Source organism: Apodemus sylvaticus, chromosome 12 (genome assembly GCF_947179515.1).
Source record: "Apodemus sylvaticus chromosome 12, mApoSyl1.1, whole genome shotgun sequence".
NCBI lineage: Eukaryota > Metazoa > Chordata > Mammalia > Rodentia > Muridae > Apodemus > Apodemus sylvaticus.
Window position 1 is genome coordinate 44452618 of NC_067483.1, and position 144179 is coordinate 44596796.

The 144179-nt window shown below is 38.4% G+C and overlaps 1 long non-coding RNA gene across 1 annotated transcript; it reads left to right on the top strand.

Moving 5' to 3' along the window:
• Window positions 1-8756: 8756 nt before the first annotated feature.
• On the top strand, window positions 8757-74862 carry LOC127697756 (uncharacterized). Its single transcript, XR_007980525.1, has 4 exons — window positions 8757-8928; window positions 40765-40886; window positions 72882-72956; window positions 74512-74862. It is a non-coding gene; the product is annotated as an uncharacterized LOC127697756 (long non-coding RNA).
• Window positions 74863-144179: the final 69317 nt, after the last annotated feature.

Consider the following 144179-nt stretch of genomic DNA (forward strand, 5'->3'; position numbering starts at 1 on the left):
GCTCAGATATGGGTAGAAATTCTGAGTTTCAGAGGCGTTCTAGCTAAATAGTGTGCACTCTCGCTGCCCGCATCACCGGATCCTCACTTTGACATGGATGCAATCTATGGGAAGATTTCTCTTCCTTCAACTTACAAAACGCGACAGACACAGGAGCAAATGTGTGCAAAAGCTGAGAGGCAGAGATGGAGTCAAGCGGATCTCCTCTCAGTGATCTGAGAACACCAAAGTCTACAGTGATCGGAAAATGCTAAGGGACGCAAGAGCTGTGGCTCTGGGAGACCGGGATGGAAGGACAACAGTTCTAGCAATTGAGGCTTTCCTTTGGGGCCAAGATGTTTGATTTTCCTCATGGGTGTTAGCAAATAAAAAGAGTGGCCCGTTGTTCTCTGCAAAGCTTTGGATACTTGTGCAAAGCCCGCCTTTAAGGTGGAAGTCAGAATCAATTGAAGAACAATAGTACACTGGAGTTGCCCTCTCTTCTTAGGGAGCTGTTATGACCTTAAATCAGGGAGACAATCTGGATGTGAAAAGATAAACGACATAGACAGAGTGAAAACACTGATTGAAAAGCTGATCTGAGGACCTTAATGAACATCAGACAGTTCACAGGCTCCAGAGAACATAAAACATCAAAGGGACACAGTCATAAGAAATATGCTTAGAGCTATGTTCCAGACAGCTGTGGTATTAGGGTTGACTAGATTTGTTCCTCATAAACATGAGCGATCATTTCTTTTAGAATAGCTTCATCTACACAGTATATTATACATAATAGTTATATCTATCTATCTACCTATCTATCTATCTATATATATATATATCTGTGTGTATGTGTATATACACATATATTATACATCTACTATGCAAGCCTAAGAATTAAAGTTGCTTGCCATTTTACATACATTGTTTCAGTGTCTTTAGTCACATCTTATTATCTCTTCCAAAAACATAAGAAAAGAACAAAATTACACATTAACTATTTCAGGGAGTCAGTGAGACTCATTTACTTATGGTATGAAAGAGTGCTTAGAAATTGGTGGAGAATCCATGTAGTCTGTCTGGATGTCTGTTTCTGTATCCAGCATGTTTCTAGTTTCAGTCCTTAGGGCTGATGTCTTTCTGGCTTGAGGGACAACTGTCAGAATGTAGAAGATTCAAAATATATCTTGCCATTAAACCCAAATCTGATGATATCACTGTAGAAAACTGGAGACTTTTGTGTGTGTGTGCATGTCTGAACTGTATATTATATCCTTCTTGCTGAAGATGGATACAACTTTTACTCTGTGTTCTTGTTGAGCATGATGTGAACTTTCCTTCCTTTACAGCCTGTATTCTGAACCCAAGCCTCTTAGTTATAATTTTCCATTCCTAACAAAGAAATTGGATTAATTAACTTTTTGGCCAAAGCTCAAAGCTACACCGTGGAGGACTGTTGGAGAGCCCGAGAAATACTGCGGTGGAGTTTGCTTCCTCCTCAATTTATTTATGTATTTATTCACTTTACATCCTGATCACAGCCCCCTCCCTCCTCTCCTCCCAGTCTCACTATCTTTTCCTTCCCCTATTTCCTCCTTCCCTTCTCTGAGAAGGGAAGACTCCTACGGGTATCAACCTGTCCTGGCACATCAACTCTCAGCAGGACTGGGTACCTCCTAGCCCACTGACGCCAGACAAGGCATACCAGCTAGGGGAAAGTTATTCAAAGGAAAGTAACAGAGTTAGAGTCAGTCCCTGATTCAGTTGTTAGGGAAACCACAGGGAGACATCTGCTACATACATGTAAGGGGCCTAGGTCCAACACGAGCATGCTTTTTGGCTGGTGGTTCAGTCTCTGTGAACCCCCGTGAGCCCAGTTTAGTTGACTCTGTAGGTCTTGTGTTGTCCTTGACCCCTTCAGTTCCCTCAACCTTTCACTCTTCCACAAGACCCTACCCTCTACAGCTTCACCTAATGTTCAGCCATGGGTCTCAGTATCTATATCCATCAACTACTGGGTAGAGCCTGTCAGAGGCCAGTTATGCTAGGCTCCTGTCTGCCAGTATAACAGCATCATTAATAGTGTCAGGGGTTGGGTCTCTCCCATGGGATGAGTCTCACTTTGAAAGGCCAGTCATTGCTTGACCATCCACAATGGGGTTTCCTAGAAGACAGATTTACAGGGTTCCAATAGGTCCCATCAGTGTTAGCTGGCCACATGGATACTGAACCAGTTGAGATGAAATATACTCCTCTCAGGGTGACTGAAATGCTGTACCTTGCTGCAGTGCAAGTCACCTGCCTGGCGCCCTTCACTATTTTAAAAGATGGAGTTTTATTCGCTCACACATTTTAGCCTAAAGAATTGCCCTGTGACCTCAGCACTTGAATTTTAGATTACCCCATGATTTCTCTTTACTTTTCTCCCATGCAGACCTGAAACTCAGGCACTAGCAGGCTTTCCACCTGACTGTGTCCTCTGAGGTGTTTTCCATAGCCTTTCATGCTCTGAACCATTCTGTAATGGCAGTGGTTAAACAGGACACTTTCAGAAGAGCACTCATTTCCCGAGGCAGCAAAATGGGAGAGTTTTCACTTTTCTTCAACATCACTACTTTTAAAAACAATTTAACTCAAAAAGGAAAATGACAATGATACAGTGGATTTTGTTTTTTTTTTGGTTTTTTTGTTTTTTAATGTGGAGGGTCAGGGAATGCTTCTCCTTTTGAAATCTTTGAATCAAAATTTCATTCCTCCCCTCTATGTATTACTCTGATAAATCCTAACCAGGGGTTTCCTCTCTGCTTTTAAGACAGATGTTAAAATACTGCACATTTTCTGTCTACTGTTTGCATTGCTTATGGTAAAGCTCTGAATTTTTAAGCTTCACTGGTAGAACTTTCTACTTAAATTATTAATCCAATTTGGTTTAAATTTTCATAAGTTATTAAAGTAGATTCCATGTGAATAGCTGATTTTCAGATTTGGTGAGTCCTAATTCAAGACAGTGCTAATGTGTAGCCTTTGGGTATTAACTTTCTTTAAGTAATGGATAAAATAATTTCTCTCATCCAAGACGAAATGTGGATAGCAGATGCTTTTCCTGGGGCTTAATTAATTATCTCAACATTAGACCACCCAAGAGCTAGAAGCGAAGTTAGAATTGACTGAGGAGATGGATCTCTGAACTTTAGGGCTGTCCGTTAAGCTGAACACTTTTCATAATGAGAACTTAGATAAATACTTGCTGTGGCCAGAATAGCATGAATTTATCCAGGTTAAGATGTTCAAGTCACAGAACAAAACATTGTCCCTTAGGTCTTCTGCTGTGTTTCACTTTTTTCTTGGTCAGTAGCTAACTTTTTTGAAGTTAGTTGACTGTCAGATACTAGTTACTGTTAATCACAATGTCAAGTCAGCTGTTCACATGGCCTCAGGAATATTTTCTAAGACAAATAAGAAATGCAGAATAAATCTTTGTCAAATAAGGATCCTAAAGGTAAAAAAAAAAAATATTCAGTAGAACTTTCCATGAGTATACACAGCTCACAAGTCATCTTTAAAATATTTCAGCCTTGCCAATGTCATTGTGTCACAAACACATGGGCTTTTTTAGACACTAAGAATCTGGACCATTGTGATCAACTATTACTGTCCTATCAGAAGATACATATGTATCCAAAGAAGGCAGTAAAGAAGTACTTCATAATGGTAACTTAGTAATTATGAAATGATTTTACTCTTACCCTATTTTTTCTCTTCAAGTGTCACCCCACCTTCAGTTTTCCCACTGGCTACACAAATGAATGAATTACCTTATCTTATCTCATTGAACTTGCCTGTAAGGGTTCTGTATAGGAAGACAATTATCCTAGGGACTCTTATTAACCTATCAAGTCCAGCAGAACACCACGCAAATGTTTCAGAGAAGCAACAGGGTAATTTCAAATTTTGTTTAGGCAAAAATGATAACACCACACAGAAGATTAAAAGCACACACAAAGCAAGCCAAGGGTATCAGTTTTTGAGAACAAAGAAACAAATAACTCAAGAGTTCAAATATGTGACCATGGTTAAAGCTGGAGCAGGATAACCTGGAACAGACCAATGGAGTAGCCAGCATGTTGCACTGGTGCATGTTGGGGCTGTGTGGGGAGAACAGCAGCTGAGTTTTATAGATTGTTTGCAGTATTTGAGGGATGAATGGGTGAAGCTTTCTAGGTCCAGTTCAGAAGTATCCCTTGAAGTTAAGTGAGTGAATGAAACGTCATATTCTGCCCTTTGAGAGCATGTTGTGGCACAACAAGGATAGAAAGATCCTAGTTGGAAAAGAGTGCAAACTAAATAAATGGAAAGGCTGAGGGAATGTCTCTCCTTGGGACAACTATCCCATGGCCAGCACTGGGCTGGTTTTTAATGTTATGTTCTAATATAAATGTCAAGGCTTTGTGCATGAAGGAAGCCAGTTAACCAGAGACATCAATATCACTCAGTACTTTTACTATGAAGAGTCTAAGACCATACTTCAGAGTATCATAAAAAACAGGCAGCCTTTCAACATGACCTCAAGTCTTTCATGGACTTGAATGATTTGAAGCATTTCTGTATGTGACTATCAAAGCATGGTGTATTGACAAGTGAGGATCAAACTCCCATACAATAATTATTCTTTTGTCTAAAAATAAGTGTGCTATTAATCTGATGAAGCAATGATGTCACTTTGTGTTGGTTAATTTAATTCTAAACAGAGGATCTGTCTCTGTAGCTGCTCCTCTATAATCAAAGGAAAACAGGAAATAAACTTTGCCTCTAAATCAGCTGAGGGTTTGGAACTGAAAGATTAGCATACCAGTTGGTCAGATTGCTTATTTTCTCTATTCTACCTGGTGCCAAAACAGCCACATGAAAATGAAAAATCAAAATATTGAGTTATTGGCTTTGCCCTGCATAAACCATGTGTATATTTGGCTAACTTTCATTGTCTAAATTATTTAACTTTTGCTTACTTGTAAGAAATGTAGTCTTAGTACTTCAGAGAAAATAATAAGCCAAGAAAAATTAAAAGTATTTTAGCCATTTTAAGGTTAAAAAAAAATCTAAGTTTCCCAAAAATATTTGTCTTTTAGCATTTAACAAAATGGAAGAGGTTTTTTATGTAGTGTGCTTGGTTCATCTCACTGTGATCTGGCCACATTTTCCAATGTGTGCTTATTGTAAATTCAGAGTGGCTGAGAAACTTCCTGTTCAGATAGCTCATTTTCATCTGATCCCAATTTTCCCACCCAAGACTCAGACCACCCATGACAAACAAACAAAATTACCACCAAGAGCTAATTTTGTAATGAAAACAATTTGAACGTAAATGTGTGAAAGGCAGAAACTTCCATGAATCTTTTTCTTTGGAATGAAAGTTTAAGGCCATAATTAATTCTTAATCAAGTAAGTTGTTCGCATGTGTAAAATACTGAGTATTCTGTCCTTAATTGTAGCCCTTAATGTTGGAAGTGCAGAGACATGAAGTTGTTTCTATGTTGTGATTTGTCATAGAATTTTCCAGGTTTTAGTTTTCTTGTATTAATTGGGTAATGCTTATACCACTGTCTTGAATATTTGATATTATATAAATAGGACATGAATGTTAAAGGGCTTTGAGATGGAGTGACTCTTGTATAAATATAATAAACTTCTATTGAAAAGTGTGGTTACTTGGAGACATTTTAGGATTCACAACATGTTCTGATTCAGGACTTACTGGGTAGCATGGAACCTAGTGTGTCTAATTCTGCCATCAAAATCTTTAATTTTTCAATAGATTTCTTTCTGCATTTTGGAAGCAGAAATTATTGCCTTTAACACACATAGTTTTATAGGACTAAGACTTTTTAAAAAAGTTTATCTTAATACATTTCAAAAGCACATCCATATGACTTTGAAACTGAGAAAAAGACATCATCATTAAATGAACTTATTGGTGTTATTTCTATTTTATTGCTACCCTTTCATTTCAGAACAGGAAGTGGAATTCCATATGGCTGGGGACAAGGGGAAATCTAATTCTAATGAAAATGCATAATTCAGAACACTCATCTGGAATGGGACAGAGCAAGTTAAGTATGTCTGATACCGGTATGCTAGTTATCTATCTATGAAGATGTCTGGAGAAGAAAGATTTGATCTTAGTTCCATGTCACCCCGACTCTCTGGTAGCCACTGAGACTCTCATTGAGATATTACACAATGCAAGGAAGAACCAGTCCCTCTGATGTTGAAAGTGTTGTGTCCGTGGGATTGAGACATCCAAAGGAAAGGATGTTGTGTGGTCTACAAGATCTACAATTTCGTTGTGCAGCCTGTGTGGTAAATGGAAACCACTCCTCAGTATCTCGTTGTAATTGACAGCCCTGTGGTGAATGGGAAATAGTTTTTCCTCTTCATCAGACCCTGTACCCAGTCTGCTTTAGTTCAGCATTCACAAGTGCCATCTGTTCGTATGCTAAAATCTGTGGAGCAAAAACTGAAGTCATATAGGAGACTACAAAATACATATCTGTAAAGAAACCAGAGGAAATGCAGAGCATGAAATGAACAAAAAAAAAATCCTTGGAAATAAAGAAAAAAAAATGGAGAACTAAAAAAGGAAGAACACTTCCAATGACAAGAAGCAGTGAGCTTTAAAATATGTCAGAGAGGATGAGTGATTTGGAAGATTGAAATTTATAGGTGAGATTTAATAGCACAGAGACATTTAATTGTCTTCTCTGAAAGAGTGCAAGGGGTAAGGGCTGGACCCTGAATTTCCCAGGTTGAGATGGACCCTTTGACCCCCATTTTGAAAGTTTCTAGGGCTTGTTGTCCTACTAAGCATTGCATTCGAGCATTTGGACCAGTATTAGTGCTTCTAGTGGCCAGAACAGTACTCTAGAAAACATTCCGGCTCCTGTGGCCATGAGCTACAACATGAACCTTTGGCAGGGCTCAAATGCAAGCTTGGTTCCACAGTTGTTCTTAATCCGTGTTTCCAGTCCCTTATGGGCCACTTTACAGTTTAATCTGAATCTGAATCTAGTGTATGTTGAGGACAATAGGGAATATCCCATAGTTATGCATAAATATTCAAATCTGTTACACCGGGAAGGAAATAATCAAGACAAACGAAGCTGGTGGACACCTTGGACTCCTGTGTTGTTTCTGTAGACGGATGAGAGTTGTACATGTAGATGAGAGAGTGCCACAGGACATCCGCTACCAGCTACAGGGCCTTGAGTAGCTGGAAGCACATTTCCTCATCTGCGAAATGTGAGCAACACCAACAGGGCAACCCAAAGTCTCGGTTGTTATTTTTAAGGGTGTGGCTGCTGGTAGGTCAACTGTGCTCCCGTGGACAGCCCCATAGCAGTGAATAAACTGGACTAGGTGGCTTGTTTAAGGAGAGAAAACAACAGAAAGGTGAGGAGTTAGGTGGGGGGCGGGCGAGAGGGTGAGTATGATCAAACTATCTCCTAAGAATTTCTAGGAATATTAATAAAATATATTATAAGCAAAAAAGCTTGTAGTGAAGTTACGGTTGTGAAGGTGGACTAAAGATGTGAAGTCTCGTTACATCCCTGACGTAAAGTAAGGCGTCTGTAAATAACATAATTATTCACGGAGGCATAAGCAATGGGGTAAGATCCAAATGATGCCGTTGTGGAAAAGTGTGAGTTTCTCATTGAGAAATGAAAGTGGTAAAAGCGACTGGGTTGTCCTGAAGACTGACTACATGTGGGAGTGACTGGCTCTCCATAGGTATTGCAACACGATTGCCTTCATTCGGCTTAACTCGGCGTTGGTATTAAAAGGCAGCCATTATTCGTCAGGCACGATTCAGTATCGAGAGAGTGGGATTTGATGATCTTTACGGGACCTTAACCTTTAAGTCTTGACAAATATCTCAGGTGTTTTAAGAACCCTGCTGTGTAAATATTCCCCAAATAACTGGAAAATACAGTCTGTCTCCAAGTTTTATGGACATTTTATATTGCTTAAAGAGGTAATTAAAGATGGGATTTGAGGGAGGAGAATGCATTTCCTCCTCGTCGTTAACCGACTTAGTTTGAGTTCCTGATTTAATTTCCCTGGCATATTGCTTTTCTGATATTTTCAGCGTTATTTTTTTCCCTTGGTTTTCTCCAAAACGAACTAATGACTCAAAAAACTTAATTCTTTTGCAGGGTGTCACTAATGAATAATTCAGTATGTTGGTTTAGAACTGCACTAGAGCCTTCTTAGTTTTCAAAATAAAATCAGAAAACTTATCATTGGAAGACCTTGATCCTGTGCTCCTCAACCTGACAAATTCTGCAAAGGAGTGAATGCGATGATAATTGATTTCTCTCATTGGAGCTGAAGGAAGAGCAACAGCAACATTTTTCTTGAAGGCAAATCACACACAAAATTGCAGGTCAAGGGGATGAAAAGGGGAAAAATTCTTGCAAAAGCTGAGCTTCCCAGCCCCTCCCACAGTTTCTGGGAGGGTGACTTCAGTGGCTCCTAACTGATTCTGTCACTGTGAAATCCTACAGTCATTCTTCTACACATAAAGGACAAATAAGCAGGAGAGGAGGACCTAGATGCTTTCAGTTTTAACTCTTCACCAATAGTGGAGAAGGCAGAATGCCTAGGCTATGGTTCTGTGGCCAATAGGATGGCTGCGTGTCTCTCACATGACTGCCTGCCCCTGCCTTTCGCATGGGCTCTAATTTAGTTCAATTCAGAACTGCAGATAGTACGGTGGAGACAGGGATGCCTGAGCACAAGTGGCCGAGTTCTGAGTGACTTTGGGAAATGCTTCTTCCCTTTCCTGGGCATGCAAACAAGACTGCACCTGCACCGCAGTTTGTCTGGAGAGAAGCTTCTGCCTCGCATGCAGGGACGAGGGACTAGAGCAAGAAGCAGCATTTGAAAATTGTAAGTATACATTTCTTTCAGACAAGTGTGCTGATTAAAATAGTTTTCTGCCAGAAGCCCAAAATACTCGAAGATTTGCCAGGGAATCCTTTTATTTGTAGTTTGAAAGGTAGCCAAAGGGCAGGGAACTATACCGGGAGCATTTGTTGCATGCTTTCTTCTGTGAAAGATAAAGAATTAAAAAGGAAAGTCAGGCTTTCTGAAGAGTAGCTGTCGGAGACTCCGCACTGGGACACTGCTCCAGCCTGCTGCTTTGTTCATAGGAAAAAAAAAATGAAGGCACACACATGTGTACTTAGTTCCCTTCTTTTCGCTCTTTATGTCTAATCAGATTTGATTTGTCCCCAGGAAAATAAAAGGCAAACTTTGCTGACTCCACTGGCGAGGGCACCCCACACTTTGCAGACATCTGACAGTTATTATAATTAGCCATGAAAGACTGCTAAAGACACTTGGAGGCAAAATAGCTCTTAAATCTGAACAATGGCTTCAAGCCAGGCTTTCTTTTGATTCATTTTTGAAGTGTTTTAAATTTTACAATAATGACAGAGACTGAACTGGGTTTTTTCTTTTTTCTTTTTTGTTTTTTGTTTTTTTTTTTTTTTGTTTTTTTGTTGTTTTGCCCACAAAATTCAAAGCAAGGTCCGGGCACGAGTGACGGAGTGAAGGCAGCTGAAAGTGGCCAGTGTGGCGATGGAAAAGACAGCTTTCTGTCTTAGGAGCCAGGCCTCCATATAAAGATTTTTTAAAAAAAAATTCCTAATAGGGTGGGGTGAGGATGTGGGGGGTGGGGAAGAAGCATGCCGAAGCTTCTTCATAGAAGAATCCTCAAAGAGCAAAATCATTTAGAATGTCTTCCTGCGGGAGGAGGCAAGGATATAGCTAACGTCTAAGTTGTATTTATGGTAAGATTTTTTTTTTTTTGATGGAGTTTTAAACAGAAGTGACATTCAAAGCAGTATTTTTTTTTAAAAAAAATACAATAATTGGAAACAAATGGTGAAAATTGTTCCTGTTCCTCTTTTCTTTTCATAGTCAACTAGGGTAATCCAGCAATGTATTATGTCTTTCCTTCTAGAATCATCTAAATCCTTAAAAAGTTATGGTTAGTCTCATAAGAAATGAAACTGCAAATCAGATCAGTGTGATTATGACTGGTGAGGATTCTGAACAACAAAGACTCCGACAGAAAGAGAGTTTATAAGAACACACTGCCCTCCCCATTTTTAAGAGAATATTAACTCCATCAATTATTGAAAGGAATTATTCAGAGGCTCCAGACATAACTAATTACGGCTTAGAGAGGTGCCAGAGCCGAGCCTGTGCTGTAATTATAAAAGTCCAAGACATTAGGAATCATTTTTTTAAAAGGAGGCTTGAGCACGGAATTTCACATAATCTTTTAAAAATACACCAGTTTTTCTTTGTCTGCTCTCTCGTGTTATCTACACCTCCCCCACTGCCGCCCACTGCGCGCTGAGACACCTGAAGGCTAGACATACTGATCAACAGAGCTCTAGCCTGTCTGGACTCCAGCCAGGTCCCCCACCCCCACCCCCCCTTCTACAATCAAGGAGCTTGCACGCAATGCATGCCGAGCCTTTTCCACCGCTATGTGCAGATCCGGGATGGAAGTCGTACACATACTGCGGAAAGATTAAAGACAACAATATCCCCTTTCTCCTACCCTAGACAGACTCAATTTTTAACCCTTTCATTACCTTTAAAACCGAGATGTCTCAAGCACTCGAAGGCAGGTCTCCAGGGACACTGCAACTCCTGCACCATTTCGCATAGAAGCACACGCCTCATTTGGTGTGGAAATCCCATCTCCACGGATCCTGGCAGAATATTTGAGGATTCACAGTGTGTTAACCAAACGAAACAGAATTTGCTAGTGCGGGAATACATTTTTGAACAAACTTATGCTGTATAAGATCGACGGGGCAAAGTCGGAGGTCTGTGGGAAGGTTCTTACAAGGCTAGTTGAGAGGGCTGCAGACGGTTTCTGGGGGTGCTGTTCTGTAAGCATCGTTCTGTTTGCCTCTGTGTCTTTTTCTCATTCTCTCTCTCCCACACACTTAAGTCTCACACATCAGCAAGAAAAACACATCACTCTATCACAACGAACCCAGGTTAGTTGGTGATGTCATCACAGATGAAATTTCGCCTTTGTGGGCAACATTTTCAATCATCTAGACGCCAGCGTCTGCTGGGTGTGTGCCTATAGGAAGTTCAAGTGTTTGCGGGGTTAACCAACATACACAGTAAAGCAGGCTTTTATTCAGAGTTATCTCTCTCCTTCTTGAAGATGTGTTTACGGGGCAGTATGGGCGTGCTTATCATGATGTATGTAGTCAGAGTTCTATGCGTCTAGGATGCCTTATTAATATGCTGATTATATATGTCAGAGGTGGCTGGATTTCAATATGAATAGATGAAATGAAAAGCGTTTTATAATAATTGGGCTCAAAATTTTACAAAAGTAATAGTCATTAGGAATTGTTATTTGACATTTGCTATTAATTTTAAATCATTTTTACTATTAAAATTCCTCAAGGAAAGAATCATTTGTACAAATGATTTTGAAGTGATGCCCATTTTGTGCCTTTGTGAGTATGTATCTGGATTAGATGAAACTTGGATTCAGTGTTTGTGCAGGAGTTCACTCTATATTTTTCATTTTGACTTTTTGGGTCTTCCCTAAAGAGTCACTCACCAGACAAGTGCTCAGATCTTTATTAACATACAGATATTATTTTATTTTCTTATATCAAATGGAAGAAAGATAATTACTTTTACTACACCATATGACTAAATTTGAGATAGAAATGGAGAAAACTTCTACATACATTCTACACCTTAGCTATCAAGTTTTGATATGTAACTTATTAATAATATAGGAATTATGATATATTTGCTAGCGCAGACATGCCTGGCACTTTTTTTGTAAGCTTTGAAATTCGTTCTTTGCACTCCTAATTTAGAAAAGATTTTCAAAGCACATGCCTGTGAACAATTGCACTAAAGTATCAGCACAACAATGGATTTATTTACCAATGTGTTATGTGATTGTTTTAAAGCAAGAGAATAAAAAATTATTGCTTCGTTTGATTATTGTTCGGAAAAGCATACAGTTGAAGAATTAACACGTTTGGTACTTACAAAAATAATCTATGTAAGTTGACTGGTATTTCTGTGGTGTAACACTCGGCTGTAAACAAGTAAATAACTTTTTCTAAGGCATGACTTTCTATTTTTATGTAAACAATCCCTCCCAACAGACACTGAAGTTCTGGCTTGATGAAAAAAATAATTTAATTTCTTTATCCAAGAGAGAAATTGAATGAACTATTTTTGATTCCACCCTACTTTCTAAAAGCCAGACCTGACATTGCCCTCTGGGGATACAGGTTACTAGAAAGGCATCTTTCAAAGACAAGAAGATAATGGACTTAATTGAAATAGCTGGACTACGTAAGGCCAATCCAAGAACAAATAGTGTTTCAGAACATAACTGCGAACAAACAATTTCCTATAGTTTATTCTCCTTACACAATGGTAATGGCTCACTGGAAATGGCAGAACAAACAGGAGATAGCTGTGCCCAAACAGAAAACAACCCGTGTTCTTTCATGTCAGCGATGCATCAAGAGTCTTGGGGATCACAGAATATTCTTATTCCAAGCCTTTGTGTTGTAGATTTTGCTGGCTGTGCCCCCCAGCATCCTCTGAGTGTTGTGACCATGTATGGATAATATTTAACATATACATTAGAATGCAGGCTTGTGGTCACAATTCAGTTTTGTTATGATACAAGAGTGTTTGAAATGTAGAGTGTGACTGTGCTTTAATACAGTGAAATTTGGGTAGTAAGATCTACTGGTTTTGATTCTATTAAGTGAGAATCATACTTGGGTCCTGAATAAATTAGTTTATTAGTGAGATAATTATTATGGATACTACACCACACACGCATGCACGCACGCGCGCACACGTACACGCGCACACACACACACACACACACACACTACTTTCATAACTCAAAAACTTCAACCCAAATTTGAAGAATAGAACAAATATTACTACAAAACTAGACTGTCTTTCTGAGCACTCAGTTGATTCCTAAAAGTATACTCCGTGGTCATAATCTCACATGAAGAGACAGATTGTGTTTTTAAAAGCTTACTCTGTAGTCTGAAGGTCTGGAATTATTGTGCACAGATGCCTAGGCAGTGTTCAGAGAGTGAAGGAAACTCTGTTTGCAGTAACTAAGAAGGGGAACTGGTTCCTTTGCTTTATGCTCCAAATTTTCTACCTCCAATCTGGACGTGTGCTGAACTCAAAATTAATTTGAATGAAGACTATCAAAGTTATTTTTATAACTTACAAAAGAGCCACTGTTTGGTTAGATGCCCCATGAAGGCAGAGAATATGGAAAGTGACTGTCTGACCCTCTGCTTGCAACCAACCTACTCAGGCTCAGGGAGACGCTGGGGTCAGACCAACTCATGAATCACAGATAGGAAATGAACCAAATGCATATTTGGAAGTTTAAACAGAAACATTTAGGATGGAGATATATATTACTGTAAATGGATTTTGGGTTGATTTTTGGCACATCTTTTAAAACACCAACCCTTAGTTCAGCTGAAATAACTTCTTATATGTATAGCTAAGACCAGATGGCCACACGCTCCTTTCTTATTTAGATGAGACGCTTCCTTTCAATAACATCTTTCTTCCTGACCTGCTTAAAAATTCCAGCGAATGAAATCAGCACAGGATTTTCAATTCTAATTGACCATGTGCAGAGGAAGGGCCGGGACAGAAATCACTGGGGGCATTGTAAGTCTCTGCCTCAGTTCTGTCTTTGTATTTTACCCTTTCTAGCCAATCCAAACTAGCTGGAAATATTGAAAATGTTTAACATTAAAGTAACTGCAATATTATTTTTTTAGTGAGAATTAGTTGATATGTTTCTCTCATTTGATCATAAAAATTAAAAAAATGTCATATATACACAGCTTTGTTTTTAAAAAATAGTGCCTTAAAACAGCAGCATAACAAGTGAACTGAGATAGGAAGATGGAATGTTATAGTTATTTTCCTCATTGCTTAAGTAAATCATTATTACATCAGATGTATATATGATATATATTAGCAGATCTGTATGCATTTTCAATTTGTTGTGGAAATATTAATTATCAAGATTTTTGATTTATTGTATATGAATGATAAGAAATGAAAAATATTTTCCTTGATGTTTATTCGTAAGTTTACTAGCAATAATACTGAAAATAGAAGGTGAGATATGTATGTATATAAGTATATAAACATAATATATAGTTTAATGAATTATATATTTTATATTTAAATATAATATATAGTTCTGTTAGTTATATATGCTTTGAAAGTGGGTATCTAATTTGGTAGGCACCCATATTTTTTTGTCATTGTCAAGTTCATTTTAGGGATGTGATGGTGCCGAGGCTTGAACCCAAGACCTAACATGTACTGTGCACACATGGTGCCGAGGCTTGAACCCAAGACCTAACATGTACTGTGCACACATTCTGAGCTATACTCAGACCCTATTTTGGATAAATTCTTGACTCAAATCATCTTTGTATGTATTTTTTGCAGTTAAAAATACTCTGGCCTAAGTACATTTTTGGAATGGCAAACTCATGAGATACTGACATTTTGACATAAAAACTTAGAAGAAAAGTTGAACTCAAGGTGCACATTTTAAAAACAGATAGAAATTAATAAAATAAATGTCAATTATTGGTACCATTGAAAAATTCTGTAGAGGCTTTATAGCAGTGCAGATCCTGGATTCAATGTTATATTCGTTATTTGGAATAGGGACAACCTAGTATGTAAAAAATATATTGAAAAATATAGAGATTGACAAATAAAGAGATGGTTTAACATAAGCTATATTCATGCAAATATTTGAAAAATGTATCCTAGGAATGGTTACATTCATTAGATTTATTTGCATCAAAATTATACAAATATCGAGATGGACTGTCCATGGAATTTACAGTTCTGAAGGCTGTGCTCTAAGCCACTAATACATTAAGTCAACTCTTTAAAAACCTTGGGAAATTTAAAGTTCTGATATCGTAATATAACTAACTGTGAGTCCATGTGTGCTTCTGTACATTAGAATGAGAATTGTCATCATGTCTGTAAGCGTGTGAGCTAGTCTCATATGAAATATTTTTCTTAATGACTTAGAATTTGAAAAGCCAAATACAAATGTGAGTTCACATCTCTAATTTACTCAATTCTGTCTTACCCTATGTGACTATGTTTAAAATCTTAAGAGATCAAAATTATTAACTAACAATAAAAATTGACAGTAATGTGCCATCTAAGATTTTAATTTATAAACAGCTACAGCTTATCTTTACCTCTAGAACCACAGAGTTTATTTAATCATGAATCATAGCCAAGCTATAGAAAACAATGAAGAATGGGATCACGGGTATGATTACATTAAATCTGTACTGAAATTTTTATTCATTCACACACACTAAATAATCAAGAAGCAGTTTTAAATAAGGACAATGACTCGAAGCTACTTCTGCTTTCTTCTTTTCTGTAGCACCATTGCCTACTGAGCAGGTCTTGATTCTGTGGGGGGCCAAGGCTGATCAAAACTATTTAATGCGACAATAACTTTACATCTCATTAAGATGAGTGTTAGTATTTTTCATTCTTTAGGTTTTTGGTTGAGATTCCCATTCTAATTTTGCTTCACGAATCCTAATTTCCATTTTGGTAAAATAAAAAAAATCCAGGATTAATTATGGACAGTTATGGAATCTTTGCAGCTGTGCAAAATGTCCGCCCTCACTGTGGTCCCCTTCCTGTCTGTGAAACTGTGGGAATGACTCTGTGATGGAGATTCACAGGAAACCCAGGTCCCCCTTCAGTCTCCCTGGACACTGTACTGGTTTTCTTGCATAGGAGCCATCTCCAACTTTACCTCTCCTGTCCACTCGATGCCTCCCCTCCTGTCTGCTGTGCACCCAGTCTTTAGCTTTAGGGAGGGTTTGCCTCCTCGTTCATTGAGAGGCCTATGGGTCATACACACACTAGCGAGCTCTTGTGTTTTCTAATTTTATATTCTTAGCTGTAAAGGAAGTGGTGCTATATGAATAGATGTGAGGATAAATATAGGGGCTCGTGCAGATGTCTCTGGCCTTCTGAAAGTCCGTAGTGTCGTAACGAGCCACTGCATTTGCCTCCGCCTCTTCTCTCACATCAAGCTCCTGCAGTGAGCCCACCTCCAAGTGGAAGGCTTCTCTCATTTAATAAGCTCAAGGTGGATGCCCAGTTTATTCTTGTGTTCTCCCCTTGATTAGGTATATTTCCTGGAGGAAAATCGTTGCTTAAAAGAGGCAAAACTTTGTATTTTGAAAATAAAGGTTAAAGGAGAGGTAATAAAGCATGCAGCCATGAGATTATGCCAATAAATTTATCAGGGCAGACTGTGTCACCTAACCTGAAGGTATAAGAGTCTCCGAATTTTTAACATTTTCAGCACTCATATGCACAAACAGAAAAGCATATGCAAATTTTGCTTCTATGTGATAGTAAGTGGGAGAAAGACAATTCCTTTTAAGGTTTTAAGTGTTCATTTAAATCCACCACAGTGGAATATGCATGAAAGACACACTTTTTGCTGATTGTGAGATTTGATTGTCTTGATCCATTAGTCATTTACCAGAATATTATTCAAAATGTTTTAGGCAAATAGGAATCCCTCAGTGAGCACTTTGCTTAGAAAACACTTACAGTGCCTCTTGTCCTGGAAAGAGTTTTACAGATGTAAGCTACCAGTGACATTCATTGGTTAATAGGGGGATGCAAAGGGTTAAGTTTTTAAATCTTTGCAAAGGGGGGGTGGAGTCTCTGGAAGATAAAAACTAAACTAAAACCAGAGGTTAAGCTGCCAGCGATTTGGCTGCATTTATAGATTATACTCCATGTTGAAAAGAGAAAAATCAGATGTAAGATGACGCTGCAGGGGCCGTCTGGACTTTTCACTCAGTCTGAAGTCTGTTCAGTCAATGCTTATTAAGGCTTGGTTTTGACCTTTGCCCCCTTCACTCCTCTCTGTTCCAGGTGCAACATTTGTGCAAGTGCTTGGCCGTTATTGGGCACTCTGAGCAAACTTCCAGTCCTGAGTGAGCAAAATATGTTGAATGTTAAAAAATACACAGTAGTTGTTATGGGAACATTTTTCAAAGCTCTGTAAGCTTGTACCCACTTCCTTTGTAATTAATAAACAGTGGGTATGGCTGTTCTTTAAGGTATAACTGAGGTTGATCAAGTACAACTGGAATTTGATACACATTACTGCAGTGTAACTGGAATATTTTTGAGAGGATATCTAAAACAACTATTTCTATCCCAACCACGTCTCTTGATAGTAAGTATAGATATTTTTGTTTAGGTATTTCTTTTAAGCATATGCATACTCTAAGCATACTCTCATGTTGCCTACTCTTACAAGATTAATTTTGTTTTATAATGTGAAACTAAAAGAGAGATTAAAAAACAAAACAGTAGCATTTTCTAAAACTTTGGAAAACCTTTAGCTATGAGCTATGTATTTATATCACATTTTATAAGTGTCGACAGTTTAAGAGAAACAGATATATGCATCTGAAATCTAATGATTAGTTGCATGTATGAAGCATGAGATGCCCCTAAACTTAAACATAGAACAAAGAAAGAAAGTTAGATAGGTATTAAAAACCGCTGTCAAAAATGAGACATCACATGTAAAATTCCTAGTTAGTCCGCTTAAAGCTCATCTTAAAATCAAGGAGGGAGGGGAATGATTGTGATTTAATCTTCCTTTATATATATAATTTGGTGACTATTGTGGTAAGACATTGAAAGAGTTTTCTTCTGGCCCCCACTAACTTGGATGACAGACACTGAGAAAGCCTACGTCTATCTTCCCTTTCTGTGGAGCCTATGCAAGCCAGTCCTTTACACTGTGTCTTCGTGTTGCACAAGGTGTGGGTACTGAGGCTATGACATCATGCTTTAGCATCCTGTTTACCACATCCCCCTGCTTTTTAAAGAGGATCCTGTATTAGAGTCATCTCCATGCATCAACACACTCACCTTCCACATTCCCTGAGCCACTTGTAAGGATGCTTTATTTTAAAATACTCTTAGAACTATGAAACTCTTAGAACTATGCTCAGCTTGGTATTTGAAGGAAATTCAGTGAATACGGTCATGGAAAGGAACACTAACATTGGCATTATTTTTTGGTTCCTTCACTTTGAGTGACGTGCTGACCTTTAAGAAAAGGAATGAATGCATTTCTGAAAAAGTTTCCGATTTGTATGTGTTGTCAGAGATTTGCATGAACCATATGGTGGTGCATTCTGACTCAGACTTGACAGACAGGGATCTTTCTGCACCTAGCCATTAGAGCATAAACCTCTGTCACCACTTAATGCCTTCTCTTACACAACATCTGAGAAATAGAATGTTAAAACACATAGGTAAGATGAATTGTGTTGTTTTGTAGATTCCATAGTAAATAAACTACTTGGGGAAAAGTACATGAGGGCACATCTGTAGTAAATTACAACTTAAGCCAAAACTCTTAAAACTTAAATGGAAGAGACATATGATGAGATGCCTGGCTCAGATACTTACGGTGGGTATTCATACAGAGTGTATTCTACTTCCATTTAAAAACTGCATGTTATCCCAACATTGGGTAATTAACATCCAGTAATAACTATTGACTGGAGACAATGGCCCCACATGACCCAGAGAAGAGAATGAGGCATATGAAAGGCTCCATTCGTTTCTATCTCCTATTCATTGTTTATCACAAGCTCCAGTAAACATAATCACTGATCTTATTTATGTGAGATGTACAGGATAAAAAAAATGTTGCTGACCCCTGAATTACGGAAAGGCTGAAAGAAGCTGAGGAGAAAGGCGACCCTGTAGGAGGAGCAGCAGTCTTAATTAATCTGGACCCCTGAGATCTCTCAAACACTGGACCACCAAACAGGCAGTATACACCAGCTGATATGAGGCCCCCAACACACATACAGCAGAGGACTGCCGAGTCTGTGTTCATGTAGAGAAGATGCACTTAACCCTCAAGAGACTGGAAGCCCCAGGGAGTTTAGAGGTCAGGTGGGATGGGGCATGGGGACATCCACGTGGAGACATGGAGTGGATAGGAGGTATGGGATGTAGAACAGTCAGACAGTGGATGGGGGAGTAAAATATGGAGTATAAATAAATAATTTTTTAAAAAAGTCGCAACAACAAAAACAAAATAAAATAAAATTTAAAAAGCATATTATTGATGCACAACAAATTTTAAATTATTTGTAGATATATTTGTGGACAAAACCATTTATTCAAACATGACACTTTTATTAGAGAGGGCATTAAAATGTATAGAAATCAGCTCTCATCTCACTACTTTATCCCTAGATTTACAAACATATGTGCTATCATTTCAATGAAGTTTTTCTTTCATTTGTTGTCTTTGGCTCCTTATATTCATTAGCTACCAGTACCCTTCTTCCACTGTAGTCAGTGTCATAAAATTGGCCACTTTTATTGCTGTTTTCCAGAATCCTGGTCAATTAACAATCTTTCAAAATCCTCATGTCTCGTTCTCATTATGCATATTCAAAAACTAAGAAACACCTTGGTTAGGGATCAGGAAAGGTTGCTTCTTTGGAAATGCTATGACTCTCTACGGACTTGTATAGTGTAATGATTCTCTATGGACCTCTGGTTTCCTATCAGTGAATCACAAAGACTGAGCTAGATCTCCAAGATGTTTACAAATCTCTAAGCAAGTGCAGTTAGTCCTCTCACTGTCTGATGACTGCTGAGCTCTCGAAACAATCTATAGGTTATTTTGCGTTCCATCCTTGTAAAATGCAGATCCACATTTATATAACATTATCTGCTTTCGTTTATTTTGCTCTTAAAAATGTCACTGGACTGGAGGTGTCTTCTGAGGAGCAGTTTTCCTCAACCCTACTGCTTTCCTGAAGTATCATCTGTGAAAATTTTGTAGTTGAACACGTCAAATAATTCTGATAATATTCACTCAATATTAATTTTGCTAATAAAGCAGGTCAAATAATTTTGCTAATAAAGCAAAGGAAGTGAGGAAATCTTGCCACTTACAGGTAAAGATTGTGTTGAACAGGAATCACTCTCCAGGACTCTCTGATCATCTGGGAATTCTCAGTAGCATAGCAACCAGAGATAGTGCTTAACTGCTGTCATTGGAAAGTCATAGTTTGACCCAGGGATTCCCAGGTGCTGAATTAAATGGTAATAGGAAGAATCAAATAATGAGTATTTTCTCAATGTATTATGAAATGTACTAGGTATTAATTTGGGCATTGGCACTATTTTTATTACAGGGAAGCTAATCCTCGAGTGAATGATGAGAACTTTGCCAAGCTTTCCCTTGAGTTTTTGCACTGCAAACTTGCTCAAGTTTCTTGTTTGTGAACTGCTTGCCTTGTAAATTCTGTTCAGATTATGCTTGAGGTAATCCAACTTACAACGGTAATGAACAAAGGCTTTTTCACTCTGGGAATGACCAGATTTGAACTTAGAGTTTCAGGTGTCAGACAGAAAATAGTTTCAGAATCAGGACCTCAACATGAGTTATGAGCGCTCAAGGAGGAAAATATTACACCAGGTGATTTAAATAGTGATTGTGATATTCATCCCAGTAGTTCTCAAGATATAAAAGTTTTAACTATGTTGAAATTATTTTTCTAGTGAGGTCCAAATAAAAAGATTTAATTTGTTCCTGTAAGACATGATGATCAAACAGCCATTCAAAACATGCCATGAATCTGTCAGCCACAAATGTCTTACAATCTATTTGTGTGCCCAAACTATCTTTGCTTCTAAAGTAGTCGATGCAAATTGAATGGCTCTTGTAAAAGCTCAAATGCACACAAGACATTGTTAATGGTTACATTTGGACTTGATTCCCATTACTTCTGTCACTTTTGAGTATATAGGTCTTAATCCTCTTACAAGACATTTTAAAACGGAATGTTAAGCTAAAGAAAGAACTGCATTGGTCTAGAAACTGCCAATGCCTAGTAAAATGTTCATAAAATGCAACAATTTGTTAATCAAAGTAAGAGTTCATATTTTTTAAGGTCAGCTATTTAAAGTGAAAAATTTAGTGTTTAAGTGATTTAGTTAGTGAAATGGTGCAACATTATTTTCTATCAAAAAATTCAAGAGATTATTAGAAGGTTAACAAATTGAGTGGGCAGTGGTGGTGCATGCCTTTTATCTCAGCACTTGGGATACAGAGGCAGATAGATCTCTGAGTTCAAGGCCAATCTGTTCTACAAAGTTGAGTTCTAAGACAGCCAGGGCTACCCAGAGAAACCTTTCTCAAAACACCATGCCCCCACCCCCAAATCTAGGGATGGAATGATGGCTCAGTGGTTAAAAGCAGGTAAGATTTACAGAGCACTCAAGTTTGATTCCCAGCACCACAAACTTTCAGAATCCACCCCCAGAAAAACCTCAGTGTCTTTGGCACTGATTTGGGCAATTTCTAGGGAACATGCCGAATCTGTCTGCTTCAAATATCATTAATGTTAATTACTTCTGAGGAAAAGACAAAATAAACCACTCTTCATGAGCAGAGTATACAAAAGTAGAGAGACTGATAAGTCTGATAGAATACAGGAGTTCAACAGTTAAAGCAAGGCTCTAAGAACAATAGCAAGTTTCAAAGCAACTGAAAACAAGGAGCCGTGGATGATCATCTGCTGACCAGTTTCCTCAACTCAGTAATCCTATGTGCTACTGAGAATTGTCCTCCACATTATTTTATATTGTTTGTGTAGTTCTAGAACTTACAGATACTTAATTCTTCTTGTTGTCCTTTAGAATTTCAATTATTTGGCACATTTTCAAAGAGAAGCATCTTGAGAACGTCTTTTCTTGACATTTCAGACCATTTAGGATTGTATATTGTGTAAGCTGATGGTCTTCAAGTTTCAGATTTTTACAAATGCAATGTCACATAAAGAATAGTGGTTTATTCCTTAAATGTTGACAAAGAGATACATGATCATAACAGCATGGGACTGACTCAAGATTCTACAGTATGTTCATCATATTACCCAGAATCAAGAGTTTTTGTTAAAAAAGTGTTCAAGAGTAGACTTATTCGTTTCCTCCAAGGTAGAAAAGCTGATTTGAGTTACAGTTTCATGTTTTCAAGCTTTCAGTTGAACACTTAGTAAGTTGCGAGAGAGGTCTTATGTGTGTCATCGAATTTCTGAGTAACCCAAAGTTTGTGAGAAAAAAATAAATCAAAGAACTCAAGAGTTTTGAAAACTGTATTCCTAGTTACATATTCTAACTCTTAAAATCTCCATGAAATCTCTGTTGTCAACATATTTTTTTTCAGACAAGAAGAACATGAATATATATATATTCCCACTGCCTTACCCAAAGCTGATGCTCAGTATTTTTGATTGAGTCATGTGCTTAGATTCAGCTTCAGAATCCTTTCAAAAGGACTTTAGTGGTTCCACTCATTTGAATGGAACAAACTATGAGATGGACCTCAGGACTACTGTGAATGACTTAAAGAGAAACCAAACACAGGTATAAAATTTGTAAACATTTCTGAGAGAGGCATTACATCAGTTTAGATAGACTTATAGAATATAGCATATTGAGTAGGTAAAGGAGATTTAAAAACCAAATCACTGATAAACTGCCTGGAAATTTAACCAGGCATCATACGGGCTCCTTGAAAAAATATAACTGACGTAAAAATAAACTGGTTCTAAATATGTTTAGAACCAGAGAAAGACTCATACACTGTCTTCATTTTTATATCCCTGGTGCACCCGAAGTTTCAACAGGTAGGCCAAGTCCGATGGTCAAAATAAATTAGTCATACAACAAAATCAAGAATTGTGAATCTGGGAAAGGGACAGGTGGGGAGAGGTAAGGGGACAGGCATCAGAAAGAGAAAAGAGAGAGAGGAGGGAGGGAAGAATAACCAGAATGAATTCCATATACTTATGTAATAGTTAAAAAAACTAACAATAAAAAAGAGTGGCATACCGTCAGCACAGGTCATAGATTTTTATGGTGTATATCAAGAGATACACCGTAATAATGTATCAGATAATATATACAGAAATATTAACAAGTAAATTTGGCTTTTCTGTGATGTCTAAACACATCCCTTGCCAGTCTTCCCTGGAACGGAACTCATTAGACATCTGACCTGAACATCCAAGTATTGATTACCCATAATAATATGAGATAAAGCTACATCCTTCTTAGAATTAATGCCAACTTGCATTTTAAAATGCATTACTGGTTTGATGTTCTCCCCACCTCACTGTGACTGAAAATAAAAAGAGAAGAAAGCAAATCATTTAGATGCATAGATAGGAGACTCTAACCTCATGTTCTAGTCTAAGCCCTTAGGAATTACAACATTTGGGAATTATTAACTAGTCACTGTTTTTAAGTTGCCTAATGGGATTTATCTAAAGAAAGTGTACGTGTGTGTGTGTGTGTGCATGTGTGTGTGTGTATACATACATGTGTGTGTATGATTTACTTACCTACTTTTATACTTATATACATACTTTTACTTATATATACATGTATACTTATATACATACTTTTAATTATATATACATGTATACTTATATATACTTATTTACTTATATACTTATGCACACACGTACACACACACACACACACATATGACTTAGAGAGTATATCTAATAGTATGGGACATGTGCCTGTATCCTTGATGTTCACTTAAAGGATGCTTCATTGTTGGAGATGTGGAAACAGCAGCCAAGAGTTGAGTTCTTTTAAGGAAGTCTGGGCCTTCTTGTCAAAACATACTGCTAGACTACACCTTCTGTTCTCTTCAGTGAGATTTTTATCAAATATAATGTTTGCAACCAAATGAGTTCACATACACTTATGCTCTTTATGTTTCCCTGTATGAATAATTAAAAAAAAACACAATCAAGAAGTTAGCAAATTCACACCTATTGTTCTGGTCAGTTTTGTCATGAATTTTGATTTCTAGTTTTTATTTACACTCTTCTGGGGTTTTAGTCATTAGGGTTTTTTTGTCATTTTGTTTTGTTTTGTTTTGGGGTTTGTGTGTGTGTGTGTGTGTGTGTGTGTGAGTGAGTGTGCATGAAGGGGATGTGTCCATGCGAATGCAGGTACTCATGAAAGGCTAGAAACACCAGTTCCTCTAGAGCTGGATTTATAAGCAGTTTTAATTCACCCAATGTGAGTCCCTACAAAGTTTTTGAGCTAAGACCATTTCCAAGCTAAAATATACAGCATTATTTTATAAAGAAAATAAAAGTTAGTTGGGCAGCAAACAAATGAGATGGCAGCCAGATGTGGGCATTCTGACTCGGGAAGAGGACAGAGCCCCCGGGGCATTCAGAAATGAAGTCAGCTTAGCTAATAGTTCCGAGAGAGATTCAGGTGCACAGTGCTAGCCTTAGAGTGACTTCAAGTGCCTTGAAAAGCATTCTCTGCCGGTCTGCACGTTTCTCTCATTTCTGTGGAATTGACACTTCAGTAGGTTTTTCAGTAGCGATCATAACAGTGATGTGCTCTCTGGAGTGTGTTCTCCCTTTCTGACAACATAGCTGATTTTCCCTAATGAGCCTTTTGCTGTCAATGTGGCTTTATTAGCCATTGTTTGGTCTTTGTGTCCTCAGATTTTTATTTAATGTATTGCTGCATTTCTTTGCCTTAGTGCAACCAGGTTCAAGAGACTTAACTGGCCAAAGCCGTTATGTGAATAGGTAGCAAATGCTTTTGTGGGATGGAGGTTTTCTTTATGGAGAGATTGATGAAAAATAAGATTTTCTTTTTAATGCTGGGACTTGAACACAAAGCCTTGCACATGCAAATGGGGCTGTGCCCCATTTTTATGGTTTTTGTTTTGTGTTTGTCTTACTAAAGAGAAATGCCACCTCTAGATTAATGAAAGCACTCAAGGAGGAAGTGAAGAAATCATCTCATTGTATATGAGAAGGAATCAACCTCCACCTTGATTCCTGATGTGCTTTAAAATAATAAAGAATTCAAATATTTTGAGATAATAGCATTTACAAAAATTAGTAAAGTACAAGAAAAAGAAAGTTTATAGTCAAGTTTAAATTGCCTAATGGAACAATGTGTTTTCATTGTAAGTCTTAACAGATATTTATTTGACATATTACCATCATTTCCATTGACATTATCATTTTCTTTAGAATAGTGAATTATAAAAAACTATAATCTATGATCTTACAAGAGAAAATAATCATAATTTTCCAGATTAGAGAGTATTATACATATATGGTTGAACTAATTTCTAAGTGGCACATCACAGGAAGCTTATGAGATATTCACGAGTGGTGTGTTGGCAATTTGAGCACCTGTACAGAGGCAAACATTTGTTTCACCTTCTGTATTGTTTGAGGCACCTGACCTGCTTGAGGTAATAAATCATGCCCTCTTTCCCGCTTACACTCAGCAACAGTGAGAAAATAAAATGAATGGAATCAGGGCAGTGGAGGTGCATGCCTTTAATCCCAGCACTTGGGGGGCAGAAGCAGGCAGATTTCTGAGTTCGAGGCCAGCCTGGTCTAAAGAGTGAGTTCCAGGACAGCCAGGGCTACACAGAGAAACCCTGTCTCGAAAAAGCCAAAAATAAAATAACATAAGATAATAAAATAAAATAAAATAAATGGAAATAGACTACCACTGTCATTCCTGCTACAGTCAGCTGTTTTGTTCAATGTGACCCTTACCTTCAAGCATGTAGACTGAAAAATTGCAGCATGGGATATCTCACAGGCTGTCTGTGATGTTCTGCTGAAGAACCATTCAAAAACTTCCACACCCCACAGAAATATCTGTTCCTTAGGGATAGGAGGGAGAAAATGTGGACGGAGTGAGAGAGACAGCGCTAGCGTAGAGAATGGAAGACGACGCGGTAATATTCATGCTCGCATTCCCAGGCTTTTCTTCCAAACTTCTTTCTTAATATAAGTAGAGTGTAGAGCAGAGTGAATGCAAGAACTAAGAATGTTTGGTTGGTGGAGCTGTTTACACAGGAATAAGGAGGAATAACAGGAACAGGAGTAAGAAACATGTCCTCAAAGGTATTTTATAAAAATTAAAAGGCAGACATAAATTATAAAAAGAGAGCTTTAAAGAGAAAAAACAAAAATGTGAGTTTCAATTCTTTATTGACATTATAAATATAGCAAGCAAACTATATGCACACACACACACACACAACAGGCATGAACATGGTTAGAAGGAGTAGCTTTACTACTTAGAAGAGTTGAAATGGTTCCTAGAAATTTAACCATAGTTAAAGAACCACCACTGAACATTTACACCAGACACCTAGACAACCTATTCTTTTTTCCAGAAATTGCACTGTGCATTGCAGAAACAAAACCAATTGATCTTCCCTGCAAGCTTCCCTTGGGAGGATTACTTTCTCAAACTACTCTTCACCCCTATACCAACCAACTTCTTAATCCTATCATCAAACGCAGCATAGACTTTAAACACACTCTTACCTTCAATCCGTCAGCAGGAAGTCCCAGTAGAATTGTCTAATGTGGATGCTTAAATAATAGCATATGGGGAAATTGCTAGGAAAATACCTCATCACGTAAAAAAAAAAAAAAAAAAAAAAAAAAAAAAAAAAAAAAAAAAACTACATATGCTGTAAGGATCTCTAATACCGTTGAAAGTGTTTTTATCCACTAATCCAAAAGAAGAGCTTTCTAGCCAAGTTGTTTTACTATATATTATTAGTTTTCAGAGCATTTGTTGAGCATTGGTTTAGTTGGGTTGTGTTTTTTCTTTCCTTTCCTTTCTTCCATTCTCTTCTGTTCTTGGCTTTTCCACTAGTATCTACCCTTTGCTATCAAGGGCAGCTAACAGCAGATTGGCCATAGCATGCAGCTGAAATAACTTAAAATGGCCACTATTCAGAGCATTTTAAGAGGTGTAGAACTGAGTACTAAGAAGGCTAGCCCTATATGCTGGACTAATTTTAGCATAAGACTATAGATTATATATATACCATATATCTATTGGCTTAGCTATAAAATGAGTCTAAGAAGGAGTATGGGGAAGATTGGGCAAGGTTTTCAAATACCCAAAGAAGCTTGTCAGTATTCAGATAGCCATCTTCAAGACATAAAATATTTATTCTTGCATTCAGGGTTTTTTTTGGGGGGGGGACAAAATTAACAGAATTTTTCATGCTGGGAGGGCTGAAGGATTGCTTCAAACACTGTAGGTGATGGCAAACACCAGAATCTGCAGGGTAGGCCAGTTATAGGCTGGAAGACAGGAATGGCTGCAGTTTGAGTGTAAGGGCAACCAGCGGGCTGGCTGATTTCTCATAACCCATGTATTTTATACAGCATCCCTTCTTCAAAGTGAAACTCAGCCTCTACGCAGATCATCTTCTTCTGGGAATCCCCTTTGTGCCACTACATGTGATTCATTTGTACAACTGTGTTTTGCAAGCACTTTTATTAGAGAGTTGACAGCCATTAGAAGATGAAAAACCTAAGTATGAGCTGGTGAAGTTTGCCCTTTAAAAGATGAATTCAGGAACTCATTCACACGAGTTACTTTGGATTTCCTGAAATGAGATACTAGGGTTGCAATTTGAAATGTAATGTTGTTAATCAAGAAATTAAAATTAGTAGCCATCTCCCCTCCTTAGCCCTGTCCTCACAGACAAACCAATGAGTGTGCTTTCAGACTAAATGTAACGTCATGCCTGTAAGTATAAGTTACCTGTGGCCCACGTGAGAAGAACTCTTACTAGTCATCCTTGAATTCTCCGGCGCCTACACAAAGAAGGGCTGATGACACTCATTCTCAGCAACTCTCATAGCTTGTCTTTCTTGCTAAGGATCCAGTTTCCACAAGAATATTTAAAAAGTAACCAACACTAACAACAATGAAAAGGATTGTTCTTTTGTGTATGTAGAACACAGTGTTCTTTTGCTATAAATTGGACAAGATCAAGAAATTTATAGTGGAGTCACAATTATTTGCACATGCAAGACAACAACTCTCCCTAGAAATACCCAAATAGAAGAACAATTTTCTGCAAGGGTCTTTAACCAGCTCCCAAGACTTGTTCTCACTGGGCATGCAAAACTAGAAGTACTTCCATATTCATGCACATGTATACATCTCATCATAGGGGCTGAACCCTGATACCTTTAAAGCATTTAAGCAGTGATGGCATGCTTCCCTCATATCCTGATTACAACAATGTCAAAGAATGTTTTAAAGATTATGTCATTACAATCTGCAAGAGCTCAGGGCTGATTATATGGTCACTCTTCCTAATGGTATGTATTACTTGGTGACTTCTCTAATCTACTTTGGTCTTTGAGAATTTCTTTTGGTTTTTTAAATTATCACCTGGAGAAAACAATAGAAATCACTTTTGCTTTAAGAACACATGTCCACTCTATATTTAAGTGTATTTAGCTTCTATAGGAGAGTTAGAACCCTTGTCTACAGAGAGTATAAGCATATAAACAATCATAACCCAAGGTCTCCTATCATTATGTTGAGCTATTGCTGATCATATATACATTTCAAGTCTGCTTATGCTATTTCCTTCTATTGAAATGATTTTTTCTTCTTTTTGAACATTCAAATACAGTCCAACTGAGGTTGAAACATCTAAGATTCATCTCCCCTAGCCTTACTTGACATATAGCATCCCTTTAAAGTCCAATAACTTTATAGCTCTATTCTATTCATGGTACTTACCATATTTTCCTTTTGTAGTATCTCTTCATCTTTTCAGAGACTATTACATAAATGGAGGTCTCATTTACTCAACAGAAGCCCTTGATACAGTGAATGCCAAGTGAATGTTTATTAAAATATTGAATTAATGGGTAAGGACTTAGGGGAAAAACAACCATGAAGACATCAAAGAGGCAATCCTATGACTGAAATATCTCTAGAAATATTGAAAGCACCAAGTTGTTTCTGCCTGAATGATAGCATTCAAAGAGCCTTATTTATTTCAACAGTCTGAATAAAAATACCCTTTGTAATTGAAATTTGGATTGGAGTTGTTTGATTTGTATTATATAAATTCATTTTCCTTAATTTCCATGACTTTATAAGTCTGTGTTCAACAAATGGACAGTATTGAAGATAATGGCATCAGTCATTACAGAGTACAATGTGAACTCATCAAATTAGCCATGGGACAGCCATTTTAAAATAGAACTACCATTATTAGAAGAGATGACTGGGAAGTTCAAGAAATAAACATAAGCCAAAGAGGTCATGTGATCCCTATACTTCTGCATCTTATTGTTAGCTATTCCTTTTAATTCATCAAATATTTATTGATCACACATTTAACTTCTCAGAGTCTTCTCACTGTGGAGGAAATGATGGTAAACAAATGATTAACAAGTTCCTAGCTCATCATACAGACATATTAGAATATAACCATATATGCAATAAACACTGAGATTAGAAAAGACCAGTAAAGGGGAATTTTGAGCTTACATACATGTGTGTTGAGAAAGATGCACCTAACAAGTATTTTACCTAAGTCATGAATGAAAAGTGAAAAGGTTTGGGAAAAACCCAACTCTAGATCTTTCCAGAAAAGAGACGCAAGAGAATAAATGGCCTGAAATGCAAACATCATTATGGTGAACAGGGAAGAACAAAGAGGCCATCATCGTCAGAACAGAGTGACTAGAAAGGGGATGTTAAGAGGCACAATGAAGAAGTGGGTGGGCGGGTCATGTAGGGTACTTAAAGTCATGGATAAGAATTGGGGTTTTGTTTTAAAGCTGCTAAAGAGTTTGAACAGTCGCCTGTGTGATTTCTCTTTCACATCAACAAGACATCATGACTGCTGTTGGAGACCAGGTCCAGAGGGATTGTGAGGGATGAAGCAGGGAGCCTGTGTAGAACAGTGTGCTTCCCCAGGGTATGCACAGCAGTGGAGATGTGAGGAAGTAACTGGAGCTTGGAAATAGTTAAATTGGCACCAAGGTTTTATTTTTCCCCAAGACTTGTACTAAGGTCCAACTCGATGTAGATTTAAAAAGTGTCCTTATGAGAAGGTTCCATTGTATTACATTCATAGGATAATTATTCTCTAACTTATTCTCCAGGGAGCTCAATGTCAGGATTAGCCCAGCTCTCAGAGAGGCCTGGGTGACATGCTTTGTGTCACAAGTCATGCCAGATCCCAGAGCTTCAAAGCTACTCTTCTGTCCACCAAATTTCACATTTTCCCTGTGTTTTTATTCTGCATGTCCAAGAAGAGATTTGAATTCATGTATAAAGTATTTTTAGCAGAATTTGGGAAAAATGAATTTTAAATGACTGGCTTCATAAAGAACTTCTAATTTGTTTTGAGAAAATGGGCATAATGATTTTCAGTTACGTTTTGGATTTTGTGGACTGAAAACCCATGCGCAGCAAGTCATTTTGAGTGTCTATAGCTAGCATTCTGTGGAGGGCTGTGCTGAGTCTCTGTGAGCCATATTTTCTATGTCACTTGGATGTCAAGTATTTGTATTTCAAATTTGCATAATCATAAAAAAGGTACCCAGAGATACACTAAACAAGTTGTTAAATGTTAAAATTTAAGTTCATTGCTAGATCTGCTTATTGACATATTTACTTATTCTGTTACATTATTCAAGGACATGATTTTTTTTGTCCCAAAATACCTCTTTAACCAACCATGCATTTTTGAACACATTAATACATTTGCTAAAAGATTTCATTATATTGGCCATATTGTACTAGAGAATCCATATTATCAGAACAATGAAGTTCCTGCTTATTCTTTACTTATTATTCTTGAATAAAATTTTTATAATTTTTAGACACTAGAACATGCTACAGCTGCTCACTTTTAATCAGTAAATAAAGATATTGGTACTAAAGTCTTCCCCTCACATACATGTGTATCATTTCCCCCACTACACACACACACACACACACACACACACACACACACACACATACACACACACACACACACCATGTTTATTTCACATACTCTAGGAGGCTCACCTCTGACTCATGGAGACTCTGCTTCCTGAGTCAAATATTCACTTCATTCTTTTTTGTAACCTCCTCCTCTGGAAACGCAATGTGCTGTGCACCATTTACAGCCTTCATTTGCTCTGCCAAGAAAGAAATAAAATAATAGAAAGTTGGACATGAAGCACACTTTCTTCTGCCCCCCACCAACAAAAGCAAAGCAAAGCAAACAAACAAAAAACTCCATCTTTTCAATTAGCCATAGGAAGCAAAATAATAGATTATTTAAATTATGTTTACCAATGGCTTATTCTTAAAGTAAAAGAAGTGAGCATATTTTATGTCTTCAAAGATAATTTTAGCTCCTTCTGTTCTCTAGTAATGATGTGTTGGGGGTTTCTTTATTCCCTTTAGGGTATTTTTTTTTTTTTTTTTTTTTTTTACAAATTCTGTCCTTAGTATGGTCTGACTCACTGATCAGAGGAAGTATGTAAGTGTGGGAGGAAGAAGAGTGTAGGGAGTTGGAAGTTCTTCTTTTCTTCTGCCTGCGGTTTTATGTGTTTAGTAGAATAGGGAAGGACTGCCTGGAATGGAGAAAGAAGTCTCATCAGTTGTAGAGAACACCCTTGGCAAGGAGAACCAAGACCAGGTGGAGCATTTTCTATGAACAGTGCTGTTCCTTACAGTTCCTTACAAGGTGTGTTAGTTTTGTTCCAATGAAAACATGGTTTCTCTTTAAGGTTCTCCTGCTGGAGGGAAGGGAAACCCGTGCTTACTCTTGCTGCAGAGACACTACAGTGGATGCACACACATTTGCTGAAATGTAGTTTCTAATGACTTGCTCTGTCAGAGCTATTGATGCTTGGTTCTGTCTTTTTGGAGATAATGTTTATGAAATTCTGGCGTGCTTAAGCGTTGTTGCAAATTTTATATGATTTGAAAAGATTATAGAAAAAAGTTGAATTTCTTTTTTTCTGATGATTCCAGTGGGTACAGAGGAGAGGACAATAGAGTGTGGTAACATTCTTCAGGCCCAGGGTCCAGAAGTTTCCAATGTCATTAAACTTTTCTATCTCTTAAAACCACAAATATTTTAAATATTTTAGTTTACTAAGCCTATAACAAGCATAAAAGATATGTTTCCACAGGACATCAAGCCATAGACAAATACTTCTTACATTATAGATAGGAAACTAACAACATAACACAAAAATAAAGAAATTCTTTGTAAATGTAGTGTACTGTTAATCACTGTTATAATCCATAGTGTTAGGAAAAATTTCCTTTTAAAATATAGTGCTACATGATGAATGATATAAAATTATGACTAAAAGAAACATGAATAAAATTTCAATGGTTTTGCTTTGAGCATTTTAGTGAAATAACTTTTACTCTAGAATTACAGGACTTAGTACAAAAAGCCAGAGGGTGGAGTCAGAATTTCATCTTCCAATACACCTTTCTTCCTAGATATAAAGGACTAAAGATGATTGTTCCTACCCTAGAAAATGTGAAAACCCAGTGAAGTGATCAGATTTGCCAAATATATAGGCACACAGACTGTTTTTAAGAGTGATTGGTTCTTGGGTAGGGATCAAAGAATCTCTAGACACAGACAGAACTGCTTATCTGTAGATGGGAGTGAGAACGGCCCATCACCCTGAAGAGCAGAAAACTCAGGAGCAGCAGCAGCCCACACAAAATAGTGCAGCACCCGTTCATTCAAGGGCTGCCCAAGCATTCTCTCATTTTCTGTGAAGGCAAGCACATGTCTCATGTGATTTCTACAAATCATTTACCAGACAGCAAGTAAAATTAGATATGAATCACGTGTGCTAGGATTTTCTACAGATTATTCTGAGAATCCAGAGCCCATTAACATTGAGACTCTTTTCAAGCAGCATTCATGTTTCTTACTTAGATTTAAATAATAATAATACAGCTTGTAGTTAAAATTGCCTTCTGAAATGTCCATAGACTTTTGTCAAAAAAAAAAAAAAACAAAAAATGAAAAACAAAACAAAACAAAGAAAAAACAGGATTTAATTAGTTTTTTAAAATGTACTATAGGTAGGGCTGTTATGAATACTTGTTAAGCCACTAAGACAAATGCTATATTTTTGCTTTCTAAAATTAGAATTTATAAACATAATTTTCCGTGTCTGGCAAAGTGGATTTGATTCTATTTGTAAATGGTGGGAAAGAGGCAGCTGAAGGAGGAATCTGTTTGGCAGCAATGAAATCTCACTGGCTCTTGTCAGAAGGCATACACGTCTTTTAATATATCTTGAGTAGATTCTGTTATTTATCATGGGAAAAATCAGTGTTATTCTGATATTTAATTACATTATATATGTCCATTCCTGACCTATAATTATACTGCCTGTAAAATTTTAATTGTTAGTTCAGTGCAGGGCCATTAAAACTATCAGTTGTTTATGATTGAAAAGATGTTAAAAATTGCTCCTTGGTTGTAATAATTTCTGCTGCTAGCACGTTATTAGCAAAATAACATGGTTTCTTCCTGTAGGCTCAGTGTATATTACAGGTTACAGTGTTTAGAAAAAAATGACAAAGACAGGAAATGTATAGGGATGTAGTCACTTAAATACACAAAAACACAAGACAAAAGGATCCCCAGAATTTGAAAGAACATCCCTATTTAGAGAACTGTGAGACAGTCTTAGATGTTTGCTTAATGATAAGCAATCTTCAGAAGGAACAGGAAGGGAATGTCCAAACTTCTGAATTATCTGAAAGAAAGATGCCAAAGCTCTAGGTCCTTCACCCATCTTCTGTGTATCCTGTTCGTGAGGATTGCCCAAGTCCCAGTTGATACTTTTCAAAGGACAGAAGCCTTCTGGATCCCACTACAAATTCATTCTGTACCAGATGTGCTACATTGTTGTTAAAGTTAATTCTTGCCAGCTTTCTTCTACACCCAAGCATTTTTATCTACTAAAGAAAATTTGAACATGAACAAATAGCAGACTTAAGACTGGGGAAGCAGATTCTTGGTGGTTTTGAGACAGGTTACTGAAAAGCAAATGAAAAGCAGAAGAAAAATAGAAGAGAAGACGGAGAAACCATCTGTCACTCACTGGAGGTATGAACAAACAGGAGAGTGAAACTCTGTGTCCATATTGCTTGAAACTGAGCTGAGATCCTTTCTGTAGACCTAAATGAGGACTTTGCTTCATAACTCTTAGCTCTTCAGTAAGGGGTCTTGTATACTCAAGTCACTCAGCCCTCCACTGAGCTATGGCCAGAGCCCCTTTTGATATAGGCATTTGTTCAAGTCTGGGGGGAATACATAATATTACAGTTCATACACTACAGTATTGTAAGACAAACTTTGATGTTTTGTGTTCCGAGATGGTTTCTCAGTCTTTAGCTCAGGCTGCCCTAGAACTCACCTGGAGATGCAGTTTGTGTCCAAGTATGATGATCTTCTTTGTCTCAGACCCCTAGTGCTTGGATGACACACACAGCCACCACTATGTTCTTAGTACTTTCCTAGACCAAGAAGATGGTTTGGTGTGATAGTTATGCACAAGGCTTTTTTTGTGGGTCTCTTTTTAAAATATATTAAATTTCCCACGTTAGCCTCCTTGAGGGACTTAACCATCATGCTCTGCTGGAGCCAACAGAACAAAAATGTTTATCTTCACAGCCATCAACAATTCTACACAACCTGAGAAATCAACCCTGCCAGGTCTCAGTGACTTTGATCATGCTACTGAACACTAACTTACAGCAACTACATACTTCTTAGGACAAATCATTTTCACTAATGAACATCCTTAAATATTACAGCATGAGCATATGACAGAGTGAGTTATCTTATAAAAAATAATGTAATGTCTTCCTCCTCTTTATCTTCTTCCTCCTTCCTTTTCTTTGTCTTCTTCTTCTTCTTCTTCTTCTTCTTCTTCTTCTTCTTCTTCTTCTTCTTCTTCTTCTTCTTCTTCTTCTTCTTCTTCTTCTTCTTTTTCTTCTTCTTCTATCTTTCCCCAATCTCAGAGTATTTAAACCCAGACACAGCACCCAGTTTATTACATATCAATACCTACAGTCCTCATTTGCTTTCATGTAAAATTACATTTAGTAGTTAAACTAATAAACAATGAACTTTGTACTTCATTCTTTAAAAGCTTCCAAGAAGATCTTTAATTTAAAAACAAATAAATATATTTTATGCTTTCTAAAACATCCACTTATAAATAGCATGAATATGTCTCCATGGAGGTCAGAAGGAATACTGCACTATTGAAATTATTCTGCTGATTATCAGAACAGTACACTGTCCATTTTATCCTTAACAAAATATGCCTTAAATATATCACTTTAATTTTTGCATATCTTTCTTACCTCTAGGCTTTCTAAAATTTTACAGCCTAGAAAATTATCTTATCTTTGATTTAGCAAAACTATATCTATTTTGTCCAACTTGACAAAACTACATTCTTATTTTTCTAATTTAACTGTTTTTAAATACTCATTTCATTGCTTACTATTTACACAGATCATGTAGATGCTATATAGATAAATTGAGACACTTTCACTTTTTTCATCTTTGTACATACACACCATATGCATGCACACACATACCCACAAACACACAAATATTTAGGCTCATTCAATGTTTAGTGAAAATTCTCTGCTTTAAATATATAGGTGCTGAAGGGTTGGCTAAGACACCAAGGTTTACGATTCTAGGGTCATCTGTGTGCATGTGTATTACAGATGCCCTGCCATGCAGAACATTGTTTAGTCTCTTTTTCTGGAGTTAAGGCCTGGTTTGCAGGGAGCAACCAGAAAAGCACATGGCTGCAGCTCTGTGGTGCCGTGGAGATGTGTTTTGCTCTGATATAATGGCCGGGATGCATTTTCACTTACACATGGACCTAATACATGAGACTGACCCTCACCTTTGTTAGCTTTCCTTCTTCTCCTGCTCATCTTACAGAAGTAGGGATATACTTTTAATTGGGCTGAGTCTTATTTTTAACCTTTTCAGAGCAATCGCCATTCTTCTACAGGCTTTTTTTTTTTTCCTCGTAAGAGAGGAAACGATTCACTATAAAAATTCAATATAAATAAAGCAGCTAAATTTGCTTTTGAAACTTCAGACTTTGGGATTGAATTTCTAAATTTCTAAATTTCAGCATTTCTAAAACAAACAAACAAACAAAAAAATCAGGTTTTCACCATACATCACTTCAGTTTGCTGCTTTCAAGGTCAGCGCTGGGGTCAGACAGTCCCCATTTTTTGATACAATTAGAAGATAAAGACCTGTCAGTTCCCAGAGAGCTTAGCCCAGAGCTCTGTACAGAAGTGGGTCAATCGCCCCACCCTGTTATCTGTCTAATTAATGATGCATTTAGTTTGAGACTCATAAATCTACTCTTCTGCTTCCCCAAACACCCTACATGTATACACATTCCCTTACTAGGTATTACCATCTCCAATAGGATAGGGTAAGAATGGATCTGAAAAATATTAAAATAATATTTTTAAAATACATTGACTTCCTTCATAATTACTTGGTATTTTTCTGCCTAACAATTAACTATGTCAGTTGTCTGAAATCACTTGCAGAAATTATACTATGGAAGAAATGGCCGCACTCTCCCAAGCACAGGTTTAGACAGTCAGGAATGGAAAATGAACACTTATTTACTCCCAAGGATTATATGAACACATATCTCATAAGTATTTCTGGTCTGAACCACTTGGGTAGCACAACATAATCCTTGGGAGTAAATGAATGAGATGCGTTTGCTTCTTTCCCTGCTTTCTTTTATGTTACTGTTTGGGATTCATTTGTTCACAAGAATCTGTTTACCGGCTTCCTGTTATTAATTATGAGAAATGGATTTTATTAAAATGTTAGGGACACTCTTGTAACTCATGTTCAAATACTTCAGGCCAGGTACTGGCAATCCCCTTAAGTTCCACAAAGCCAGAGGCTCATGTGAAATACCTTGCTTCTTCTCCTAACCCTCAACTTAACCCTCACTGAAAGCAATACACAAGAGTCGAAAGCTTCTAACCGGTTATGAGACACCGAGATGTGAACTCTGAACTGTAGTCACAAAACTGAATTGCAAAATTTAATTAAAATAGTAAAGTGCTAGAAACAACATGTATTCTAATACAAATCTACACACAGGAAAAATACTGATTTGGTGCTTGATGTATTATTACAAATATTTTCTTATAGAAATCTCTGCTCAGTCCATGCTAGTATATACTCTGTCTTGTCTCTATGTGTTTCTCTGCCTCTCTGTCTCTGTCTGTCTCTCAGTCTCCCTGTGTCTCTGTCTTTGTCTCTCTCTTCTCCCTCCCCTCCCTCTGCTCCCTCTCCATTTTTCTCTAAAATATAAGCAAATACATTTGCATATATTTAAAATCATAAAGAACCCAAAACATCTGGAAATTTTAGAAGCAAAGCAAAGTAGTCAGGGGAGAAATCCAGTTTTAAAATGCAGATGTTGAATTGTGCTGTCAGTTTTGTTACAAGGGCACAAGAGCAGAAATAACCAGAAGCCAATGATGGAAAATTAAAATACTTTCAGAAGCCCTTGCCAAGGTAAAGGCAGTGAAACTGGTAACACAATATGGACAGGGCCTTTCTAGCCTGAGATCTGAAAACGTTACCATGTGCAATTTCATAAATTAGCTATTTCAAATGAAAATCCTTTTCATTAAAGCACACAATAAAAGTTTTTCATGCTCTCTCTTCCCTCTGGTCATCCACATCAGGCAGTTATTCGGGGTTTGTCTTTCATCAGTGACAAGCTCTTTCCCCCACCCTCCGTGCCCCGTTTCTAAGACTCTCTGATAGTGCTGAGTGGCCAGAAATTACAGATGCAGGACGGCTGACAAATGGCGGCCAGGCCCCTCCCCCAGGGCCTTGGCAGTCACAGCTCCTGCCAGAACACGCCTGAGCACAGCGCGCCTTCCAGACAAAGACACAAAGATTCCATTTTTCTCAAGGAAAAAAAAAATAGATTTCATGTGTAAAACACTGGTGAGAAAACCTGAAGGCTGACACATATGTACAGTCTCCAGGAGGCGGGGCTGAGTCGCTCCGAAGACTCAAATTTCACTTGATTGCATCAAAGCCTAACAAATATTATTTAACCTAAAAGTATTTCAGGCTGTTAAAAAAAAAAAAGAAAAAAAAGAAAAAAATCGACAGGCAACGGTAAGATATTTTATTTGTTGAAGCACGTGGATAAGAAGGCAAAGAAATCTTGAGCTTAGTAGAGATAATGATCCTGGAATAAGAATTGATACTTGCTCACATCCTGGAGTCTACAAAGTAAGATTTTTTTTTTTAATTAAAACCTTATTGGATCAAAGGGTTTAGCAAGATAGTATTAAATGGCTATGAGTATGTTTCTAGTGAAAAGAATCTCCTCCCAGCAGCCCTAGGATATCATTACTGGAGAGGCAGGGAGTACTTTATTACACATGAAACCTTGGCGTGCCAGTCTTGCCAAGCATGCGGCTTTCGTCTCGTGGGCCCAAAGCCCTGGCTTCCATAGCAAAGGCCATCTGCTTGGTCTCGCTGTCTTGCCAGGCAATGTGTAGGTGCAAAGGCCGGCACCGGGAAACAAAGAAAGACTGTCTACTGAGAAACATTCTGCTTTTCTTCCTGTCTGCCTGGACACCCATCCCCGCTACTCAGATGAGTTTGCAGAAAAACTTAGCTTAATACACTTCAGTGAGCCCTTAACAGGTTAAAATATAATTAATCGTAGCTGTCAGGGGTAATAGGCCGAGAAATTGCACCGGGAATGTTTTAATATTTTTAAAAGTTGTATAACAAATTTAAAAAGAAATAAACATGACTTGTACTTTCCTGTACCTTTTTACAGGAGCCTGCGATTCTTAAATTTCTTTAGTTTCTAGAAATGTCAGGGTGAGAAAGAGAGAGGGTGAGAGAGGGGGAGGGAGGCAGAAAGGTATTACAAAACACTTTAGAATTCAAGAAGAGGTATCATGGAGAATAATGAGGCTATTAGGTAACCGTAAAACTATTTTATATAAACTACACACACACACACACACACACACACACACACACATCATTTTAGGGCACTAGCTATTACGATCAACTAGGAAAAATATTAGCATTTTAAAAGATATTACTAATATTACGCATCAAAATTGCTACTTCATATGTGGTGTTAAAATGCCCCAGCTAAAGGGGACTGAGGACATCAGCATGTTTGTGGGAAACAGACACCAGCTCGGTTGGAAGCATAACTTTTATTCTCAATTAAGCCACGTGGCAATCTTCCTTCCATGCCATCTCAGTTCTCCTGCCTAGAATATAAAGAATTCTGCAAGTTGTAACTCACTTTCGGGGATCAATCCCTGGAGGAGACTTTCTGCTCTAAATGCAGATGTACGCGCTGAGGGGAAAGGGTGGAGATATTTATTGTTTTCAAAACTTAAACGTGCAATTTGCTAAGTGGCTCTATCTCTCGCGTGCATTCACTGGCATAGGGCAGTCCAGGGCTCTGCCTTGGAGCCACTGCAGTACGGATGGGTGTGTGGTGTTCTCGTAATATTTCAACATTCTGTAATCTGAAGTGCAGTACTCCACTTTAAAATTTCTTAAAGTGTACACTTCATGCTTACTCAGACCTGTTGACTTTCTCTGTCTGCCCTTGACCACTATTCTACTAACTGTAATGGAATCCTCAGCGGCACAGGCTGGAAGAGAGTGGCATGATGGGAAACTTGCTCCTAGAAGGCTGGCCCCTTCAGCTCTTCCCCATCCCAGGGAGCCTCTGCCAGGGGACATGTAGAGTGGTTACTGCCAGCCAACAGGGCCATTCTCCCCTCTTGAGTTGGATCCTGAGAGACCTCCCAGAGTTCAGCTTCAAAAGACAGTGAAGACACAGAGTATCCGAGGAAAAAGACAGGCTGTGAGGTCTGAAGAAAGACATCTGTAGCCACAGTCTTTGAAAATAAAACTAAGAGAAATATATTTAAAGAAAAAAAACTACATAATGAGCAAACTGCGAAAATCAGTAATCAGCAATCAGAATTTTGGGAGAGTAAGGCATTATTTCTTTTTCCTTTTTTTTTCTTCTAATTTTCCAGAATTCTCTAATTCAATATTGAAAGAAAACACTTTTATATTCAAATCACATTACTGAATCACGATATTTCTTTCCTGAGACCTTAAAATTTCAACAATGATCACAGGCTGAACGAATGGTATAAAACCAGCATGGTGTCACTGAGTAAGCTTGACTCTTCAGAGAAATTAAATGATAAAACACAAAACTATATTGATAGTTGAAGCACTTAAAAATATTTTAGATGCTTTTGTGGATAGGAATACACCAGATTAATTTGCTGTGGAAAAGGAATATTCATAATTAAATCCTAGTGTGGAGATAGCTAAACTCATTAGCTTACTTGTAACAAGGGCTCTTGTTATTGAAAAGGTGTGTTTATGCAAGTTGGGAACTTCTCTGATGGCAAAATTAATTATAAAGCTAGCAAAATGTAGGATGGTCAAAGTGAGAAGTGCTTAGGGACTCTTGGAGAGGAGGAATCCATCGCCATCAAAGGGTAAGAACGACCTTTGGATAATTTGCCTGAGTTCAAGAGAGGGTCATTTTTGTTTTGCGTAGGTTCTGGACTCAAGGACCAAAAAAACCCCATGAAGGAGAATGAAGGCACCAGCGTCTACATGCTCAATGGCAGTCCAGTAGGAACCTCAGCAGCGCGCATGCCCCTGAGGAGCTTAAAAGAGGTTGGTTCCCTGTACCCTAAAATTAGGGTGTCATTAAGGTTCATCATTTCTTTGAGCTCCCTGGAAACACTTTGTTCTCTCCCTGTCAGACTTTCCTCTCTGCCCAATGTCTCCATGTACACACCACACCCAGAATCCACACCCTAACATCCATACCCCAACAACCACACCCCAACATCCACACCCCAACATTCATACCCTAACATCCACACCCCAACATCCATACCCCAACATCCATACCCCAACATCCACACCCCAACATCCAAACCCCAACATCCACACCCCAACATCCATTCCCCAACATTCATACCCCAACATTCATATCCCAACATCCACACCCCAACATCCATACCCCAACATCCACACCCCAACATCCATACCCCAAAATCCACACCCCAACATCTGTCCTTTCTCCTCGCTCCTCTCTCTGTCTCTGTCTCTCCCTTTTTCTTTTTCTTCCCTCCCCCATTCCTTCCTCCCTTTCCTTGTTCTCCTTAGCAGATGTCTTCTATAATTTATGATGTTTACTATCCTTTCATTAAAGCTAAGCTGCTTCTCCAGCAGCCAGAGCCCCTAAGTCCACACTAGAGGAGAGCGGTGCGCAGGAGCCGTCCTGCAGCCTCATCAGGGCACGTCTAATAAGCATCTTGGTACCACTGAATGCAAAGCTGCATTCAAATAACAGCTTTCATCTTCCGTCTTTGTAAATATGAAAGTAACCCTTGAAGCCCTTTGAAGGACCTAACCAAACATCATACACAAGAAAATAGATCAGCAAGGCTTTGAAAGACATGTTTGTGTAAAATCTGTAAGGCATCTCACTGTCTTTATCACAGAAGAAATCTAGGTAAATGAAGGCTTTTAAAAAGACACATGACAATCTCAATTATGAGGGTCATGATTATGTATTCTCTGTGCTGTTTTCTGTTCCTGCCAGGGAGTTTTCCTTTTCCTTTTCCTTTTCCTTTTCCTTTTCCTTTTCCTTTCCCTTTTTCTTTTCTTTTCTTCTTCTTTCTTTTCTTTTCTTTTTTTAACATCTTTTTTCTTATGTCAAAAATTTCAAGACTCTACAGTTCTCTGTGTAGAAAATGTATCCACAAAGCTACAGTAGTTTTTGTTTTGTTTGGCATTGTTTGTCTGTTGTCAGTAAAACCATCCCTGACACTCTGAACCAAAAAAAGAACCCCCAAAAAACCAAACCAAAACAAAAATTTTTGTTAAATGGGCAGGCTGGAACTCGAGGATTACAGGTAAGAGGAATAAAGTGGAGGGTTGGAGGCTATAATTTCTATTTCTGTGGTGATAACAAAATCATGGGATGGATGAAGTCAGGAGACTGGAGACATGGCTACTGGAACCACGGCCAGGAAGAGCAGACTGCTCAGAGCCTGGTGAGAAGGCCCCCACTCCTCAAGATGTGCTATGTGGCATGGTGGGGAAGTCCTCACTGAATCCATTCCCCTCTCAGTGCCCATGGCCCAATACCTGTGACCCCACCTCCCAGTTGACTGGATCCTAGATTTAAGAGTTCTATGTTTGTTTTCCTTTCCTTCTGTTTCCTTACTTTAAAGCAAAACATAAGAAAAGTAAGTTATCAGGCCCCCCACCTTCTGTTCCCTGATGAGAAGTCAAAAAAGATGCTAAAAGAATCCTCAGTGGACCAGAGGCAGAAGTGCTGCAATTTCTGGGGTGCACTTGTGGTTCTCAGCTTATAATTTAGCCTTATCCTTATTTTCATAAAATTAAATAGAACCCTAGAAATGATAGTAAGCACAGAAATTGTACATTGTGACTCATATCAAGTGGAAAGCAGGAAGTCCTAAAACTGTCTCCATCAGACTAGCTAGAGAGTGCCATCAGCTTAATTACAGGTTTGCACACTCAGAGAGGATGTTGTAGAAATGTTTGAGGAGAAATGCCCGTATCAAAACACACACATAGCAAACTGGAATTGCCATCCAACCTAGACAAGAGTGTGTGTTGAAACTGCCTGAGGATGCTGTTCACAGGGCAAACTGCTGTCAATCTCAGATCTTCTGACATCTGTGTACATATATATGACGCTCAACAGAATTCTTCTGAGAACTGAGTATTTTTTTCTGGACACATCTGCAGCTTCTGTTTGGCTCCCCCCGCCCCCCCCCCCCCCCCCCCGCCCTGTTCTGAAGGTATTTGCTCACTTTCCCATAGTTTTGATTTGCTTGGGCGGACGCCTAGAATAAAGGATGGTAAGCACCTGCATAAGTGGTGCTAGACCTTTGGGAATTCTTTCCTCGGTTTCAGTATTGTGGTTTTCTTTTTGTTTTGTTTTATTAAAAAAAAAACAAAAAACAAAAAACACTGGGCGAGATGAAAGCCCATTTTCTCATTTGTAAATATCCCCATGAGAACTGGTAACTGTGTGAACACAGCAAAGAAGCGTGGCAGACAACAGACAGATCCTATCTTTAGAAGTGTTGGCAGGTTTCTATAGGAAATACAGCTCATTCTGGAAGACATGGTTGGCATAATGTTTGAAGAAAAACAAGTTATTAAGCACACCAATAAATAAGTGTGTACATTAAAGCTCTAGCATTCTTTTTTGTTGTTTTTTGAGACAAAATATTGCTCTTTAGCATAGACTGGCCTCAATCTCATGGTCATCCTCCTGCCTCTGTCTTCAGTGCTAAGACTGTAGGTATTAGTCACCACACTTGACTTAAAATTTTAATTCTACCCCTAAGCCAATGATCTAGTTTTCTTAGAAAAATTAATTTCTTTTTTTTAAAAAAATTGCTAATATTTGAATCAGCACACAAAATTGTATAGTTTTTTTTTAAAATTTAGCAGCTAAGATGCCTTAGTTCCAAAAAGCTTGTCACACCTTCTTATGGTTAAGAGTGCAAGCCTAAGGTGTTTTGAAGAAATCAGGCTGTTACTCTTCTACAGATGGTTTGATTGAAATGTTTTAAAGATGGTTTCTTCTTCGGTAAAGCCTAGACATTTTGATAAAATAATAATGTTTGAGTGGTTCTTAGTCTCCACCTACAAATGCTATTCAATATTTATGTGGGAACAAACATCTTGTTTTTTGAGGCTGCACCTAAATAAAACAGAAAGACTATAACCATATGCATTAAAAAAAAAAAACTTAAACCAGAATTTTGTCAGTTGCCTTCCTCCAGTGTTAATTTTATGTAATAAAATTATATCATATTGTGAATGGCTTCTTTAGTTGGGAGACCTGGTAACCCCATATGGGAGGGGATCACATTATATACATGAGAAGGTATTCCATCTCTATTGTAAGCCCACTGAGATGTGTCCATTGATCATAATCCATTTCATTTAGAAACTGGGATGTATGTTTTCGCTTATACTTCGGTTTTGGGAACATGTAGAGAGATAATACATGAAGTCTTATTGAGAACAGGGTTTCCTCCACTGTCAAAATGAACAATGCTATCTTACACAGCAGCTTGATTTTCCCAAGAGGATGACTAACCAACCTGGACACTCACACAGGGTGTGAGAGCTATAACTCAGAATCTCAGCATGAAAAGAAACCTTTTGGGCAGATGCCCTGCTGATCCAGACCGTTTAGCTATGTTTTCTACACTGGGGTGAAAACTCTTTGGAGGCCTTGGAAATTAGAGTGGAGCTTTGGATAGAGGGGAATTTCACTTGTCCCATGGGGCCATACCACTGTGATGAAAGGTCTCATCTCCCATGCAGGTAACACAGGAATTATAACAACTATGGCCAATTTATATTGAGTGAAAGGTATGTTATTTTTCTCTAGGTCAGGGTCACTCCTCCTGACCTTTGCTGTTATTTTAATCTATATAATTCTTTTCCCTGGGAGATTCCTCAGCTTTGGCTCCTGCCTGCTGGGTGACAGTCCTACCCACTCTAAGCAGCTTGTATTCATACACAACCAAAGGTCCCCTTGACTGAGAGCTACCTGTAAGATAGTTATGGCTTCTTCTTTGATCTATACATAAAATTAGTTATGTTAGATCTTTGCACTCACTTTAATAGATGTGTGTGTGTGTGTGTGTGTGTGTGTGTCTTTGCAGCAGTTTTCTGAACAGAGCAGACAGCTCTGACATAAATGCTACTTCTGGACAGTATTTTATCTGCATACACAAATCTGTCATTCCAGCTGTGTGCCCCTCACCTGCATCACTCCCATGATAGCATAAGAATATTAAGAATGTGGGCTAGAATTTACTGCTTTACTTAAAACAATTCACAGTGCCCAGCTAGGCTGTTATAAAATATTTGCTTTCATTTGCATATGAAACCCTTTTCTTATGTGTTATCATTAAATGTAATAATATGTTTTCAGAATCTAAGTTTGACAACATTGAAAAAAGTAAGGTGATTTGGATGATTTCATGGGGAACTGAGCTCATAAAAGTGGTATTAATCGTGCTTTGTCATCAGTTTGGAATTTCTCCAACTACCGAATAGGTTTCTTGAGAAGACACATAAAATGTTGAACACTGAAGAAAATTTGAAGTGAACACGTATGGCCACTAGAGAAATAGGGTGATAATCCTGGTCCTTTCCAGGCAGGAAGAGAAACTGCAATGTTGATACACTTTGCTTTTGAATGTGTGTGTGTGTGTGTGTGTGTGTGTGTGTGTGTGAGTTTGTATGTTGGTAGTGATTTCGATTGGAATAAAAAACAAAATTATAATAGTCACATGGAAACCAAGAAGATGAGTCATCAAAAGAAAATGCTGTGTGAGTACAACTTGAGACCACGGACACAGAGAATACATTCCATGGCCTTAGCGTGTTCTTTTCAAAGCTGTTAAGACATCATTAAGACAGTATGTCGTCATTTGAGCTCACATTAACAAACATGAACAATCTGAGTCTGTTCACTGAGGAAGACTAATTTCCTGAATAAATTGGTAATTTCACAGTGAGTGAGTGTGCATGTGTGTTTGCGCATGCACGTGCATTTACACATGTGGGTGATGTGGCCTCCCCATTGTGCACCTGTGGGACAAAGCTGATTATTCTCCTTCTTCATTTTAGTTTTTGTCAATTTTTCTAAAGTATTTTTGTGGTCCTCTGCTTTATGATTTCGACCAGGTGATGTGGAGGCAGTAAACTTTAAACATGCCTTGTTTTTATGTCATTATATGCTTACAGTTTCAGATTGTAATAAGTCATCTGGATCCGTGCACCATGGTATGGTGAGACAACAGGCTTTCCTTCAAGGGCCTTGGCTGTATTCTAAGGCAAGGGCTGGAATCACATCCACTCAGTGTTACCTGTAGCATCACTGAACATACAGCTGAATATCTGTAGTGTCAAGAGTTAGACATGAAAACCAGAAGACTTTAGAGCTCCAGTTTGTAGGAACTACATTATAAAATGGCACTATGCCTATTGCCCACTCTTTCTTTAAGAAGAGTTTATAATGAGTGTGCTTTGTTTGATATGTCACATTTTTTTTAATTACAGTGGAATTTTTCCCTGGTCATGAATAACATGATCTGAAATAAGTGGAGTGAACTTATTGCTAGTAGATGTTTCATGTGATAAAAAAAGAAAAAAAAAACCTTTTATAGTGATGAGTTCACATCAAAGAGAAATTACAATTTGTTTTAATGATGAACTGGGAAATAAACTTTGAGCAACTTTATGGCTAAAGGCATTTCTGACTATCCCAGATTTTTCTATACCAGAGTTTTACAAACTTTGGCTGTACCAGGACTACGCAAAAGGTTGTGAAAATATAGATTGCTCAGCTTTGGGCTAGCGTCTCTGCTTCAAGTGACTTCTGACAACCTATATGTATGCCTAGCTGTCCACTGGTGTCAAACAGCCACTGGTGTAGAACTTTACTGACACTCAGGAGCCAACTCCTAGTTGGAGCTAAGAACTTCCTCTTTGTTAGAAATGACAAAGACTATTACAGGTTAAATAAATAAGTTCATAAACTGGCAATACTCATCTATAATAGACTGACTTAGCTTTACCAGCAGAATGGATGGATTATAAGTGAGATTGTTTACAACAAAAATCCTTCACAAGATATTAAAAGGCAGGAAACTTTAAGAGAAAAACAAAACAGGTAAACTCTTCTTAACTACAAATTTCAGTCAGCTTAATTTCAAAAGTGTATATAGTAACCCAGAAACAAAAATAGCTATCATCAATATTTTGTTCATCTTTTCTTGATAATCTCTGTTCCACATGATCTCAAAGAATTAACAACTCTTGTTTTTTCAGAGATCAACCTCTCCCGAATACCTAGTATCTTTTAGTCGTATATGGTTTTTTTAATGCTTATGTGAGAGTCAAATAAATTGAAGTAAGTGCTAATCCATGGGATAGAGTACATTTCATAAATTAACCAGAACTGCAAAGCATGCCTTGACGGATATTCAGGACTTCCCTCAATGATGGTGAGGACCACACAGCTGAACCACATGGTATAGTTGGTCATGTGGATGAGACTGTGGGAACTGTGACCAGTAAACACAGAATACAGGGTGTTGAGTGTTTGCTTATTCTTTGTACATTATTTCAAAGCACTCAGGGTGCGACCTGCTACAAGCTACCTAAGAAGTTCCTGAGTCAGATATCAGAGACTCTTCATCCTAACAGGTTGTCAGCTTCTGAGCCTCACTCCCATTTTGGCATAATGAAGGAAGCACAAGTAAGAATGGCCCGTCTGCTGTGTGACCATTTATTTGTATCACAGCCAGTCAGCTGTTATCAGTCAACTTTCCATAGAAACTCTGAAATGCTTGGTATTCTAGAAGATGAAGACAGTGGAGATAAGGATGCTATGAAGTCCTTCTCGTCATGCTTGGGAGAAGGAATCCAAAATTGAATTATAGTGCTTACCCTAAATCAGGACACCATCTCTTCTGCTTATTTGTCAGGAACATCGAATCACTTAAAATAAACAGCACAAATCTTTCAAACCAAGATACTATCAATTGAATTAATATCTAATATGTCAATAAATATCAGTAAATTCTGCCATACTGATGCGTGTGTGCTTTAAGATTCCACATAGAATTATGACCACTTGAAACTACCTGTGGAATAGCTTACAGAGAGCTGAAATCGTGTAGCTTTTCTGACTACAGCACAAGGGAAGATGGAAAGTATTGTTACTGGTTGACTATTGGGAAGCCATCATCCTCCCCCTCCCCCCTACTGAATTATTGCTACTTGAAGAACCTGCAAAAGAGGTAGTGATTCGTTAGTCAGTAAATATTTTTATATTCTCAAATGCAGTGGATAAACACTACATTAGAACACTAATAATTAAACTTCTCCTCCTCCTCCTCCTCCTCCTTCTTCTTCTCTTCTTCTTCTTCTCTTCTTCTTCTTCTTCTTCTTCTTCTTCTTCTTCTTCTTCTTCTTCTTCTTCTTCTTCTTCTTCTTCTTCTTCTTCCTCCTCCTCCTCCTCCTCCTCCTCCTCCTCCTCCTCCTCCTCCTCCTCCTCTTCCTGGCTTCATAAAAGTATTATTTTCCAACACCTTGCCAACAGTATCCAGATTTGGAAGTTAGGGTTAGAAGTTGTCTTCTGTTTTAAAATGACTAAAATAGTTATAATTATAATAATGTAGATTTGTCTCCCCTTTCCTTTCTATCTTCTGTGTAGTTTAACAGTCTTGGCCTTCCTTTTCTACAGAGGCAAGAGTACAAATCTCTTTGACACAGGCCATCTAGTGCATCATGTGCCTATCCAAAGTGCTGTTGTTGATGCTAGATTCAGGGTTTTGAATGGGGAGGATAACCGGTGATAACAAAATTATATCCCCTTCTTCCTGCAATTACCTCAGAATCCGTACAGCCTTGACATTTGGAAGCCCCCAGCTACTGTCACAGCTGTGATTCCTGCCCCATTGCAGGAAGTTAAGCACATGTTCCAAAGAACACTCATTGTTCTGGTATTCTCTGGGAACTCAAAATCAAGGCTGTTAGTGGGCACACCACGTGATACCACTGACATATTGGAATCATATCCTCCTGTGAGACACATCAGAATATGAACCATGTACTTATAGGTCGTGTAGGTTGCATTTGCTTAGCAACACATACAAACACACACACACACACACACATTTTCTCCAATGAGCAAGGTTAGAAGGCCGTGTGGCTCAAGACACACTCTTACTTAAACTGTTGGAAGAGAATTAAGTTAGATAGTAAGTAGGAGAATTTTACCACTCTGTCTTTGTTCATATAGAACTTCATGTAACAAAAAGATGAACTTTCAAATACTTAGGAATCAGTTAAGAACTCTGGAGTTTCCCAAATGAAATACAGAGTCACTAAGTGTGAGTAAATTCTAACTGACATTTGGCATCAAATAAATGTAGGAAAGGATTTTGTGACTTAAAGCTGATGAACACTGATGGCTGTTTTCATGGCTTGCTTTGACTTAAAATGATCAAAAGGAGTGAGTGTTGAATGGACTAGCTATTAACTTATCTCCCCCCAAAGCACCCATAATGATAATCCTCATTTTAAGAGCATTAGTAAGTTTTGTTCACAAAATTTAGAGGGAGATGGATTTTACTAATGCTGTATAATCATTTTGTTAATCAAAATGATTGCCAGCAATCTTCTAGAAAGTAAACTGATTTGCTCCAGAATAGATTGAGGATTGCTGGGGCTCACAGTGCCACTTGGCAAAAATATGATTGCATATGATTTTTATTTAGCTTACTAATTGTATTTTTATTTCTGTTTATTCATCTTGCTTCCATTTACTCCAAAACATTAAAATGTTCTCCATAGCATATTATTTGCCCTAATTTTCTGCTTAATTCAGTATTTCCCTTTGCTTGATTTTTTTAAATTTTGCACTCATAATGATTGATAATCTCTCATAATTCAGCAGTTTATTTCAAATGATTAAAGCAGGCTTGTATCATTTATGCAATGACTTTGATATCCTGCCTCTTTTGGTTATAATTTTTTACAGCATATTTACAATATGTTCATGTGATACTAATTTTATATATGCTTGAACAGTGTGCGTAGCTTTAGAGGACTGTCCCTCGGATAACCAGAAGTTATTGGACATTTTTCTAATATTTTAATATGATATTTAATACTGAACGCTTAGCTTACTTTGAAACAAATCTTTGGATAGTGGCTGTTTTTTTTTCTACCTTCACTGCTCTAGAAAACCTTGCCAGGGTTCATCCTTCTGAGTAGCAATTACAGAGCCCAGAAAAGATGTTTAGATGAATTTTTAAAAACCCAATTTAAAATTACATACAGAATACACAATACATCTTGTCCAATGGCTTTGTTGCCTTTATGTGTCTGCATTTTGTTCTCCTGGTGACAATTCAGTTTTCATTACCCCACAGTGAGTAAGAGCAAGTTTTGTATTCGTTTGTGCAATTCCTCAGCATTCAGACACAGGTGAAGTATTTTCAGAATCAATACGGTAAAAATTGTGTTTCTGATGGCCTGTTTACACACTGTCGATGCTTTATGACACTTTGGACAAAATATTCCTTTTCACTGCTACTTAACCAAAGGCACACGAGGCACTCTATATGCAATAAGGTTCCATCGGTCTGCACATGTGCAAAGAGGTGGGCAAAGACTTGCACTTGGAGGCGAGGAGATTCAGCTTGCAATAAAGATCCCCCAATAGAAGTGTCTACAGTAGCCTTGTCCCAAATGTCTTGAGGCAGACAGAAAAGACCTCCATGCTTACCTGGTTTACAGACAGACCACTTGCAATTGCTTAGAAGACCAGTTGAATGATGTCATTTAGCCGCTCCAGATTTGATTTAGGTTGCTTCTTGCAGAGTATTGTGAAAAACTGATGTTGAGTTGTTTCTAGTTGATACAATATGTGTCAGAACTGCTAAGGCTTTTCTCCCTATCTTTTTTGGCTTTTCTCACACCTCACAAATCACTTGTAACTTTCCAAAGACATCTCACTTCTTTAGCTCATTGTTAGAATCTTCTATGTCATGACATAAAATGTAACAATATAAAACTAGAAATGATTTAGGCACAGGACATTGTACCTTCAAAGTATTTAAGCCAGCTTTGGTCAAGTTCATTATCAAGATTTCCCCACATGATAAATTTGTATGATATAGTTTATTTTGTATAGTGCTTTGGTTTGGAGCCAGAGTCTCACATATACAAGGCAAGCCTGCCACCAGTGAGGCACACTCCCAGACTGCCTTCAGTTACTGAGGCGTTCTTCCCTTCTAAAGAAACTAAAAAATGATTATTGACTATGAGACTAGATATGTTGCATCTTGGTAAAATTATTTCTAGCCTATCTTTTGAAGAATTTATTATTCATTTTTAAAATAAAAAAAACAGTTATCATACAAATGTGTGAGACCTAAAATATAATAAGATTTGAAAACTATCACCAACACATTATCATCTGAAATAGATGGGGACAAATTTTTATAGTGTCACATATAATGGACCATGAAAAGATGTCTAAAAGGAAAATGGCTTTTTCTTTGTCTGGTTTTCCATGGAAACATAGTGAATCTGCGAGGAAAACCTTCCAGATCATCTTTCTCCCTTGAGAAGCACAGTATATATTTTTAAAATTATAATTTAATGCAAAAATGGGAACATATCACTAATCTGTCTGTGACTTAGAATCTTGACATGGACTGCATATAATTTGCTATGGTGGGGAGAATATTTTACTTCAAACTCTTAGCTCTTGAGTTTCCTCAGAGTTACAAACAGTGTTGATGCTCTGCTTAGCCTTGTGAGCAAAATATATTGCCATAGATCCAGAAAAATGACAGAGAAGAGCAGCGAACTACAAAGGTCTGACATCCTAACATAAAAACATGTAAATGGTCTGTATCAACACATGGATTCAGAGTCTAGGCTCTTTATACCAGATGTGGATTTTCTGGGCATATTTTTTTTCAGCACTACACAATCAGAACACAGCCCAAAATAAGGACTGAAGAACACGAAGCCCTGCTCCATGAAATGTGTGTTGCATTTTGTGTGGTGTTAACAAGGTGACTCTGATGGAAAATCTAGTCTGTCTTCATTTAAGATGGAAACACAAAAAACGTTTTCCTTCTGGACGGCAGACTTCAGCACTGAGAGATCAGAAGATGCAGAACCTGATCTGCATTGTGACTGCAGACCAAAAGATTTCACAGCATCCCTGCCTCCATGCTAGGCCTCATGTCTCTTTAATGACATTTAAATTATAGTCTTCTGCAGCCGTGCAGTCAAAACATCACGTCATGTTGGGTACCACATTGCAATCAGTCAGGATGTCACAATTAAAGAATCCATACATGATTGCCCTTGTCTTTTCTCTTTTGATAGAAAAAGTAAAAGGACTGTCTTTTAAACCAGATCTATAATTGAATGAAGCAAGATGGACAAAGGACATGCGTTTATTTATAGATTTTCCTTCCTTTGTGTAATACATTTCTCTCATAATCATATTTTAGCATCCCATCTATTTAATATATCACATGCATGTTACACTTACACATTGATACATAGAAATTAAAAGAATATGTTCAATTATAAGAACTTTGTTTTCTCCCCAAACAAGATATTTGATATAAAGCATGCTTTTAATAGATAATATTAAATATAAAGAAAATCCACCACACTGTAAATTCTGGGATGGCATTCAGTACAGATGGTGTGTTTCAAATGTCATACAAGAAACAAGTTTTAATTGGAATATGTACTTTTAACATAATGTTTATTATAGTGACTTCACAATAAAACCCTTCTGAAAAAATAGCATTTCACTCAGTGTTCCTAAAGAACCACAAAGAAGATGCTACACTTTCTGTAAAAGCACTATACCTCCACCGCATTCAATGGTTTATATAATAGCACATGCATCTATACGTCTGTACGGTCAGTGACCAAAGAATAGAACTTACAGGAGCACATGCTGCCTTTGTAACTGGCTGGAGAGCTTTGTTTTCATTTTTCATAGTATAGTATGAACTTAATGTATTTGCAAGAGGAGGTTGAGGTCACTCACAAAATAATGAGGTTTTACCTAAGCCATTTTAGGGAAGCCATATGCTTGCTCATTTTAAAACTGAGGTGGGAGTTTTAATACTCTCATGGGAGGATTTTTGTTTGTTTTGCTTTGTTTTGTTCTTGTTTTGCTTTGTTTTCTGAAACTCTCTTAAGTAAGCTTTACCTGAGATCATTTATGCCAAAATATGTGTCTTAGTTTTGGAAAAAGGGATTCACTACAAATAAGTGGCTCCCTACACTTCTGGAAGTTCTGAACTCTGAGAAACTTTTATTTACATTTCACCCCCCCTCTCTCTGCGTGTGTGTGTGTGTGTGTGTGTGTGTGTGTGTGTACGCATATCTGCACGTAGAAAATTACATTTTAAACTATATGAAACAATAAAATAAAAAAAATGACTGTGCAGATAGTTCCCAAACTGGGTATGGATATAATGTTATATTGATTTTACAACATTATTTCACCTCCCTAAGAAACCAGGTAAGGAATGATGGATATATTTATTGAGAAGAGGAACAAGTCAGTTCTTTCTTCTACTGAATTGGGTTAAATGTGCCCGCATTGAATTAATGTTTGGCAAAAAAAAAATCATGACAAATATTTTACTAACAGATATGTTGAGCTAAATAGAGCCACACAATATAATGTTTTAATTAAAATAGAATTTTCTTTTGTTAGAAACAATGGAAAAGAAGGAAATGCCATATCTGTAAGTCATATCATAGAGAGGAAATTCTGCAGTGTGGGGAAAAATCAACTTTAGACTCTGACTCTCCTCCCCATTCACTCCTAGTTCCAGGCTAGATTTTTTCAGGAAGCCCATTACAATGTATAATTATGTGTATGTATATATTATACACATATATATTTGTAAATATATAAATACAACCTGCTTAGTCTTTAAAATGTTACTTTTCTCTTGTTGGTTTAATTAGGTCTCTTATATTGTTTTATTCTGTGTCATGATATCAGTATGAAACTCTCCTGGTCTAGAACTCCTTGTGTAAACCTAACTATCCTGGGACTCACAGAGAACTGCTTGCCTATGACTCCTCAGTGTTGGAATTAAAGCCATATATTGTTAGACTTGGAGGATTGGAGTACATATGGGAAAAGTAAAAATTTTTAGAATAATGTGATATGAAACTCAACAAGGCTTTCTTTACATCTCTGAAAGAATGAAGTATGTTTCTACAGATGAATACTTATTAGTAGCTACTTGAATAATTTACAAAGCCTTACTAAGTCATATTATTTTATCCAATTTCACTCTTCATTACATGAGGTCAACACTAATAGAATTTGCACTTAATATGAAAACATATTTTAATGCTACAAAACTTTTATTTAAAAAACAGCTCAAAGAATATAGAAAATAAAAATATTAAAAAATAAAAATAAACAGCTCAAATTACCATCCAGCTCTAGAACATTCTCCCTCTTCCAAAGAACTATATACACATTATAGCACATGCCCAGTGCATTCCAGGAGCTGCCATTGCACTCTCTGTATCTGACTACTCTGTAACATCATGTGAACAAATATATAGTCATTAGATTGGTTCATTCCAATTATCTTAAGGTTCTCATATTTAATCCTTCCTTTAATTGGCTCATTCCAATGATCACATGGCCCTTAGATTTCATTCATTTGGAGGAAGAATATCCTTCCTTTTCTAGACCAAATAAATTTTCACCACTCACATGCGCACGAGGGTGAGTATGTGTGTGTGTTTGTGTGTGTGTGTGTGTCTATAGGATCCACTCACTAATTCTTAGCCTGTCATGAATAATGCTAAAAGGAACAAACAAGCAACAACAACAAACCACCAAAATAGTAGATAAATCTTTTATTTTCAGTGCTTTTTGTAAACTTGCATAAGTCAGTATAGAGCACCTGTGATGTTGCCAGTAAGAACATGTGTGATCTTGTCCATAGGAGGGTATGAGCACCTGTGATCTCATCAGTAAGAGGGTCTGAGCGCCCGTGATCTTGTCAGTAAGAGGGTCTGGGCGCCTGTGACCTTGTCAGTAAGAGGAGCACCAGTGACCTTGTCAGTAAGAGGGTATGAGCACCTGTGATCTCGTCAGTAAGCGGGTCTGAGACTGTGGTCTTGTCAGTATGAGCATTTGTGATCCTCTTGCTTCAAGCACCTGTGATCTTGTCAGTATCAGCACCTGCAATCTTGACAATACAAGCACCTTTTATCTTGTGATTGATTTTGTCTCTATGAGCACCTGTGACTTTTGTCAGAATGAGGGTAGGAGCACATGTGTTTTTGCCAGTATGAGCACTTGTGATCTTGGGTATTACGGTTTTGGCTTTTTATTAATTCTTTCTTTGGATTGACAGAAAGCAGGATGCTGATAATTGTTTTTAAGCTTTTAAATTTTAAAATATTTTCTGATATGAATGTTTCTATTTATCTAATGACTTAAAACTTTAGTGTTGATTCTGTTCTTCTTCCCTTCAATCTTGTAAAACTGAGAACTCTCCATGATAACACAATCTTGAGCATTTTATAGAGGCAATCCTTGCTTCTTCTTCAATTGACAAACTGCTATTATATGAATAGCTATCTCAAAAGTATTGTATACTTTTAAGATAGTCACTATAGTCTATACATTAATAAATACTTGGGAGGTAAGCCTATAGATGTACATATAGACCAACCATTAAGGAGTCTCATTTGGCCTTTCTTACTCATCTTAGCAGAGACTAAAGTAAGATTTTAAAAAGAAGTGTCACACAATCCATCCATCCATTAAGGGGAAAAGTCACAGTGCCAGCTCATGCCTTTCTTCTATCAAACTCATTTCAAACACAATACATTTCAGCATCCGTCTGCTGAGTGAATTCTTATAAAAGCACTGCAGCAGGTCACAGTGCGGTTGGCTGCACATCTCTGGAGAGATGATCTCTGGAAGATGGAATCATGTTTGGGAATCTCGCAGCTAATAATTCATTTGGAGTGCTGGTTCTTTTTGTTCTCCTTTCCCCAATCACCCATGTGACACACAGCCACCACTGGTTTCACTGAAGTTAATTTACCATGACATTTCTAAGAGCTAGGTTAAAGCCATGTAAACAGAATGACACTGAAACAGATTATGTCAAGTATGTAACATGCTGCATATTAGATTTGTTTTGTTTTGTTTGTTTTGCTTTATTATGATGCTCAGGCTGACCTTGAGCTCTCAATCCCCTTGCCTCAGTCTCGCAGTGTTTATGTTACAGACCAGCGCCATACCTACCTCCTCACCATAAACCATTGTCTTGTTTCTTTGTGTGCTTGTTTGTTTTAAGACATGTGCCCCTATATTCCAGGCCTGGAACTCTCCATGTAACTGATTCCAGCTTCCACCTCCCAAGTCCTAGGTAGGGTCATAGGTGTGCTGGTACCACTATTCCTGCAATTCTTTGATCAGGAGAATAAGTCTACTGTTTTATATTTGTTGGATTTAAGAGCAAAATATTTAAACCTTCTTCTCATGGCCTTTAAGAACTGTTGAAAGACATTTGTTGTTGCTTTTGGTTTTTTTTTTTTTTTTTAGAAAAAAAAATTTATTATGTATAGTGTTTTGCCTACATGTAAACTTGCAGGCCAGAAGAGGGCACCAGATCTCATTATAGATGATTGTGAGTCACCATATTGTTGCTGGGAACTGAACTCAGGACCTCTGGAAGAGCAGACAGTGCTCTTAACGTCCGAGCAATCTCTTGAGTATGGCCATACAGATCACAAACATGTTTAGAGAATTAAAACATTTCCCTACTGCAGCACACTTGAGGATCTTTCAAAGCACTAGTTACCTGTCCATGAAGAAGTTCAGTCATCATCACTAGCACCATTTTCTATTTAACTGCTATTGAACTTCCTGGAATAGATATAATATTTTTGCTGCCACACAGAGCGCCAAACCCAGATCTGGTGTCTTCCCCATTGGATTAACCCACTTCCATGTCAAAGAACTGGACTATCATTTTTCACCCACAAATACAAAGGAACAGGCACAATGGTAATAAACTTGTTTTTTCTCTTTATATAACTGAGAAAGTCCCGACTCTAGTGATTCCATCAAGATTTCTTCCCTTGTAATAGCCTTCTGCACAGAAGAGAGGACAGGCAATGAAGGCATTAAATAATTTAATTAATAACAAATAATTTATGTGATGCAGAATCATAATATATTCATGAAGTACATTTAAAAAGAAAACTTCTAGATTACTACCTTCCAAGAGGCTTATTATAGAAACAGAAACTACAGCACTTTGCTCCTTAGTACATTCCGTATATGACAAGTGTCCTTGTTACCTCTACAACCTCAGGACTCCACCCAGAGACCTTCACATGGGAATCCCAGGCTCTGATCGGCATTCCCTGAAACTCCCGTAGTCTCTGTCTGAGCAGGAGTCTTGGGTCAGTTTCGATCTTATTCAAATAATGTCAGTGTCTCCAAATTTTAATTAGTCAGCACAAGAGAATATCATGCTAATTAATAATGGAAGGCTAAAAAGTACAATAACAATTATGACAATAATAATAACCCAATGATAAAATAACAGAAAAGTTGTTTTGTTCAAAAAATGGTAATAATGCCAAAATAGTTCAGATACAGAAGTTCTGATATAATTATTAAGCATGCAAACATTCTGAAATATTAATACATATTTCATTTCCAAAGAGGAACAGCTATTTGGTCTGATTCTTTTCTCTTTTAAATAAAAAAGACGGCTACCCAACAAGGGACGAGTCATTTCCTGGTGGCTTTCTGAGTTCACCCATTGTTTTTCCAGAAATAGTGGTTTTTTCAGACATTAACTTGAAAAAGCCAGCCTCTGCCCACTTTTTCAATCATTTGTTCGAGTAAAAATACTCCTCTAAATTCCACTTGTATTAAAGCTTTTGAAGCATGTCTCTTTTATATATTAATATGCTTCCTTTCACTTTTAAAATTTTGCTTTCTAAAAACACATACAACTCAAGACAGAAGTGATTTTTTTTTTAATTTAGGAAATCAATTTGAAGTTACTTTCTATGTATCCTATAGCATTGTGAGGTAGTTAGGTAAAACGGGGCTTTAAAGGGAATGCACACACTTGACTTAAAGAGAGGAAAGATTAAGGACATGAAGAGAAAATGGGGGAATTCCATATCTGCCATCTTTCACGAACTGTAAGGACTTGAGGGGAAGGGAAGCCAAGCATGTAATTGACATGCCAACTCATTCCTAGGGAACTCATTACTTAAGGCATAAAAAATTAAGTATGTACATATATGTCACTATAAAATAGGTTTTGTCCTATATTTACATGTGTAATTTTGTAGGTTGAAACACTGGTATAATGATTCCTTTGTGTTTTATAAATAACCACTACAGCACACAATGAATTTCAGAATTTATTGCATTGGCAGTATAGTAATGTCTGGTATCTGTCCCTGTAATGGTGACATAGTTTGCAGTGGACATTTTTCTGGAATGTTGGAGGACAGAGTATGCCCTCCAAGTCAAGATCATCTTGCCTGACCCTCACCCTCCCAAATACTGAGATTTCAGTTATGTTATTACCATGTTTGGACTGCTGAATTAATTTATTTACATTTATATATTATTAATTTGATTGATTTAGTAGTAATTAATATAAAGATTAAATTTGGATGTAGCCACAACTTTATAGATGGCCGAAATCCAGAAGTATAGGTACATTTAGGTACTTTGAAACCAAAGCAAAAGCAATAACAAAACAACAACAACAAATAAAAACAATTTTATTCAGAAGCATATCTCTAGTATAATTTTAAGGCACTTTCCAGGTTGATTAACAGAAACTATACTGTTTGTTATGAAGATCTCTTGTAAATATACTAGCACACTACTGGTGATGTAAATTGTATAGAACGACTGTCCTCCACTCCAAGTGAAGGGCATTTACAGCTCACCCCACAGGAGAGCCAACAAAGGGTACCAGGCTGTGCGATGACCATCCAAAGATGCTCTCTAAAGGAAGCTTTGTGGGATTTCCACACAGATGGCTGCTGCAGAGCATAGATAAAAATGAGGAGGAGAAGGAGGAGGAGAGAGCAGAGAGAGGAAGGAAAGAGCAAGCCCATGTCTCATCAGCCCCCTTATCACTCTTCAATGTCTTGACCATGGAAAAGGTGAATTGGAGGAATCTTCATTTCCATCCGTATCTGATGAACTCATATACTAACCCTGTTCTAAAGATCTAGCCAATCCTTTAGCATTCCTATTGTCTTTACTGTCCTGTAATTTGGACCGTAAGTTGCCGTGTTTATCTCTCTTTCTAAGATGACCTACATGAGGGACAGCTACACTGATTCAGTAGAGGACAGGAAGTAGAAGGGAGGCAGGAAGTAGAAGGGAGGCAGGAAGGTTTTCCAGTGTTGCCCTTAACATCTTTGAAATTTATTCTAGTAATTTTTCAAAACCGCATCTCTTCCTTGCCTTGCAAAAATCCTTGTCAAAGAAAGAATTATAGAATGAGAAACCGATTAATTCCTGCCATAAGCTATCATGTAGCTTTAGAAGACTATGCTCGGCTCAGGTGACTGTAGAAGATGTCTGTGTATTCTGTTGCCCCTTGAGTAGGGCCCAAGCTCTCTTCCTAGATATAGAATCATTTCGTACATATTTTAAGTCCAGGCTTAGTAGTTACAGTCACCCTCGTGCCTCTCTTCTCTCTGTGCCCAGACACAGGGATCTCAGGCAGGGATATGTGCTGTTTCCCTTGCTTCTCTCCATGGAGTGCATCTACTCTTCGTTGTAGATCATTTCTGTTCATCCAATAGTGAATCAGAGTTGCTTAAATTGCTCAAAATTCCTCAAAACCTAAAACCAACCATTGAGACGTTTTCTTCAAGAGGTCAGCATTTACAGAAATACCTCTGGCAGCAAACTTTATGACAATTAGAAAAAATAGGGACATATTTAGAGTTCCCAGTCAGATAGTTCCGTATTAGAGCTAAGGAAACTAAGTTATGGAGAAAAAGATATTATTCAAAGCTACATGGTTCTAAATGAAAGGAATGGGAAGTATTTGTTTTTTTTTTTTTTCTGTTGTAGTGATTACAGCAACCTTTGATTCAGACAGTTCTCTACCTGACCTTCAGAAACCCGTTACCCTCTCTACAATTATATTTAAAACTGGGGATAAAAATACATGATCCAGAGAAGTCTCCATCTCCTGTAAAGTATCCTTGCTTGCAGAGAGACCTGGTGCCTCCTGTAGAGCATATAACCGTGGTTCATCATGGATGGTAGAGACAGACTTATTGAGTGGTTCTGTCATAAGTACACTGTCAGGACCTGGATATTTGGAGCTGGTTACTTAACCGATGTCTGTCTATTTTCTCCTTGGTAAATTAAAAATGATCACCTTATTTAAGGCACTTTACCATGTGTGAACAGAAATTTTCATCATGGACTTGAAATACAACTGTTAAGCATAAACTAAAACTGCCACTATGATAGAAGTTCCCTTCTCACAGGACTCACAGCCTTACGGAGAACCCAACTCCTAGTGATTACCCTACCTTCTTAAATGTTCTTCCTATAAATGAATGTGTCAGGGTGAGTTCCTTCTGTGTGACAAGTTCATACTGAAAACTCATGTACCTCTACCACCATTCCATTGCATAATTTCTTCTCTGCACTGTTATTTGAAATCTTTAGCCCTTGTGGTTTGACAGACTGTGTGTTTTACTTCTTTCTTTCTTACTGTTTGTGTGCCACTTGTGTGTCAAAATTCTAGGGGGAAAAGCTTGACATATCTGTGCACATATGTGTACACAGCTCATCTTTTATGCACATATATTATATACATTTTATATAATATGCTATAGGCAATATAAGCTTGCATAATTTATGGACAATGACTGTGTTAATAATTATAACTCATAATTATAATACCTAATATAATGGCCTGTGGTGATGTATGGGATTGAGCACAGTGGAATAGAGTTAATTCATAGAAGGTCAGGGCTGCTGTTTCTTTTGAAACAGCGAGCAGGGCCACAAAGTGTCATGCTGGGTCAAAGGCATGAATGAAGTAGGAAAAGTCAGTTCAGCATCCTAGACCAAAAGGTGGCATGTGCCAGGGGGCCAGGGGTGCCCTCTGCCTGGCATGGTCTATTAATGGCAAGGACATCTTGCAAACAAAGCAGAGAAGACAGAGGCAAGAGGGAAAGGCCAACAATAACAAACAACCAAAAAGTTCCGAGTATTCTTGTAATCCATGCACTTTGATTTGAGAAGATTGCCTACCAAACAGAGAGGTAGGAGCTACTGACAGGTCCTCCGGGCATTCAGTGCAAGAGATTTATCACATAACCATCACAGTGAAGGTGTATGTGATAGTGACAGAGAGAGAAAAGAGTATGCCATTGTCTTCCTATCGGCGTGATTAATAACCACTACAGCGAACACAAAGACTTTCCCACAGGATGCAGGATAAAAAGGAGCTGTGCAAAGTTCTACTTAGGGAGTACAAACAGATGAATAATGAGACAGTTTATAATCTCATTGGATAAAATGTGAACTGAGCTTGGTAGCATCCACCCATGGAGTGAAAGATCACTCCATTACCACAGGCTTTGAAATTTTACTCACTTTGAATTATTTTAAATGCTCATTCATTGAAATAACAATGATTTCCCACCCCAGATATTACATTGCAACCTATCATTCGAGCTTATAAGCATATCAATACACTAGAAGTCTGGTCATACCCTATCTCTTCAAAAAGAAATGCCATGGAGCAAATGTAGTGCAGAGCTTGACCACCTAGATCTGTTGTGTATATTTTCATATGTACCCTAGGCAAGAAGGCAAGGGATGAAAATAAAATTTGTGCTTTAGCATATATATTTATTAAAATTATTTCATATTAATTTCTACATTTTTTGTTTTCAATAAAGATAATGGCATCTTGAAAGAGAAAGTTCTCAACTCACTTAGCATCCCCCTGCAAGGTGACCAGACCTTCTATATTACCACAAGGCTTCCAAAAAAGGAAACTATGTCCCTGGAAGTTTTTAGATCAGAGGCTATGCCTGTGTATTATTCAGTTCCTGTGTACCAGTGAGCATAATGCACCTAGAAGATTTTGTGAAAGAAAAAAGCATATACTGCATTTAGGTTTAATACGTGTTAGAGAAAGATGGAAGAGAAATCTGCATGGAATTAGTAGAGACTATGTAGGCTTTTAATTATGATCCTTGGCCAAAACAATTGGGCAGACTGCCTGCTATACATTATAAATTAATTCCATTCATTATTTCCCTACTTCAAGTTTTGGCTGGCCTAATTAATGGCTGTTATATAATTCAGGCTTTGAGCACCTCCCTGCAAGGCCCCTAATCACCTGGCGCAGAGGCCCAGTGCAGACAATCGCCTAGGCCTCCCAGCGTCTGACTTAGACAGACTTGGGCCTCTGATTTATGGGCCAGCCCTCCTGAAGAAGAATGCATAGCCCAGACAAAGCTCAGCCTCAGGCAGATTGTGTGCCTGGGTCCTCCAGTGTGTTGCCTGAAAGTCGTCACCAGGGAGCTGAGTCTCTGGAGTGACCCTAAGTCAGCATGTCCAACCTTCCTCAGCCTCTGGGGTTCTACTTACCCTGAGCTCCAAGCTCTGCCCTGAGTGTAGGGTGATAGGATCCTCGCCAGCTAGGTCCTCAGCTGACCAATGAGAAAGCAGACAGGCAGCTGAGCCCCTCTTGGTATCAGGAAACTGACTGCTCAGCTTCCTGAGAGTGGAAAGTAGTTAACTTGGTGTAGTATGCATTTCAAATGAAAAAGTTACACATTCTATCGACTTCTTCATTTTAGTTCATGTAGTAATGTGTAGAAACTATTTGCAAAGAATTACACGTTCAAAAACTAATAATGACCTTCCCAACTTCAAGGCAAATTTACTTGTGGCCTAGAAATTAATTTATCATCTTATCAGAAACTCAGGCATAAAAATTCTGCTGGAAATGCCTACTCCAACTGCAGGCGGCACCCAGGGTCTCCACTCCTGATAAGACACAGACTCTAGCAGTTCAGACTCTAGAATAAGCACTGGGCCTGCTCATAGTTGTCATTGTGTTTTGATAATCCACTGATGTCTGGATTAAAGGCTCAGGCATGGGCCCAGTCACAAAATAAACCTCAATCCAGTGTAACAGTCAAGATAATACCTAAGTCCAGACTGATATTGGAGATATAACTTATGAACTACTATATGATCCTGAAGAACTGGAATATTTTCCCATTAGTCCAGGGCATCAATTGAATAATAAAAGGTATAATTTAGAAAGTATAATTTAGAAATATGCATATTATAGGCAATTATGCATATTTCTGCGAGTAAAATTTATTTCTCTATTCGACTCTTAATTTAACCTTTTGCCACACAGATGTTGAACAGAAAGGAAATGGTTTCAATTAAAGGAAAGAAAGAGGAGGGGAAAGTGGGGAGAAGTATATTCATGGGATTATGAACCAGAAAACACTTTTTAGAAAAAGTATGAACAGAGAATTCTCTGTCCTAGAAATAAGCCATTAAGCAAACGTGCTCTTCAGAATGAAAGACACAAAGTAGACATTCATATTTTGTGACAGTTTGAGATCAAATATATTTGCCTATGGCTCTCCGGCAAAGGCAAGGGAGGCTGGGCTAGAGATGCTAGCACTCCACCGGCAATGCTGTGATGACATTGATCTAAAGCAACTCTGAAGTTTCAAATTTTAAATGCATTTGTGAAGCAAAAGAGAAATGCCATTAGAGGGGAGGAAGAAATACATTCTGTCACAAGAAACACAAAAATCTACCTGTTACCTCTGGGCCCAGCTAACAGAAATAAATATGTAAGAGGGCTTTGAATGTGGAATGGAACTGGTAAAATACTACACAGCCTAACCCATGAATTTTACCAAGCACCATTGGGGACAGGAGTTTGAGACCGTTAAGGCAATGGGTCTTGATTATTTAGTCACCTCTCAATGCTGCTTTTTTTGTGTGTGGAATTTTATGCAAGAGGTATCTTACACCATCTACTTTTCAATTTCTTCTTTGCCGAAACAAACAGAAACAGAATTAAACTAGACTTGATGCTAAGACTAAAAATCTAAGTACTCATCTATTTTGATGGCAAATGCAAACTTAACCAGAGATCCCTTCATTAAAATTCAACACTTTGTCATTAGCTTATAATCATCCATTTGTAGCTACTCAAGTTTTCCTGATTGAATGTATAGGTTTCTATTCTTAACAAATGATAAATAATCCAAATTTCTACCCATATTTAGCTGAAAGTTGACGTTGAATATGGTGTCTATCAATTTAACCTAGAAAGTTTTTGTCAAGTACCTACCCCTCATGTGTACAGTTTCTTGAATTAAATCAAACCCTTGTATAGATTTGAGTCTCAGAGGAAAATATTGCTCAATGTTGTCTTGGTTTCCTGTAATCTTACAATAGAGCTGTTACTGAATAAGATATGTCTAATAACTAGTGAGTTATATCTATCTATCTATCTATCTATCTATCTATCTATCTATCTATCTATCTATCTGTCTGTCTGTCTGTCTGTCTGTCTGTCTGTCTGTCTGTCTGTCTAGATAGATAGATAGCTCAGCTTAGTTAGGCATCAACTTTCTGTAGCAGAGAAAGGGAAGATTCCCCGGCACAAGCAGATCTTAATGTGTCAGCACCGGCATCCTCTACTGAACTGGAGCTCTAAGTTCCAGGAAGGAAACATGTTCAGGTTGGCTCTTTATTCAATATTCTTTATTATTTAATTTGGGGGCTATTATGTGACAGATTCTTACTGTGTAGCCCAGGTTAGCCTCCAATCCAACACCAGATCCTTCATTCCTTGCCTCCCTGGGGCTGGGATTACAGGACAACCCACCGAGTCTGGTTCCTTTTGAGGTGCCAAGCTTTTCCAGGCCCAGAGGAACTGTCCCATCTGTTGCCAGCACTTTGCCAGTGTCTGTCACTTTACCAGGTTTAAAAGTTTCTATTTAATTTCTCCCTCTCTTTTTTCCTTTCTTTTCTTCCAGTGTCTTCCCTCCCTCCATCTCTTCTTTCTGTCTTTCCACTAAGAAACATTTAGGCAAATGAAGCTTCGTATTGAAGAAGGGTGGCAAATGCCTCACGTATGGACTTGGCTGATTACATTAGTAGCAGGATTCTTCCTGCTTACTTCTGCATATAAGTGAGTGTTCCTGTCTGGATGTCCCTGTTCCTGAGGCCTTCCTGTGTCTTTTTTAAGGGTTTGTGGCAATTCTCTCTTTGTGACATGTGGGGTACCCCAAAGCAAATTGTAAAGCCAGAAAGTAACCCCACTACTTCCTCTAACTTTATCTTTCTTCCTCCAGAAAATCTCTTCCAAAACAGCTGTGTTTATAAAGCTCTCTGCAGCATCCTTAAAACTATAAAAATGAATGACTGAGGTCTAAGGACGTATTCCGTATGACATAGACAAAAGCATGAAAATAAGTTCTGGGAGCATGGTTATGCTCAGCTCGGTCATAGTTTCCTTCAAAGAGAAGCATTCTGTCACACTTGGTCTAACTGGAAAGGCTCGGCATTTGCAATTTCATCCACTAAGAAATTTCGAATACATGTGTTGTTCCACTCCAGCCCCCACCATGCAGTAGACACACACTACTGAACTAAAGAAGAAAGTCATGTTTGAAAGCATGTGCTGTTTACAGGAGTGTGAATGTAGTGAATTTTAGGGGACAGATGTTTTCAATCCCCAGTAGGTTGCATGTATCTCAATTCCATTATTTCTCCCAAAAGTATTCCAAATTTATAATAATGAATGTATGTCTAATTTTAAAAATTTACTCTCTATTCCAATAGCATATCTTTAGTAGCTATAAAGGCTTATAAAATGTATGCTTTCAAATAACGCTGCTTGAAGTAAAGTAAAAATTTTGTCTAAGGCTGAGGAAAATTGAGGTCCTTTCCATTCTTTATTCCATGTGCCTCCAGTGATCTTCTGTAACAGGGATGAGAGCGTATGGTTGATACCCTGCCTCTCCAGCGGACATTTGTAGCTCTCTGATATAAGTTATCTAATGTCAGAGTGAAGAAAATGGAACGACACCAAGTGTTTCTATCACATCATGGGATAATTAGGATAATGTAGCTAGCTCACGGTTCTGTTCCTTCAGAATGCTGCAGAATAAAGTGTGCTTTTTTTTTTATGGACACCAAAATCTGCATTATTTTCTAAAATCAAATAATTTCACCTCAAAACGCATTGTGTCATAGTTCATGCAGTGCCACGCAGAGTTAACAATGTGAAATTACTAACAAATGAAATGTTAGCTTCATAAATGTCCACTTAGTAAACATTTTCTTACATGACAAAGTAAAATTTATACATTTTTAAAATGCTATTGTATTGCTGAAATTGTGTGTGTGGGGGGTTGTTTCTTTGTTTGTTTGTTTTTAACCAGAAAATAACAGGTAAAAGTAAAATGACATGTAACATATTTTCAAAACTCTTTTCTCCAGGTGACAATGCCTCTGACATGCCTTTGTCATGATTTCTCTTAGTTAAATATAAGGTGTAAGGGGAAACGGATTGGATTGTATGGGTCAGTGAATGTGTTTGAAGCAATATTGGGGAATCCTCTTTTTTTCAGGTGACTAATGTGGTTTGTTGCCCTCAATTTCTTCCTGTGGGGGGAAAAAAAGCAGAAATGCACTGTAACATTAAGAAATGCAATTTCAAGAAGATATGAGGGCCACAAGTTACAGTGCAAATTGGGGCCTTGAAGATGATGTTTATGGAAAGACAAAAGAAGAGACAAAATGACAGTAATAACCGTGTCACATTGGAGGTGGGAGGGGTCATCTGCAAATGCACATGAAGAGGCCAGTAGAGAGAGCAAGTGTCATCTTTCATGAGTTTTTGAGTTATTTTTTGAAACAGGCCGTCTCATCAAACCTGAAACATACCATTTTGTGTAGGTTGGTTGGCCACATACTCCTCAGAGGCACCTGTCTCGGCCCCAACTGGGGGTCACAGGCATACATGATCATGTTTAACTTTGATGTGAGTGCTGGGAGTTTAGTTCAGGTCTCCTTGCTTTCAACAAATGTATTTACCTCACTGAGCCATCTCTCTAGACCTGCTCACTAATTTTTAGACATTGATGGGAACTGAATTTGATACAGGAGAAAGAATGGAAATGTAGATTCTAAGATAAAATAGAATATGTTTATTCTATTTTATTTTACTTTATTTTATTTTTATTTTCAGTGCCCTTTCTTTTGATATCCTTTGGTGAAAATATCTATCAACTGAAATACTTTAATTAAAAACTACTAAGATTTATGAACACTTTTAGAAAATGCTGGAATCCGTAGCATCTTTAACTATTAGTGAGGGGGCATTGGTGTTGTTTTAATTTATCTGTGGAATAAAAATTTTATTTTAAATGAATATCAATGTTTATGTTAATGTGACTGATTTTTGGATAAACGGGTACTATGCATACGTGTGTTGAGGAATAGTTAATCGATGGTACAATTTGTTAAATAAAGCAAGTAATCAGCTTGGTTTACATGGATTTTTATCTGTGTAATAGGAAATATTGCTGAGAGTCATTGCTGTGAACAGAGCAGGAGTAACTAAAGGCTTGCCCTAAGCACCAGTCTACTCTACAAGAAATTCTGAAGAGTTGAGGACAAGAAAGGATAATTATCAGACTTCACTCAATGAGACAGGAACGTATTGCTAAAGGACAGGGTGAGATGATAGTCACTAAAAAGATGCATTTTAGGAAGTAATGAAGTTTGTTTGCTTGCTATCCGGGGCACAGGGCAGAGGTAGAAGGCAGAAGCATGTTTTCCAGGCCAGATGGGTGACATATGAAATCCAACTCAGCCTGTAATTACTGTATGAGGACGGATTAAGAAGCCAACAAGCAGCATCACATGGAACCAGAGGATTCATATGTGGCTCATTTGGGAAGTAATTCAGGATTCTCTTTAGTCTGGCCACTTTAGAACTTTCTTATTGGATACTACTTTGCCTTTAAGAAAATAAAAATGGCAATAATTTTTGGATGCAGTTTTTTGGTGGTAGGAGGGCAACAAATTATAATACCTTTATCCATATCTTCATCTTGCTCAACAAAAAATTAAGAAATATTTTAGAAATGAAAGTATCATTTTTAAAAAGTATACATTTTATAAAAAATTACTGTAAGAGCAAATAAAATCTTTATGTATGAGGTTTTTTAAACGATACTTTGTTCATGTTGTCCTAAGAAAATGTATGGTCCATCACCTAGGAGAGTAAAATGCGTATTTCAGTGGAACACTTTGTCCCGAGTGCTCTGACTCTTGCTTCGACTTCTCTGTGTCTAAACTTCTGAGAACTAGCAAGACTAAGACCTCAGGGCAGTCCATGCACGGTGCTCCTGAGCAGTCCATGCAGGATGCATGGGACCCTGACAGTGAAGTTAGCTGTTTCAACAGCCTTCATGTATAGTCATGTGCTATGGAGAACAGAGCCTAAAGAGACTACGTCTGGCTGAACATTCAGATGATATTGATGTGTGCCAGGGAATCAAGGATGAAGCAACCATTGTATGGTGAGCACCTACTCTGTTCTTAAACTCAAGACCCCTAGGAAAAGAATAGTCTATGACCCCAAGAATTTCACACCATGAGAAATATGTGACATTGAAGTGAGAGTGTGGGTTCCACCCCCAGCCTACTAGCATAGACTCCTCTCATTTTAAATGTCACCTGGAAACATGAAAAGACCTTTATGTCTCCAGGTGCACATATAACATGTGATTTACATAGATTTCTTGTGTAATTTTGGAAAAAATATATTTTCTAATATGGACAAATAAGATAGTGTTAAGAATAGAAGTAAATACATTTTTAAACATTAGGCGATAAAAGGTAGAAGGGACTCAACACACAGTGGTCATCAGATCTCAACACTATTTTAAGCTTGTCCAAAATTATTCAATATTCTTGATTCAACACCAATTAAACTATAGAATAAGTACAATTTTTTAAAGGAATGTTTCTTTTTATCCTCTGGGTGATATTTGTTCTGGTTGTCTGTATAGTTATAACCATTTTCTCTATAAAGTTTTTCACATTTGTGGATTTGTTTACAATGTGCCTGTTTGAGTTTTCTAACTAAGCTTAATTTTTTTTTTTTAAAAAAAAAAATAGTGTATGCATGGCTCCCTATTCCAGGAGAAATATAACTTTCTCTGCAGTTGTGTACTTCACTCCCATGGTTGGAATGCTGCAGCTGCTTAGCAGCCTCCAGGCAATGGTAAAATCGAGTTTTAAGACAGGAAACTAGGAAGAATAGTGTGTTTGCTTGCATTTGCAGAGGGGATTTCTTTTAGTGCCTAAACTGAGTTTGAACCCAAATTATTGAATCAATACACTTTTTGATCTTTAAAAGAATGGAAGCAAAAAGTCTGTATATCATTAATGGTAAATGAATTGTTGAAAGCAGTTATGCAAACAGGTCGATCAGGTCAGTTTTCGTCTGCATTCATCTCCAGTAACCATTTATGAATGATACGGGAGACAGATTGTTTACAAATTTAGTTCAGAATACCTTTGAAAAGTAGAGTGCAATGACATCATGTTCATTGCACTCAAGGTCTTCCCTATCAGGACTAATCTTGGTTACAGGACATTGTATTAGACTTATACACAGTGACGGCAACTGTAGTTCCTACTCCGTGCTAGAAATGGAAAAGGTCTCCTCACTCCTGTCCATGATACGCTCTCATTTATGGCAAACAGCTTTTGAAAACTTAAAGCCCACTGATTCTCTGAAAATATGTAAATTAAGAAGAAAGAACCTCAGCAGAGAAGATGCGAACAACTCTAACTATGGAAAAACAGTCTCATTTCTATCCTGCTATGGAGACACGGTTGAGTATGGCATAATTTTCAAGTAAGTTTTGAAAGATACAAAGTCATAGTGTGTAATGACATTGCTAAGGTGTCTGGATTATAACAGACCTTTTAAAAAGAATGTTTTGACTTTGATGGAAACAGAATGACGTCTAGAGGAAGTGTTTTTCTTTCTCCAATTTGTTATTTCAGTCATCCTAGCCTTCACAAGATGCTGTTGTTTAAGGACTAGGGTGACCTGTTGATAGATTTGGGATCAGAAAGTACTATCAATTACTTATTAAATGACTTTGTTACTGTGTACTATTTAAAAATGAATAATGGTGGAGCCCTCTAGAAGTATTTTTTATCAAAGAAACTAAGAAGTAGAAGCTATCAAAATATAGAATCATTAGGCAAGAGGCCAGTTATCAGAGTCCAAGATCAGTGCCTCTATGCTTGGGGTATTTCAAACACGCAATTGTGATATATTTGATATACAACTTGAATGAACATGTTTAATGTCAGGGACCTTTCAGAGGAATATATTATTAATGACACTGAGTTTTTAATGTTTGGTGAAATTCTTTCTTGGCCTCGTTGATATATGAAGATAACACAAGTGACCTGCTGGCCCCATGATAGGAAGTCAGCGTTCACCATAGTCTGCGTAGATTGTTCATTCTTCACATAGCAGTTTTTATCAAGGCAATGAACCAATGTCCAATTTGTGGAATATATACCAAAACTCAACAAAATACTTTTTTATGTTTCATAGTCAAATAGAATTACTTAATGTGTTTCAAGCCACAGTCAATATTTTATAGAGATGTGGATTTCATTTCAAATGTTTCACATTCTTCTTGACCATGCAAAATGGTTACCTGGAAATATATCATGACTGCTGTAATTTAAGTACCATAGTTTAATTCCAACAGATTTTACTTTGAAATATATTTATTGTTGCTGCTAAATCCTCTTCCACACTCTTAGTCATTTAAACACAAGTTAAAGGCTCACTAAAATTCCATAGGAGATAAATTATATTATATGCATTGTTCACACAGAGTAATGTATAAACACTTGGTTTCCTGTTGATGGAGAGAACAGATGCCTGGACAATTTAGGAAGCCAGAAATAAATCTACAATATCTTATGAAAACATGAAAACAGTGAAGGATTTTAATGACATAATAAGTGGACAATGTAGTTCAAAATAACAGAGCTTAAGAGACTGTCAGAGACTGAATTTTGAATGTAACAGAAATTTTGAAAGATGTTTAATTATAATCTTAAAACCTAAAAATTCAACTAGTTTTATACTATAACATTCTAGACAGAAAAATTAAAAGTGTTTCAAATGAAACAAAATCTCAAGAGCCTAGAATGGCATTTTGTGTTTAGCTTTTGGTGATTGTATATACTAGATCTTTTTCATTGGAAAAAGTTTAACAATTTGCATAAATTAGAGATCTGCTTCTTTTCAAAGATTCTGATTTATTTCTTCCAGAAGAAGACTTATTTATTCCAATACATGTTCTTTTCAGTTTTCAAAGATTAATTCATGATGTTAAAATTACTTTGAATCTATATTAACATATCTATCCTTTCCCAGTCAAGGGAGGAATCAACTGTTATTACACAGTCTTGGATCAAGACTGTGCTTCTTTATTTTGTTTTTAATTTATTTTGGCTTTTTTGTTTTTTATTTTTTATTGATTTTTTTTGTTTGTTTTGTTTTGGTTTTGGTTTTTAGAGACAGGGTTTCTCTGTGTATCCCCGGCTGTCCTGGAACTCACTCTGTAGACCAGGCTGGCCTTGCACTCAGAAATCTGCCTGCCTCTGCCACTCAAGTGCTGGGATTAAAGGCATGTGCCACCACTGCCTGGCATTATTGATTATATTGTTTAGTGACGTTTCAAATGTTATCCCCCTTTCCAGTTTCCCCTCCAAAAAAAATCTATCGCCTCCCCCTCCCTCTTCCTCTATGAGTGTACTCCCCTAGCTGACCACCCACTCAACCTCAGCAACCTGGCATTCCCCAACCCTGGGTCACTGAGCCTCCACTGGGCCAAGGGGTTCCCCTCCCAGTAATACCTGATAAGGCTATCCTCTGCTACATATTCATCTGGAGTCATGGGTCCCCCAGTGTGTACTCTTTGGTTGGTGGTTTATTCCCTGGGAGCACTGGGGGACATTTCTTTTATAAAGAAATAAACACTGCCCACCATGGCAAAGCCACCATCTGTAGGCATGACAGGATTCTAAGTTCTTCATGTCCAGGATTCTTGCTTCAATGGTTCAATGGTTCAATGGTTTATTTCAGTGTTTATTCTAAGTTTCACATTATAGTGAATTTAAGCCATTGTGAGCTCTATGAAAACATAATTTAACTGCAGTTAATTTTTCTTATCAATGAGTTCTTTACTTCTATCATTAATGAGTCAAAGAAATATAAGCAACTAAGTATTGCTGAGAGTAGACAAAACCGTTTCCCCCAGAAAAGATTAGTTAATTAGTTAATTAATAATAATTAATAATTAGTTAAACAATTCCAAACGATGGATGCTACATAGGAGAGCTTGGAAGGAGAAAAGGAAAGAGAAGGAAGGAATTACTTAAAAATTAAAAATTCTTTGGATATCACAGCTTGATTAATTTAAAATAGTTCTTGAGTTTGGGGAAAAAGTAAGTTCTGTTTCTTCTCTCTGTGTGTCCTTCCCTCTTTTCTTGTTTTAGAAAAAATTATAAATTTCAGAAAATGCATGCAACATATAGAAAGGGAGAGAGGGGATGGAGGAAGAGACACAGAACTGAAAGGGTTTTCTAGGGGATCCCATTTTTTAATGATGACTGGATACATTTCTAAAGCACATTTGTGCACAGCTATGTGATATAATGATTTAAATTAAAGCAATTTAGGGCATAAGACTAAGGACAAGCGGTCATTTTGACAGATGATGAGGAATAATCATCATTGTCACACACTGCCTAGTGCTCATGATAAAGACAGACACACTAGGTTAATCAAGGGCTCCTAACTTTAGAAGAGCTTAAGATTAATTGTTACTTTTACTTAGACATCAATCGTCTTCAGAAGTACCTGTCTAGAAAGAACTCTTCCTGCCTGTCAATCACCACCACCTACCAGCCAGGTAAGAACACCACGGCTACAGAGCATTCTAGATTGCTGGGGAATGCAACAGAACAATCCTGGCTTTCTGGCATTGACAAGATGCACTTAAAAGTAAATGTTTGTTGTGTAGACTTGTAAGAATGTTATATATGGGCATGTGTGTCTATATATGAGAATTTCACTTTTAGAATTTAAAAGACAGGTTGTTTTTTTTTTTTATGGGAAAAGCATTAAACCATCTCTTTCTTAGGAGACCTGGACCTAACTTGGCCTTTAAGTAATGATTGCAAGGAATGCTATACTTTATAGAGTGTCTATTACATGGAGTTTTTACGGAAACTAGGTGGTCTAAATGTGAATGATTTCATTATGCAGATTTTATCCAGGCAGAGGGCTTATATAACTGAGCCTGTATGGCCAGTCCCAAGCCTTTGTGTGAGTTCTAGTACTCTTCTTGTGTTCATTTCGTCATAACACCTTTTAAAGAACTACACAGAAAACTTTACAAGCAGAGATTATATGTAGACTTAGACTACAGCCATGCTTTAAAAAATGCAGCATATGATAACAGTTATTCTACTGCAAGAGATGTAAGCAAAATAATATTTGTAGAGTATTAGAGAAAGGAATGTCCAATACTCAAACATGGTGGTACATACCTATCATAAATAGTCCCACCACTTGAAAGGCTGAGACAGGGGCATCAAGAATTTGAGGCCAGCCTGGTTATACATCTTAAATGACTAAAGAAATGTAAAAGTATATATCTGAGATGACAGTGCAGTTAAAGGCTCTTGCTGACAAGACTATCAGTTTGAATTAGGTCCTCATCACGGTATAGAGACCCAACTCCTGAAAGGTTTCTTCTGGCCTTGGTGTGAAAAGCCTAGCATGCCTGTGCCTTTTATCCCAAATAGATGTAATAGAATAAATAACAAGGTTCATTTATATTTAACATATCTACAAATAAAGGTAAAGTTGATGTTGGAGTTATACTGGTTCATTTTTAAGTCTTTTTTTATTACTGTAAACATTTAAGTTTGTATCTAGTTTTTAAATGAAGAGCATAAAATGTTTATGATATATATGTATTGCACCAAACTGTGTGGGTTTCTTTTAAGTAAATGTAGCTAATATGTACATTAAAATCAATCCATTTATTTTTGTTTGTTTGTTTCAATCACTGGCAATTTTATTAAACAGGCTACTAGGATTATGAAAGCAAAACAATAAAACAATTTATAGGGTGAATAATGTAGATTACAACAGTACTGAAAGAGAGGAGTATCTTTCCTATGGGCCCTCATCTCTAATGTGTGACTGTCTTTCAGTCAACTTTAGTGTGACTGTCCTGTTTTCCTTCCGTGGAAACCAAGGCCCATGGTTTCTGCTGAACTCTTTACCTTACTTACTCAATTTTGAGCTTCGATGTGTTCACATTTCATACTGAGAGGGGCAGAGGACCCTGTGATTAATCCCTGAGAGTGAGCACTTGTAACTTGAGCTCTTGCCTGTCTGACTGGGAAGGGGAAATTGCTAGTGCTGAGACATTTCATGAGATTTCTCGAACACAGGAATGATACCCCGACAGAAACAGACATGGACATTTACAAGGCGTCTTGAGACCACCAACTCCAGTCATTCTGGAATCTTCTTCATCATATTTCTTCATCATATTTCACAGAGGGCATGCATGTGCACGCTTTAGAAGGGGAGGAGGAAGTAATGTTTCCTACTACAAGTGTGACATTTCTTCTTGCATTTTGAAAAGAGTTGTATTCACAGCCAAAAAGAAAACTACTGTATAAGTGTGCTTGTGTGTATATTCCTACCCCAGACCCCTAAGACAATTTCCTGCTGAATAAAAAGTATGGATGAAATGTGCGTGGAAGCACCAACTCCTTCCCTCTCATTTGTCAGATCAATGCCCACATCCCAATTCAGGACAAGGCATCCGGCAGAGGAGAGGGCGCAGAGTGACAGTGAGATGCTCTATTTCACACACTTGCCCTCTGGAAGGACTTGCAGAGGCAGTCACTTAAATTAAACACGGGTCATCAAACAAGATATACAGTCTATTTCTAAAACAGACAGGCCCAGCCTCCCAAATCCCTGTGGCCTTTTACTGAGGCGCCCTGTGCTTCCTTTTCGTGCTCCTCTGTCAATTCGTGTTAAAGTTTGCTTTGCTTAAAAGTGATATTTCATGTATTCTCTGACCCTCTTGCTCAAAGCAAAGAAATTGCTTTGGTTTATTTATGACCCGCTAACCTTAAGCAAAGCTGAAATTCTTAATGCTTCCAGAGCCTCGGGAGCAGAAATAAAAGCTAAAGTAAATTTGGCGTTGGTACAAGTCAGTTTTAACCTGTCCTAAAGACCTTCCAAAATTACGAAGGCAGTATAGTTGGATATGTGCACACAAATGACATATTTTTGGGGGCTCCTGATTCAAGAATACCTGTGCAAGGAGGCAGATGGTTAATACCAATTTAGAATCCTGGAATTGTGAGATTTTTCTAAAAATAGTCAAATGAAACCAAATACCTTCTAACAGAAAATGTGAAAATTTCAATACTCCACAACATTAATATTTCATTATTATTACTGGGAAAGTAACAACGCAGATGAGGTTAGCTAGTAAAATAGTGATTGGAATCAGCATTGTATAAACCAGAGGAAAGGTAATCTAAATCGGCAGGTAGACATTTTTCCAGTGTAGAATACAGTTGTGAAGTTATTCTCTTACCGTAAGGCAGGTGCATCAAGAACAGAGGTGCTTTTCCCATGGAGAGAGAATTTGAACTACCAAGGAGAGATTTTTCTCATCAAAATATAGCCATGAGAAAAGTGCATGTTTTATTTTGGGAAAATAAGAGTTAAACTTTGCTCTGCTGCTACACTAAGATATGTCAGTGATGGGGTGTTTAATCTAATTTCTTACTAGACACCAATCATTTTCAATCCCCTAAGAACTTCAAGATAGTATGCTCCATATTTTTATTCTAACCATTTGAGAAATTTGGACTTATGTTTTCTACAGAGAAATTTAGAAAGTTCTGGAAACCTCTCACGTTGTGCTTTGCTCTTACTGTGACTTGGATGGAAATTGCTTGATGGTATATTGAAATAATGCAATGATCATGGCTTAGAGTGTCTCACCTCAGCATTCTTGGACAAACGCTAGAGGATATCAAAAGGGCTGATAGGTGTGTATAGAAGCATCGGGATGTTGCCCTGAATATGGTGGTGCAATGGGCAGGCAAGGGAGCGTGAGTGACATGCATTTAAGAGAAATGACAACACAAACAGATGATCCCAGAGGGACATGCTTTCTCGGCACGAGAAACTGTCCTCTGCAGGAAAGCTGCCTCTCTCAAAGGAAGCCCACAGGAGCATTCCGCTTCATCAACTTTGTGTCCCATAGCTCTCTGAAGTCTGAAGGCATACCGTCAGCAGATCGTTACCTTATCTACCTCAAAATACCAATTAGAGAAACTTGTCCTGTAATCTCTTTGTGTACAAGATACTAAATGATTACACGTTTAGCATACAATGTTCTAAGTGAAAGAAATGTATATGTATAAAAATTTGGACTGAATGGTTCACCGATATTTTATTAATAGTTACAGTAATTTGTACAAAACTAGGAATAGTTTCAAAGTCAGATTTTATTTTTTTATTTATTTTCTCATAAAATACACAAATGCAATATAGTAACTTTCTACCCTGGTTTTTAGGAGTACAAAGGGATTTTTCTTTAAATTGATTATTGAAATCAGTTATAAAGACGTGTTCAATATACTTTATGCTAATTTTTAAATGCATTTTACTTAGAGAACACCTAGAAAATGGATAGAAGTTACTGCCAGATCCTCTCAATCATAACAAATTATAAAGTTAGGACTTTGATAATCAAGCTGAGTCTCTGGTAATATGCATGGGTGGTATTAATTGTCATTGTAGTTTAAAATCTTGTTTCATAGGCAAAGAAATTCATTAAATTGGTTTGATTTGTTGATTATTATAAAAATAAGTATATTTTAAGTAAATTATACTAATTAAAAATGCCTATTGTAACCTAAATGGTTATTCCATGCACATTGTAAACATAGATCAAAAATGTTTGCCATTTAATTTGAGAAAACCTAAGTGATTTCTGCTTGATTTTGCATGATCTACATACATCCTTGCTGTTCTCCTTATAGGCACACCAATATTTAAATTATGAGATACTTAGATACTATTTTTTGTTTTGTTTTGCTTTTTGATAGCTTCGATTACATTGAATGATAAATTTTCTCTGTCTTTAACAGCCCGGAACTAAGTCCCCCCAAGAGACATTTTTTTTCCTTTTGAAAAAAAAAAAAAGCATATCTTTTTCTTTGACACGGAGTGGAGGATTGTCAAACTCTGGGCTGAAGAAATCCCACTTCTTTTCTTCTGTACTCTTTTGAAATGGTTTAAAATGTGTGACATGTTTGGTTAAAGGACTGGGCTGTCCTCTGCCTCCCTTCTGCTCCAGACTCCCACAGATACTGTGAAGTCAGCACGCCTCTGCCTCACAGGTTGCTTCAGTGAACATTCAACGCTGTCGGTGAGTTTGGAATTCAAATAAAAACCATCGACCGTTGATTGTACCCTATAGCTAACCACCATCTACTCCACGGCCCCTTTGCCGAAAACGGAACCGTGAAGCAGGACACGACAGGACTCTCACCGCTCGTGCAGAGATTATGTTTACAAAGGTCACAATCAACATTCATTGCTGTCGGTGGGTTGAACTGTGTAGAAAAGCTCACTGAACAATGAATGCAACTGTGGCCCCGCTTTTTTGCTGTCGCAATCAACAGACATTCCCTCCCTGAGAGAGGTCCTGGAGGTATGAACACCGTTTCCCAGTTTAACTTCTGCTGCCTAAATTTTCAGGTTTGTTTATTCAGTTCGTATCAAATCCTATTTCCGTGAGGAAATCACTAATTTATATTAAGAATACTGCTTTTCTATGCTACTGGGGGTTACAAATGGGGCGCTTCTTTAAAACACTGAAGTGCTGGATACCTCAAATCATCTAGGTAGCCCTGGGTTGGCACAGCTTCCTGCTCTGCTGCGCGCGTGAAGGGAAGAAGCAAAAAGTATCTCATTTCCCGTGGGGAGTGGGGGGCTAGAAAAGGGGAAATCATTTGAAATGTAAATAAATTATATCGAATAAAAAAAAAGGAAAAAAAATCTATTGTAAGTTGTCAATTAAATTGAGAGACTATAAAATCTTATTGATATCATTAAATTGTACACTTTCAGATGTTTGTAATAAAAAGTTTATGATGTCTATCAAAAAAAAAGAAAATTCAAAAACAAACAAACAAACAAAAAAAAAAAACAAATGGGGCACTTCTTCAAAACACTGAAGTGCTGGATACCCCAAATCAGCTAGGTAGCCCTGGGTTGGCACAGCTTCCTGCTCTGCTGCGCGCATGAAGGGAAGAAGCAAAAAGTATCTCACTTCCCATACCATTGCCCATCCCATCGTTACCCCACAGAAAACAGCCATCCCCTCATCTTAGATTAGATTTCCTGCTTAAAATGAGTTTGAGGCAAGAGCTAATTCTTTTGGAATTCTTCTGGAGCTAGAAGTGGCTCCACTCTATACGGAATTAGGTAAGCAAAAGAATAGTATATAAATAGCTAAGTAGTTAGTTATCCAGGGGCTCGTTATAATCACACAGTAGATTTGTTTCCCACAGAGAAACCTCAGATTTAAGATTATATTTCACCATCTTTATTTATCCTTTTCCTTCCAAGAACCTGATCTGAACTGGTAGATTTAATTCCATGCCCTGTATTCAAGTAACCGTGTGTGTGTGTGTGTGTGTGTGTTTGTGTGTGTGTGTGTGTGTGTGTGTGTGTGTGTTTCCTAACTACTTTGGCTCTGTAATTTCAAAGAGAGCATCTGTTATCAAGGTTCATCACCACCAATAGTAAGTACAGTGGTTGGGTGTTATTATTTATAATGAGATGTTCTACATACAGTGCCTGTATTCATGGTACCTAGAAGATTTTAATTTATTGGGAAAATCTATCAAACATATTGTCCTTTCTCTCTCTTGATTGATTAATTTTGATATACTGTTTTAGTCGGGATTTCTATTCCTGCACAAATATCATGACTAAGAAGCAAGTTGGGGAGGAAAGGGTTTATTGAGCTTACATGTCCACTTTGCTGTTCATCACAAAAGGAAGTCTGGACTGGAACTCAAGCAGGTCAGGAAGCAGCAACTGATGCAGAGGCCATGGAGGAATGCATCTTACTGGCTTGTTTCCCCTGGCTTGCTCAGCTTGTTTTCTTATAGAACCTAAGGCTGCTGGCCCAGGGATGGTACCACCCACAAGGGGCCCTCCCCACCTTGATCAGTAATTGAGAAAATGCCTTACAGTTGGATCTCATGGAGGCATGTGCTCAATAGAGACTCCTTTCTCTGTGATAGCTCCAGTTGGTGTCAAGTGGACACACAAAACCAGCCAGTACATACACATTTAACTCCTACTACAGAAATGCATTCCTAGAACCTTGCTCTAGTGTTGAGGATAGTCCTAGAGTATTGTATGTAGTTAGTTCACAGGTTCCTGCCTTGCTTAGGACATCTCTGCATCTTTCATAACTCATTACTCCCACCATCTGGCTCTTTCCATTTAATGTATGACAAGGCTCTAATCTTTACAAAAATACAAGAAGCTCAAAGAAAAACGGTTTCTGTTCTTGCCTCATTCACTAAACAGCTTCCTTCTTTTTCCTCTCTATTTTAAAAAGCTATGAGTTTGAAGACGGCATTTAATTGATAACCTGTGGAAGAGTCTCTATTTGTACATTTTCTCATTACTCCTTTCCAACCTACAACTTGACATCTTCAAACATTGCTCTCTCCCAATTGTGTGTGTGTGTGTGTGTGTGTGTGTGTATTCCATATATGGAAGCTGGTCTTGGTGAAACCAAATCATCAGTAGTATTCATATTGGTAAGCAAATATGAGACTTCTCTTCCAGCTGCCCTCCTGGATTTGCCCTCAGTATTTGGTTTTTGGAATTCTTCCCTGCAAATATCAGGGTCATTAACATTTCTGACATTACTCACATTTAGAGTTTTGTCTACCATGTTAGTATCCTGCTTTGTTGAGTTGTCTATTGTTGACTTATTTGTTTTGGGGATTGTTTTGTTTTGTTTCTGTATAGCTGTGAAGTGCATCTGTATGTGCATGTTTGTATGTGTGTATATGTGTGTAGAGACCCACAGTTGGCATGAAGTGTCTTCTTCCATCACTCTTTACTTATTGAGAAAGGCCCTTTTACTAAGCCTGAAGTTTTCCGCCTGGAGTGTGGGGACTCTAAGTGGGTGTCACACCTGACTGGCCTTTACCAGGATTCTGAGAGCATGCATTACAGTCTCTCTGCTTATGGAACCTGCACTTTATCTACTAGTCGTGTAGTCTGCCCCATATTTCCTTTTTAAGCTACTTAGAATCTGAAAGCTAGTATCCTGGTAAGATCTATCCTTGGATTCTCTTTTCTGTGCTTCATGAACTAAAGGAATGTCCAGAAGAGGCATGGGCTTTACACATGCTTAGATGTTGCTGTTTTCTAAATCTTAGCCTCCAGGTTGACTATCATAAACACCTACTGTCTTCTGCTCATAGGCCTAAATCTCATGATAACTACATCCACCTCTAATCTTTCCCCACAGGAACCACACCTTCAAACAACACCAAAAATCTTGTGGCGGTCCCATGTTCCTACCTCTTATTTCACCTTTTTCCAAGCACACAATAACAAAATTATGAAGATGCTCTCTGCTTCGTATCTTACTAAACACCCACTTCCTCTGTATAGTTCCCCTGCTTTGGTCCAGTGTGTTTTTCTGACATGAATAATTTCAATTTTCCAGGTAACACCATTTCTATTACTAGGCATCTATTTATTGTTTCTCCACATTATTTTAAAGGTATATTTTTACATTTATTTATTTTATATGTGTTTTCATTTTATATGTATTTATATGTCTGTCTGCATGTATGTATGCACAACACATATGTATCTGGTACCCAAGAAGATGCCCTGGAACTAGAGTCATAGGTAGTTGTAAGCCAGAGTGTGAGTGCTGAAAAACTAATCCCTCTCCTCTGGAGGTCCATCAAGGGCTCATAACTGTTGAGCAAGCTCTCTTGCCCTTAAAAGGGAAGTTTTTTTAAAATAGAATGATGTTGAAAAACCTCCTGATGTACTCTGACTAGAATAACATATCCTACTGGGTGTAATGGATAAAATATTCTTGTGAGAAATTTTTTATGTTAAAAACAAAAAATGAAAATTCTCATATGTTCGCAAGATTTATTCCTTTAAGGAATTACATATACTTCTCTAAAACAATCTAAAACAAATGTAATTGAAGATGTACTCTCTCAAAATGACAAGGAACTTTTTTTCAGTATTCATATAATGCAAAACAGAGAAGAAAAGGATGGAAGACACTCCTTGCATTTGATGGGAGCAAGTCCGAGACCCCCTTAACAAATGGCGGCCACCAAGAGGAGAGCAGATGGGCAGCAAATGCGAGAGCCTCAGGAGGATGGATATAGAAAACAAACTCTGAGGGAAACTCTGAGGGAAAAAAAACGGTAACTCACAAGGCAGACAATGGGGTGAAATCCACATGAATGACACAAAGATGACTTAAAATTTGCATCCTTTATGAATATTCAAACATGAAGTAATGAGATGTAGGAGACTTTTAGTAAGGCAGGCTGCGGAAGAATGGACGTGCTGTATGATGCTGTCATGAATGCTTTCATCCTACGCTTGATGTGTTTATATTGGTTTCTCTTTAAACTCACGTGGATTCCCTTCATTCTGCCTGCTTTTTGAACATGCGCTCTTCATCTCCCCAGCTATACTATGGTAACCGGAGAACTACATCCATCCACAGGTGAGGCTTGGCTGTGATTTACATACTCACTGCTCTTCTTAGGAATACAAACTAAAATGTACTAAATCCTTCATGCCCTTGTAGATATGTACACTAGCAAGAAGGCATGAAGATTCAGAGTCATGTAGCAATTATTGTGTGTATGTTAGCAAGTAGAATAAGAAATGATTAGCAAAGGAAAAAAAATAGGAAGCAGGAATGAAATGTTTTGTCAACATCTATCCACATAGCATGGATGAATTAGAGTTAATACAAAAGTTTCTACTCCAGAATGGATTCTCTTGGCTATTTTTATTCTGCTTCTTGATGTATGTTGTGATTCTATATGGTCTAGATAACCTTACTGTTTGTGTAAAGTAAGCCCTTTTGTTTTTGGCCTCGAGAACCATACAATAGTCAAGAAGCTATGATATGATATAAACTTTATCAAAACAATTTGGCATGATTAACCAATAATTTTAAAATATTTGATATTAGTGATTTAGTTTGGGGATTCTCACTTATTACTTTAATTGTTAAATAGTAGTAATGCACATTTGTGAAGTACAGTATAATCTTTGACGTATTTACATATTATAGAGAGGGCACACTAAGCTAATAAATGAATAAACACCAGGCTAATAAACTTATCGATTACCTTAGCACCTTTGTTTCTCTTCTTCCTCCCCCCTCCTTCTATTCCTCCTCCTTCTTCTTCAATTGTGATTATATAATATCTCTGTAGGTAGAATTTTTTAACAATTTGCTTTTGTGTTCACTGCTATTTTTCCTGCATATATGTCTGTATTAGGTTGTCAGAAGCCCTGGAACTGGAGTTACAGACAGGTGTGAGCAGCCACATGGCTGATAGGAATTGAATCTGGATCCTTTGGAAGAGCAACCAGGGCTCTTAACCACTAAGCCATCTCCCTGACCCCACCATTGCTTCATATAGTGATGTTAAAATCTCTACTTTTGTTATTTTGAAATGCCTAGATGGCATGATTAAAATTATGGTGTTAAGGTTCACTAAAGTTTCTTCCTTTAGTTGAATCAAAATTTAGAAAGACACCTCTTTCCTGGACTCTGTTCTCCACTCAGCAACCCCTGGTGATAAACTTTCTATTCTTCTTCAGTAAAATCATTATCTTTAAGTTCCACATTTAAGTGGATCATGCAGTACTTGCCTCTCTATTTCAATGATTATAAATTTATCCAGGTATATCATTGTCGACAAAATTTCCTAGTCTATATAGTATTTCATTCCATGTGTGTGTGTGTGTGTGTGTATGTGCATGTATATGCATATATATATATATATATATATATATATATTTTAATATACAGAATATATAGAATGTTTTCTTTACCCATTCATTGGTTGAAGGGCAATGTATTTGTTTCCATAGCTTGACTATTAACAATAATATTGAAATGAAGAGAGCTCAAATACCTCTTCAATATGCATAGCTCAGTACACACACACACACACACACACACACACACACACACGCACACGCACACGCACACGCACATGCACATGCACACGCACATGCACACACACACACCCACAGGATGTAGGAATGCAAGGACATTGGGAATGCAAGTGATATTATTTCATTTTTTGGGAGAATTTTCATCCAGTTTTCCCAAATAGTTGCACTAATTTACATCTGACCCTCACAGTGGTTCCCTGTGTCTTTATTCCTTGTCATTGTCCTCTTTGCTCTTGTCACATGTTACCATGTATGCATTTGATAATATCTATTCAAACAGGGGTGGGCACAAAATGATTATGATTTCATGTGCATTTACCTGATAGGACTGACAAAATTTTCCACATATTCACACTTTAAAATTTTAAGCACATTACTTATTATTATTTATATTTCTTTAAAAGAGTCTGGGTGTTGGATGTGAATGATATAAAAGTCCATTTGCAAAGAACTTTCTTAAGATTGTACTGTTCATGTATATAGGCTTGAATTCAAAGCATAATAAAACATTAAACTTTAATTACTCATTTGAGTTTGACTTTTTATGAGGTACATGGACTAGTATCACATGAATTCATTATATAATGGGTGGTTGGAAATATAGTACAAATCTTACTGATTTTTGATGGGAAGAAAGATACAAAATTCATATCCCAGGTTGTGCTCCTACAGACGGTGGTTTTTGAGACAGCATCTTCCTGTGTGAACCATATGGGTCTGGCTGGTCCTCCTTTCTGCTCGGCTTCCAGGGTCCTATCATCACAGAGTTTTACTACATCATGCTTAAGATGCACTTATAAATAGTAGGCAGTCATTGTCCAATTTGTAATGCCACGATATGATAAAGAACATATACAGGAGAACAAATTGTTCTCAAATTCAAAGGCAATCTTAGGCTGTTGAGTTCTATTTCATAACTTCTTTTTCTTCTTTGGATAGTCAAAAAAGAGATCATCTCATTTTCATGTGTTGTTTTCTCTTAAGTACAGTTATTAACAAACTCATTTGGTTAAAAACTCTATTGTTGGCTAGATTTTTTTCCATAAGGTTTCTCATGGGGCTGAGGAAATGGCACAGTGATTAAGAACACTGCTATTTTTCCATCAGGACTTATCTGGAACCCATATCAGACAGCTCAAGGAGCCTACAAGTCAAATTCCAGGCAATTGGAGTCCTTTTCTGACCTCCATAAGAACCTTTACATATGTGACTTATCTCTACAAATACGCATACATACATATAAACATTAAAAAGTGTGTTCCTCTTTGCATTGCTGTGTTTTGTTTCAACTCACAATACCTGCTTCCTTGCCGTCCTAAACACTAAAAGCTTTGGTTGATAAATAAATAAATAAATAAATAAACAAACAAACAAACAAGTTAACACTTAAGATTTGATGAACTTACAACAATAAAGTTAAATGGAATTACCTTTATTTAATGTACAGCAACGGAGGTACATTTTCTCCTTTAATCCTCACAAAACCATTACAGGAAAAAGATATTCTTTTATAAATAGGACAAGACATTAATTCACCAAATGTCACAGCACAGGCCATGTGAGGGTTTGAGAGCTGTACTGGGAGTTCATGTTCCAGTGCTGAGGATGAAGACTCTGACGGGTAAGGAGTCTAGGAAAGCAAAGAGTAACAGATCCCTTCAAAGGCACACCTGGGTTTTCTTTAAGGGCGTGGCTCCTAGAAGATCAACAGTGTTCCTGGAGATGGCCCCACTCCCAAAAGAGCATGGATGGCTCTTAAGTATGACTTGTCTGTTATTTATTTATATTTATTTATTTTTTCAACCAACGCTTTTAGTGTTCAGGACAGCAAGGAAGCAGGTATTGTGGCTTGAAACAAAGCACAGCAATGCAAAAAGGAGCACAGATTTTTTTTTTTTATGTGTACACGTATTAAACTTAAACTAGTTTACCAAAAGAGACCATGAATTTGGGGAAGATCAGGAGATAGAGGTTAATCTGACAATGTTAACCAGGGTAATTGGTAGTTAGTAGAATCAAATACTATCAGGAAGAAGATATTCTTTTATAAATAGGACAAGACATTAATTCACCAAATGTCACAGCGCAGACCATGTGAGGGTTTGAGAGCTGTACTGGGAGTTCATGTTCCAGTGCTGAGGATGAAGACTCTGACGGGTAAGGAGTCTAGGAAAGCTTTCTTTCTTTCTTTCTTTCTTTCTTTCTTTCTTTCTTTCTTTCTTTCTTTCTTTCTTTCTTTCTTTCTTCTGTATCTCTCTTTCTTTCTTTTTTATGCTCTAAATTTGATACAAAAGAAACTTCAAGCTTGTAGTAGATGTGTAATATGTGTAATAAATTTTGGATGAATAAGTAAGTCAAATACACTGTACAAAATTCCAAGTATTAAAAATAAAATGTTTGGTCTTTCTTATTCATAAATTAACTTAATCTGCATAAGTCAGAGGGCTTCACTTCCCAGTTTCTTCCTTCCTTTCTTCCTTCTTTCCTTCCTTCCTTCCTTCCTTTCTTTCTTTCTTTCTTTCTTTCTTTCTTTCTTTCTTTCTTTCTTTCTTTCTTTCTTTCTTTCTTTCTTTCTTTCTTTCTTTTTATGTATCTCTCTTTCTATCTTTTTTATGCTCTAAATTTGATACAAAAGAAACTTCAAGCTTGTAGTAGATGTGTAATATGTGTAATAAATTTTGGATGAATAAGTAAGTCAAAAATATGTCTACTTAGCAGCAAGTAGTAGATAGGGGATGTGGAAGTCAAGCTGGTGAAGGAAAAAGTAGGATGAAGAGCCAGCTGCCCCTGGCTCCTGCGACTCTTCAAAGAGTCCTGATCTTCTGTGTATTGCATTAGAGCTAAGATAGCTCCTTGAACATCAGTGAGACAAAGGGAACTGAGGTGAAGGTGGTAGCTGCTTGCCCTATCTACATGGAAGTTCTAACAAGTGACAATGCTCCTCTCTATCCTGCTGCTTCGGAGAAACCTCGTCAGGCAACCACATTGGAGCAAAGTGACAGTGTGACGAGATATGATTGGCCAAGAATTTATGGCTGGGGATTGGCTAAAACGCTGTATACACAATGTACGCTCTCTCCACTAAACTCAGATCTGTACCCTAATGCTGGTCTCCCAAGTCTGATTCCTGAGATTGGTCATATTACTCTTTTGCCTCTCAGCCCCATCCTCCATTCTGTTCCCACAGCAGTGTCAACGAATGAATAACTGATGCATACAGCTCAATACTTTTGGCCACAGGCTATGAGTCAAAACTAAGTTGTGGATTTCTTGGAAAGATATATATCCATATCTATACCTATACCTATACCTATACCTATACCTATACCTATACCTATACCTAAACCTATATCTATACCATACCTATAACTATACCTATACTATATCTATGATACACATGTTTCTAAATTATCAGACCCTAGTATTTATTGTATGTGTTTATCATACTTTAATTTAACAACTCTACTTATTTTTCTGAAAAAAGTTTCTTTGTTGTGTGTTCATACATGTGTGCATGTGTCTATGCCTACCATGGCTCATGTATAAAGGTCAGAGGATAACTCACTGGAGTCTGTTCTTTACTTTCACCATATGGGTCCTGAGGATCAAACTCAGATCATAAGGCTTGATAGCAAGTGCCCTTACCTTGCCACCAAGATCAGATTGTTGGATCTAACTGCACTACTTAGTCAAATCTAAGAACCTATTGTTGCCTCCAAAATCCGTCATTAGAAGAAAAAAAAAAGGAGGAAAAAGGAAGGAATAACAATTTTTAAAAATCACCGGTTATGACACTGTGAACTGCCGAGATGCTAGCAATGTAGGAAGGATTTTTTTTTTCAGGTTCAGAAAGCAAATGGTGTACCTACAGAATATCCCTATTTCGTTTTACTGCTCACATTAAACTGCAATTAGGTTAGGCCTGGAAAACTTGATGTATGTAAAACAGATGGAAAATCTGGGGCATTTATTGTAATTCTGAGTAGTTTAAAGTTTACAGATGTTTAAAGAATTTTCTAAGAGTACTTTGGATTCCCGTGGTTATTTTTATCCAAAGTACTGACTTTAAATGTGAACTCTCACCCCTTATCCTTAAGGTAAGGATAATACATAGATATAAACTGATTTTTTTCTTAATCTTGAAGACGTAATGAGAAGAGGCATTGGTGAAGTAGCAATGAAAACTGCATTTTCAAAATTCTGTTTGCTTTCTGTAATGCCATCAGAACTTAGTACAGTTTTGTTAGATCTTAGTCATATTTTGCAATCACTTTTCCATCATCCTTAGACAAATTTATTCCCTTTTCCAGCTCCCTTAAGAAAGCAGATTGTGAATACCTTCAGACTTCTTTAACTAGACATTTGCTATGCAAAAATATCCTGAAATATCAACACCAAGTAAGAGGAATAAAATATCCCCGTGTGCTCACTGCCTGAAATTCTCTAAGTCCCGGACAGACAGCTTGGAACCATGAACATAAAGTCTTAGCTAGCAGTGCCAGATCACACAAAGCCTTTTTTAAGATGCCTAGTCTATGCTATCAATCCTCTTACCTTAGGCAACCCCCTCCAGCTGCTTAAGTGCTAACACATGCTTTATAATTGCAGGGAATGAGATGGTTTGCACATTAAAATTAGATGCAGAATAAAAGTGCTTGAACATGGTAAAACAGAAGGGAGTAGTGGGTGGGGTTCAGAAGATGGTCTGAGCATGCCAATACTCACACAGATCTAATTCCAAGATTTGCTTCTCTGTTCAAATTCTTAAATGCAGCCTCTGGTTTCATTATAGAAGGGCAAAAATGCATTGAATCTTTCAAAGAATATGCATCCTTGTGAAAAATGCATCCCCAATTTACAGAGTTTACAATCATGAGAGATCACAGAGGCAAACATCAGAAATAGTCTTTGAAAGCCATGCCAAGTCATTTAACAGCCGCTAATGACATTTGTAGCTTTCCAGGCTTCTATAGTAAGAGTAATCAGACCCCAGGCTCTGGGCTGTAATGTGATCACCTCAGCTTTTCAGAGAAGGATTTCTGTGGCAGCTTTGGTACTGCACAGCTGCTCAGGCATGTTGTTGTAATGTCAGAAGGCAAGGGTGGCGAAATCCCCTTTCTCCAGACTGTTAGATGGCTTTTATAACTGGTAAACATGACCTTACACAGGGTGAAGATGGATCCTCCTTTATTATGTAGAAAAAAAACGAAGACCATTGCCTAAAATCAAAGTCAAAAAGCACTGAAAATTAAAGAAGTGTGTATACACTCACTTTCTTGGTTTTGAACCCGAGGTCATGAAATCAACAATTATTTACAGGATTGTTTAAAAAGTATGCACCATCAAGCCCTGCATTTACTTGTACAGCTAAGTGCCGGGGTACACTAGAGTGAGAGCAGACATACTCATTATCTCTTGGAACCTGAAGTCTAGTTACAGAGGAAGATCTCAACCACACTTCTATAATTAGAGGACTTCAAAAGAAAGGGCTAGAGAATAAAAAGGAGACCAGTAGAACCTCCAAGAAAGAAGAAAAAGTCAAAGTATAGCTGAGTTTGTTAATGTGCACAGCAAAGGAACACATATCCCTGCCAATAGCTCATGGGAAAAGTGAAACATGTTTAATATAGGCAGGAATATTATTAATAATGTGAAAAAGACTAAAGCCTCCTTCACAGAGACAGAAAGAATAAGTCCAAGATCTTTTCATGATGAGAAATAAAAATGACATAGTTGCTAGTTGGTAAAGAATGTTAATTTAGATATAGTTAAGGTGGGATGGACCAAAATGATAATGAGGCCAAGATCTTTTAACAGCTCCACAGTTTAGAGTTAGTCTTGGGAGGCCCAGGCTGGTTTACTGTAATATTTTCTTCTTGCAGATGGAAAACAGAAATTAACATGTTAACGGTCTGGGGTCAGGAAACTAGTACAGAAATCATCCAAGCTAGAGAAAATCACAGGTACAGGAACCTAGTAGTTGGAAAAGAAAAATAGCTAAAGGAGATGAAAGAAGTCAGTGTGGTGACCAAAACAGAGGTGGGCTACCTCAAGGCCCATTCAAGAGTAGACCAATCTCTATATTCTAATCTCCTTGACATAAGAAGGCACTCTGTAGGCTATGGAAAAAAGAAAGAAAACAACCTTGCCACCAAAAACTTTACCTGCAATCTCTCTTGCCTGCAAGATGTGCTGGGGCAATGGTGGTACAGAACTTGTGGGGGTAGCCAACCCATAAAGGTAGGTCATGCTCTATACTGCCTGGATGGCCAGGAACAGGAGACTAGATAGGACTGTATAGGACCTAGTGTACAACCATATATGATTGTCAAAAAAGGAAACCAATAAAATGATTGCTAATGATATTTCTGCTATACTCATAGATCAATAGATTGGTGCACTAGTATTCATCAGAAAGGCTTCTTCTGGCCACTGATGGGAATAAATGCAGAGACCCACAGCAAGATATTAGGCAGAGAGAGTGAGTCTAAATTGGAGGTCTCTATTGTGTCCTTCACCTCAGAGTTCAGGGAAGCCCTCAGGAGAGGGTGAGGAAGGAATGTAGAAATCAGAAGGGGCAGAGAATAGAAGAATATGGATGACTGAACCAACTAAGCAGTCCTCTCATGGGTTCCCAGAAGTTGAAGCAGCAAGCATTGGGTCGTCATGGTGTTTTGCAGGGCCTGAAACAGTGAGGCAGACATATCTCTGCCTCTTTTGCTTGCTCTTGGGATTTTCTTCCTCCTATTGAGTTGCCTTGTCCAGCTTCAATATGAGGGGTTTTACCTTGTCTTATTGTGTCCTGTTTTTTATTGTTTGGCTGTAGTCCTTTAGAGGCCTGCTCTTTTCTGAAGAGGAGATGGAGGGGCTGTAGATATGGAGAAGAGGGGAGATTCAGAGAACTGACAGGGAGAGAGGGAGCGAAAATTGTGATCAGGGTGTATTATATGAGAGAAGAATTTATTTTAATCAAAAATACAAAATAAGTAAATTGTAGAAAAAAGCTAGAGAAACCATGTAAATCTTTGTGTATTGTCCTGAACAGTAGAAACTACCAGACAGTTTTAAGCCGCAGAGCAAGAACAGTGGTTGGAAACAGTGGTTTGCTATTTGAGATGTTTACTTTAGGAGGCAATTATCCTTGCCTGGAAGAGAGATGGTGTAATTAAAACCACAGAGTTCCAGTGCACCTGGATGATTTCTATAATGGAGGAAAGAACTTCAGGCACCAAAGGCTTAAAAGTCTCAATAATGTGTACACATTATTATATTTAACAACTCTGCCCCGATAAGTTTTTGACAACCTGACACAAACCTCCACATACCTGGAAAAAGAATCTCAGCTGGGGGATTGCTTCCAACAGAAATGCCTCTAGGCATGTCTGCAGGACATTTTACTGACCGCTAATTAATGTCAGAGGACCCAACTCACTGTGAGTGCTATCATTCCTGGGCAAGAAAGTCTCGACTGCATGTGAAAGGTATCAGAGCAAGCCAGGAGAAGCAAGTCAGTGAGCAGCATTCCTCTGTGGTCTCAGAGGTCCCTGTTTCAGCTTCCCCAGATGATAGACCATAACCTATAAGTGAAATCAATCTTTTTCTTGTTCTGTCAATGTTTTATTACAACATCTGATCCTAAACATCGCCTGTCTTAGAACTGCCTTTCAGAATGTGGATTTATCATTTCCTAATATGTCTAAGCTTGTGGGTCATTTTCGTTCTTTGTACATGAGCTGGGCCTATTGACATAATCTAATAAATGCAGCATAGGAGATGAAAGGAAACTTTGAAAAGGATGATGAGCTCAATGAGACTTCTATGTTGGTTCCTCTCTTTTATTTATTCATGGACAATTCTTTTTGGGTCAACAAGCATCTGTATTATTAAGTAGTCATGCTAAAAGGTCTCTAAGCAAGTGTTGAATCCTGTAAGCAAGTGTATATTTATTCCAAAGGGACTCTTTCCCACCTACATGCTGTGATAACAGAAGCATATCACACTAACTCAGCAACTGATTATGACCAATTCTATGACAAATCCTGAACCAATAAGAACTCATCCCATAGACAACAGATTTGTTATTGAATTAGCTTTTTATAATGGGACAAAAAAATCTGTGACAAACAATTTTATTTTTGCTTACAGTTTCAGTGCATGTTTCCTGGGCCCGATTGCTTTCAGACTGAGGCAAGGAACATATGATAGAGGAAACTGGCATTCCTAAGGCAAATGGAAAGCAAAAGAGGAAATAAGGGTGCTTCCAAAGTACCATACTCCTGCTCAAGAAGACATCCTCAATGACTTAATTCTCTCTCTGATTGGACCCCACATAGAAATTTCTGCAGCCTCCCTATATCACTAAGGTCTGAGGAGCCTGTGCCTTTGAAACTATCACCATAACTCCTGGAAATAGCAAGGTGAGAAGGATAATTTGATCTATCAATGTGGACTGCTTAATTAATTAATTACACTACTAGATACTGATGATTAATGGAGAGTGCTTATTCATGAAGCAAGCAGTTAGATCTCATTATGTTGTATTTGCATTTATATTATTTGTATTGAGAGGCCAAACCTACTCTATCTTGGGACTGGCCTCTGTCTTAAAGAACATAATACTAATTAATAAACCTGAGAACTTGACCTATGACAGAACCCAAGCTGCACCCACGTACCAGAAAGGATGCCGTGGCTTATCCTTGGCCAGAGATATTCCCTAGCTACTTCCTAGCAACAGTTAATCAAAGATTAGTTCATGATTGTATATGGTCTTGCTTCAGGGCACCCACCTGTTGGAGTACAATAGTTATTCAGTTAGATACTTGCCAGGTTAAACTACCCTCTCTTGCTCACCACTTCTTATAAAGCCTTGTCCCCCCTCCCCAAGAGCTTGGGATTCTGCTGTTAGAGATGGTAATGTGGCCCAAGCTTGGCTTGTAAATAAAGACCTAATGAACTTGCACTGGAATTCGCTCCTTGGTAGTAGTTTGGGGCTCATGAACACTTCCTGGAACAACAGTATTTGTATTTGAAATTCCTCATGTGACTACATTTTCACTAGTTTATACTTTTCCTTATTTTTTTTAACTGAACACTTCAGTAAGTAACATTTTTACAGCTTTGTGTGTGTGTATGTGATGTGTGTGTGTGTGTGTGTGTGTGTGTGTGTAAAATAGCAAGATTACATTATTTTCTTTTCAATGATTTACAAGTTGAAAAACAAAGAGAAGCAACAATAGAGGGCCCAATATCCTCTGCTATGACCATCTTCTTTGATATATGTGACATTAAAAAAAAAGGTTGTGCTGTGAGGCTAAAATCAACAACTGTGCCATAGAAGTTACATCTTTCACCTCTTCTGTGTAGAGACTGTACATTTTGACCTTCTACTATGCTAAAAAAATTTAAAATACACTTACAAAAATAAGTCTCAGTTCATTTAAAATAGAATAATCACTAAACCATTACAAAGAAATCAGGTTGAAGTATAGTACAAATGTATTCATACTAAGCAATTATCAGAGGATCTGAATAAGTCAAAAATTTCTGCCTTTAAATTGATATATATTTCCACCAATGATATGTTTTTCTTTTATAATTCATATGATGTGTTACATTTATAAACATTTGTTGATTATATTATATAATGATAATATTAGGAAGAAATAAGATATACAGATGGATAGAGATGGGGATAGGTAGAGATTGAGATAATATATTACCATATAAGTAGCAAATAAATACCAAATAATTATACTTTGAGGACACAGATGGCTCTGTCATGCTCTCTACTGCATTCTGTTGACTTTGGATCATCCTCATTGTTTATCTTGTGCATCTTTTGTCAGCCCTGTCCATCTTTCATGGCTTCTGTCCTTCCATACCACTCATCATTATAATATCCCAGGGACAGCAGCTTGGCTGACTTGTCTTATACATTTGCACCCATGGTCTTGATGGTTCTTGGAGCCCAAAGTCTTTGCATGATGTCTATCCATTGCAGAGTTATTCTCAGCTTACCCTTCCCTTCTATGAAGTCATCTTCAATAGACAACAAAATCTGGACATGCCCTAAGTCTTGATATTCCTCCCAAATCTAGTCCAATGCAGCCTTTTCAACTCAACTGAGCACCTCACAAAAGTGACTTAGGCCAAAACCATGGATATATCACTTTCAACTACAAAATCCCCTATCCTGACACATACCAAACTCTCGCTAGATCACCACTATTGATTCCTTGAGATATTGTGCTCACTCTTTTTACTTGACATATATTGACTTTCCTCAATTTCTTCTTTCTAAGACAGTAGCAGAAATCCATTTTGACTGTCAATCATACTATATCACTTGTCTCCACAAAAGATAGCAATAATGATCCGTTTTATGCAGAGAGAGAGGAAGTGATTACAACAGCCTATAGATCCCTAGAATACACAAGCTTCACAAACAATTCTTTATATGAAATTCTATTAAAGTCACATCTGATATCTTCCTTCTTATATATTTGATTTTATTGTTTGTATGTATTTATTTCATGGTATAATGCTTGATTCATGTATTAGGTATTACTGTTACTGTCATCACATCTTCACAGAGAGTACATTTAGATTCCTCTCTTTTTTTTTTTAGATAGTTTATCTGTTGCATTCTTTTTTTATGATTTTTTATTGATATATTTATTTACATTTAGGTTTATTCACCCTGCTATTCCTCAAAACACCAATACTTACTCTTCCATCTACCTCTTCCATCACTCCTATTATTGGGTATTTCTTCATTCTTTCTCCATGTTCCCTCTAGCCCTCACTAACCATTCTATTCTCTGCTTCTACGATAGCAATGCTTTGGATCCCAGATTCTCCAGCAAGCCATGGTATACATCTCTGCATTTGATAGGGTCTGTGCTTGGAGCATCTTCCTAGATTCAATCATACCTAGTCCTTGCATACATATTAACTGTATTGTCACATATAACCTCCTCAGTGACCATACTGTTCTATTATAAAATCTGTTTTTCATTCTTGCCAATAAATACTCTTCATTTCTTTGTTCTGTAGTGGTCAGAGCCTTCTAGAATACAAATGACTTCTGTATTTACTGCATATATTTATTACATTACTTTGAATTTTCTCTAGAATGCAGTGTTCTTAAGCACATAAATGTTCCCTTTCTTCACAAATGCACACAAAAGACACAGAAGACATCCTGGGTTTTGGCATATAGTAGTTGATCAACGAAATTTTGGTTAACTGCTTGCTTCAATAAATCCATCAGTTTTAAATGAATTAATCTCTCCAACAATACATACTAGAGTACCAATTTTTAATAGAAGAATATCAATTTTTCCCATTTATTAGTTTGGATATGTTCTTAGTCACTGTTTTGTTGATGCGAGAAGATACCATGACCTAGGCAACTCTTACCCTTTAAAAACCATTTAGATGGGAGCTCAATTACAATTTCAGAGGATTAGTTCATTGTTATCATGGCAGGGACCATGGTGCTGGAGAAGTCGTTGAGAGCTATATCCTGATCCACTGTCAACAGAAAGAGAAACCGAGCTATTTGACTTGGCATAGGTTTTTAGTCTTAAACTCTACCTCCAACTTCCTCCAACAAAGCCACACCTACTAAACAATGGCATAGCTACTCCCACAAAACCACACCCTTAATCTTTGTAATCTTTTCAGATAGTTCCACACCCTGGTGAATAAACATTCAAATATGTAAGTCTGCAGGAAGACACAGAAGACATCTTATGTGGGTAAGACACCTTACCTACAGAAGGGTATTCTTATTTAAATTGCCCATGAATGTGCAGTGTGTGAAACATATAAGAGGCCAAAGTATACTTGTAGAGTTCAGAAGACACTTTTGTTGGGTTAGTGTTCTTCCAACTGTAGATTGGCCTTTGGGACTTAACTCAAGTTGCCAGATTTGTGCGTCAAACATCTGTAGCCAAATGAGCTACATCAATGGCTCATAGTCTGATTTTTCTTTAGCACACACACACACTCACATAATGAAATAGAGAGAACAAGAAGAAGTGGAGGAAGAGGAAGAGGAGGAGGAATGTCTAAGTTAGCGTTTGTATTCCTGCATAAGACATCATGATCATGAGGCAAGTTTGAGAGGAAAAGGTTTATTCAGCTTACACTACCAGATTGCTGCTCATCTCCAAAGTAAGTCAGGACAGGGACTCACACAGAGCAGGAACTTGAAGGCAGGAGCTGATGCAGAGTCCATGGAGGGTGCTGCTTGCTGAATTGCTTCTCCTGGCTTGCTCAGTTTTCTTTCAGCTGGTTTCTTAAAACTCCAGACTACCAGCCCAGGGATGGCACCACCCAAAATTGGCAAGCCCACCCATGATCACTGTTTGAGAAAATGTCTTTTAAATCTCATGGAGGCATTTCCTCAATTGAGGCTCCTTCCTTTGTGATAATTCCAGCTTGTGTCAAGTTAACACACAAAATCAGCACAATGATGAAGAAGAGGAGAAGGAAGAAGAAGGATGAGGAGAAGGAGAAGAAGGGGGAGAAGAAGGAAGAGGAGGAGGAGGAGGAGGAGGAAGAGGAGGAGGAGGAGGGGAGGAGAAGAGAAGGAGAAGGAAGAGGAGAAGAGAAGGAGAAGGAGAAGGAAGAGGAGAAGGAGAAGGAGAAGGAGGAGAAGAAGATCAATAGGTGGAGTATGGGAAGAGGGAAGAAGAAAGGCAAAAAAAGATGATGTCATAGAAATTTGAATGTTGAAAGAAGGTGGTGTCTAGGGAGAGGGCTTAGTTTCTAGACTGCCTGATGCATAAGCATAGGGACCTGAATTCAGATGCCCAGCCCCTGAATCAAAAGTAAGCCATGGTGACCCATACATAACAGGCAATAGAGGAGCTCCAGGACTTTCTGGTGTCCAGAATCAGTAAAATCCAGGATCAATGGAGACACATTCTTAAAAATCAAGGTGAAGAGTGATAGAGAGAAACATCTAATATGCATCTCTGGCTTCTCCATTCATGCACATATACAGACACACACATGGGTATACATATATGTGCATGCACAAAATGTATACACACACTACACACAAAAATGGAAGAGGTGGGAGAGACAATAGGTAGAAGGACTTCTTATAGAAGCAGAGTTTAAAACCATCAATAACCCATGGTAGGAAGCCACCAAAGTCACTGCCACCTCAGTCCCACAACCACAAGGAATTAAATTTCATTAACACATTGAAAGATCCTAGAAGTTAATTATTCTTTCCCAGAACTCTCAAATAAATGGTCCATTTTCCCCTTGCTTTGCTCCCAAATTGATTTCAGCCTTGTTTCATCCTAAACAGTGGACCCAGGTCAGGGAATATAGCCTGTATATCTGTGAGATAATGATAGCCATTGTTTTAGGCAGTGAAGGCTAAGGTAAGTTATTTACATAGAGAAAACTAGTATGCATAAGAAGTTTAAAAACTGCAGCAAATCATAAGGAAATGGCATGGATTCCTGGTGACAGCCTTTTAAATGTTAAACCCGAGAAGCCGGGACTTGGGCCACTCCACTGATGGGTGAGTAACAAGGCATGACATTTATAGGTCATTACTTACTAGATGCTCTGATTGCATGGTGTCAGAATTCTGAAACTCTATGAGCTGGCCTGACAGGTGAGGATGTGCCTTTCACCCTTCAGCTACCTGGGATCTAGCTAGATGAAGACATCCTTCAGCTCTTTGAATTCAGCATGACTTTTGTGCAGCCTATGATAGCATGGCTTCTGGTCAACTACCATGGACATCTTCATAACTGAGGCATGCCCACTGCCCTGCAGCAGTCACCTCTCAGATGACTCACCCCTCTATTGAGGCTCTCTATAGCTGTAGTCTATAGGATTCTCCCCAGTCTTTCTTCTGTCTCTCCTTTAGAGAGCCCAGACTTGATTCACAGTCTGACTACCCTCTGAGCCTTTCCTGGCTCTCTCCCACCTTTTTTTCTCTCAGACAGGCATTTCCCCTAATAAAACCCTTGCAAGCTGGAGCCTATCTCCAAGTCTGCATCCTTAAAGACTTGGACTAACACAGCTGGGCTTTCTTTCTTCTTGTTAAACTCTTCATTTCAATATAAGCATAAAATAAATGATAGTTATCTAAGTTGCTTTTTGTTCTTCTGATCAAAAATGGCCCAACAAAGAAGCAGAGAAGTAGAAAGAGTTTATTTCAGCTCATGGTTGAGGGAGAACAACCACCATGGTAGAGCAGTCAAGGCAGCAGGCACATCATGTCTATAGTCAAGACTCAACGAACGATGAACATCTGTGCATGGCTTACTTCCCCCCTTTTAAATAATCCAGGATCCCAGTCCAGGCAAGGATACCACTCACTAGGAGCCACATTAACTTCCTTAATTAACCTATTCAGGATAACCTCCCAAAGGCATGCCCAAAGGCTCACCTCCCAGGTTATTCTAGCTTCTAAATAACTGAGATTACCGGTTACAACCCTACCTTTTTCTTAGATGACACCAAACACATCATCTCAAATCAAAGTCTTTCACTATTTGTTCCCAAGTCTCTTTTTTATCTCACAATGCAAAGTGGAGTCACTAACATTAACAGAGAGGACATTCCTTAAAGAAACAATGTAAAATGTATACATTATTGTACAAACCAGCCTTATGCCTGTGGCAGCCATTGTTACTTATGGGAGGCCCATATCTGCTGGCCCTGTCCCAGGGGCAGGAGCCATGTCATTCTGTCCCCACCAAGGGCATGCCAGACTCCCACATGCACGCCTATTTTTCTACCCCTCTCTCCCAACATTATATCTTCTTTAAGTTTGTTTTTCTCCATAGCCTATAGTGTCCAGTTTGTGCTCTCCATGTATTCATTGGTATGAGGCCAGACCCTGGAGGATGGGTCTTGCTACCAGGGGCCTTAAATTTTTTAATTCTACCTCCTCAAGAAGCCATCTCAGTTGGGAATTCCCTCTTCTCTTCACACTAAAATGTTGACCGGCTTGATCATGTGCAGGTCTTACAGATGCATATGTGGCTGCTATGACGTCATGTGCATGTGACCCTTCGATTCGGAGCAGATAGTGTTTTGCTTTGGCTGCTCCCCTCTTTGACTCTCATAGGCTTTCTACTACGTTTCCCATGATGCTCTCTGAACCTTAGAGGAAAGGAAGGTGATATAGGTGTTCCACTTGTAGCTGAGCACTTCACTGTCACTTGTGAGTTTCTGCATGAAAATCCATGTACTGAAGAAAGACTTGGGAGACTGAAGAGAAACAATGTGATAAACGTCAAACTCTGTGTCAACTACCTCAGCTATCGTGTCTATTAACCTAAATGATGTTTTCCATTAAGTTGATTTTGTTACTCTGTGGCTGACAAAATTAGAAATTTATAAATCATTGAACAATTGTTTAGCATGTATTTTTTTTAAGAAGGGACCTCATGTACCCCTTGGGCTCAAGGCAGGAGATGCTTCAGCTGCAAGAAGGTTTTCTGTATATGGCTTGATTGCATTTGCCAAGGAAAAGTACTTCATTTAGACCGCAAGTTCATTGCCAAAGAGTTTTTTTTTTTCGTTACCTAGGTATAATTTAAGTAATATGTGAAAACACAACCAAAGCAAATGGAAGACATGTTCTGGGGCTAGATCAAGGTTTTAAGGTTTGAGAGAACGGCAAACTCCAGAATCCATTTAACACAGACAAATTATTACATCTGACTGGACACTTGTGCTGCTATGTCTCCTTGCAGAGAGTCACCATAGAGATGCAAGCACAGTACTTGCTAAGAAGCCCAAACCCTGAGTCTTTTCCACCTTCAAGGTCCATCAGTGTGGTTCATCACTGCTGAGCCTCACTGTGAAAAGAAAAGGAAGTGCTGATATGTGTGGATGCATGCTTCCTTCCATGTGAGGAATAATGCTTACAGATGCATGATTTTCAGGTGATACTCTTCCTGAGACTTTTCATTCAGCTTCTCAGGCAGCACCAAATTTATGTCAATGGATCATTGTGGTGAGCCGGGAAGGTGGTGGGCATTCAGAGTAACTAAAGTTGACCAAGAGTTTACTGAGACTGAGACCAAGTTCCCTATACAAAGCTCTTATGCAAGCTTAAATTTTAAAAATTAAGTTTTAGGAAACTGAAGACATGACTTTTGTGCTTGTCGTGGGTGTTCTACACTTCCCATGCTGCCTTGGAAACCCTGAAGCACAATTAAGTTGTGGAGCAACATCAAAGATGTGAGAAAGGGATTGTGGGAAGATAGGAAAGCCCAACATCTGATAACTGACGGAATCCATGTAATTTAGAGGTGCCGGGGGCTGAAGGAATACCTTAACACAAAGCAAATTCTATATGTATGAAGAATTTTTATGGGCAGCCAAGGGCTAAAGTTCAACCTAACAATTTTCTGGCAGAGTAGTAGAGGCCTATGCAGAGCTGTCTCAATGTAAAATAGGAGAATTGCTTTCTGGCATTTGCTTTCAGGTTTGTTCAAGAGTCAAGAAAGTCAGTAGAATTGACCTAGGAAAACCAATGGATGTTGAGATGTTTCTCTTCTCACTCCTGTAGCCTGAGAAGATGACCCCTTCAAAGTCAACACACTGTGGTTTTATATTAAAGTTAATTTGAAGAATTCCTTGTTTTCTTTTAGAGAAATTTTAAAGATATTTTACTGCTGTTTCAGCAATTCTAGAAATTACTTACCTGTGGTTGATGATATTAATAAATCTTTCACTGATACAAAACCTTAGAAGAAAGTTGGAAATCTTTCACTGTTTTCTGCTGCTATAAATGGCAAATGATTGCTGCATTTCTTACCCACAAAGAGTCTGGCCTCTTGCATCACACGAACAAGTGCCCGGAAAGACATTTTGAAACAATAAGGCATGTTCAGGCTCCCAGAATCTGTGTGGACCTGACCTACTAGAGAAGGCAGTGGTTGTGGCCTGTCCCAAAGAAGCTTCTGGTCTAACCTGTTCCTTCAAGTCCATTAGCCTAAACTGCAAGAGCAATCTCCTTCCCCAACGTTTGGCCTGGCAATCTCTCTTTACTAACCCAAGAGGTTTGTCAACTAAGCAATGCTTGCTTTTTGGATGGCTTGAGCTGAGATTATGAGTTTTATATTAGATAAGGTTCTAGTAAACTGATACCAATGTTTAACAATTAGAACTTAACAAATCATAAAATCATCATTATGTCTGAAGATTAAGATGATCTTTGTAAAGCGAGCTTGCCTATGGTCAGATAATGACTCAAAAGTCTATTTGGGAATATTCAGAAATTAGAAGGCAATTTCCCTCACATGCTCAAAATACTATGAAGACTAACCACTCCTTGTGAAGTCCCAGCTTCTCAGTTCAGCAGGCCAACTTATATACATCCTGATTCATCTATATTCTTCTACTCAGTGGGTCTGTGTGCCCTTTCAGAACCACACAAGCACCATTAGGGATCGACAGCACTGCCAGGGAGTCAATGGATTGTGATTTACAGAAGGCTGGCTAACCTTTTATCCTTGTTTGTGTTTGTCATGTTTAGCCTCCACGATAAGGGCTTCTGGAGGCAGCAATGGCTCTCCACAGTTTGGTCCATGAGGCCTGGAAAACATCTATAATGTTTAATTTATGTAATTCCTAATGCGACAGTGACTGTCTAACAAAAGGACTGACACTTCATGCTTGGTGTCACTCAAGGACATATTTAACATAACTTAGTTGCATTTGTGTGGAGGAGGCAATTAGTGCAGTATTATAATTAAAAGGCAGCCAAAGATACACATTATTGCAAAAGACCTTCCTTTGGGTCTAACATGTCTTTCCAGTTTTTATGTTATCCATTCATACACATCACAGTACTGCTTATAGTCTATGTTTGTTCATGTGTGTGTTCATATACATTCATGCTTTGGTGATGGAGGACATTAAATGTTAAATTATGGTATTAAATCTTTTGCTCAAATGTGAGCACTGGTTTAAAAGGCTGATATTCCAAGACCAACCTAAAGTGATCACACTAGCTGTGACCACTGGCGTGATAAGACAGTGAATTGTTACAGTTCTTAAGAACTGTGAAAGATAAAAGTCAGGACAATACTTAAATATTATGGCACTTCAATAACATTTTCTTTTATGAACTCCTTAAGCACAATATTACCAAGTGAAATCAGTTATTCCTTTCCTAAGCTGAAATATCAACTGCCTTCCCAGTTATCCAGAATAGACACCTCAGGGTTGCCCTAGCTAGAGAAAATGACAGGAAACACTCACAGGACCAGCAAATTTTGAGAGCACTGCAAATCTGCCCTATCCTGACTTGATCTGTTAATTTGTGCCTGCAGTTGATAACACAGTCATGTTCTAGAGCATTTAAAATAGCTTTTCAACATGTAGTCAGTGTGACAGATGTTGAGGGTGAGAATTTGAGAAGCCTTTTCAGAATGGAAACTAGTTTCAAAATCAAATCATAAAATCTTTATGAACATCATATATCTAAAGGGAATTTGATTGAGTTATTTTATATCTAGATTCAGGAGGCATGTGAAGCCTGAGTTGTATATTTATTTTTGGAATTCATTTTGAAAATCAATTTTATTTGTGCAAGAGCTCTACTTTTGCACTAGTGGTTTTAACTTCCATGATCAACAAGAAAAACATCTAAGTCAGTCAATTTGACAAAAATTATTATAAGACTCACCCCATTAATAAAAGAATCACCCTATCATCTCAGAGAGTTTTTCTATAATTGAACAAATTCTCCTTGAAGCTTTTCATTTACAAAGAACTATATTATATGTTTTAATTTAAGTCAATAAAGAGAATCAAGGTGAATTAAGTACTGTGACTTATTTCCTAGGTAAGGATTATGATCCTCAGAAATCATAGGATTCTTTGCTGTGCGGCCATTAGCAATGATATCACTTTTGGTCTAGGATTTTGAGAGCAGAACAAGATAGATGTAGATATTCTTACTCCACATCTCAAAGCCAATTCCCCATCCTATGTGCTATGCAGTAGCTCTCCTGGAGCATGGAGACCTTGGGAATTGAGATAAGCCAGGTTTATGGACAGGAGTACAAACTAGAAATTAAAATTTAAAAAGCACTATTAATATAAATTTATAAAACTTCAGTGAGAGAAGTACAAACACCAAGTGTCTTTAGTGTCTTTATAATATGTGATCATATGGAACTATATCGCCATTCTTCCTTGGTGCTAGGATAAAACACACTTTATAATCTCTTTACAATGTTTAGGCCTTAATTTGTGGTGTATAATGTAGAAATAATAACAGTATCTATAAATTCTTACAAGGATTAACTCACAAAAAACTACTGTTAAAATTAATGCTATCCTCTATTTAAATCTGTAAAAGGATAAATGAGAAAGTTCTTTTTTCAGTCTTGATTGTCATCTCAATAGAATTTATAATCACCTTACAAACAAATGTCTATCAGGAAGTTCATAGATTAGGCCGGTTGAAGAACGGAGACTCACCCCAAATGTGGGCAGCACTATTCCAGGAGGAGGGCTCTGAATCAAAGGAGAAAGGCAGCTGACCATCAGCACTCATCTCTCTTTGTTCCCTGGATGGTGGGACAGTGTGGCCAGCTGCCTCAAATTGCTGCCATAATACTTTTACCTTAATGATGGCCTGTATCAAAAGGTAAGCCAATTTTCCAGGCTAATATCCACTTATTAGTGAGTGCATACCATGATTGATCTTTTGAGACTGGGTTACCTCACTTAGTATGATGTTCTCCAGCTCCATCTATTTGCCTAAGAATTTCATGAATTCATTGTTTCTAATGGCTGAATAGTACTCCATTGTGTATATATACCACATTTTTTGCATCCATTCTTCTGTTGAGGGACACCTGGGTTCTTTCCAGCTTCTGGCTATTATAAATAGGGCTGCTATGAACATAGTGGAGCATATATCATTATTACATGCTGGGCAATCCTCTGGGTATATGCCCAGGAGTGGTATAGTAGGAATACCCAAAACATAATCCACCAAATGAGGTACAAGAAGAACGGAGGAGTGGCCCCTGGTTCTGGAAAGACTCAGTGTAGCAGTATAGAGCAAAACCAGAACAGGGAAGTGGGAAGGGGTGGGTGGGAGAATAGGGGGAGGGAAGGAGGCTGATGGGACTTTCGGGGAGTGGGGGACCAGAAAAGGGAAAATCCTTTGAAATGTAAATAAAAATATATCGAATGAAATAAAAAAAAGAAAAAAAGAAAAATAATAATATTCACCATATTCAGAAAAAAAAGGTAAGCCAAAATTAATTCTTCCTTTCTTGAATTGCTTCCTTCTGGTATTTTGCCACATGAATGACAAACATAACTTCTATAAAGGTTGTTATATTTCAAGATGTGATTGAGGTTTAAATAACCTACATAAAGCAGTACTTACATTGCCTAGAAGATAATCATATTCCCATACATTGCCTAGAAGATAATCGTATTCCCATACATTTCCTAGAAGATAATAATATTCCCATACATTGCCTAGAAGATAATCGTATTTCCATACTTGTTTCTACATTAAAATAGCTAAAGGAATGGGAGTGTAAGGATTCATGATTCTTCCTACCTCTAAGAAGCATTCTATAAACTATTCAAAGAAGTAAGTAACTCACTATAACTTGTGACATTTCAATTTTTTTGTGATATTTCTCTAAGCCTTACAATTAAAAACAACCCTATCATATTAGGAAACTAAATACCAAAGCTTCCAGTTACATAAATATATACAGAACAAGTGTTTCCTCTAGTCTGTGCAAGAGGAATCTTTCCTCTAGTAGGAAAAAGAAAACACCAGAATAGTGAAGGAACTACCTTCAAAATTACTGGCATTGTTCTTTGAAGTGAAAGCTTCTAGAAGCATCTCAATTGTGGAATCAATTACAAAACTGAAACTTTTATTCCTATTTACTAACTATAAAGAGTTTAGCAGAGCTCTTCATTCTCTTGTAAAGCATGTATGTTCTAGGCCAATGTTTATAGCTTCAGGGAACATAAAAATAATGAATAATGACAAAAAGACAACATATTTTCCCTGTTCACAAAGCTGTCATGATATGATGTAAGGATCCAAGCACATGCTACCAAAAGATTCGTCTTATGGTCTCTCCTTCTCTTTACATTTGTGTAAAACATCAGCATGATTACTAGAGGCGCTACAAGAAAATTCAAGAGAATACAAGAAAGAGTCTTTTGTCAGGATAATTTGGGCTACTGTACTCTCTTGAATTGCCTTTTTCTTGATTTACTATTATTGCAAGATGATGTGTGGACCTATGAGCGTCCTCATCACAGAATGAATGATTGTGAGCTTTTCATAGCGAACCCATTATTTTTGTGATTTCCATCATACAGACCCAGAGCCAGTGCTTACATAAAACAGCACCAATGAAAAAAGGGGACAATAGAGAATCTAAGCAGTAATTCAGTGCCTGAGAGTCAAGTCTTCTCATGCTTTCTCACCATTCCTATGACAGTATCACCAAAGCAAGCCTTCTGTGAGACATGAAGGGAAAACAGTCATCACTGACAAATACATATACCATGTGACATAAGCAGCAGGCATATCCGAGATTCTTGTCAGTACACTTTGTGCTACAGTTCTTTCCCCTGTATTATACCTTGACCTTTTTGATATCCATTGACCACACACACACACACACACACACACACACACACACACACACACACACACACACCTTAAAAGCTGTGTCTCTAACCTATGGCACGATAGGGAATTGTGGAAACCTCAGGAGAAGCAGCCTAGTGAAAGAACTTAGGTCATTGGAGGGACATGTTTGAAGGACATAATGTACCCCTCCTCCTGTGTCTTCTCTCTGCCTCCCAGCAGCCTTGAAATAAGCAACCTGGTTCACTATTGGCTCCCTCTCCATGATGTCATAGATTACCATAAGCCCAAGTGCAAAGAAACAGTTGACCTTGAAGAATTCAGGACTGTCAAACCTGAGTTTTACCAATTCAAGGACTGGGAAGTCAATTTAAATCTTTCCTCTTTTTAAGTTGCTTATCTCAAATACTAGGTTACAGTGGCACAAATCTAACCAACCAATATTAAAAACAATTTTATCTTCGGCCTTAAAGTTTAAATGGCGCAACAAAACCTAATATTTCTCTTTCATTTTTAGTAGCCTAATTCTCTTTATAGCCCACTAAATTTTCAATTCAAATAAATTAAACAGCTGAGGGTCTGAAATAACCTACTGAGCTTATAAAAAGGTCTAGTCTGAAGCCAGAGGCTGAACATCACACACAGAGATGATGGTGAAGAAAACTACTTTGAAGCCTGGAGCTCCCTTTAGTGCTGCAGCTCGGCTGTTTCTTGGCATTGGTTGCAGTGAAGTGAGAACAGAAGCTTAACCCAACAGGACACAGCAGCTCTCAGACTGCTCCTGCAGCCACTGTCTTGTGATCTTTGCACAGGGCCCAAAGCCCCGACGAAACTTCCCTGATCATTTTAAAGAACATATTACGAAGCTATATATCATCCATGCTCTTTAAGATGTTTACTCTAGATTGATTATGCACATAACATGTGCTGATTGTATAAAGTAAAAACATGTTCCAAAGGTCTTTATCATTTATGTTGGAACTCTAGGAACAAAACAAATCAAAAATGTTCGAGCAACTGCCCTAGATTCTAGCTTTAGTCCTAGCTGTTGTTGGTAGAGACACTTAGGAGAGATCCTGGCTCTGCTATTTCCCATATGAGGTCTAGTTCATTGCACCATGCCTTTATTACACTGTTTCCTTCCTGGAGACAGAGGGGCTTGAGGATTCCCTCAATTTTATAAAGGTAAGCTCTGAGTATTTTCTTGTCTTAGAAACTTAGCTTTCATAATCACTACCTTCTACCCTCAAGGCTTTTAAATGATGTTATAATGTTTCATGGTTAAATAATGATACAAGATGGAATTAACTGTCATTCTTTCACTAAAATGGATCTCGCATTAGACAGATCTATTTTTGCATGCATAGTATATGTGGAATATAATGGTCGGCATATTAAATTACAAAGTGGGAGGTGCTTTGGAAAATAAAAATGAGGAGGTAAGAATTATAAAGTACAAAACTTAAGTTTTTGTCAGGTGTCACCTTAGCAGGAATCATAACAGACAGTTTTCTATGATATTCAGACTTTCTAATTACAATAAATACTTGAGAGATTATGCTATGAGAGTACTATGAAAAATTACTGAGTCGTTACAGTGGACCAAATATTCCCTTTCCTAAGATCCATTTGTGTCCCAGTTCAACAAACCTGAAAATTATTCTACATTGGAAAGGAAATTTGAACATTTACAGTTAAGAATGCTGAGAGAAATGTTGTTATGCATTATCTGGGTGGTTCCTCTGTAATCCCACAGGTTCTTATAAATGAAAGGAGGAGATCAGAGGCAGAGCAAAGACTTTGAAGATGTCACACATCTGGCCTTGAAGACAGAGAAAGGGATCTATAAATTCCAGGAGCCAAGAAAGGCAGGTGGCTTCTAAACAGATGTGTCCCTGGAGCTTCCAGAGGAAACCCTGCTGACACCTCGATTTTTAGTTAAGACTATGTTTAACTGCTGAATTCCAGAACTTAAGATCAGGGGACAATGTACTCTCATGGCAGGGGGCAATGGGAGAGAGGCAGGCATTAAGTGTAGAAGAACAGTGACAGGCTGATTGGGGTAAAATGCTGACACACTCGAGGTGACACATGCATATAGGAGGTCACTGTAGGTGACAGAAAACACTCATGTTCCCTGCTATTATGGTGTATTGGAAAACTGAGGGCTAGTAAGTAAGGACTTGCCACTTCCTGTGGGAAGACATTAAAAATAAAGAAGAAGCAAAAGCAGGAAGGTGATGATAACAGTTAGGATTCAGAAGCTGCACTGATGGGGTGATACCAAAGAAAGCTTGCTCCGAGGTCCTGTTGTTCCTATAGAGCTGAGACCTCCTGCAGGATCAGAAGAGCAAAGGCCCAGTCAGAGCCTTAGGAAGCTCCCTCACCTCTGCACCTTTATCTTTAAAATTTTTATTTGTGTGTGTGTGTGTGAGAGAGAGAGAGTGTGTGTGTGTGTGTCTGTTTGTATGGATATACAAGTACCACGGTGTACATGTGGAGTCAGAGGACAACCTTCAGGGACTGGTTATCTCTTATTTTCTTTCTTTTTCTTTTTCTTTTCTTTTTTTTTTTTTTTTTTGTTGTTGTTGTTTGAAAATTCTTTTTTTTTTTTTTTTTTTGGTTAAAAATATGTGGGTGATGGAGATATTCTTTTTTTTCTTTTCTTTTCTTTTTTTATTTGATATATTTTTTATTTACATTTCAAATTCTTTCCACTTTTCTAGCCCCCCACTCCCCGAAAGTCCCGCAAGCCCCCTTCTCTCCCCCTGTCCTCCCACCTACCCCTTCCCACTTGCCCGTTCTGGTTTTGCCGAATACTGCTTCACTGAGTCTTTCTAGAACAGGGGGCCACACTTCCTTTCTTCTTGTATCTCATTTGATGTATGGATTATGTTTTGGGTATTCCAGTTTTCTAGGTTAATATCCACTTATTAGTGAGTGCATACCATGATTCACCTTTTGAGTCAGGGTTACTTCACTTAGTAGGATGTTCTCTAACCCTAACCCTAACCCTAACCCTAACCCTAACCCTAACCCTAACCCTAACCCTAACCTAAGCCTAAAAATTACATGAATTCATTGTTTCTAATGGATGAATAGTACTCCATTGTGTAGATATACCACATTTTTTGCATCCACTTTTCTGTTGAGGGATACCTGGGTTCTTTCCAGCATCTGGCAATTATAAATAGGGCTGCTATGAACATAGTAGAGCATGTATCCTTATTACATGGCGGGGAATCCTCTGGGTATATGCCCAGGAGGGGTATAGCAGGATCTTCTGGAAGTGAGGTACCCAGTTTTCGGAGGAACCGACAGACTGATTTCCAGAGTGGTTGTACCAATTTGCAACCCCACCAGCAGTGGAGGAGTGTTCCTCTTTCTCCACACCCTCTCCAACACCTGCTGTCTCCTGAATTTTTAATCTTAGCCATTCTGACTGGTGTAAGGTGAAATCTCAGGGTTGTTTTGATTTGCATTTCCCTAATGACTAATGAAGTTGAGCATTTTTTAAGATGCTTCTCCGCCATCCGAAGTTCTTCAGGTGAGAATTCTTTGTTTAACTCTGTACCCCATTTTTTAATAGGGTTGTTTGGTTTCCTGGAGTCTAACTTCTTGAGTTCTTTATATATATTGGATATTAGCCCTCTATCTGATGTAGATCTTTTCCCAATTTGTTGGTTGCCGATTTGTCCTCTTGATGGTGTCCTTTGCCTTACAGAATCTTTGTAATTTTATGAGGTCCCATTTGTCAATTCTTGATCTTAGAGTATACACTATTGGTGTTCTGTTCAGAAACTTTCTCCCTGTACCGATGTCCTCAAGGGTCTTCCCCAGTTTCTTTTCTATTAGCTTCAGAGTGTCTGGCTTTATGTGGAGGTCCTTGATCCATGTGGAGTTGAGCTTAGTACAAGGAGACAAGGATGGATCAATTCGCATTCTTCTGCATGCTGACCTCCAGTTGAACCAGCACCATTTGTTGAAAAGGCTATCTTTTTTCCATTGGATGTTTTCAGCCTCTTTGTCGAGGATCAAGTGGCCATAGGTGTGTGGGTTCATTTCTGGATCTTCAATCCTGTTCCATTGATCCTCCTGCCTGTCACTGTACCAATACCATGCAGTTTTTAACACTATTGCTCTGTAGTATTGCTTGAGGTCAGGGATACTGATTCCCCCAGATTTTCTTTTGTTGCTGAAAATAGTTTTAGCTATCCTGGGTTTTTTTGTTATTCCAGATGAATTTGATAATTGCTCTTTCTAACTCTGTGAAGAATTGAGTTGGGATTTTGATGGGTATTGCATTGAATCTGTATTTTGCTTTTGGCAAAATGGCCATTTTAACTATATTGATTCTACCGATCCATGAGCATGGGAGGTTTTCCCATTTTTTGAGGTCTTCTTCCATTTCCTTCTTCAGAGTCTTGAAGTTCTTGTCATACAGATCTTTCACATGTTTGGTAAGAGTCACCCCAAGATACTTTATACTATTTGTGGCTATTGTGAAGGGGGTCATCGCCCCAATTTCTTTCCCAGCCTGCTTATCCTTTGAGTATAGGAAGGCCACTGATTTGCTTGAGTTGATTTTATAACCTGCCACTTTGCTGAAGTTGTTTATCAGCTGTAGGAGTTCTCCTGTGGAGTTTTTTGGGTCACTTAGGTAGACTATCATGTCATCTGCAAATAATGATAGTTTGATTTCTTCTTTTCCAATTTGTATCCCTTTGACATCCTTATGTTGTCGAATTGCCTGAGCTAGTACCTCAAGTAAAATATTGTATTGAACCAACCCTGCATTCCCAGGATAAAGCCTACTTGATCATGGTGGATGATCGTTTTGATGTGTCCTTGGATTCGGTTTGCAAGAATTTTATTGAGTATTTTTGCATCGATGTTCATAAGTGAAATTGGTCTGAAGTTCTCTTTCTTTGTTGGATCTTTGTGTGGTTTTGGTATCAGCATAATTGTGGCTTCGTAGAAGGAATTGGATAGTGTTCCTTCTGTTTCTATTTTGTGGAATAGTTTGAAGAGTATTGGTGTTAACTCTTCTTTGAAGATCTGATAGAATTCTGCACTGAAACCATCTGGTCCTGTGCTTTTTTTGGTTGGAAGACTTTCTATGACTCCTTCTATTTCTTTAGGCATTATGGGACTCTTTAGATGATCTATTTGGTCCTGATTTAATTTTGGTATTTGGAAAGGAAATTGTCCATTTCCTCCAGATTCTCCAGTTGTGTTGAGTACAGGCTCTTGTAGTAGGATCTGATGATTTTTTGGATTTCCCCAGTTTCCGTTGTTATATCTCCCTTTTCATTTCTTTTTTTTTTTTTTTATTTGATATAATTTGTTTACATTTCAAATGATTTCCCCTTTTCTAGCCCCCCCCACTCCCCGAAAGTCCCGTAAGCCCCCTTCTCTTCCCCTGTCCTCCCTCCCACCCCTTCCCAGTTCCCCGTTCTGGTTTTGCCAAATACTGTTTCACTGAGTCTTTCCAGAACCAGGGACCACTCCTGCTTTCTTCTTGTATCTCATTTGATGTGTGGATTATGTTTTGGGTATTCCAGTTTTCTAGGTTAATAACCACTTATTAGTGAGTGCATACCATGATTCACCTTTTGAGTCTGAGTTACCTCACTTAGTATGATGTTCTCTAGCTCCATCCATTTGCCTAAGAATTTCATGAATTCATTGTTTCTAATGGCTGAATAGTACTCCATTGTGTAGATATACCACATTTTTTGTATCCACTCTTCTGTTGAGGGATACCTGGGTTCTTTCCAGCATCTGGCAATTATAAATAGGGCTGCTATGAACATAGTAGAGCATGTATCCTTATTACATGGTGGGGAATCCTCTGGGTATATGCCCAGGAGTGGTATAGCAGGATCTTCTGGAAGTGAGGTGCCCAGTTTTCGGAGGAACCGCCAGACTGCTTTCCAGAGTGGTTGTACCAATTTGCAACCCCACCAGCAGTGGAGGAGTGTTCCTCTTTCTCCGCACCCTCTCCAACACCTGCTGTCTCCTGAATTTTTAATCTTAGCCATTCTGACTGGTGTAAGATGAAATCTTAGGGTTGTTTTGATTTGCATTTCCCTAATGACTAATGAAGTGGAGCATTTTTTAAGATGCTTCTCCGCCATCCGAAGTTCTTCAGGTGAGAATTCTTTGTTTAACTCTGTACCCCATTTTTTAATAGGGTTGTTCGGTTTTCTGGAGTCTAACTTCTTGAGTTCTTTATATATATTGGATATTAGCCCTCTATCTGATGTAGGATTGGTGAAGATCTTTTCCCAATTTGTTGGTTGCCGATCTGTCCTCTTGATGGTGTCCTTTGCCTTACAGAAACTCTGTAACCTTATGAGGTCCCATTTGTCAATTCTTGCTCTTAGAGCATACGCTATTGGTGTTCTGTTCAGAAACTTTCTCCCTGTACCGATGTCCTCAAGGGTCTTCCCCAGTTTCTTTTCTATTAGCTTCAGAGTGTCTGGCTTTATGTGGAGGTCCTTGATCCATTTGGATTTGAGCTTAGTACAAGGAGACAAGGATGGATCAATTCGCATTCTTCTGCATGCTGACCTCCAGTTGAACCAGCACCATTTGTTGAAAAGGCTATCTTTTTTCCATTGGATGTTTTCAGCCTCTTTGTCGAGGATCAAGTGGCCATAGGTGTGTGGGTTCATTTCTGGATCTTCAATCCTGTTCCATTGATCCTCCTGCCTGTCACTGTACCAATACCATGCAGTTTTTAACACTATTGCTCTGTAGTATTGCTTGAGGTCAGGGATACTGATTCCCCCAGATTTTCTTTTGTTGCTGAGAATAGTTTTAGCTATCCTGGGTTTTTTGTTGTTCCAGATGAATTTGATAATTGCTCTTTCTAACTCTGTGAAGAATTGAGTTGGGATTTTGATGGGTATTGCATTGAATCTGTATAGTGCTTTAGGCAAAATGGCCATTTTAACTATATTGATTCTACCGATCCATGAGCATGGGAGGTTTTCCCATTTTTTGAGGTCTTCTTCCATTTCCTTCTTCAGAGTCTTGAAGTTCTTGCCATACAGATCTTTCGCATGTTTGGTAAGAGTCACCCCAAGATACTTTATACTGTTTGTGGCTATTGTGAAGGGGGTCATTTCCCTAATTTCTTTCTCAGCCTGCTTATCCTTTGAGTATAGGAAGGCCACTGATTTGCTTGAGTTGATTTTGTAACCTGCCACTTTGCTGAAGTTGTTTATCAGCTGTAGGAGCTCTCTAGTGGAGTTCTTTGGGTCACTTAGGTAGACGATCATGTCGTCTGCAAATAATGATAGTTTGACTTCCTCCTTTCCAATTTGTATCCCTTTGACCTCCTTATGTTGTCGAATTGCCCGAGCTAGTACCTCAAGTACAATATTGAAAAGATAAGGAGAAAGGGGGCAGCCTTGTCTGGTCCCTGATTTCAGTGGGATTGCTTCAAGTTTCTCTCCGTTTAGTTTGATGCTGGCTACCGGTTTGCTGTATATTGCTTTTACTATGTTTAGGTATGGGCCTTGAATTCCTGTTCTCTCCAAGACTTTAAGCATGAAAGGATGCTGAATTTTGTCAAATGCTTTTTCAGCATCCAATGAAATGACCATGTGGTTTTGTTCTTTGAGTTTGTTTATGTAGTGGATTGTATTGATGGATTTCCGTATATTGAACCAACCCTGCATTCCCGGGATAAAGCCTACTTGATCATGGTGGATGATCGTTTTGATGTGTTCTTGGATTCGGTTGGCAAGAATTTTGTTGAGTATTTTTGCATCGATGTTCATAAGGGAAATTGGTCTGAAGTTCTCTTTCTTTGTTGGATCTTTGTGTGGCTTTGGTATCAGCGTAATTGTGGCTTCGTAGAAGGAATTGGGTAGTGTTCCTTCTGTTTCTATTTTGTGGAATAGTTTGAAGAGTATTGGTGTTAACTCTTCTTTGAAGGTCTGGTAGAATTCTGCACTGAAACCATCTGGTCCTGTGCTTTTTTTGGTTGGAAGACTTTCTATGACTCCTTCTATTTCTTTAGGCTTTATGGGACTGTTTAGATGGTCTAGTTGGTCCTGATTTAATTTTGGTATTTGGTATCTGTCAAGGAAATTGTCCATTTCCTCCAGATTCTCCAGTTGTGTTGAGTACAGGCTCTTGTAGTAGGATCTGATGATTTTTTGGATTTCCTCAGTTTCCGTTGTTATGTCTCCCTTTTCATTTCTAAGTTTGTTAATTTGGATACTTTCTCTGTGCCCTTTGGTCAGTCTGGCTAAGGGTTTATCTATCTTGTTGATTTTCTCAAAGAACCAGCTCCTAGTTTTGTTGATTTTTTGTATGGTTCTCTTTGTTTCTACTTGATTGATTTCGGCCCTGAGTTTGATGATTTCCTGCCTTCTACTCCTCCTGGGTGAAATATCTTCTTTTTGTTCCAGGGCTTTCAGGTGTGTCATTAAACTGGTAATGTATGCTCTCTCCATTTTCTTTTTGGAGGCACTCAGGGCTATGAGTTTTCCTCTTAGCACTGCTTTCCTTGTGTCCCATAGGTCTGGGTATGTTGTGTCTTCATTTTCATTGTGTTCTAAAAAGTCTTTAATTTCTTTCTTTATTTCTTCCTTGACCAAGGTATCATTGAGTAGAATATTGTTCAGTTTCCACGTGTATGAGGGGTTTCTGTTGTTTTTGTTGCTATTGAAGACCACTTTTACTCCATAGTGATCTGATAGGAGGCATGGGATTAGTTTGATCTTCTTATATTTGTTGAGGTCTGTCTTGTGACCAATTATATGGTCGATTTTGGAGAAGGGACCATGAGGTGCTGAGAAAAAGGTATATTCTTTTGCTTTAGGATAGAATGTTCTATATATATCTGTTAAATCTAATTGGTCCAAAGCTTCAATTAGTTTCATTGTGTCCCTGTTTAGTTTCTGTTTTTCTGATAGGTCCATTGAGGAAAGTGCAGTGTTGAAGTCACCCACAATTATAGTGTTAGGTGCAATGTGTGCTTTGAGCTTTAATAAAGTTTCTTTTACGAAAGAGGATGCCCTTGCATTTGGAGCATAGATGTTCAGGATTGAGAGTTCTTCTTGTTGTATTTTTCCTTTGACCAGCAAGAAGTGTCCCTCAGAGTCTCTTTTTTTTTTATTCGATATAATTTATTTACATTTCAAATGATTTCCCCTTTTCTAGCCCCCCCCCCCACTCCCCGAAAGTCCCGTAAGCCCCCTTCTCTTCCCCTGTCCTCTCATCCACCCCTTCCCACTTCCCCGTTCTGGTTTTGCTGAATACTGTTTCACTGAGTCTTTCCAGAACCAGGGGCCACTCCTCCTTTCTTCTTGTACCTCATTTGATGTGTGGATTATGTTTTGGGTATTCCAGTTTTCTAGGTTAATATCCACTTATTAGTGAGTGCATACCATGATTCACCTTTTGAGTCTGGGTTACCTCACTTAGTATGATATTCTCTAGTTCCATCCATTTGCCTAAGAATTTCATGAATTCATTGTTTCTAATGGCTGAATAGTACTCCATTGTGTAGATATACCACATTTTTTGCATCCACTCTTCTGTTGAGGGATACCTGGGTTCTTTCCAGTATCTGGCAATTATAAATAGGGCTGCTATGAACATAGTAGAGCATGTATCCTTATTACATGGTGGGGAGTCTTCTGGGTATATGCCCAGGAGGGGCATAGCAGGATCTTCTGGAAGTGAGGTGCCCAGTTTTTGGAGGAACCGCCAGACTGTTTCCAGAGTGGTTATACCAATTTGCAACCCCACCAGCAGTGGAGGAGTGTTCCTCTTTCTCCACACCCTCTCCAACACCTGCTGTCTCCTGAATTTTTAATCTTAGCCATTCTGACTGGTGTAAGATGAAATCTTAGGGTTGTTTTGATTTGCATTTCCCTAATGACTAATGAAGTTGAGCATTTTTTAAGATGCTTCTCCGCCATCCGAAGTTCTTCAGGTGAGAATTCTTTGTTTAACTCTGTACCCCATTTTTTAATAGGTTTGTTTGGTTTTCTAGAGTCTAACTTCTTGAGTTCTTTATATATATTGGATATTAGCCCTCTATCTGATGTAGGATTGGTGAAGATCTTTTCCCAATTTGTTGGTTGCCAATTTGACCTCTTGATGGTGTCCTTTGCCTTACAGAAACTTTGTAATTTTTTGAGGTCCCATTTGTCAATTCTTGCTCTTAGAGCATACACTATTGGTGTTCTGTTCAGAAACTTTCTCCCTGTACTGATGTCCTCAAGGGTCTTCCCCAATTTCTTTTCTATTAGCTTCAGAGTGTCTGGCTTTATGTGGAGGTCCTTGATCCATTTGGATTTGAGCTTAGTACAAGGAGACAAGGATGGATCAATTCGCATTCTTCTGCATGCTGACCTCCAGTTGAACCAGCACCATTTGTTGAAAAGGCTATCTTTTTTCCATTGGATGTTTTCAGCCTCTTTGTCGAGGATCAAGTGGCCATAGGTGTGTGGGTTCATTTCTGGATCTTCAATCCTGTTCCATTGATCCTCCTGCCTGTCACTGTACCAATACCATGCAGTTTTTAACACTATTGCTCTGTAGTATTGCTTGAGGTCAGGGATACTGATTCCCCCAGATTTCCTTTTGTTGCTGAGAATAGTTTTAGCTATCCTGGGTTTTTTGTTGTTCCAGATGAATTTGATAATTGCTCTTTCTAACTCTGTGAAGAATTGAGTTGGGATTTTGATGGGTATTACATTGAATCTGTATAGTGCTTTAGGCAGAATGGCCATTTTAACTATATTGATTCTACCGATCCATGAGCATGGGAGGTTTTCCCATTTTTTGAGGTCTTCTTCCATTTCCTTCTTCAGAGTCTTGAAGTTCTTGTCATACAGATCTTTCACATGTTTGATAAGAGTCACCCCAAGATACTTTATACTGTTTGAGGCTATTGTGAAGGGGGTCATTTCCCTAATTTCTTTCTCAGCCTGCTTATCCTTTGAGTATAGGAAGGCCACTGATTTGCTTGAGTTGATTTTACAACCTGCCACTTTGCTGAAGTTGTTTATCAGCTGTAGGAGCTCTCTAGTGGAGTTCTTTGGGTCACTTAGGTAGACGATCATGTCGTCTGCAAATAATGATAGTTTGACTTCTTCCTTTCCAATTTGTATCCCTTTGACCCCCTTATGTTGTCGAATTGCCCGAGCTAGTACCTCAAGTACAGTATTGAAAAGATAAGGAGAAAGGGGGCAGCCTTGTCTGGTCCCTGATTTCAGTGGGATTGCTTCAAGTTTCTCTCCGTTTAGTTTGATGCTGGCTACCGGTTTGCTGTATATTGCTTTTACTATGTTTAGGTATGGGCCTTGAATTCCTGTTCTCTCCAAGACTTTAAGCATGAAGGGATGCTGAATTTTGTCAAATGCTTTTTCAGCATCCAATGAAATGACCATGTGGTTTGTTCTTTGAGTTTGTTTATGTAGTGGATTGTATTGATGGATTTCCGTATATTGAACCAACCCTGCATTCCCGGGATAAAGCCTACTTGATCATGGTGGATGATCGTTTTGATGTGTTCTTGGATTCGGTTGGCAAGAATTTTATTGATTATTTTTGCATCAATGTTCATAAGGGAAATTGGTCTGAAGTTCTCTTTCTTTGTTGGATCTTTTTGTGGCTTTGGTATCAGCGTAATTGTGGCTTCGTAGAAGGAATTGGGTAGTGTTCCTTCTGTTTCTATTTTGTGGAATAGTTTGAAGAGTATTGGTGTTAACTCTTCTTTGAAGGTCTGGTAGAATTCTGCACTGAAGCCATCTGGTCCTGTGCTTTTTTTGGTTGGAAGGCTTTCTATGACTCCTTCTATTTCTTTAGGCATTATGGGACTGTTTAGATGGTCTAGTAGGTCCTGATTTAATTTTGGTATTTGGAAAGGAAATTGTCCATTTCCTCCAGATTCTCCAGAAACTCGGCCCTGAGTTTGATGATTTCCTGCCTTCTACTCCTCCTGGGCGAAATAGCTTCTTTTTGTTCTAGGGCTTTCAGGTGTGTCATTAAGCTGGTAATATATGCTCTCTCCATTTTCTTTTTGGAGGCACTCAGGGCTATGAGTTTTCCTCTTAGCACTGCTTTCATTGTGTCCCATAGATTTGGGTATGTTGTGTTTTCATTTTCATTGTGTTCTAAAAAGTCTTTAATTTCTTTCTTTATTTCTTCCTTGACCAAGGTATCATTGAGTAGAGTATTGTTCAGTTTCCACGTGTATGTGGGTTTTCTGTTGTTTCTGTTGCTATTGAAGACCACTTTTACTCCATAGTGATCAGATAGGAGGCATGGGATTAGTTCGATCTTCTTATATTTGTTGAGGTCTGTCTTGTGACCAATTATATGGTCAATTTTGGAGAAGGTACCATGAGGTACTGAGAAAAAGGTATATTCTTTTGTTTTAGGATAGAATGTTCTATATATATCTGTTAAATCTAATTGGTCCAAAGCTTCAATTAGTTTCATTGTGTCCCTGTTTAGTTTCTGTTTTCCTGATCGGTCCATTGAGGAAAGTGCAGTGTTGAAGTCACCCACAATTATTGTGTTAGGTGCAATGTGTGCTTTTAGTTTTAATAAAGTTTCTTTTACGAAAGAGGGTGCCCTTGCATTTGGGGCATAGATGTTCAGGATTGACAGTTCTTCTTTTTGTATTTTTCCTTTGACCAGCAAGAAGTGTCCCTCAGGGTCTCTTTTGATGACTTTGGGTTGAAAGTCAATTTTATCTGATATTAAAATGGCTACTCCAGCTTGTTTCCTGAGACCATTTGCTTGTAAAATTGTCTTCCAGCCTTTTACTCTAAGGTAGTGTTTGTCTTTGACCCTGAGGTGTGTTTCCTGTAAGCAGCAAAATGTAGGGTCCTGTTTACGTATCCATTCAGTTAGTCTGTGTCTTTTTATTGGGGCATTAAGTCCATTGATGTTAAGAGATATTAAGGAATAGTGATTGTTACTTCCTATCATTTTTGACGTTATTTTTTAAATTTGATTGGTTAACTTCTTTTGGGTTTGATGAAAGGTTACTATCTTGCTTTTTCCAGGGTGAAGTTTCCCTCCTTGTATTGGTGTTGTCCTCCTATTATCCTTTTTAGGGCCGGGTTTGTGGATAGATATTGGGTAAACTTGGTTTTGTCATGAAATATCTTAGTTTCTCCATCTATGGTGATTGAGAGTTTTGCTGGATATAGTAGTTTTGGTTGGCATTTGTGTTCTCTTAGAGTCTGCATGAGATCTGCCCAGGACCTTCTAGCCTTCATAGTCTCAGGTGAAAAGTCTGCTGTGATTCTGATAGGTCTTCCTTTATATGTTACTTGGCCTTTTTCTCTTACTGCCTTTAGAATTCTTTCTTTGTTTAGAACATTTGGTGTTTTGATTATTATGTGACGGGAAGCATTTCTGTTCTGGTCCAGTCTGTTTGGAGTTCTGTAGGCTTCTTGTATATTCATGGGCATCTCTCTCTTTAGCTTAGGGAAGTTTTCTTCCATAATTTTATTGAAGATATTTGCTGGCCCTTTAAGTTGTAAATCTTCACTCTCATCTATGCCTATAATCCTTAGGTTTGGTCTTCTCATTGTGTCCTGGATTTCCTGGATATTTTGGGTTACAAGCTTTTTGCATTTTGCATTTTCTTTAACTGTTGAGTCCATGGTTTCTATGGAATCTTCAGCATCTGAGATTCTTTCTTCTATCTCTTGTATTCTGTTGTTGATATTTGCATCTCTGTCCCCTGATTTCTTCCCAAGGCTTTCTATCTCCAAAGTTGTCTCCCTTTGAGTTTTCTGAGTTGTTTCTACTTCTGATTTTAGATCCTGGATGGTTTTGCTTAGCTCCTTCACTTGCATGTTTGTGTTTTCCTGTAATTCTTTAAGAGATTTTTGTGTTTCCTCTTTCATGAGCTCAGCCTGTTGACCAAAGTTCTCCTGTATTTCTTTAAGAGATTTTTGTGTTTCATCTTTCATGACCTCAGCCTGTTGACCAAAGTTCTCCTGTATTTCTTTAAGTGTTTTTTGCATTTCCTCCTTGTTGGCTTTTGTATTCTCTTGGATTTCTTTCAATGATTTTTGTGTTTCCCTTGCAAGGGCTTCTAACTTTTGATCCATTTTCTCCTGAATTTCTTTAAGTATGTCCTTCATGTGTTCCTGTACCAGCATCATGACCAGTGATTTAAATCCAAATCTTGTTTTACTGGTGTGATGGGGTATCCAGGACATGTTGGTAGAGGAGAATTGGGTTCAGATGTTGCCATATTGCCTTGATTTCTGTTAGTGACGTTCCTGCTTTTGCCTTTTGCCATCTAGTTCTCACTGGTGTTAGTTTGTCTTGTCAGTGCTGGATTCACCAGTGCAAGCTGCCCCTTCCCAGTTGGCCTCTGGTACACAGCTTACCTCCTGCACTGCTTGTAGACAGGGTGCTGCTGCCCAGGCTGTTCAGATCCCAAAGCAGGCACCCGAAGGCTCCCGCTGGGGCCCGCTGGACTCACTGGAGCACACTGACTTCTCCCAGCTGGCCGCCCGGAAACCCAGCTAGCCACTTGCAGGACTTGGAGATGTGGTGCTGCCGCCCAGGCTGATCTGGGCAGCAGAACTCCCAACCGGGTTGGTGCACACAAGGCTAACCTAGCTGCTCAGGCCCTGAGTCTAGGCAAAAGCCTGGCAGGCCAATGTCAGTGCAAAGTTCCCCTCAGCTGTGGGTGTTAATTGGGTCTGTCAGGTGGCGAGGATGGTGGCGTGCGTGAGTTCCCTGAGAGTGCTGGGAGAGTCTGCTGGGCTAACAACCTCCTGGCTGGGTCAGCACATAGATGGCCCAACGAGCAGCCCAGGGCCTGGGGGCAGTCCAGGGCCTGACCGTCTGAGACCCCTGCTATGTCCGCCTCGGGCTATGCCTGTTAGCTGGTTTGGTTTTGCCTGCTAGGTCTCTCTGGCTTCCCGTAGGCAAAATGGCGGTGGTGCGCAAACTGGCCCGGATAAACAACCTCCTGGCCGGGTCGGCACACAGATGGCCCACCGAGCAGCCCAGGGCCTGGGGGCAGTCCAGGGCCTGACCGTCTGAGACCCCTGCTTTGTCCGCCTTGGGCTATGCCTGTTAGCTGGTTTGGTTTTGTCTGCTAGTCTCTCTGGCTTCCCATAGGCAAAATGGCGGCGGTGCGCGCCAGCCCGGGCAAACAAGCTCCTGGCTGGGTCGGCACACAGATGGCCCACCGAGCAGCCCAGGACCTGGGGGCAGTCCAGGGCCTGACCGTCTGAGACCCCTGCTATGTCCGCCTCGGGCTATGGCTGTTAGCCGGTTTGGTTTTGCCTGCTAGGTCTCTCTGGCTTCCCGTAGGCAAAATGGCAGTGGTGCGCAAACGGCCCCGATAAACAACCTCCTGGCCATTTGCTTGTAAAATTGTCTTCCAGGCTTTTACTCTAAGGTAGTGTTTGTCTTTGACCCTTAGATGTGTTTCCTGTAAGCAGCAAAATGTAGGGTCCTGTTTACGTATCCAGTCAGTTAGTCTATGCCTTTTTATTGGGGCATTGAGTCCATTGATGTTAAGAGATGTTAAGGAACAGTGATTGTTACTTCCTGTCATTTTTGACGTTATTTTTTAAATTTGATTGGTTAACTTCTTTTGGGTTTGATGAAAGGTTACTATCTTGCTTTTTCCAGGGTGAAGTTTCCCTCCTTGTATTGGTGTTTTCCTCCTATTATCCTTTGTAGGGCTGGGTTTGTGGATAGATATTGGGTAAACTTGGTTTTGTCATGGAATACCTTAGTTTCTCCATCTACAGTGATTGAGAGTTTTTCTGGATATAGTAGATTTGGCTGGCATTTGTGTTCTCTTAGAGTCTGCATGAGATCTGCCCAGGACCTTCTAGCCTTCATAGTCTCAGGTGAAAAGTCTGCTGTGATTCTGATAGGTCTTCCTTTATATGTTACTTGGCCTTTTTCTCTTACTGCCTTTAATATTCTTTCTTTGTTTAGTACATTTGGTGTTTTGATTATTATGTGACGGGAAGTATTTCTGTTCTGGTCCAGTCTGTTTGGAGTTCTGTAGGCTTCTTGTATATTCATGGGCATCTCTCTCTTTAGGTTAGGGAAGTTTTCTTCCATAATTTTGTTGAAGATATTTGCTGGCCCTTTAAGTTGTAAATCTTCACTCTCATCTATGCCTATAATCCTTAGGTTTGGTCTTCTCATTGTGTCCTGGATTTCCTGGACATTTTGGGTTACAAGCTTTTTGCATTTTGCATTTTCTTTAACTGTTGAGTCCATGGTTTCTATGGTATCTTCAGCATCTGAGATTCTTTCTTCTATCTCTTGTATTCTGTTGTTGATATTTGCATCTCTGTCCCCTGATTTCTTCCCAAGGCTTTCTATCTCCAAAGTTGTCTCCCTTTGAGTTTTCTTAGTAGTTTCTACTTCTGATTTTAGATCCTGGATGGTTTTGCTTAGCTCCTTCACTTGCTTGTTTGTGCTTTCCTGTAATTCTTTAAGAGATTTTTGTGTTTCCTCTTTCATGAGCTCAGCCTGTTGACCAAAGTTCTCCTGTATTTCTTTAAGTGGTTTTTTCATTTCCTCATTATTGGCTTTTGTATTCTCCTGGTTTTCTTTCAATGATTTTTGTGTTTCCCTTGCAAGGGCTTCTAACCTTTGATCCATTTTCTCCTGAATTTCTTTAAGTATGTCCTTCATGTGTTCCTGTACCAGCATCATGACCAGTGATTTTAAATCCAAATCTTGTTTTACTGGTGTGATGGGGTATCCAGTACATGCTGGTAAAGGAGAATTGGGTTCAGATATTGCCATATTGTCTTGATTTCTGTTAGTGATGTTCCTGCGTTTGCCTTTTGCCATCTAGTTCTCACTGGTGTTAGTTGGTCTTGTCAGTGCTGGACTCACCAGTGCAAGCTGCCCCTTCCCAGGTGGCCTCTGGTGCACAGCTTACCTCCTGCACTGCCTGGAGACAGGGTGCTGTTGCCCAGGCTGTTCAGATCCCAAAGCAGACACCTGAAGGCTCCTGCTGGGGCCTGCTGGATTCACCGGAGCACACCGACTTCTCCCCGCTGGCCACCTGGAAGCCCCTCTTGCCTCTTGCAGGACCTGGAGATGTGGTGTTGCTGCCAAGGCTGATCTGGATCCGGAATTGGAGAGGTCTGAGGGCCACTGCCAGAGGCCTCCGGACTGGAGCCTAAGCTCTGCGCCACAGGAGCAAGCTGTCGTGAGAGCTCCCAGACTGCCTCTGGGTGCACACCAGGTCTCTGGCACTTCCTGGAGACCAAGTGCTGTGGCCCAGGCTGTTCAGATCCCAAAGCAGGCACCCGAAGGCTCCTGCTGGGGCCCGCTGGATTCACTGGAGCACATGGACTTCTCCCCGCTGGCCACCCGGAAGCCCCTCTTGCCTCTTGCAGGACCTGGAGATGTGGTGTTGCGGCCCAGGCTGATCTGAATCCGGAAGCTGAGCAGTCTGAGGGCTACTGCCAGAGGCCTCTGGACTGGAGCCTCTGGTTATCTCTTTCTAGCATGTGGATCTTGGGAATTGAACTCACCATCAGACTTGAAGGCAAACACCATTTCCTGCTGAGCCACCTCGCAGACCCACCCACAGGTCTCTTCTAAAAAGAACACACTGTTAAAAATATTGCTAAGTTTGGGGACTTCTCTCATGAAGTCATTTATAGGAATCTATGACTGCAAGCCTTGCCACAACTGACCAATGAACGTTCTATTTGTGCTATGAATCTGTGCTTCACTCAGCTTGTGATTTTATTTCATTTTGTTTACACTTATGTTTTCAGTTAGCGCTGTATGTGTGTGTGCATGTGTGTGTATGCGTGTGCCAGAGCATGCTCACATGCATGTACACAAAAATATGTGGGGCATGTGTTTGTGTGTCTGTTAGTGTGTATGTGTGGTGTGTGTATGTGTGTGCATATGTGTATGGATGTGTATGTGTGTGTATGTGTGTGGGGGGGGGACAGAGGACAAATTCTCTATTTTTCCCACATGGGTTCTGGGTTCAAATCTAGGTCATCAACTTGGAGGCAGATAGAACACTACTGCTGACATCTCACTGGGTTACACCTTATTTGAGTCTGTTCACCTGCAAAATAATTCTTCCATTTTACACTCTCATAATTAAATAAAAGGCATTAGATAAGCTGTCAAACAGGATTAGTCATCAGCCACAAGTGTCCTCCAGAAAGAAACTCCCACTGCATGAAAATGGGAAGTCATTTATTTGTGCCACGTATCTTGATCTTAGGCAGATTTCCATGTGTTGGGAAAGAAAAAAAAAAAAAAACCTGGAGTCAAATAATGATATAGATTTTACTCATTCATGTTTAAAGACAAATCTCAACATTTTACACACACTTTCCCAAATTGTTATTCAGTGCTTTCAAAACTTCCAAATTTTTGTTCCATAGCAATCCTGTTTCAGCGTTTTGTCTCCTTTATAAGAGGGTGTGTCTGTAGTAATCCACATGAGGCTTCACCTCCATTGTCTGAATCTTCTCATTAGCTCTCTTTTGTATACAACTCCCTTGCCTGCCTTTTCACTCTTAGAAGGAGTGTAGAATATTGGTTGGAACCCATGGAATAGGATGTGGTAGCAAGAGTTACAGAGACAGCTACAACAATGTTTACTACATTTCACTTTTTTTCCTGTTGTAAAAATCTCTGTAAGGCATTACTAAAGCGAATCCTCTGAAAACATTTTACTTACTGGAAGGACTTGACATTATATCCATCCTGTGTAGGCGTAATGACCAAACTATAGTAAAGTGAATTAAGAGTCTTTATAATGAATTTAATCTCATGAAGATGATGTAAAAATTATTAGGCAGATGGAAAATTGAAAACATATGGGGCTCATCTCTCTGCTCCCTGGATTAATTTTGAATGTCCCAGGAGCTCCACTTACTTGCTAACCCTACTTCTATTTTCCTATTAGATTCCCAGAATGAACACAGACTTCCTTAAAACACCATGTCCAGGCTGACTTCAGCCCTTCATGTAGAAGACTCTCCCTGGTCTGAGCAGAGCAGCTGTCTTTGAATTTACAATAAAAGAGCTTCCTATGTGGTTTCAACGCAAATGAACTACTGGATTATCCTGGAGCCAAAGCAATTACAGGAAAGTAGGTACTGATGACAGACAGTCTACTGGGACCCAATCAGTATTCTGAGTTGGTGGCAATCAGAAAACCTGAAAGAGCTTTGGAAGGAAGGAAGGAGGCCAAGTTGAGCTCATCAACTCAGTTCGCTCACCAATGAAAGGTTTAATAGATGGTCACCATCATTACTGTCTAGATGTTATTATAAAGCTATGCTATTTTATGCTTTAGTTCCTAGTAGACAATCAGAATCTACCAGCTTAAAACTGAACATACCCAACTTCAAGTACTGGATACATTTCTTACTAGGTTAGCAATTTTGTTTAGACTTCTAAGGGTTTCTAAACCTAGTCTCACTGTAAACATTGACGTAAATACCTTTCTTCTGAAGGCATAGTGCTTCTTGTGAAGCACTAGAAGATACAATTTGAGCAGTTACACAGTATACTTGGGTACACACTTTCCATCTTTTTTGGTCTTTTCATGGATCAGTTGCTGAAGGCTACCAATTAAATGTCACTTAAGGTATTTCTGTTCTGTGAGAGCAGGGATTGTATGAACTTGGAAGCTGGGAGGAGCCTCAGCATAACCAGAACAAAGCAGACACACAAAATGCCACATTAATGCCAGATGATTCCTTGAGATACAGATAGCTAATCAAAAAATATCACAGATAAATGGATATTTAGCCCAAAAGCTTGGAATACCCAAGATACAACTCACAGACCACATGAAGCTCAACACAAAGGAAGACGAAAGTGTGGATACTTTGATCCTTATTAGAAAGTAGATCAAAGCAACCATGGCTTATAGCCAACCAATAGAATGAGAATAGAGTCCCCAATGGAACAGCTACAGAGAAGATCCAAGTAGCTGAAGAGGTTTACATTTCTGCAGAGGAACAATAATATGTACCAACCAGTATCCCTAGAGCTCCCAGAGACTAAACCACTAACCAAAGAGAACATATGGAAGGTCCCATGGCTCCAGCTACATGTGAAGCAAAAGGTGACCAGCTCAGACATCAATGAGAGGAGGTCATTGGTCTGGTAAAGGCTCGATTCCCCAGAATAGGGGAAAGTAAGTCAGGAAATTGGGAGGAGGTTGGGGGGGGGATGGAATAGGGGGTTGTCCGTAGGGTAACATGGAAAGGGGTTAACATTTGAAATGTAAATTAAGCAAATATCTAATAAAAAAGTAAAAAAAAAAAACAGGTAAAAATAGACGTACTATAAATACTGATCTTAAGATAATGGTTGATATTCTCCAGCTCTATCCATTTGCCTAAGAATTTCATGAATTCATTGTTTCTAATGACTGAATAGTACTCCATTGTGTATATATACCACATTTTTTGCATCCACTCTTCTGTTGAGGGATACCTGGGTTCTTTCCAACTTCTGGCAATTATAAATAGGGCTGCTATGAACATAGTGGAACATGTATCCTTATTACATGCTGGGAAATCTTTTGGGTATATGCCCAGGAGTGGTATAGCAGGATCTTCTGGAAGTGAGGTGCCCAGTTTTCGGAGGAACCACCAGACTGATTTCTAGAGTGGTTGTACCAATTTGCAACCCCACCAGCAGTAGAGGAGTGTTCCTCTTTCTCCACACCCTCGCCAACACCTGCTGTCTTCTGAATTTTTAATCTTAGCCATTCTGACCTGGTGTAAGGTGAAATCTCAGGGTTGTTTTGATTTGCATTTCCCTAATGACTAATGAAGTTGAGCATTATGAGGTAACCCAGACTCAAAAGATGAATCATGGTATGCACTCACTAATAAGTGGATATTAACCTAGAAAACTGGAATACCCAAAACATAATCCACACATCAAATGAGGTACAGGAAGAACGGAGGAGTGACCCCTTATTCTGGAAAGACTCAGTGAAGCAGTATAGGGCAAAAGCAGAACGGGGAAGTGGGAAGGGGTGGGTGGGAGGACAGGGGGAGAGAAGGGGGTTATGGGACTTTCGGGGAGTGGGGGACTAGAAAAGGGGAAACCATTGGAAATGTAAATAAAAATATATCGAATAAAAAAAATATTCAAAAGGCAAAAAAAAAAAGATAATGGTTGATAGATAACTAAAAAGTCGAGAGCATGCCTGTCATCACCTTAACTAAACTTGGCTGCTGTCATACTTGTAGGTAGAGTGTCCCTGGAAAAGGTGGTCTGATTAACTACCTGCTGTTCACAGACACATGTGTACCAGCATACAGGCCTAGTCTTTGTTACTAGACTGCTAATGGAAACAAATCTTGATGGTTAGGATGATACGGTTCAGAGGGACCTCAGCACACATTTGATTCAGAAATTTGGATCAATGAGGAATGACAGCCATGAAATATATGGCTTTGCAAATATATGACAAGAGGAAGCTGTAAACAGTCAAGAGATAGTTAGCAAGGCTGGGAAAAATGGGGTGTCAATAAGTATAAGACCAGAGAATATGGAGATGGGGTGTGCAACAGGAGAAAAATCTGCCAAACAAATCTGACTTCCTATAAAATATTGAATATATTAGCTAGTTGCTGCTAGCTGAGTATCACAAAAGACAAGAAAGAAATGATCTAAGGACAGAACTGATTAATTTTCAAGAAGCATATAGAAGAAATATAAAAAGGGACTTATTGAGTTAGGAAATAATTATTCTAAGTTTGTCTTGACAGCAGAAGATTGTAAAAATAAAATATGATGTAGGGAATACAGTATATGCTTGTACAATGTTTATAAGACTTCCATAATGATAGAGGTGGTTTTCTCAAAGAAGTAAAAATAAAAATTATATATGACCAGGTATTCCTACTACTGGGCACACATCCAGAGAAAATTAATTCAGCATATTGAAGGGATATGTTTCTTACAGCCTTGTTGCATTTCATACAACCTAACAATCCATCAACTGGTGAATGTAAAAGAAAATATGCTACACACATACAATAGAAGGTTATCCGACCACTGAAGGAATGGAAGTCTATTATATGAACAATATGGTTGGAGCTGGACATCATTGTGTTAAGCGAAATAAGCAGGCACAGTGACGACAGAGACCAAATGATCTCAGTAGTGTGTATAATGTAAAGTCATATAAATTGTTCAAATCGAAGAGAATTGTAGTTACTAGAACCAGGGGAGAACAGGAGGATAGCAGGAGGTTAAGAGTCTGGGAAATGGTTGTGGTACAATAGATAAAAATAACATGCCAGTCATTTCACAGGACCACAAGAAAAGATGTTCTAGGGTTTTGTCTTAAATGAGTTGTAAACATTCCAGGAGATAGATATGTTAATCCTGCATTAAACAGTGAAAATATCAGTGTGCTGGCTAGTTTTATGTCAACTTGACATAAGCCAGAGTCATCAGAGAGGAGGGAGCCTCAAATGAGAAAATACCTCAATAACATTGGGCGATGAGCAGGCCTTTAGGACATTCTCTTTATTAGAGTTTATGTGGGAGGGTCCAGATCTTTGTTGGTAGAGCCAGCCCTGGGCAGTTGATCATAGGTTCTATAAAAGGATCAGGATGAGCAAGCCATACGAGGCAAGCAATTAAGCCTCTGCATCAGTTCCTACCTCCAGCCCCAGGTTCCTGCCGAGTTTGAGTTCCTGTCCTGACCTCCTCCAATGATGAGCAGCAGATATTGACATCTGAGCCACATGAACCCTTTTATCCTGGAGTTGCTTCAGTAGTGAGTAGTTTGATCCCAGCAAAAGAAACCCTAAGACAGTTTGTATCTATCAAAACCTCAATGTAGCACAGTACTAAGAAAAACGTACAATTTAGATTAAGAAAAAAATATGTCTTTCCTAGCAGGTAGTCCAGTTTAACTAGAACAAATAATGTGACCAAGAAATCCTAAGTTTATGATCTCACGTGAGCTTTCTGTGTAAATCAAGAAGCTTGCCTTTAAAGCAAGGCATTTATAATATAAGTGAGAAGATTCAAGAAAATTTAGATAGAATACTTTTTAAAAACATTTTTATGGGTGTGTCAGCAGTAGACATACCAGAGTACACGTGTGGAGCACATATCTTGAGATTGTCATAGGACAATCTAACAGGCTCAGGTCTCTGCCTGGGACACTGAGGGTCCCAGGGATTGAACTCTTGCTATCAGGCTTAAGAAGCCTGTGCCTCTGTCCCCTGAGACACTTAGCAGGCTCCTTAAGATACCCTTAAAGGAGATAAGTAGGCAAAGTTACCACATGAGTAAAAACAGGACTTTTTTGAAGAACTTACATTTCTTCTAGACTTGTGGTTTTTTAGAAGGGAGAAAGCACTGAGGAGGTCCCCCAAATGGAGGGTCTTGTGGTGATTGTATTGACATCAATAACGTAGAGAGAAAAGAAAATGAGTCTCTAGGGGCAAAACCAGAGCCACTGGAAAAAATAAAGGGAAGCAAACAGTAAAACCACAACTCACTCATGAACCATCCCCAGGTAGAAGATTCAGGCTCTGGACGAAGCCGATGACATTCGTTTCCAGAGCAGGTTGCCTGGCAGAATGGGCTGTGTGGAGTTTCCCATGCTGTTGATCAGGGCAGGCTGCCTCTGCCTCATCTCCCTCTCGTGTAGTACTTCGGCCTGTTTTCTACTTTGAGAGGCTAGTAGACTGTTGGGACAGATAGCTTGCCACTTGTGGCAGGACATGTCTAGGCTAAAAGTCACTATATCCAAATTTCAAAGATCATTCAAGGTCCCCGTTTAAGTCCATGATTTTAAGCTCATGTTGCAAGTGGATGACTGACAATATGGGGAGAAGGTAAGGGGGATTTGCATGTGGGTCGGATGAGAACAGCAACAGAAGAGATGCTCTTGCATGTTGGTGTTAAAAAACTCCTCATTTCATCACCACCCTCCTCTATGTAGATTCCTTTTCATACAACTTGACACTTCTTTATATCAGGAACTGCTTGAATTAAGTCCAGCCCTGGAATTTTCACCAATCCACTTATCTAATGTTATGCCAATATCAGACTGCTTTAGTTGCTGTTGGTAGTGGTATATTTTGAAATTTTGTACTTTTAGAATTACTTTGGATATCTAATATTAAAGTATAATATGAATATTTAAAATATACTTATATATTCATATTAATATTTTATGAATATTACAATGTGAAAAAAGACATAAACTTTAGTGTTTTAAGAAACTATTATCTGATGCGTTTTCTTTAAATATAAAGGTGTTCATCAGAGTGTCAGCTACATGAACATGAAAGAGATGGCCGTTCTCATCGAAATTTTTTTTCACATACAAAATAACAACCTCTGGTACAAGATTTTGTCAGCTGTCTTTTTTTTTTTCTGCTCAAAGAGTTGAGTTTTAAATAATCTGCTATGGATATGTGCATGGCACTCAATGATATTTGTAGATCAAAAACACTGTTCTCAGCAAAGCTTGGTAGAAGAGCACATCATCTGGACTGGCCATGAAACAGCATGGGGCCAGATAAGGTGCCTACTTGGCCAGGGATAATGATGTTATCTGACAAGCTGGTTCTCTGCCTGTAGATATGGTGAGCCCCTAAGAACTGTCAGGCATTTTATGCCTGGTGAACTGGAGAGCCCTCTCTCCCCAACCCCTCTCTCTCTCTTTCTCTCTCTGTGTGTGTGTGTGTGTGTGTTTTGTGGTCTGGGAAGTGAAGAATAACAGCTACATAAAGCCCTGGAATCCCTGATTAGTGGCCTGGAACATTGAGTTTCTTTCAAGATTGATTTCTGGGTATTGCTCAAATATGCTAGAGAACACGAGAGCCACTAAAAGCTGTTTACTGCCTCTCACAGGTTTCTTCTGGTTAGTTAGTACATTCCTTCTCTCATCTCTGTTTTCTTGGGATCAACAATGCTTTAAATATTTTCCCATCTTTCCCAGAGGCTTACTTATTATAACTATCCCTTTCATTGGATTGTGTTGGGTTCTTGTGCCTTAATGCTATTAATTCCTAATTGTTCTGTACTCCCTTCCCATGACCATCCATACATTTATCTCATCTTTTCCCACAATGGTTCCTGAATAGGGATGTATTTATAATGACATATGAAGAAGACAAGGACAACTTTAATGAATAGTCAGAATCAGATAGAACATTTTCTTGGCTACTGTGGAAACATGTATGGGCAAGACTGATGTCTTTATGTTATTAAACTAACATGTGTGAATGCAGGGAATGCTGTGAGTTTCTGTTATTTGAAACATTTGGCTGAGATAGGTATCTCAGGAAATTGAAACCCAAAGGAAGAAGAGAGATTGATAGAGGACTCTTTACAGCTGAAGAGAGTAATGCATAGCAGTTAACGCATGAGAAAAGACTGAAGGATACAAACACTATTGGTGGAAGGTAGAAAAAAAAATGTAGCTGTGTGTTAGGACAGAGGTATAAGATATCCAGTGCTCGAGGAACCTCATCTGAATTGATGGTTCATTAGAAGGCCATCATAGCTGGAATGACATCGTCAAAAGATGAATGTATGGGCTGAGTGTCCATTGAAAAGTGAGGCTATTCTCTATTATGAGTGCTTATGAAATGAGTTTTCAAATCTAATGGAAATGTTGCATAAATCTAAGTGTTCTATAGAAAGTGAGCATGGGATACTGGAGTAGATTTTTCTGTTGCTTCAGATCAAGGTACACGTGTAAGGATGGTAAGTGGTTATATACATGATATGTTGGTTAGAGCCTCACAACACAAGGTGTAAAGAAATCAGACAGACTATACTATGGAAATGAGAGGGACTCAGAATGCAAATGATCTGGTTGTTATCATCAGCAAGTGGTGTCATCAACAGACTGAAGTGAAATGATTTGGTTAGGAATCACTAAAGTATGTGGCAGTTTGAATACGCTTGGCCCAGGGAATAGCACCATTGGGAGGTGTGCCTTGTTGGAAGAAGTAGATCACTGTAGGTGTTGGCAAGGAGACCAACCCCCAACTATGTGGGAGCCTCCTCTCCTATGGCCTTCAGATAAAGATGTAAGACTCTCAGTTCCTTCTGTACCATGCATGCCTGAGAGCTGCCATGCTCCCACCTTGATGATCCTGGACTGAGCCTCTAAACCTGTAAGCCATCCCCAATTAAATGTTGTGTTTATGAGTTGTCTTGATCATGGCTCTGTTCAAAGCAGTAAAACCCTAATTAAGACATACTATAAGCACACACTTCATAATATCAAAAGTAGTAATGACTATCCAGTTTAAGCTTTCTGTAAGTTGAAATTATCCATACCTTCCTGATATTGCTGTGTATTAAATTTCAGTGAGGTTGATTGTTTATTTGAGCATAAAAATAGGCCCTGTGACATCTGTACATGTTGAACAAGCATCTCCACAATGCATAGATGGGGGAAACAGCCATGCAGGCTAGGATTATTGAAAGGAATAAAAAGTTAGTGACTTCGTAATTCCTGCAAATGAATTATTTTACTTCTGTATGAGATATTTAAAGTCAAGTCCACAGGATCCTGGATGTACCTGGACCCTCTCCCTTCCTGAGTTGGTAAGTCATGTCCATAGATTACCTATAAATCTTTAGTCATCCCTGTTTTCTTTTTTCTTTTTTTTTTCTTTTTGAAGAAAAGAAGAACACAAGGACAGCTCTATCACTGCATGGAGAAGGAAGGAGTAAATGGAGTTGAAGCAAAGAGTAATGGTACCCATTTACTTTTTCTGAAAACTGGGAAAAAAAAGGCTAAATGTGAGGAGAGCCAGAGACATTTTGCCTGTGGGTTTGTACTGTTTTTCCCCACCTTCTGTGGTCATGAAATAACTTTGATTTGGGAGTTCATGTGCTCATGGGTTCCACATAGTTTATTTGTCCCGATTAACATTTACTCTTTGATCCAGTGAGGGGAGATACCAGTGCTATTTGCCTTCCCTTCAGTGTCTCCTCTCAGTTCTTGGAAACAGACTAAGAAGTTATAATTTTGTTCCCTAAATGCTTCATGTCTATTTTCCTGTGGTGTCTGTTATATACATGAGTCATTTTCCAAATGTTTCAAAGACAAAAATATTGTGTCAGAGCTCATTGTAGCCTACTGAAATTCCTTGAAGAGGTTGAAGTCTGGAATGGAAACTGCCCCTTAGTATTAACTCTGTAGTTCATTTTGTCACTCCTTGGCTGCAAGAACTTGGACAAAGCAATGTGTGTTTCTGGGCTTGAGTTTACACAGTTATGTGCAGTGACAGCACTGGGCCAGAGACCTCCGGTCACATTTCTATGACATCTTTATGACATTTGGAGAGGGAACTCCACATCAAATACTGTTAGACCAGGAATTATCACACTTAAACAATTGTTTTTACCCTAGAAACACTGATGAAAAAATTGTAGACAAAGAAATGGGGCAGGAGGAAATAAATGTTTACTTGCAGTCTTGTGACTATTCTTAGTATTTTAACTGTCTCTCAGAGAAAAAAAAAGAGAAAGGAGGGAAGGAAGGAAGGAAGGAAGGAAGGAAGGAAGGAAGGAAGGAAGAAATTTCAATTACCTTGTGCTAGATTTTGCAGCAGTAACAATTAACCCAAAATTATTAATGTCATACAATATCTTTAGTTTGCATTACATATCCAGCTAATGTGGTTTAATTTGGGTCTTGTTTTATATTTAGTCTCTCTTGGGTTGATGCTTAGCCTCTATCAGGAAGATGTCATTAGAAATTCAATCAATGGTGTGACCATAGAAGGGTCTGTCAAACTACTACTTATAAAGGACCTATTCCACTCCCACTACTGCCAAAGCAAGTCACTGGGCTAAATTTGAACTCAGTGGAGCAGGATGTACAATCTCTCTACAGGAAGAGTAGCAACAATTAGGAACAATAATGTGACTGTCATGGTGAGATTTTCATAAACCCAATAGCAATATTGAGTGTTCCCACCAAGAAAGTAAGCCTTGTGTGTACTGATGTTCTAGAAAAATGTCAAACCCTAACCTAAGCCAGACATTCCTTACATTTTTTCTATTCCCCAATCCTTTTCACTCTGGAAAATTTTCTATGACCAATGTTTGTCTGTAAAGTAGTATAAATGAGAAATGTATCTCAGAGGTTGCTACTTGAATGCCAACTTGGTCCTCAATTGGCTGGAGAAAATATATCATGGAGGGAGGCATTGAGAATCCTTGGCCTTATTAGATGGGCATCAATGGGAGGAGAGGCCCTTTGGCGTGAGGGTGTTCAATGCCCCAGTGTAGGGGAATGCCAGGGTGGGAGGACAGGAGTGGGTGGGTGGGTGGGAGAGAACCCTCATAGAGATGGGGGGAGGCTATGAGATAGGAGGTTTCCAAAGGGGAGACCTGGAAAAGGGGAAACATTTGAAATGTAAATGAAGAAAATATCCTCTCCCAAAAGAGAGAGAGAAAGAGAGAGAGGGAAAGAGAGAGAGAAAGAGAATGAATTCTTGGCCTTATTCCACTTCCTGTTAGATGTCTCTGCTTCCTATTTGTAGTTGACCATGTGATCCCTCAGCTTCCTTCTCTGGCTGCCTGCTGCCATGCCTCCCCCACCATTATAGACACTCCCTCTGTGCTCAGCGTACATTCTCATCAGTGATGGCATATTGTCATAGAAACAGAAAATTAATAAAAATTGTAATTATGCAAAAATGTATAAGAAATCACAAAACTCTTTTTAAAACCATTCTTTAGTATGCATGTCATTTTACTACTGACAAAGATGAGACAAAATTTCAGACCATGATGGGTATATATAAAACTTGTTCAGTTTTACAAAAAGAACTGAATATTGGCTGAGTGTTTAATACTGCAGGACAGAGAGCATCCTAAGCATTTTTCAGAGGTGATCAATGTTTTAATTTTATAATAACCAAGACAGGGAACATTGTTTTGCATAAATAGTATGTACAAAATTATAGAAGCATGTCTAGGGCCATTTCACAAATTATTGAAAAGTTGTCTTAAGCCCAAGACAAACTCATTTAATTTCTGTAAATTAAAATTTAAGTCAGAAACTCAAGCAGTGATTTTATTTTAAATTAAACATTATAACACAATGCACAATAAATATACACTAATTTGATATCTATATATTTAAGAATGATGATAGGAAATCTTAAACGATTTCATTCTTCTGTAGTTAAGCCATCATGTTTCTGTTGGCATTTTGTGATAGCATGCACAGTCAGAGTGAACTCACTTGTTTCCATGTGTGGTACGGTGAAGATGTGGCATACAACATTGATACAGACTCCAAGAAACATGTGGAATTCATTAGGTCTTTGATTTTGAGTTAATTTTGTATAATGTTGCATTCATAAACTTTTTACTACAACTAACATTTTTTTAAGTCCCATACATAGCTATGAGGCCCATATAATACTGTGATCTACATTCAAAATTGTGATCTCCCACCACTATTGGTTGACATTCTTTATATAAAAGAAAGCATTATTGACATATTGGTTGTATAGCTATAGGATAAGGTATATAACAAGAGGGGGAAAAACATGTTCTACATGCTGGACTGTCCTCAGTCTTCAACAGTTTTCAGCAAGCCCTTTCCTCATTTTCTTTTGTGGTGCAGCAGTTTCTTCAGAGTTGAAGCATTCCATCTTGGCAGGCGCTTCCTTTGAGGATCAAGAAGTTCCAAGTTGAAGCATTCCTTCCAGGAAGAGGTGGGAAGATCATGAGATGCAGAACAAAATTTTTAAGTATGGGAAAGCTGAAGCAAAATCCATAGACTACAGAACAATAAATAGCTGCTGGGGGAAGAGATTCTCCAACCAGTTTAAAGGTCTGTACTGCGTGTTCATGCAGAGAACTCCAAGGATACAGGCTTCATGAGTCATCGCCCCCAGTGATGTGTGGGTTTTCCATGACTTGGCTGACTTTGAATCATCTCTGCTTCTGTAAGTAACCTCTCACCTATACTCCTGGAAAACCCGTAATAAACTCATATATTTTCCAAGTTTGACTTTGGTGTGACAGTTGCTTTGGCATATATATATATATATATATATATATATATATATATATATATATATATACACACACACACAACCACACACACACACAACCACACACACACACTTGTGTGTGTCTATGTGTCTGTGTGTCTGTGCACTCTGTTGTGCCTGCTTTCCAGAGAGTCCAGAAAGAACACTGGATCTCTGGAACTGGAGTTACAGAGCGTTGTAAGCCAACATGTCAGTGGTGAGAATTAAACCCAAGTCATCTGGAAGAACAGCTAATGCCTTTAACTTTCAGCCCATGTATCCCGGCCCCTGTAGCAATTTCTCTTTAAAACTCAGAGACAGAAAAGCTTGGGAACAGAGACAAATAATCAATACCAAAGTAAAGACAGCTGAGAGATAAAATGATTTAAAGGCTCTAAGGTGGAAGGGGTGTGGAAGGAGAGGTAATAAGGAATGAGGGGTTGGTGGAGTCTGCTATCAAGGAATTCCCATGTACCTCGAGGGCATGTTTTTAAAGGTTACCACCATTAAACATAGCCCAGAATGTTGCATTGTATTTGTAAGCCATTCACTGGGAAAGTAATGTTTGCCTTTAACAAAATCCAACACACCTTCATAATAAAAGTCCTAGAGAGACTGGGATACAAAGGACACACCTCAACAGAATCAAGGAGATTTACAGCAAGCCCACAGTGAACATTAACTTATGTAAAGAGGAATACAAAGCATTTCCACTAAAATCAGAAACAAAGACAAGGTGTCCTTCAGACACTCCATTCCTAGTCCAGGTAGTACTTGAAGTCTTAGCTAGGGCAATATGATAATTTCTGCCAAGACATTTTTATAATCTTCTTTAAAATCCCCCTTGAATTTACCCAGATCTTACACAGTCTAAAAGAACTAGTGAAACAAGGTATTTTTTTTAAATCAATATTATAGTAAACTGCAAACAAGCAAGAGAAAGGAAACCGACTTGGATGGTTTTGATGACTGTCCTGGAACAGGTTCCTCTTGGCTGCCTTGTCACAGCCAGGACAACGGTGGGACTCAGATCACAGTGTTGAGAGCCAGGCCCTGGAAGCAGTCCTCCACAAGCTCCTCCTGCCCTAATCCATGAACTTAATAAGCATCTGTCTCCCCAGTGGTGCCTCCCTGTCTAACAAAACTACTTGTATCCTGTAAATGTGCAGTCTGTTTGGCTTCTAGAAAACAAAGCAGTTAGGCTTGCCTGATCTGATCAGTTAAATCTTAGAATGCCTGAGCTGCTCAATAAGTCGTGTACCTTGAAGGGACAAAAAGGAAAAAAAAATCATGGCACAGCAAAAGCTGTTATTAGAGACATGTGTCACAGACTGCTATCAGAAACTCTTGAGTCCTTCCCGATGAACACGAAGATATAATATTATGTTGAAAACGCATGTGGCTAATGAGTTACTGTGCAGTGAAATTTAGAACAATCATCTATACATGATATGGCTGGAATTTTAGGAGTTGGTCCAAGATCCATGAGGAGCATGGCTCTGCTGAGTAACTCCCTAAAGGGATTAACAGTTAATGTCCCTCACATTAACTATACATTCCTGAAAGTTTCTTAAGGTATCTAATATGCCTGTGAACTTGGAAAAGAAACACACAAGGAGCACTTTATCCCAGAGTATACTATTTTAATGAACTCTGTTTATTGGTTTGCAGCTTCTTGGTACCAGGTAAATCATAGTACAAGCAGCTAATATTTCAGGAAGATGGGATACTATAGCAGTACTATAAATACCCACTCACTATAGGGGAAAAAAACCTTACAGGCATATCATCTTTCTCCTCTTCCATTTGGACATACTATGTTAAGACCCTTGAGTATTTTGTGCTTAATGCAGGGAAACTGGAAGTCCCCCTAACAGTAACCAAAGATTTGTTCTGGTAAAATTGCTTCTAATCATGAAAATTATCAAAGTCAATCCACATGACCATCCTGTGAGCTAAGCAGTAGTGTAACTATGTAGAGGAAGCAGCTCACTGAGAGGAGACACTTGGGCTCCATGGCTGGTTGCTGAGTATTGTGACTAATTGTACAGGAATCTGAACGTGAACTTATAGTTTCAATGATGTTGGCGATAAAGAGAAAATACAGACTTGGGAATGTGTAATGTTCTTCTCCCTCCCACTTCTGTGTAGATAGCCATGTATCAACCAGGCTGAGAAGAGTTGCAAAACAGCCAGGTTAGTGGCCAGTCTGTTGAAGAATTTAGGCACTTAGGAGTTCAACAAGCTCTTTTTAAACAGGGAGGAAGAATAAAGGCCAAGGCTATTGGTTTGACTGTCAACCTTCCCCTCTACACACACACACACACACACACACACCAACAATGCATACCAAGAAGATGCTGAGAGATTCTTCACATACATCTGACTTCTCATGTTCTCATCAGGATTTTTCTCATACATATGAAGAAGTGATGTATCTTTTCTCAGGAGATTGGATCTCCTGAGAAATGGTGTAAAAGTCTGAAGAAGCAGTCGCGGTTAAGTCCATTTGATAAGTGAGATAACTAGTGAGTGAAATTTAATTAGACAACAGTTTCTGAACTCTTCTCAGTTTTCTTCCTAAATCATGTAACTTCTACCAGAAACATTCCCCTGTTAATTTCCAAATTCTGCAGTAAACTGTTAGGTTACAGTAAGTTCGTCATCATTAAAATAGATAGACAGACAGATAGATAGATAGATAGATAGATAGATAGATAGATAGATAGATAGATATTGGTAAATGCTCCAGAATCTACTTGGCATGGAGCCAGCATTTGGTTATGGTATGAGATAGCCAATCAATGTCTTATCCCCCATAGTTTGGAGTTCCTTAAAGCTCTTAGAGTCTCCCATCAATGTTCATTCATGAAATGAAGAGCTAACAACCTCTGTAGCTAGCTATCTTAATTAGTTATTTCATGAGCCCAGTTGATTTCCAGGCTGGGTTGTGTAGCTCAGCAGTCCAGGCTTGCGTAGCATGCAAAGCTCCTTGAACCCTTGCATAGCTCCTTGAACCCTAGGAGTAGAAAACAAAGACAAGGGAGCCATTACTGAAAGAAAATATCGCAGCATTTTGACGGGTCTTAATGTGGATGCTGCTTCCCTAGAACCTTAATGAACCCACAAGCTTCTGAGTTTGTATTGAATCTAAACTTGCAATGAGGCTAAGTGAGCTTATTTGTATTTTACTCGTTTTATTCTTTATGTGGTCTCTGTTTTGCCTTGGGGCATCTGTATTTTGTGGGCGATGATGTGTCAGCACTCTATGAGTTACAAAAGATGAAAGAAAATCTTATTATTAAAAACTGACAAAGATAATACATTTTACAGCAAATATATCAGAGTTTAAGACCAATGATGGAACTTCCAATCCTCTGCTAACTACTTTTACAATTTCTGAGAGATAACGAATTAAGTTAGGTACACTGTAATGTTTGGCAGTCTTCAAGCCAGTGTCTTCAGTCACTCATGATATGTATTTTGATACGCCAAAGGAGCCAGATTCACAAATAGGCATTTTAAACAAAGCTAAGTATGCCTACAAATTTGTACTCTTGTTTAGCGTTTAACCTGGCAGAGGGAGGTCACTGGACTGTGAAAGCAGGGAGTAGGTTTGATATACCATTTACATGAAGTTTGTAAATAAAGATGGCACAAATCTGAAGTCCGGTGGGAAGGGCCTTTTGTCCCTCCCCCCCATACACACACACACTGTACATGAATTGCATGAATTGTGTTTTATATTTCTTGGTTCATGTCTGGGCACCCTGTCATGTTCTCTCTTGGCCAAATATCAGGTGGCTATGCTTCCAAGAAGAGGATCTGTAGAGTTAGAATCTGTCTGATGGAATAGAAAGCTAAACCTCTGAAATGGCCCCACCAGAACTGCAGCTGACTTTCCACTGCTGGCATGGCCGACCCTTAGATAGAGCATAAGCTTTAGTGGTTGACATGGACGCTGTGATGAAATTTAATATCCAGAAAGAAAATGCCTACATATACAGAGCCATCAAACAAATGTTTGTTTTAGGCCCAGGACTACAGTTAGAAGAATCAGGATAATCTAAGCTAGCTCTTTACAAATTCTCCTGGTACAATCTCAATTTGTGGCGCAAGTTCTTACTTTGCAGCCTGATCTGGCCTGGCCCTTACTAGATAGCTCAGGCTGGCCTCAAACTCCTGGCGATTCTTCTACTGATTGCTGGAATTGTAGATGTAATCACCACACCCTGCTTTTGTTTATTTTTAATTGAACTTATAAATAAACAAAATGTCCCCAAGAACACATACTCCAATGCGGTTTATATTCCCATAACATCTGCTTTTTTTTCTCCAGCATTATGAATTCATTATACTAGAGGTTAATTCAAAAACTCTCCGTGGGTTATATTATTGCACTCACGATTTTGCTCCTATTTATTAGGTAGGACTTATGTAATTGTGTGTGTGAAAAATCAGGTCTTTCATGGGGTGTAGTTTCCTTAATTCACATTTATTTTTAAGCCCTGTCATTTCTATTTTTATCCTGAAAGGCCACACTTGGTTATTTCAAATAAATATAAATGATCAATTGAATGATTTAGAACAAAGAAGCTACACACATAGAAACAGCTTTTAGCCACTGACTGGTATGCAATTACATAAACTGGACGAGGTAAGTCCCTGCTGACATGTTCAACTAGATAGAAATTTTATTGGCTCACAGATGCTCACCAAGCAAGTAACAATATTAATATTTCCTCACATACTCCACTCCAAATGTTACTAGGTTTACCCACCTACCTATCTTTTGCTATGGAAAGCAATTGTAAAATTGAATGAAATACACAATACAAACACATCAGTGAAGTAGGCAACCAAAACCTGAAGGCTAGCTAGCATCCTAGAAAGAAGGAAGCAGAGAAGGAAGCCGTGTGTGAGCCAGTTTTGCAGGTTGGGGTGAAGACAGAAGAGCAAAGAGATGGAGCACAAGAGGGAGGCAGTGGTCCAGCATGGAAGGAAACCTAGACAAGCATCTAGGGTGATGTTAAATCTAGAAGTGATGCGGAAGTCATCAGAAAGGAAGAGGCTGTACATATAGGAGACTACAGAGGTCTATATAGAATTTCCTCTATTGCTTTGGTTGAGAAGTAATCTGCGACATGCAGGACTTTATACATACATGCACGCACACATTCATAACTACACCACACATATATGTACAGAAACACACACATCCTGCATATACACACATACACACACTCACATATATACATACCACATGCATACATACAGAGGCACACACTCACACACACCACACATACACAAACACACACACATATATGTATATGCATGCATGTGTATACATATAACAATAACCATTACAGACAAGATCATGTATCTGGGAGTGGAGGTATTGGAAGAGTTTGAATGAAGAAGTAATGAGAGTGAGATAGATATCACATTCTCCAAAACATAAAGTTATGAATATTTGTGCACATAGTCATTTTGAATATTTTTGTTGTTGTTGTTGTTTTTTTGGTTTTTGGTTTTTTCAAGATAGGGTTTCTCTGTGTAGCCCTGGCTGTCCTGGAACTTACTCTGTAGACCAGACTGGCCTCGAACTCAGAAATCTGCCTGCCTCTGCCCCCCAGAGTGCTGGGATTACAGGTGTGTGCCACCACTGCCTGACATCATTTTAAATATTTATATTACTTTTATTTGATCTGATAAAGTACACAAATATGATTCATCTAGCTTCGTTGTGTTCACAGAGCAGTGGGGATGATATGCCATCATGGCTTTGAACATGACAAACATATCTCTCTGGTATCTGTGTTCCTCCTGTTCTTATATTAACCTATATGCTTACAAAGCTCATGATCTTTCTAAGCCACTGTGAATAGAGTTAGCCTGAGAGTACTGGTTCAAACTAATATATACAAGAACATTGTAATGCAATAGAGAAACTATAGCTACATCCAATAAGAAAAAAACTAACATTCCTAAGTGAGCACATCAGGAGAACTGGAGATATATGTAGTAAAATGCTGAATTTTGTAATTATTGTCCCACATTCACAAATTTGGAAGAGAATTTCCATTCCAAAGCGATAAACTGAGAAACATCAACATAGCATTGTAATGCTGTGTAAACTTTATCATGATATAAGTACATTGAAATTTGACATACTGAATTTATTCAAATTCTTTTGACCATAGAAGCACATTTAGCATGCAAGTCTATCAAAAGTTTCTAATTAAATAGACTATTTGGCATCCTGCACAGTTATTTGGTATATTCCCAGTGTGTTCACACACAAAAGGCACACAAATGACCAGTCCTTAGCTTTGAAAACGTTTCAAGCATATTTCACACATTAAAATGTCACATTACTCTCCCCAAACTAACTTCCAAGGCTGACTGAGATTGATTTTACACAAAGATATACAAGTCAGGTAGCACAAAATGCCCAGAAAAATACTGGGATAGATTCAGATTTCCTGATGAGCTGATTATTTATCCAGAGCACACATGCATCCATGATTGGGGAGTGTCACAAGTACACAAAGGTCTTGGTATGCATCCTTCTGTATCAAATGTATCAAACAGTTTTTATTTGAGATGTGATGAGAAAATGTTTATTAATTTCCTATTCAATTACAATGGTAAATGGAACATCATGAAACTGAAAAGCTTCTGAAGGCAAAAGACACTGTCAAAAGACAAATGGCAGTACACAGAATAGGAAAAGATTTTCACCAATGTCGCAGCTGACAGAGGATTGACATCCAAAATATTAAAAGAATTCAAGAAACTAGAAATCAACAAACAAAGTAAGCAAATGTTTAAAATGGGATACAAATCTAAACAGAGAATGCTTGACAGAGGAATTTCTAATGGCTGAGAAGAACTTAAAGAAATATTCAGCATCCTTAGTCATCAGGGAAATACAAATCAAATTAACTCTGAGATTCCATATTATACCCATGAGAATGGCTAAGATCAAAATTCAAATGACAGCTTATGCTGTTGAGGAAGCAGAGCAGGTGGAACACTTCTTCTTCATTGTTGGTAGGAATCAGTATGTCGGTTTCTCAGATATTCGGGAATAGATCTATCTCAAGACCCAGCTATACTACTCCATACTACGAGGACACTTGCTCAACTATCTTCATAGCGGCTTTATTTATATTAGTCAGAAATTGGAAATAACCCAGATGGCCCTCATCTGAAGACTAGATAAAGAAAATATCGAACATTTACACAGTGGAGTATAACTCAGCCATTAAAGATAATATCATGAAATTTGTAGGCAAATGGGTAGAACTAGAAAAGATCGTGCTGAAAGAGGTAACCCAGACACAGAAAGACAAACATGGTATGTATTTATTTATAACTGCATGTTAGTCATAAAGTACAGGATAACAATTCTACAAAACACACCACAGACTGAAGAAGATGTGTAACAAGGAGGGCCCTGGAGGGAGGGAGTGCTTGAATGTCACTGAGAAGGAAAATAGATTAGACACCTGGACATGGGAGGGGTTAAAGGAGTGACCTGGTGTGGGAGAGAGTGGGGATGTGAAGAGCAGGGATCGGGTAGAGGAGAGAGAAAGAGAGAGAGAGAGAGAGAGAGAGAGAGAGAGAGAGAGCGAGCTGGGAGAGAGAACTGGGAGAGAGAGAGAACTGGGAGAGAGAGAGAACTGGGAGAGAGAACTGAGAGAGAGAGAACTGAGAGAGAGAGAACTGGGAGAGAGAGAGAGAGAACTGGGAGGGACAACTGGATATGGGTGGGAGGCATCTCTGGGACAAGCTAGAGATGGCATGGGAACTCCCAGGAATCGATGAGGGTAAGCCTACCTAAGACTCCTAGCAGTGGAGCATATGGACACTGAACTTAGTCATCTTCTGTAACCAGCCAGTAACCAAGCAAGACTTCAAATGTAGGGATTGGGATACCAACACAGCTACAAAAAGCCTTAGGCCTAAGATTTGTCCTGCTTACAAAATGTGCAAGGGTAAATAGAATTTGAGTGGAGACACAACCAATGATTGGCCTTGCTTGAGACCCATGCCAGGAGAAGGAGCCCATCCCTGACATTATTAACATTCTGCTATACTTGCAGACAGTAGTCTTGCATAACTGTCATCAGAGAGGATTCACCCAGCAACTGATGGACACTGATGCAGATACCCACAGCCAAACATTAAGTGGAGCTTGGGGAATCCTGTGGAAGAAGGGGAGGAAGGATTAATGGAACCAGAGGAGTCAAGGAAACTACAAGAACAACAGGCATAATTAACTAACCTGGACCCATAGCGATTCATAAAGACTGAACTGCCAACCAGAGAACATGCATAGGATGGAGCTAAATCCTCTGCACATATGTAACACTTGTGAAGCGGGTCCTCATGTGGGACTTCTAAAGTGGGAGCAGGGTCTGTCTCTGACTACATTGCCTGCCTTTGGATTCTTGCCCTAAGAGCTCAGCCTTGCCTAGCCTCAGTAGAAGTAGATGCACCCAGCCTTAGTGCAACTTGATATGTCACAGCTGGTTGACTTCCATAGGAATCCATCCTTTCTGAAGAAAAGGGCAAGGAGAGGAGAGAGAGGAAATTGGAGAAGAGGAAGGAGAAGCTGCAATCAGGATATAAAGTGAATGAATCTTTCAAAAGTGTGTTTTTACATTTAAAAAGTTAGAAATAGACACTATAATGGTGGGATAGTATTGCTATTTTAAGGTAAGAATCATACAACTAAACTGCATATAAACACTCTAAATCATAAATATTCATTAATTTAAAATATTTCATTGTGCCTAGTGTACATAAGAGTTCCTTAAATTTATCAAGCTTTTCTCAATTGTTTTTAACAAAATTTGTACAATATGAGATTCATAGTATGGATATATATAAAAGTCATAAAAACCCTAACTTCTATAAAAGTATAGTGCATTGCTTCTGGGCCCATAAAGTTAAATTTAAAATGAAAGCAGTAACTAAAATATTCAGTTGCTAGACAGATAAGTACAAATCCAGTCTGTAGCCATGTTAGAAATAACCTGTCCGTGGAGATACTTGGAAGCTTTGTGGGGTTTGGTCACAGTGA